Source organism: Eleutherodactylus coqui, unplaced genomic scaffold (genome assembly GCF_035609145.1).
Source record: "Eleutherodactylus coqui strain aEleCoq1 unplaced genomic scaffold, aEleCoq1.hap1 HAP1_SCAFFOLD_323, whole genome shotgun sequence".
NCBI lineage: Eukaryota > Metazoa > Chordata > Amphibia > Anura > Eleutherodactylidae > Eleutherodactylus > Eleutherodactylus coqui.
Window position 1 is genome coordinate 1 of NW_027101881.1, and position 138,068 is coordinate 138,068.

The window sequence follows — 138,068 nt, forward strand, 5'->3', positions numbered from 1 at the left end:
CGACTTTTATACTCGGGTGACATCTGATCGCCCCAGCCACTCGCTGCAGGGGGGTGGTATAGGGCTTGAACGTTACAGGGGGAAGTTGTAATGCCTTCCCTGTCTTTCAATTGGCCAGAAAAGCGCGCTAACGACTCAGAGAGGAAACTGAAAGTAACCCGAACACCGCGTGGTGCTCGTTACGAGTAACGAGCATCCCGAACACCCTAATATTCGCCCGAGCATCAAGCTCAGACGAGTACGTTCGCTCATCTCTAGTTGCATTACATAATAAATTATTATCATACTGTGAAACTGGAATATCTCCTGCTCCTCTGACTTAGCTACATGCCTTCTGGAATTGGGGGTGTTGAGGCACCCCTGTGAAGTAAGTCCTTTGAATCTCTCTATTTATTATCACTGGAGTGTTCAGGTTTTTTATTTTATACAGTCTACAAAAAACAATCAAGTGATCACAACTGCAAGTTCCCTGTGAGGACTGAAAAAAAAGGAAGATACATTTTGCAAAAATGTTAAACCCACAGAAAGAAAAATACACATATAAAACGTTCAAAAAAACACTTTCCCCATTTTTCCTATTAAAAACCCCTCATGTTTGGTATCTCCGTGTTTGTAAAAGTCCAAATTATTAAAATATCACACTTTTTATCCCACATATTGAGCGTTGAAAAAAAAAAGGTACAAAGTGCCAATATTGCAATTTTTAGTTACCCAGGGAGCAAAACGAAGGGGAAAAAAAGTGATCAAAAAGATGCATACACTCCGAAATGTTACTAATAAAAACTACAATGCGCCCTACAAAAAATGAGCCTTTATACAGCTCACGAAAACCAAAAAAAAGTTATGCTTTTCAGACCTCCTCGGAATGAGGCCGCCTGCAGACGTTCAGGTAGGATCTGGCTGCGAGAATTCTCGCAGTGGGACCTGACCCGAGCCACTGCAGAGACCAGCGTGGCACTCACCTGCTCCCGCGGCTCCGAATGCGCAGACCAGAGCTGGCGGCTGAGTAGTGACAGTACGCAGAGCCCTGCACAGAAATAGAGGCCATATGCCTAGGATTACATTTTCTAATGCAATCCTATGGCAGCTTCCATGGGCGGAAATTCTGCAGGAAATCCCGCCACTAAATTTCCACCCGTGTGCAGCCGGCCTGATGGAAATGAATTTTTGTTTAAAAATAAAAACTTAACTATTTTAAAAGTAGTAAAACATAAAAACACAAGAAAATTTTTGTCATCGCTGTATTTGTATTGACCAACAAAATACATTTAGTTTTTACTGCACCATGAATGCTGTGAAAATGTACCACTCAAAATGGCGCAATTGCACTTATTCGTTTCACCCCACTTAAATACTCTAAGCGCTTTTCAGTTCACTATCTGCTACATTAAATTGCATCAACAAGAATACACTTCTCATGCATTCATGTCGATGCAAAAATAAAAAAAGTTTTGGCTCTTGGAAGGCGGTTAAATGGGTTAAAAATTACTCATTGTTGCGTTTGCAAAAACCGCCTGTAAAGAAAGGCATTCGTGTGTTGTATTCCACACATCTGTTGACTCATGCAATTCCGACTAGAACGGTGCATGCTGGGATTTTGGTTTTTCATATGGACACCATCCGTCCATGTGAAAAAAAGATGTGTGGATAGCCCCAGGGACGACCAACGGTCGGTGTGCTGATCATGTGAGGTCCTTTGGGAACATACATGCACCTGTGAATAAGCCATGCATGATGCATAATTCAGAAGGTGGGCACTAGGATCACTTAAGAAAACTTTAGCTGCAGTCATGAATTAGTTTAATGTGATAAATGTACAATTCAGGCTAAAAACTTTGAAAATGATATTTATTTAGAATTTCCATCTAATGACAAGTTGATGGCACCATTGCTGCTATTCTCAATTATGACAAACTGCTCTCTACCTGACTCTGCCACAAGTGTAGCTGAGATGCAATCTTGTTAAGCATGTCGCCGTCGAACACAAACATGTGTTGTAGTTTCTGTGAAGACTTCAGAGCATGTTCCATTAAAAGGATGGTAGGGTTCTCCTCTTCAGCAGGCGATTCAGCAGCTTCTTTGATGTTTGCAGCTTCTACCTCTTTGCGGACGCCCTCTAGGAAGGGCTTTATATTGGCATTGAGAGCGTCTATGGTAGACCTTGTTATATTCTCTATAATAGGGTGTATTTCTTCCCACAATTCATTCTGTAGGGGTTCCAGATGCTCCTCAAATTTTTCAAAATAAGGCTTCATTTCCTCAGCAGCACTTGTTATATTTTCAACAGCATGAACCGCAACTGAGGCCAAAACCGGAAGTACATTTTTACTGTAAACTGGGTATTTCTCTTGCATTTCTTTTCTCACCTCCGCCATGATGCCTGACATGTAATCGCTAGCGCTAACAGCCAAGTTTAAATAACTTGCATATATTGATTCCATTCTTTTACCCAATACGGCCCTGTGTGAGAACAGGAGAAAAGTTATTAGTGATTGCCGAATTATTGAAACTTTTTGTATGAAGATTAATAATTGGTACATTTTTTAATTTTGCTATAGACTTTGACCAATGGTGAAGCCCAAAGCAGCATCAGGTTCTAGCAGTAGAAAAAAACATTTTTCCATCTGTACATTAAAAAGGATGCCTCAGCATCAGTAAGATTGTCAATGGGCAGTTACCTCTGGGTAAGCCATGTCTGGAGAGATGTATGATCAACTAGGTGATGCATGGACGGGCCAGGTCCAATGGAGCAGGGCCACTGCGACTTGTTCTGGTTCACCCAGCAGGGTCCTGGATGTGGGACCATTTCTATGATGCCCATATGTTCTGATAGCTTACATGCCGAGGGATAGTCATTGTAAGGTACCCTCTTTAATGTCTTAAAGCTTAGACTATGATCCATTTTCGCACAATTTTGAAGCATGTTGTGCTTATTCTTGCCATGTAGGGTGCACCAAGGATTTTAGGGAGGGGTGATGGGACCATCATCAGAAGAGAACTTTCTGAACATTGTGCATAAAATCCTTTCCCGGACACAATAGCACAGCATGCTGTACTATCTGTCTAGGAAAATGAAACGCAACAAGCCAGGATCCAAGCTATTCCGATAGGGTGGTGGCTTTCTGTAGACCTGGCCAAAGCTAAATCTTTCTGCTCCCCTCTATAACAAGATCCTTGATAAATATAAAAATAGGATGTGCTCTATATTTCTGCATATTTTACGAAACAAAGGCCCCTATAGAAACGTATGGGAGGTGAGCATATGCAAATACGCAACACGCTGCATAATTGTGTGAAAAACAGAACACGTTTAGACCTCGTTAAGACTTTTAAATCAGGGCGGGAGTGTTTTGCGCACGTATGTGAACAAAAGTGCAATACATGCACAGAGACACGTGCAAATCAAACTCGTTTATGGCACAAACGCGTTGCGCTGAAGCATGTGCAGCTGCGTATACGGTTGTCTGAAGCCGTTCTTACTAAATATTAGAGGATATTCATGTTTCAGCCCTTTTTAGCCCTTGAATTATATAGGAAAATACTTTCAATTATCTTACAGTCTTACAGTCCCTGCGACCAATTCCGCACCCAACGCGCATATATTAGAGAACAGACTTTTCACAGAGTCCCTCATCTCAGGTTTCGGAGGTGGTTTTACATCCTGATCTTCAAGGGGATTACTATATGTTCCTATAAGAATAAAGTTGAATTAGTGCAAAAGAAATGTGCGACCTATTCACTATCTGAGGTCTCTATGCACCAATATAAGTCCCCTAACTTGTACAGCACTAATGCTCCTCAGTGCCAGCGCAGGAAATGGCAACCGAAACAGCAAATTTCTTATTAAATAGGCTGAGCCAAGACTGCCGTTCATTACCTATCCATAGCAATGGATTCTAGATGTCTGATCACTGGGGGTCCTACCACTGGGATCTCCGGTAACTGGTTGTGGATGGTGGTGCGACACAGGTTCAGGAGGCAAATAGGGAAGATGAAACAATACCTCTGCAGTGCCACCTATTGGAAGGCAGCATTCCTGCAAGTCAGTGTCAGACTTTTAATACAAGGCTTGTCTAAAACTGACATTGACTTGCAGGAATGCTGCCTTCCAATAGGTGGCGCTACCGAGGTATTGTTCTATCTTCCCATTTACATATTTTCCAAAGGAGCATGCATGGCCTTATAAGTCTCCTCACTCAGATTCTAGTTGGTCTCCTTAAGGAGAAATAATATCCTTCCTGACCCACAGGTTCAGGATGGCGCAGCGATGACAAACAGAGGTGGCACTTTTTTTCTTTTTTTAGAAGGGTTTGTGTTACTTTATCGTTGCAGAATAACTTTGCATTAAACTATTTCACTTAAAGTAGCAGTATTCTTAAAGCAACATACATCTCTTTCACTTCCTCAATAGTTCCTCCTGATAGAGCTTAGTCACATGGGCGTTTATTGCCGCGATTTGTGCATGCGCATGCGTCCGGCGATTTTTTAAAACCATTGCTTTGCAATGGTATCGGACACATGAGCGCTTTTTATGCGCTCGTCCGATAAATTAGAGAACAGAAATCGCAGATCGCACCTATCTGCGATCTGCGATTCCTGTTCTCTTCTCTATATGCGCCCAACGGGGCCGGCGGCAGCAGCGCCGACCCCATTGAGAACATAAAGAAGACAAATCATTCTTCTCTGCCACAGCTGTAACAGCTCTGGCAGAGAAGAACAATGTTTGCCCATTAAATTCAATGGAGCGGCAATACAGCCGACTCCATTGAAAGCAATGGGCTGCCGGCGTGCGCGGGATGAATTGTCGGGAAGGGGTTAAATATATAACCCCTTCCCTGCAATGCATCCTTAAATGTGAAAAAATTAAAAAAAGGATGTACTCACCTGCTCCCGGCAGCTGGAGATCCGGGCGGCCGGCCTGCAGTGGGTGTGAAGGGGTGTGACTCAGACTGGCCCCTGATTGGCTCAGCCTGAGCCAATCAGAGGCAGATCTCAGTCACACCCATTCATGAATTCATGAATGGGTGTGACTGAGACTTGCTTCTGATTGGCTCAGCGCTGAGGTGATACACATGAGCGAGGTTTTCTTGTGCCCACTGTTGTCAATGGGGCCTGCGTCAGCATCGCGAGATCTCCCATTGAAAACAATAGTAGAAACTCAGTGATCCTCTGCCTTGGCTAACCGCCACAGTGAAGGATCCCTGCTTCCCCAAAGTGATGCGAGGCTGTTTTGACATGCAAACTCCTCTCATCCTTGGAGGAATTCCAATGGTGGGGGGCGTGATATGGATAGGGGCGGGATTCACTGCCCCATATCGCGCTCACCAGTGTAAAGTTAGCCTTAATGTTACATTAGAAGGAACAGCTCACCATACCTGATAGGAACAAGAGGAGCAATGAGGAAACCAGGATTTTCATGATCAGAACTGATCTTAAATCTGCAAGAAAGACAGTCACATAATACTATAGTAACATAGTAAGATAGCAATATAGTAAGATAGTAATACAGTAACATAATAATAATAAAGTAAGATAGTAATACAGTAACGTAGTATTATAGTAACTAGAGATGAGCGAGCATACTCGTCCGAGCTTGATACTCGTTCGAGTATTAGGGTGTTCGAGATGCTCGTTACTTGAGACGAGCACCACGCGGTGCTCGACTCCATTATATTTCCTTCCCTGAAAGATTTGCGCCATTTTCTGGCCAATAGAAATGCAGGGAAGGCATTACAACTTCCTCCTGTGACGTTCCAGCCCTATCCCCCCCCCCTGCAGTGAGTGGCTGGCGAGATCAAGTGACCCCCGAGAATTTGCATCAGTCCCGCCCGCGGCTCGCCTCAGACACATGCTGGCAGAGATTAGGGAGAGTGCTGCTGCTGCTGTTGCTGGTTTAGGGACAGTGTTAGCGTCTACAAGAACCCCAACAGTCCTTCTTAGGGCCACAGCTCACCTAGTGCACTACTGTTGTGGGTGCTGGGAGCAGTTTTGCCGTTTTTCTTTTTTTTGGTATATCGGGCGTGCAGCCCATTACAGCTATAGCGTTCTCAGGCTGCAGTCTGTACTAAGTAGTATAGGGGAAGTAATGGTGAGGCAAGGACAGCGGTAGTGTGGAATCCTGTCTACCTGTGCATTTAACTCCGTGGTTGCTGGGAGTTGTAGTACCTCAGGTCTCAGTTCAGCCTTCCGTGTCATTTTTTGCTGGGGGCAGTTAGAGTTACGTAAGCGCTCTCTGCATCCAAGTGCATGTTTAAAAAACACTAATATTTTTCTGCGCTCTGGGTTACCAGACAGCTGCCGACGCAGTGTACGGTGCCAGACAGCCATAGAGGGAGAGGCCAATACACGCTCTATTGCCTGCATTTTATTGGCAAAAGGCTAATTTTTAAAAAGGACTCCTTTTTTCCGTCTGCTTGTAACCCAGTGCACATTACTGTGTGGCCTGTGAAACTGAAGGTGAATCTAAACTGCATAGTGCACAGCTAGTCCTGCTTGCATCCTTCCTTATAATTTAGCCCAGGCTTCTTTTTGCGTTGTATAACCGTTGGCAGGCACCAACAGCGCGGCAATAATTCCAAAAAATTTTCGCACCGCTCACTGTCTGCTCGATTCCTAATCCACCATGCTGAAGGGTAGGGGTAGAGGACGTGGATGTGGGCGAGGACGCAGAGTTGCAAGTGAGGGTGTGGGTATAGGCCGAGTTCCTGGTCCAGGCGAATCTCAGCCGGCTGCTGCGGGAGTAGGAGAGAGGACAGTTTCTGGGGTCTCTAGCTTAATATCACAATTTTTGGGTCCACATTGTAGACCTTTATTAAAAACCGAGCAGTGTGAGCAGGTCCTGTCGTGGATGGCAGAAAGTGCATCCAGCAATCTATCGACCACCCAGTCTTCTACGCCGTCCACTGCTGCAACTCTGAATCCTCTGGCTGCTGCTCCTCCTTCCTCCCAGCCTCCTCACTCCATGAAAATGACACATTCTGAGGAGCAGGCAGACTCCCAGGAACTGTTCTCGGGCCCCTGCCCAGATTGGGCAACAATGGTTCCTCTCCCACCGGAGGAGTTTGTTGTGACCGATTCCCAACCTTTGGAAAGTTCCCGGGGACCGAGGGATGAGGCTGGGGACTTCCGGCAACTGTCTCAAGACCTTTCAGTGGGTGAGGAGGACGATGATGATGAGACACAGTTGTCTATCAGTGAGGTAGTAGTAAGGGCAGTAAGTCTGAGGGAGGAGCGCACAGAGGATTCGGAGGAAGAGCCCACTGGACGATGAGGTGACTGACCCCACCTGGTGTGATAAGCCAACTGAGGACAGGTGTTACGGCACTCTGCCCCCCGAGCGCCAGTTGGGGTGCCCTGATCTCCCGCACCCCCACTGTCCCTGCCTACTTGCCTCGGCCCTGGCTAACCCCAGGCGGACAACTGGACGGCGGTCCCTGCCCTGGCTAGGGACCTGGCGACTGACAAGCAGGAAACTACCTAATGGGGGGAACAGAGTGCCGACAGAGGAGGCAGGTGAATAGACCAACAAAACTTACAAGGCTGGAGATGGGACTCACAGGCAAACTGGCAGGGTGCTGGATAGCAACTAGTACTGACTGGGCCAGACTAGATTAGAGGCAAACAGAACCAACACAAACAGACAGAGTAATAGGGGACCAGAGGGAGCTGACCGACAACTAGGGACTGGCTGAGGAGAACCGCAGACAGACTGGCTAGGTGCATGCAGAACCAATAACTGGCAATGAGCTCAGTTCACTGCCAGTCTTTTAACCACAAGGTTCCGCCCAGGGGCGGAGAGTGGGAGGAGGCAACTCCACCCACTGCTGTATAAGAAGCACAGAGGAGTGCGGGCGGCACCCTACGGGCGGGCACGCCCACGCCGCCACCCACTGGCCAACCCAAGCCGCCGGGATGACCTCGACACAGGGCTCCAGGCTGCTGGAGCCGACGCCGGAGCGACGCGCGCCGACCGCGGGACCCCATGCCGCACTGTATGGTAACATTACCCCCCCTCTGACGGGGGACCTCCGGGCCCCCGGAAACTCGACCAGGCTTATCCAGGCAAAGGCTGTGAAAACGCTGTACCAACCCGAGAATGTGACCCTCCTGAGCGGACACCATGGCCTGATCCTCAGGTCCATGACTTCGGTAGTCTGTGGCTGCCCCATTTCCTTCAGGGCCAACCGTTGACATATCGTCATGTTTCAGGTCGTCTTCCGAGTCAATGTCCAACCATTCGCCACTGTCTTTTGACCCATCCTCGCTACCAATGACGCTGCCTTCAAAATCTGAGGCATCTCTAACTTTACAATCACTGTCATCTGAGCTATCATACTCCAAAAAACTCTTCCGGGCCCCCAAATATTGTACGGTTCCTGGACCCCGGCCAGAATCCAGGACCTCCTGGGCCTTGTGTTCAACTTCATCACAGACCAGGGTGGGCATCACCGAAGAGACAACAGGTTTCGACAAAGACTTATGGCACCCCGTGCGACCCCTCCTTTTGCGATTTCCAGAGGACCGGTACCCCTTCTGTTCGACTGAGCAGGGGGGAGGGGGAGCACGATGGCTATGGCAGGACGGCCCCCACTGGGTTAGCTCCCCAGTGGCCCAATCGAATTGGGGGTTGTGCAACGCCAGCCACGGCATCCCTAGTACCATGTCTACCGACATTTTCTCCATCACCAGGAATGATAGACCTTCCGAATGGCGACCCCCCACCATGAGTTGTAACACTGGGGTCCTCCATCGTACCAAGCCCGAAGCAAGAGGAGTAGCATCAATGCTAGCAAAACGAATTGGCGTCTTCAGCGCCACAAATGCAGCCCTCAGGGGCTCAACGAGACGCATGCTTATCAGGTTAGCAGCTGCTCCGGAATCAATAAATGCCTGCCCTAGGCGGGAGAAGTTCCGGAATCTAACCTGGCAGGGTATCAGAAGTCTAGGACGTACCTGAGGTCCTAGGCGACTCTCCCTGCAGTCGCCTAGGACTGGAAGTCTTTCTGCCGATTCAGACTGTGGACGCTGAGGCCTCCAGGGGCAAGTTATCACCCGATGTCCAGCTTTCCCGCAGTAGAGACAGAGATTATGTAATAACCGAATCCGGCGTCGCTCCTTGGGGTCCAGCGGGTCCAGTTCCATAGGTTCGGGAACAGAGACTGGTACGGACGGGGAGGGAACAGGACAAATGACCTCCCTGACTCTATGGGTCGGTCTATCTTGCTTCCCAGCCCTGAGCCTCCTATCTGCCTTCACTGCTAACTCCATAGCCTCCTTTAAGGACCCGGGAACGGGATGGGAGATCAACAGTTCTTTGACCGCGTCCGAGAGACCTTGCATAAAAACGTCTTTCAGGGCGCTATCGTTCCATGCAGTATCACCCGCATAGCGTCTGAAACTGGAGCAATAATCCTCCACACAAAGCGACCCCTGATGCAGCGCCAGCAACCGTGAAACCGCCAACCCCACTCTGTCCGGTTCATCGAAGATGCCCCCGAGTTCCTGAAAAAAGGAGTCCACCGAATGCAGGGAGGGGGAACCCTCGGGAATGGAAAAGGCCCAAGTCTGGGCAGAGCCCCGCAGCAGGGACATTATGAGCCCGACCCTCTGGACCTCTGAGCCGGAAGAGCGGGGACGCATCCGAAAAAACAGGCGACACGCCTGTTGAAAAACGAAAAACTTGTTCCTCTCCCCAGAGAACACCTCGGGAAGAGGGCACTTGGGTTCGGGACTGGTAACGGCATTCTGCTCCTGCGACAACGCCCACTGCTCCTGGGCCACCATGCGAGCTGACAAATCCCGGATCACCGGCACCAGGTCTTGCAGCTGGTTTGCAAGGGCGCTGATCGCCGCCATGAAAAGAAAAACAGTATTTTAAGGGCCAGTTATTATGTTACGGCACTCTGCCCCCCGAGCGCCAGTTGGGGTGCCCTGATCTCCCGCACCCCCACTGTCCCTGCCTACTTGCCTCGGCCCTGGCTAACCCCAGGCGGACAACTGGACGGCGGTCCCTGCCCTGGCTAGGGACCTGGCGACTGACAAGCAGGAAACTACCTAATGGGGGGAACAGAGTGCCGACAGAGGAGGCAGGTGAATAGACCAACAAAACTTACAAGGCTGGAGATGGGACTCACAGGCAAACTGGCAGGGTGCTGGATAGCAACTAGTACTGACTGGGCCAGACTAGATTAGAGGCAAACAGAACCAACACAAACAGACAGAGTAATAGGGGACCAGAGGGAGCTGACCGACAACTAGGGACTGGCTAGGTGCATGCAGAACCAATAACTGGCAATGAGCTCAGTTCACTGCCAGTCTTTTAACCACAAGGTTCCGCCCAGGGGCGGAGAGTGGGAGGAGGCAACTCCACCCACTGCTGTATAAGAAGCACAGAGGAGTGCGGGCGGCACCCTACGGGCGGGCACGCCCACGCCGCCACCCACTGGCCAACCCAAGCCGCCGGGATGACCTCGACACAGGGCTCCAGGCTGCTGGAGCCAACGCCGGAGCGACGAGCGCCGACCGCGGGACCCCATGCCGCACTGTATGGTAACAACAGGTCTTCAGAGGGGGTGGCAACAGCAGCACCAGAACAGGTTGGAAGAGGCAGTGGGGTGGCCAGGGGTAGAGGCAGGGCCAGAGCGAATAATCCACCAGCTGTTTCCCAAAGCACCCCCTCGCGCCAAGCCACCGTGCAGAGGCCAAGGTGCTCTAAGGTGTGGCAGTTTTTCACTGAGACTGCGGACGACCGGCGAACGGTGGTGTGCAACCTTTGTCGCGCCAAAATCAGCCGGGGAGCCACCACCACCAGCCTCACCACCACCAGCATGCACAGGCATATGATGGCCAAGCACCCCACAAGGTGGGATGAAGGGCGTTCACCGCCTCCAGCTTGCGCCACTCCCTCTCCCCTTGGGCCCCAACCTGCCACTGAGATCCAACCCACCTCTCACGACACAGGCACGACCGTCTTCTGGCCTGGACCCACACCCTCACCTCCGCTGTCCTCGGCCCCATCCAGCAATGTCTCTCAGTGCAGCGTCCAGCTGTCGCTAAGAGAATCGTTGGAGTGAAAGCGCAAATACGCCGCCACGCACCCGCATGCTCAAGCTTTAAATGTTTACATAGCCAAATTGATCAGCCTGGAGATACTCCCCTACAGGCTGGTGGAAACTGCGGTTTTCAAAAACATGATGGCGGCGGCAGCCCCGCGCTACTCTGTCCCCAGTCGCCACTATTTTTCACGGTGTGCCGTCCCAGCCCTGCACGACCACGTCTCACGCAACATTGTACGCGCCCTAACCAACTCGGTGACTGGCAAGGTCCACTTAACAACGGACTCGTGGACAAGCACAGGCGGGCAGGGCCACTATATCTCCCTGACGGCACATTGGGTGAATTTAGTGGAGGCTGGGACCGAGTCATAGCCTGGGACCGCTCACGTCCTACCCAGCCCCAAAATTGCGGGCCCCAGATCGGTGCTGGTATCTGCGGCGGTGTATGCTTCCTCTACTAAACCACCCTCCTCCTCCAACGCAACCTCTACCTCGCAATCAAGACGTGTCAGCAGCAGCACGTCGCCAGCAGTCGGTGTCGCGCGGCAGCACAGCAGTGGGCAAGCGTCAGCAGGCCGTGCTGAAACTACTCAGCTTAGGAGAGAAGAGGCACATAGCCCACGAACTGTTGCACCGTCTGCTTTGCGACATGCCCACACGGTGGAACTCTACGCTTCACATGTTGTCCTGGCTGTATGAGCAGCATAGAGCTATAGTGGAATACCAACTCCAACATGGGCGGCATAGTGGGAGACAGCCTCCTCAATTCTTTACAGAGGAGTGGGCCTGGATGGCAGATATCTGCCAGGTCCTTGGAAACTTTGAGGAGTCCACCCTGATGGTGAGCAGCGATGCTGCAATCATTAGCATCACCATTCCCCTGCTATGCCTCTTGAGAAGTTCCCTGCAAAGCATAAAGGCTGATGCTTTGCGGGCGGAAACGGAGCCGGGGGAAGACAGTATGTCGCTGGAGAGTCAGAGCATCCTCATGTCTATATCTCAGCGCGTGGAGGAGGAGGCGGAGGAGGGGGAGGAGCCTGAGGAGGAAGCGAAAGCTGGGCCCACTGCAGAGGGTACCCATGCTGCGTGCCTCTCATCCATTCAGAGTGTATGGCCTGAGGAGGAGGAGGAGGATCCTCAAAGTGACCTTCCTAGTGAGGACAGCCATATGCTGCGTACAGGTACCCTGGCACACATGGCTGACTTTATGTTAGCATGCCTTTCTCGTGACCCTCGCGTTATACGCATTCTGGCCACTACGGATTACTGGGTGTACACACTGCTTGACCCACGGTATAAGGAGAACCTTTCCACTCTCATTCCCGAAGAGGAAAGGGGTTTGAGAGTGATGCAATACCACAGGGCCCTGGTGCACAAACTGATGGTAATCTTCCCATCCGACAGCGCTACTGGCAGAAGCCACAGTTCCGAGGGCCAAGTAGAAGGGGAGGCGCGAAGATCAGGCAGCATGTTCAGCGCAGGCAGGGCAACACTCTCCAAGGCCTTTGCCAGCTTTATGGCTCCCCAGCAAGACTGTGTCACACCTCCCCAGTCCAGGCTGAGTCGAAGGGAGCACTGTAAGAAGATGGTTGCCCGAACTCGCGCTGTATGCCCTGGAGGTGCTGGCTTGCCCTGCAGCTAGCGTCCTGTCAGTGAGGGTGTTTAGTGCAGCTGGGGGAATCATCACGGACAAGTGTACCCGCCTGTCAACTGACAGCGCCGACAGGCTTAAACTCATAAAGATGAACAAAGCCTGGATTTCCCAGGACTTCTCTTCTCCACCAGCGGACAGCAGCGGTACCTAAAGAACTTTGTCAATCTGTGTATGATATTCGTCCTCCTCCTCCGGCTCCTCCTCCTGAAACCTCATGTAATCACCCTGAACGGGCAATTTTTCTGTGGGTCAAAAGGCTCATAACTTTTCAAAATAATATTTATCTGTTTCAATTCTCATTAAAGCATTGAAACTTCCACCTGAACCAATTGTTATTTTGACTGGGCTGCCTCCAGGCCTAGTTACAAATTAAGCCACAGTAAGCTAAGCGATTAATGGGTTTCACCTGCCCTCTGGGTTGGGCATGGGCAATTTTTCTGGGGTACATTTGTACTGTCGGTACACCAATTTTTCGGGCCCTCGCCTACAATGTAATCCAAGTAATTTTTATGGGCTTCGCCTGCACTCATGGTACATCACTGTGTCTGGGGTTGGCCTACAGTTTTGCTACAGAAATTTAACTCTGTTCTGCCTACCTATACTTCAGCCACTGTAACGCTAGAGGGGTCTGACTAGACTTCAGCAACAGAAATGTTACTTCGGTCTGCCGATACTTCTGCTCCTGAAATGTTACCTTGCTTGGTGTATACTGTTACTACTGTAATTCTACTAATACTGGGCTCTGCCCATAATGCTTCAACGGAAATGTTACTGGGGCATGTCTATACTGCTATAACAGAAATGTAACTAATAGTGGGCTCTGCCCATACTGCTTCTACGTAAATGTTACTGGGGCCTGTCTATACTGCTACTACTGAAATCTTACCAATAGTATGCTCTCCCTACACTGCTGCCAGGGAAATGTTTATCTGCTGCTTTGCCCATACTGCTTCGACGTAAATGTTACTGGGATCTGACTATACTGCTACTACTGAAATGTTACAAATACTATGCTCTCCCTACACTGCTGCCAGGGAAATGTTTATCTGCTGCTTTGCCCATACTGCTTCTACGTAAATGTTACTGGGATCTGACTATACTGCTACTACTGAAATGTTACAAATACTATGCTCTCCCTACACTGCTGCCAGGGAAATGTTTATCTGCTGCTTTGCCCATACTGCTTCTACGTAAATGTTACTGGGATCTGACTATACTGCTACTACTGAAATGTTACAAATACTGTGCTCTTCCTACACTGCTGCCAGGGAAATGTTTATCTGCTGCTTTGCCCATACTGCTTCTAAGTAAATGTTACTGGGGCCTGTCTATACTGCTACTACTGAAATGTTACAAATGCTGTGCTCTCCCTACACTGCTGCCAGGGAAATGTGAATCTGCTGCTTTGCCCATACTGCTTCGACGTAAATGTTACTGGAGCCTGTCTATACTGCTACTACTGAAATGTTACAAATGCTGTGCTCTCCCTACACTGCTGCCAGGGAAATGTGAATCTGCTGCTTTGCCCATACTGCTTCTACGTAAATGTTACTGGGGTCTGACTATACTGCTACTACTGAAGTGTTACAAATACAATGCTCTCCCTACACTGCTGCCAGGGAAATGTGAATCTGCTGCTTTGTCCATACTGCTTCAATGTAAATGTTACTGGGGCCTGTCTATACTGCTACTACTGAAATGTTACAAATGCTGCACTCTCCCTACACTGCTGCCAGGGCAATGTGAATCTGCTGCTTTGCCCATACTGCTTCTACGTTAATGTTACTGGGGTCTGTCTGCACTGCTGGAGCTGAAATGTGACTGGGGCATGTCGCAACTGATGCTACTGAAATGTTACTGGGGTCTGTCAATACTGCTGTAAATGAAATGTTACTGGGGTCTGTCTATACTGTTGCTACTGAAATGTTACTGGGGCCTGTCCCTAATGATACTACTGAAATGTTACTGGCGTCTGTCTGCACTGCTGGAACTGAAATGTGACTGGGGCATGTCGCAACTGATACTACTGAAATGTTACTGGGGTCTGTCAGTACTGCTGTAAATGAAATGTTACTGGGGTCTGTGTATATTGTTGCTACTGAAATGTTACTGGGGCCTGTCCCTAATGATACTACTGAAATGTTACTGGCGTCTGTCTGCACTGCTGGAACTGAAATGTGACTGGGGCATGTCAATACTGCTGTAAATGAAATGTTACTCGGGTCTGTCCATACTCTTACCACTGAATGTTACTGGGGCCTGTCTCTAATGATACTACTGAAATGTTACTGGCGTCTGTCTGCACTGCTGGAACTGAAATGTGACTGGGGCATGTCGCAACTGATACAACTGAAATGTTACTGGGGTCTGTCTGCACTGCTGGAACTAAAATGTTACTGGGGTCTGTCTACACTGCTGGAACTGAAATGTTACTGGGGTCTGTCTAGACTTATACTACTGAACTGTTACTGGAGTCTGTCTATACTTATACTACTGAAATGTTACTGGGGTCTGTGTATACTGCTGCAAATGAAATGTTAGTGGGGTCTGTCCATACTCTTACCACTGAAATGTTACTAATTCTCGGCTCTGCCTATACTGCTGCTACTGCTATGTTACAGGGTTGTGGAAACGGAGGCTTACCAAAGACATGATCGTGGCGAGGCCACGCTACTAGGTCCCCAGGCGCGACAATGTTTCAGCGACGCGGTCACTGGGAAGGTACATATAACCACGGACACGGGGACAGGACACATACTGCCTCAAAAACATCCCCCTCCTCCTCCTCCAACAATGAAAACATTCTTGGCAAATGCTTTCGCAGTGGTCCGTCTGGCGGCAGTCCAAGAATTTCACCTTAAACGACACAATAAGAAAGCCCCCCACCATGGCCCACTTAATCCTGGCCACATTCCGAAAACCAACGAAATAAAACCGCGCTAATAGGTCCACAGTCGCGACCACTATCCCACCAACGCGGTTACTGGTAAGGTGCATATAACCACGGACATGGGGACAGGACACATACTGCCTCAAAAACATCCTCCTCCTCCAACAATGAAAACATTCTTGGCCGAAGCCCACCTGTATTTAATCTGACGTTAGCTCTGCCGTCCAGGGCACTGCAATGGGATGTATTTATGTACCGCCGGTGGGTTCCAGGGAGCCACCCATGCTGTGGGTCCACAGGGACTTCACATAGGGGAGTTGTACCTGCCTGTGTCTATGTATTAAAAACCCCGGTCTGACTGGGGCATGCAGTGTGGGCCAAAGCCCACCTGTATTTTATCTGATGTTAGCTCAGCTGTGCAGGGCACTGCAATGGGATTTGTTAATGTAACGCCGGTGGCTTCCTGGGACCCACCCATGCTGTCGGTCCGCACGGACTTCACATTAGGGAGATGTACCTGCCTGTGTATACTTATAAAAAACCCGAGTCTGACTGGGGCATGCAGTTTTGGCCGAAGCCCACCTGCGTTTTATCTGACATTACCTCAGCTGTGCTGGGCACTGCAATGGGATATATATTTATGTACCGCCGGTGGGTTCCCGGGAGCCACCCATGCTGTGGGTCCACAGGGACTTCACATAGGGGAGTTGTACCTGCCTGTGTCTACTTATAAAACCCCCCGTCTGACTGGGGCATGCAGTATGGGCCGAAGCCCACCTGTATTTTATCTGACGTTAGCTCAGCTGTGCAGGGCACTGCAATGGGATTTATTAATGTAACGCCGGTGGCTTCCTGGGACCCACCCATGCTGTCGGTCCACAGGGACTTCACATAGGGGAGTTCTTCCTGCCTGTGTCTATGTATTAAAAACCCCGGTCTGACTGGGGCATGCACTGTGGACCGAAGCCCACCTGTATTTTATCTGACATTACGTCAGCTGTGCAGGGCAATGCAATGGGATTTACTTATGTATCGCCGGTGGCTTCCTGGGACCCACCCATGCTGTCGGTCGACACGGACTTCACATTAGGGAGTTGTAACTGCCTTTGTCTACTTATAAAAAACCCCAGTCTGACTGGGGCATGCAGTGTGGGCCGAAGCCCACCTGCATTTAATCTAACATTAGCTCTGCTGTCCAGGGCACTGCAATGGGATTTATTTATGTACCGCCGGTGGGTTCCAGGGAGCCACCCCTGCTGTGGGTCCACAGGGACTTCACACAGGGGAGTTGTACCTGCCTGTGTCTACTTATAAAAACCCTAGTCTGACTGGGACATGCAGTGTGGGCCGAAGTCCACCTGTATTTTATCTGACGTTAGCTCAGCTGTGCAGGGCACTGCAATGGGATATATTTATGTACCGCCGATGGGTTCCAGGGAGCCACCCATGCTGTGGGTGCACACGGAATTCCCATTGCGGAGTTGTACCTGCCTGTGACTATTTATAAAAAACACCGGTCTGACTGGGGCATGCAGTGTGGGCCGAATCCCACCTGTATTTCATCTGACGTTAGCTCTACTATCCGTGGCACTGCATTGGGACAAATTACAGGAGCAATACAGCGCTAATGAGACGTGCACAGCTACGCTAGCATTGGAGTCCGCTGTAGGCCCGCGATTGCTGAGGGTTTGTGCAGAGGCCTATGTCCTGGGTGCAGTGAAAGTCCGCTTCCTGCCTATGATTGCTAAATCTGTGGGCCGAGGCCTATGTCGTGGGCACGGTGCAAGTCTGACATGTTTGGCCGCTCAGATCAATTTTTGGTTCATGTCTTGGGCTTCCTAGGACCCACCTATGCTGTTGGTGCACATTTAGTTCCCATCGTGGTGTTTGACCTGTCTGGCACAAAGACACTGACTGACTTGGGTAGAGGGCAGAGCGCAGACGGCTTTCCCCTTGCAGAGTCGATTGAGCTATGAGACACCTTGACAGAATGAATACTGTGTGGCACATGTATTCCCCATTGCTATGCCCACGTTTGCAGCTCCTAACGGAGGTGGCACAGGATTGAATTTCCCATTGCTTCTGTACAGCATTGTGGGCTATCGCCCCGCCCCTACTAAAGAGGGTCGCTGCCTGGCCCTGCCAACCCTCTGCAGTGTGTGCCTCCGGTTCCTCCTCATCGCAGATGTACTGAGAAATGAGGGTGGTGTGGCCATGCAGCCAGCGTGTGGCATGAGGGCAGGTGAAGGCTGCGCAGGGACACTTTTGTGTGCGCTGTGGACGCAGGGTCGTGCGGGGAGGTTGGGCAGCATGTAACCCAGGAGAAGAGGCAGCGTTGTGTCCCACAGGCAGTGATTGTGCTTGGTTGGAGGTAGTGTGGTGCTTAGCTAAGGTGTGCCTTGCTAATGAGGGTTTGTCCAAAGTAAAAATTGTTAGGGGGGGGGGCACTCTTGCCGCTATTGTGGCTTAATAGTGGGACCTGGGAACCTGAAATGCAGCCCAGCATGTTGCCCCTCGCCTACCCTATCCGTTTCTGTGTTGTTTCCATCACTTTCTTGGGTTTTGTAGATTTTCACCAATGAAAACCTTAGCGGAGCATGGGTGATATACAAAAATGCTCAAGTCGCCCATTGACTTCAATGGGGTTCGTTACTCGAAACGAATCCTCGAGCATCGCGGAAAGCTCAACTCGAGCAACGAGCACCCGAGCATTTTGGTGCTCGCTCATCTCTAATAGTAATATAGCAACAGTAATATAGTAAGATAATAATAAAGTAAGCTAGTAAAATAGTAACACAGTAACTAGTTTAAGACTGAAAAAAGACATCCAGCCATCCAGTTCAGCCTATCATGCCATTAGAGGGCAAAAAAATAAAACCTGAGGTAGAAGCTAATTCTCATTTTTGGAGAAGAATTTCTTCCAAACTCCATATCTGTCAATCAGAATCTCTGGATGTTCTCCAATGATCTAGTGAATATATCTTGTAATATTATAATACAATATGTAATATGTATGCGCTGGGCAGGGCTCCGTAGTGGCGAGTGTATTAGCGCATGTGCCCGTGTGTTTTTGCCCTTTAAGGTGCTTTTAGACGGAATGATTATTGTTTAAAAAAATCATTCAAACAAGTGAAAGCAAACGATAATAGTTCGGTCTAAATGCGAGGCAACGACTGAACAATAATCGATCAATTTTTGTTCATTGTTTATTTTATGCAGGTACAAAACTCATCGTTGGCTCATTCAGTTTAAACAGCAATCATCCAATCCTTCTCGTTCCCTTATACAGCGAATGAGAAAGACTGAATGTTTCTGAGCGATTCGCATTTGAATGAGTCAATGATGCATTTGCCTGTCTAAACAGAGTGCACGAGAGCGAACAAGAATCGGCTCATCCTAAAGGACCCTTAGGGCTTAAAGAGACGGGCAAATTCCTTAATATGTTCTCTGCCATGGAGCGTATTAGCACATCAACTGGGTTTTTTTTTGACTATTCAAACTCCAAGCTATTGCGTGTGAGTTAAAAAAAAAAAAAGTGGGAAGATATGTCCTGCCCCATCTTTTAATGCACAAGAATTCTGACAGAGAATACAAAACCATTGAAATCAATAGTTTCCTTTTATCCCGTTTTGCAGCCCGTCATTTTCCCAGCCCATGTGTTTAAGTTGCTCCATTTGTTTAGTCTACCTAATTTCTGCATACAACATTATATTTAATACAATTAGGGACACTTTTCAGCATAGAGCCAAACTTAATTTTCCTACCAAGCTTGAAACATACATTGATTACACAGCCCTGCAAGTATCTTACCTCTTAGAGAAGAATCAATTCCATTGCATTGGCTTTTCCCCTGGCTCTTTATACCCACTGACCTGGACGCCCACTGTTAGACTAGGCACATACCCAACTAGAGAGCCGGGGCATAGTTACACTGATTAGAAGTGTAAATAAATGGTGGTTACATGGCTTGGGTTAATATAAGGTCAGATGGCCGGTCCCATGTAATAGATAAAGAATTAAGCTGCATACATCAATATGAAGATCCCAAGGGAACAAACAATTACCTTTACAGAGAGGCTGAAAATCTATAATGACCGACATATTCTGAATGTCCACATTATTAGAGACCCATGCTTTTCGCGATTGGAGCTTCCATGTAATTAGACCCCGTGGTGCAGCATAAAATCAAGTGACAAGTTTTCTTTTGATCAGTTTGAGTGTAAGTCCATATTAGTTGGGAAAATCCAGTGATCTGCTTGACTTCCAATGAAGCCTGGTCATCAGTGTTAGGCTAGTCGGTGCCAAGATTTCACTGCCGACTTTTATGGAGTTTTCTCATGCAACTATATGGAGAGTATATCAAAAATAGTGTGATCGAAGGAAAGCATCCAGCAATAAGAATCCTGTGGACAGACAACTTGTCAAGGAAAGGAGTCAGATAGGGGTGTCAAGAATCATTCTGACAAAGAGGAGGTGCACAGTCATGGAAATTGAAGATTCCAGCTGAATACAATGCTGGTGCTCCAAACAACATGTCTGAATACACAACTCGTGGTTCCTTAGCATGGATGAGCTATTACAGTAGACAACCAGTTCCAGGGCCATTGTTGTTTAAGAGAAACCAAAAGGCAAGACAAGTCCTCAGAATAAGCCATCAATAGTTGATAAGCTGTGGTCTGATGCTCAGGAACCCGCTGTCTGCGCTGCAACACACTGGGGTATGTACTGCCCAGCACTTGTAACTGCAGGCGCAGATTTTATTGATTTAATCCTTTCCAATCCACTGTCTGACGTCTAAAGACATTCCAATTGAAGACATCCGGCAGGGTATTCTTACGGTATATTACTGGCCACTCTGTTGTCAGGGGCCTCTCAAGCATGTCCCATACCGCAGTACTGGCTCTGGCCAACAAATGGTACCATTGTATAATGGCAGGAAGAGAAAGCCCCCTGGGAAACCCTGAATCCAAAATTGGATTGCAAAAGGTTAATGAGAATTTGGTGGAAGCTGCGCCTACAATACCTTCCTGAGTTGTTGCAGTATGGTCAGCTGAAGAGTGACAGTACGCAGAGCCCCGCACAGAAATAGAGGCCGTCTGCCTAGGATTACATTTTCTAACACAATCCTAGGGCAGCTTCCACGGGCGGAAATTCTGCGGGAAATCCCAACGTGGAATTTCCGCCCGTGTGCAGGGGGCCTGATGGAAATTAATTTTTGTTTAAAAATAAAAACTTAACTTTTTTAAAAGTAGTAAAACATAAGAACAGAAGAAAAATTTGTACTTGTATTGACCAACAAAATAAATTTAGTTTTTACTGCACCATGAATGCTGCGAAAATGAACCACTCAAAAATGGCGCAATTGCACTTATTCGTTTCACCCCACTTAAATACTCTAGACGCGTTTCAGTTCACTATCTGCTACATTAAATTTCATCAACAAGAATACAATTCTCATGCATTCATAATGGAAAAATAAAAAAAACTTTTGGCTCTTGGAAGGCGGTTAAATGGCTTAAAAATGACTCAGTGTTGCGTTTGCAAAAACTGCCTGTAAAGAAAGGCGTTCGTGTGTTGTATTCCACACATCTGTTGACTCATGCAATTCCGACTAGAATAGTGCATGCTGGGATTTTGGTTTTTCATATGGACACCATCCGTCTGTGTGAAAAAAAGATGTGTGGATAGCCCCAAGGACTACCAACGGTCGGTGTGCTGATCATGTGAGGTCCTTTGGGAACATACATGCACCTGTGAATAAGCCATGCATGATGCATAATTCAGAAGGTGGGCACTAGGATCACTTAAGAAAACTTTAGCTGCAGTCATGAATTAGTTTAATGTGATAAATGTACAATTCAGGCTAAAAACTTTGAAATGATTTTTATTTAAAATTTCCATCTAATGACATGGTTGATGGCACCATTGCTGCTATTCTCAATGATGACAAACTGCTCTCTACCTGACTCTGCCACAAGACTGTATCTTTATTCTCTGTTACCGAAAACGTGTAGCTGAGATGCAATCTTGTTAAGCATGTCGCTGTCGAACACATACATGTGTTGTAGTTTCTGTGAAGACTTCAGTACATGTTCCATTAAAAGGATGGTAGGGTTCTTCTCTTCAGCTGGCGATTCAGCAGCTTCTTTGATGTTTGCAGCTTCTACCTCTTTGCGGACGCCCTCTAGGAAGGGCTTTATATTGGCATTGAGAGCGTCTATAGTAGACCTTGTTCTATTCTCTATAATAGGGCGTATTCCTTCCCACAATTCATTCTGTAGGGGTTTGAGATGCTCTTCAAATTTTTCAAAATAAGGCTTCATTTCCTCAGCAGCACTTGTTATCTTTTCAAAAGCATGAACCGCAACTGAGGCCAAAACCGGAAGTACATTTTTACTGTAAACTGGGTATTTCTCTTGCATTTCCTTGCTCACCTCCGCCATGATGCCTGACATGTAATGGCTAACGCTAATAGCCAAGTTAAAATAACTTGCATATATTGATTCCACTCTTTTACTCATTACGGCCCTGTGTGAGAACAGGAGAAAAGTTATTAGTGATTGCGAATTATTGAAACTTTTTGTATAAGGATTTATAATTGGTACATTTTTTAATTTTGCTATAGACTTTGACCAATGGTGAAGCCCAAAGCAGCATCAGGTTCTAGCAGTAGAAAAAAACATTTTTCCATCTGTACATTAAAAAGGATGCCAGCGCATCAGTAAGATTGTCAATGGGCAGTTACCCCTGGGGAAGCCATGTCTGGAGAGAAGATGTATGATCAACTAGGTGATGTATGGACGGGCCAGGTCCAATGGAGCAGGGCCACTGCGACTTGTTCTGGTTCACCCAGCAGGATCCTGGATGTGGGACCATCTCTATGATGCCCATATGTTCTGATAGCTTACGTGCCGAGGGATAGTCATTGTAAGATACCCTCTTTAATGTCTTAAAGCTTAGACTATGATCCATTTTAGCACAATTTTGAAGCATGTTGTGCTTATTCTTGCCATGTAGGGTGCACCAAGGATTTTAGGGAGGGGTGATGGGACCATCATCAGAAGAGAACTTTCTGAGCCTTGTGCATAAAATCCTTTCCCGGACACAATAGCACAGCATGCTGTACTATCTGGTCTGCAGCGCAACAAGCCGGGATCCAAGCTATTCCGATGAGGTGGTGGCTTTCTGTAGACCTGGCCATAGCTAAATCTTTCTGCTCCCCTCTATAACAAGATCCTTGATAAATATATGGGGGTGATTAGTTTCATCAATGATGCTAATGGACGCTTGGTTATGCAAATTAGTTCACAAAGATGTTGGAGTGTGTATATGTATGGGGAGGTGGGGAATAGCTGTTGGCTGACAGCTATCTAAAGTGTATGGGCAGTCTTAGGGCAGCTTCGCTTCAGATGACCGTATTTGCGCACGTTTCATATATACGCAATGCATATAGAACAGAACCCATTGATGTCAATTGCTTTGTTCTCATGAATGATTTTTGGGCATGCACAAAAAAATAGGACCTGCTCTATCTTTCTGCATATTACAAAACAAAGGCCCCTATAGAAACCTATGGGAGGTGAGCATATGCGCGCAAATACGCAACACACTGCATAATTGTGGGAAAAACAGAACACGTTTAGACCTTGTTAAGACTTTTAAATCAGGGCGGGAGTGTTTTGCGCACGTGTGTGAAAAAAAGTGCAATACATGCACAGAGACACGTGCAAATCAAACTTGTTCATGGTACAAACGCGTTGCGCTGAAGCATGTGCAGCTGCGTATACGGTTGTCTGAAGCCGTTCTTACTAAATATTAGAGGATATTCATGTTTCAGCCCTTTTTAGTCCTTGAATTATATATGAAAATACTTTCAATCATCTTACACTCTTTCAGTCTCTGATGACTCCCAGCTTCCGACCAAATCCGCACCCAACGCGTATATATTAGAGAACAGACTTTTCACACACTCCCTCGTATCAGGTTTCGGAGGTGGTTTTACATCCTGCTCTTCAATGGGTTTACTATATGTTCCTATAAGAATAAAGTTGAATTAGTGCAACAGAAGTGCGACCTGTTCACTATCTGAGGTCTTTATGCACCAATATAAGTCCCCTAACATGTACAGCACTAATGCTCCTCAGTGCCAGCGCAGGAAATGGCAACCGAAACAGCCAATTTCTTATTAAATAGGCTGAGCCAAGACTGACGTTCATTACCTATCCATAGCAATGGATTCTAGATGTCTGATCACTGGGTGTCCTACCACTGGGATCTCCTGTAACTGGTTGTGGATGGTGGTGCGACACAGGTTCAGGAGGCAAAAACTGACATTGACTTGCAGGAATGCTGCCCTCCAATAGGTGGCGCTACCAAGGTATTGTTCTATCTTCCCATTTACAAATTTTCCAGAGGAGCATGCATGGCCTTATATGTCTCCTCACTCACATTCTAGTTGGTCTCCTTAGGCCGCCTGCAGACGAGCGGATCGGATCCGGCCGCGAGGATTCTCGCCGCGCGATCCGACCCGAGCGCCTGCAGGGACGAGCGCGTACTCACCCGCGCCCGGCGGCCCCGGCTCTTTCATGTGCCGGCTGCCGGGAAGCCGGCGTATGCGCTGACCGGAGCCGGCGGCCGGGTGGGTGACGTTTCTGTGCGGGGCTCTGAGAGCCCCGCACAGAAATAGGACATGCCGCGGTTTGTTTGCCGCGCGAGATTTCGCGTGGCCAAACCATGGCCGTCTGCATAGGAGTGCGTATTGTAATGCACTCCTATGCAGGCTTTCAGTGGCGGAAATCCCGCGGGAAATCCCGCCGCGGGATTTCCGCCCGTGTGCAGGCGGCCTTAAGGAGAAATAATATCCTTCCTGACCCACAGGTTCAGGGTGGCGCAGCAATGACAAACAGAGGTGGCACTTTTTTTAGAAGGGTTTGTGTTACTTTATCGTTGCAGAATAACTTTGCATTAAACTATTTCACTTAAAGTAGCAGTATTCTTAAAGCAACATACATCTCCTTCACTTCCTCAATAGTTCCTCCTGTTAGACGCAAGGCACATGGCGTTCTCATCACTTCTTCACATAACTATAAGAATCTTTTGTCACTCCTCATTAATGCGGCATAACTGTTGAATACATAATTATCAATATGGCAACATGGGTGCATGTGCTAATACACTCGCCACTCCGAGCATATCAGTGCGTGAACCGGTAATTTTTAATTATTTTTTTGACTATTCAAACTCCCGCTATTGCGTGCAAATAAAAAAAAAGCAGGAAGATAAGTCCGCCCTGTCTTTTCTCATATGCAGAAAAACTACGTGCGAGAAAGATAGTGCAAGTCCTATCTTTTCTGGCAGGTAGTAATATCACGCAAGAATCCCACTAGTCAAAATGAAACTATGGAAATCTCAAGAAGCCCTTAGGACGTCTTCACGCTGGTGAGGAACTCATGTGGATTTGTGTGTTGCGAGACGCACAATTCTCACACCATGGGGTGATACATATGAGCGATGTTTTCCTGTATGGCACCGCAATGCTATGCAGGAAACAAATCGTGGCATGTTCTATCTCCCTGCATGCTCTCGCATGGAAGTGCCCACTGTTGTCAATGGGGCCAGCGTCAGCTTCGCGAGATCTCCCATTGAAAACAATAGTAGAAACTCTGTGATCCTCTGCCTCGGCTAACCGCCACAGTGAAGGATCCCTTCTTCCCCAAAGTGATGCGAGGCTGTTTTGACATGCAAACTCCTCTCATCCTTGGAGGAGTTCCCATGGTGGGGAACGTGATATGGATGGGGGCGGGATTCACTGCCCCATATCGCGCTCACCAGTGTAAAGTTAGCCTTAATGTTACATTACAAGGAACAGCTCACCATACCTGATAGGAACAAGAGGAGCAATGAGGAAACCAGGATTTTCATGATCAGAACTGATCTTAAATCTGCAAGAAAGACACAGTCACATAATAATATAGTAACATAGTAAGATAGCAATATAGTAAGATAGTAATACTGTAACATAATAGTAATAAAGTAAGATAGTAATACAGTAACATAGTATTATAGTAACATAATATAGTAATACAGTAAGATAATATAGTAATATGGTAAGAGTAATATAGTAATACAGTGAGATTATAATATAGTACCATAATAATATAGTAAGATAGTAATACAGTAACATAATAATATAGTAACATGGTAATACAGTAAGATAGTATTATAGTAGCATAGTACTATAGTAAGATAATAATATAGTAAGATAGTAAAATAGTAAGATAATATAGTAATACAGTAATATACAAATAAAGTAACGTATTAGGATAGTAACAGAGTAATATAGTAACATGGTAACATAGTAACACAGTAAGATAATAATATAGTAACATGGGTAGTAATATAGTAATACAGTAAGATAATAAAATAGTAAGATAGTAGTATAGTAGGATATAAATGTAGTAACATGGTAAAATAGTAATATAGCAACAGTAATATAGTAAGATAGTAACATAGTAATATAGTAACAAAGTAATAAAGTAAGCTAGTTATATAGTAACATAGTAACTAGTTTAAGACTGAAAAAAAGACATCCAGCCATCCAGTTCAGCCTATCATGCCATTAGAAGGCAAAAAAATAAAACCTGAGGTAGAAGCTAATTCTCATTTTTGGAGAAGAATTTCTTCCAAACGTCATACCTGTCAATCAGAATCTCTGGATGTTCTCCAATGATCTAGTGAATATATCTTGTAATGTTATAATACAATATGTAATATGTATACGCTGGGACGGGCTCCGTAGTGGCGAGTGTATTAGCGCATGTGCCCGTGTGTTTTTGCCCTTTAAGGTGCTTTTAGACGGAATAATTATTGTTTAAAAAATTATTTAAACGAGTGAAAGCAAACGATAATTGTTCGGTCTAAATGCGAGGCAACGACTGAACGATAATCGATCACTTTTTGTTCGTTGTTCATTTTATGCAGGTACAAAAATCAACTCTGGCTCATTCAGTTTAAGGCCTCGGTCAGACGGGCGTTTTTTTGTGCGATTTGCGCATGCGATCTGTGCATAAATAGAACCATTGCTTCGCAATGGGATCGGTCACATGGCCGCTTTTTATGCAGATGTCCGATAAATTATAGGACACGAGGAATCGCAGATCGCGCCTATCTGCGATCTACGATTCCTTGTGTTCTATATATGCGCTCAATGGGGCCGGCGGCAGCAGCGCCGACCCCATTGAGAACATATACTACAAAGATCATTCTCCTCTGCCACAGCTGTAACAGCTGTGGCAGAGAAGAACAATGTTCGCCCATTGAATTCAATGGAGCCGGCAATACAGCTGGCTCTATTGAAAGCAATGGGCTGCCTGCGAGCGCGGGATGAATTTTCAGAAAGGGCTTAAAAATTTAAGGCCTTCCCTGAAAATCATCCAAAAATGTGTAAAAAAAATATACTCACCTTGTCCCTGCAGACGGAGTTCAGCCGCGTCCGTCCGGCAGTTCTCCTGAACTGCTCTGTGTAGTATTCAGCAGGTGGGGATTTAAAATCCCCGCCTGCTGAATGGGCTGCCTCTGATTGGTCACAGCCCTCACCAATCAGAGGCAGCTCTCACTCACCCATTCATGAATTCATGAATGGGTGAGTGAGTGCTGCCTCTGATTGGCTCAGCGCAAGGACCAATTAGGGCCAGCTCTCAGCTGTCATTCAATTTCAGGAGAACTGCCGGCCGGCCACGGCTGAACTCCGGCTGCAGGGACAAGGTGAGTATATATTTTTTTTTATTTTTACACATTTTAGGATGATTTTCAGGGAAGGGCTTATATTTTTAAGCCCTTCCCGAAAATTCATCCCGCACTCGCCAGCAGCCAATTGCTTTCAATGGAGCCGGCTGTATTGCCGGCTCCATTGAATTCAAAGGGCGAACATCGTTCTTCTCTGCCACAGCTGTTACAGCTGTGGCAAAGGAGAATGATCTTTGTAGTATATGTTCTCAATGGGGTCGGCGCTGCTGCCGCCGGCCCCATTGAGCGCATATATAGAACACAAGGAATTGCAGATCGCAGATAGGCACGATCTGCGATTCCTCGTGTCTGGCCCGTTTCGCCGAAAACGCTGCTAGCTGCAGATTTTTCGGCGAACCGTTGGCCCTGGTCACGCAATTTGCGGATGCGCATCCGTCATGCAATCCGCAAATCGCGTGAAAAAACGCCTGTCTGACCGAGGCCTAAACAGCAATCATCCAGTCATTCTGGTTCCGTTATACAGCGAATGGGAAAGACTAAAAGTTTCTGGGCGATTCTCATTTGAATGAGTCAATGATGCCTCTGCCTGTCTAAACAGAGTGCATGAGAGAGAACAAGAATCGGCTCATCTTAAAGGACCCTTAGGACTTAAAGAGACGGGCAAATTCCCTAATACGTTCTCTGCCATGGAGTGTATTAGCACATCAACTGGGGTTTTTTTGACTATTCAAACTCCATGCTATTGCGTTAGTTTAAAAATAATAAAACAGCGGGAAGATATGTCCTGCCCCATCTTTTAATGCACAATAATTCTGACAGTGAATACAAAACCATTGAAATCAATAGTTTCGTTTTGTCCCGTTCTGCGTCCCGTCTTTTTCCCAGCCCATGTGTTTAAGCCCTCCCACAGTTGCTCCATTTGTTTAGTCTACCTAATTTCTGCATACAACATTATATTTAATACAATTAGGGACACTTTTCAGCATAGAGCCAAACTAAATTTTCATTTCCTACCAAGCTTGAAACATACATGGATTACACAGCACTGCAAGTATCTTACCTCTCAGAGAAGAATCAATTCCATTGCATTGGCTTTTCCAGCGGCTCTTTATACCCACTGACCTGGACGCCCACTGTTAGACTAGGCACATACCCAACTAGAGAGCCGGAGCATAGTTACACTGATTAGAAATGTAAATAAATGGTGGTTACATGACTTGGGTTAATATAAGGTCAGATGGCTGGTCCCATGTAATAGATAAAGAATTAAGCTGCATACATCTATATGAAGGTCCAAAGGGAACAAACACTTACCTTTACAGAGAGGCTGAAAATCTATAATGATTGACATATTCTGAATGTCCGCATTATTAGAGACCCTAGCTTTTCACCATTGGAGCTTCCATGTAAGGAAATTAGACCCCGTGGTGCAGCATAAAATAAAGTGACAAGTTTTCTTTTGATCAGTTTGAATGCAAATCCATATTAGTTGGGAAAATCCAGTGATCTGCTTGACTGCCAATGAAGCCTGGCCATCAGTGTTAGACTAGTCGGTGCCAAGATTTCACTGCCGACTTTTTTGGAGTTTTCTCATGCAACTATATGGAGAGTATATCAAAAATAGTGTGATCGAAGGAAAGCATCCAGCAATAAGGATTCTGTGGACAGACAACTTGTTGAGGAAAGGAGTCAGATAGGGGTGTCAAGAATCATTCTGACAAACAGGAGGTGCACAGTCATGGAAATTGAAGATTCTAGCTGAATGCAATGCTGGTGCTCCAAACAACATGTCTGAATACACAACTCGTGGTTCCTTAGCATGGATGAGCTATTACAGTAGACAACCAGTTCCAGGGCCATTGTTGTTTAAGAGAAACCAAAAGACAAGACTCCATTGGGCAAAAGAGTGCAAAAATTGTAACATTGAGCAGTGGGAAAAACTTAACCTGCTCCGATGAATCCAGATTTCTGCTTCCCCATGCTGATGGGAGAGTCAGAATTTAACGCAAGCAGCATAAATTAATGAACCATTCCTGTCAGCTGGTCAGAACATGTCAGTACTGCTATCTAAGGTGCAGCAACTACAAGAAGCTTCCTGTCCGCAAGGGCCAGTATTCCTGCAGAATGATTACAACACCTAGGGGAATCGGTGCCACTGCCAATAGCTACAGTTCTGTAGACTAAAGGAGGTCCAAAGCACCACTAGATGGTTTTTCATTGCATGCTTAAATAACACCGTGGACAAAAATGGATGACACAGGGATGCTCTGTTTGGTGGTTTTTGAATCACTGTGTCATGCACTATCCACATAGATGCTGCACTAGGCATAACACAGTATTTATATTTATTCTGTAGTGTTTCTTTAATGAAATAGATACGTTGGGCCTCGTGTTTCAAAACTTTCTGGAAAAAAATGTGTCTTTATTGCCTACATCAACCAATCAGATCACCTCTTTCATTTCTTATATTGCTGTTTTAAAATAAAAGCTGAGTTCTGATCGGTTGCTATGGACAACAAAGACACTTTTTCTTTTAGATAGTTTTGATAAATGAGACCCAAGGATCTTATGTATATATACAATAAAATACTTTGGTAATTCTGGAATTCTGCCATCTGAATGGATTACTCCCAAAAGTAACGCTGCTCGTTGAAGACATTAAAAAACTGAAATACTGAATGTTATTATGTAGAATCAAATGACATTGTAATAAACAAAGCTAAACTTCGAAAGTCATTCCCTCAAGTCATAAACAGTGATAAAAGTTGTGTTGGAGTAACATGAGTACCCCATGAGATCTATAATGAAACTTCACCCTTTATGTAAGATACTAAACGTCAGTCCACCATCGGGGCTGACGGTCTTGCTTTTGTTTGTTGATTTAATTTGCGTTAGAGGTTTGTCCCAAGGAGACGCGTCAAACCAGGATTAATATTTATGATTACGATGAACCATTACTAACATCTATGATTAGAACAGAACTGGGTATAATACTCAAATCAAGAACTGTACGCTATACAAATCTATCTTTAACCAGAATACTGTATTATATCACCTTACAGTTTCTGGCTTACCTAACCAAGAATAGTATCAGAATCAAGAATAGAATTGGGCTAGGGGTGCTATTGGTATCAAGAACAGAATTCTATCCAATCATCAAAGCTATCTTTTGCTCCCATGCTCTCCCAATCATGATGCACTGAGTGCAACACCTCAGCAGAAATGGTTTCACAGGCGTCGAGGATCCACTGTTTCTTTGGATTCCCACTGCATAGAGCCCAGACTTGACATTACCCCACAGGTAGAAATCCAAGGGGATGAGATTCGGCGAACGCGAAAGCTTACACTCACACTTACAAGCTGCAGGTTGACAGATCTGCGAACACTGTGATAATCATCTCCACAATCTCTGTCTCTTCTGCTGTTACAGTGTGTGGGTTTGTGTCTGTGTGTGTATGTTCATACATCACACATACATTGTATTGCGTTTACCAATTATTTGCCCAGAATGTCTTTAAATCCCTGATTGTTCTGGAAAAGCAGAGGGGTGGGCATTCAGATACTGCTTCCCTGCTGATTGAACTAGAGACAGTGCAATGCAGCATGGGAAATAATGGCAAGAAAGTCAGGACGGGGAACTACTGGTAGAAAGTTAGGCTTGGTAAACACCCCTCCCTGAAAATAGACTGCAAACAGCAGAACAAAAAGATGTGGAAGACCACTTGAAAATCAGAATTCACAGACAAAATAAATAATGATGCAAACATCAGCAAATGAGCGGGCAAGGAAAACCTTTAATGGTACGTCCACTGAGGACATATTTTTTGTAGCAAAATATCAGTAAGAAATCTGTGGCAAAATCCACAAGTGTCACTCCGGATTTTGTGGCAGATTCTCCCTGGATTTCACCATGCTCACTTGAAAACATTGGCGGTAGTGGCGCTAGTCCTCTTTAAATGCAAATGCAATTTGCAGAAGAAATGCCACATGACACTGTGAATAGGTGTTCTGGTTTGCGTTTGCTGCTACCCGCAAAGTTGGGCAGAAAAAGGTGTTGGTTTGCCAAGTTCATGACGCCTGTCCATACATAGGCCAAGACCTACTCCAGACAACATAATAATAAAAAGGGTGTTAGAGAAATCATCAGAGGGATTTCTTAGCGCGTTTTATTGCCCGGTCCTTATTAAATGAGAAGCTGTGTACACAAATTACTGACACATGACACAGTCTGTATTATCTGACAATGGAAGCTCTTCTGAGTTTATTACAAAGACAACGTATATATATATATATATATATATATATATATATATATATATATATGTTCACTTATGTACAATCAGAAATGCATGCCTCCTTTTAATCATAAGAACTCACGATTGGCTCTAGGTGCTAATGGTTTAACTATATGTTAACACCTCTATGCGTGTCACTCCAAACACGTAATTCCCGGGAATAGAAACTAGATTCTGTACTCACTGTTCTAGCAGTTTCTATACGTATGGAGGGTATACAGGATTAAGTACAGGAACACACCTTCGTACCCCTTCCTTTTCTCTCCTCCTTTGCTCCCATTCTCTCTCACTCTCTTTCCTCCATACATCCCACCTTGTTGGTACTTACACTTCTGCCTTCCCACTGCACTGTCTCTTCCCTTCAGGCCCTGCTTTTCTTTCCTTCCTTCCTTGCTTTTTCATTCCAACTCTGTAGACTCGCCTCTCTAGACTGTCTAAACTCCACCAATTCTCCCCTTTAACTGCTTCCTCTCACCCAACCCATGCGCAGATCTGAGCCTCCAATCACAGGCTATCTTACTCCGGCTGTTACCAGAGTAAGGAACTCCCCTAATGACTGTTTCTAGGTGGACAGAGAACCCAAAGGGGATGGGTAACTTGCCTAAAAACAGAGTATAGTGGTAAATAGAAGGCAAATAAAAGTCCAAAAAAGCCTGAATTCAACATCTATAATGAATGAACACATTTAAACCAGAAGTGACCATGAAAAGTGCTGTAGTGTCCAAAATCCAGGAGACTACATAGCATCTTTTTTTGAATTTGCAGCCCCCAGCATTCAGGTAAGAGTGCTGCCTGAGATGAGATGCCACTCTTTTTTACATTTGCCTTTGGTCGGAGGTTCTGTAGCAGATCCAGCACAAAATACAAGAAGATAAAGGGCTGCAGGCAGTGCTTTTTCTTCCATCTAAAAGCCCCCAGCTAGACAGAAAGCGAAAGGGCTCCATTATAGTCAATGGGGTCTATTTGGGTTGTTCGGTTCCTTCTTAGGACAGAACTGTTCGGCCATGGGGATTCCCCTTTCCTGCTCCTGCCCTTAGATCAGGGGATGTGATAGCTGCCATGATAGCTTCAAGCTGCCATGATAAAGGTTAGTAGTAAGAAATCCAACCCTGCTGAATGTGTTGAGACTGTCATGTTGTGGTTGCAGTAAATTGTTGTTCACAATGTCACCACATTCACTTTCATTGCTTGCAATAAAGCCAGGGTGAATTTTTGAATGCTACCATTCAAGGTACTGTATAACATATTGGAAAACAAAAAATGCAATTGTGCCTTTTTTGAGTTTTTTGTGGCATTATGTTATCTTTATTCTGTGGGTCATTATGATTACAGAGATATCGCATTTATATTGTTTTTTCTTTCTAATACTTAAACAAATGTTTTCCTTTTGACTTCCCTAATTATTTTCAGATAATGCAGATGTGTGAGGGCTGTTTTTTTTGTGGGTGACCTGTAGTTCTTATTAGTACCATTTTATGGTATATTGGTGCAACATTTTGATCGCTTTTTTATTTTAGTTTTTTTCTTGAAGACAGGATGAGCAAAAAAGTGCACTTCTAGCATTAATAATGGTTCACCATGGGATATTAATAATGTGACATTATTTTATGGGTGCAGACAAACCAATTTTTACATTTTTTTTATTTTTTTGTTCCAAAAACTGGGAAAAAGTTTTTTTCTTATTTATTTTTTCTGATAATTAACATTTCTTTATTTTGCTTAATTTTACCTCTTTTAGTTTCCATAGGAGACTTTAATTTTTAATGTCATTCTATTAAGATATGCTGTAGGCAGGTCTTAATAGGAAAACTTTCATGACAACTCTAGGGGCCTTCAGAAACCCCCTGGCAGTCATGATGGCAATCTCATTGTTGGGAATGGACAAAACATTTGGAACATTTGAATTCTAATCAAGACATTTAAATTAATCGACATTGGCATCTAAAAGTTTAATAGCTGCAATTGGTATTATCTCGATCATGGTTGCTGCAGGTGGGTGTAAGCTGTCATAGATATACAAATCGGACCAGGCTCCCAAGCTTGCTCCATAGAATGACACCTGACATGCACTGGACATGTACAGCACACGTCAAGAAGGGGCTAAGGAGTTGCGGTCGGTGATCTCTATATTGCCGGGACAGAGAGTGGAATTCTTAGAACATACAGACAATGAAACTTCAGGCACATTTTCCTTGTTCTATACTTTGGTAAGACAAAAATTTGGGTTTTGTTCTGACGTTATCTAAAGTTTTCCCGAATGATGATTTATCCGTCACTTTGTGAATGAATATACACCATGTGCGGCAACCGGGTGCAGACCTTTGTGGGGAGACAATGGGGAAATCAGATGGTTGTCAACAGTGACTCTACCATCCCACTCCATAGTGCCTAGGCGTGGCCCAGCTTGGCTGCAGGCAGTGGCAAATAGAAACAACAGTAACAATAGCAGGTAAATTGAATTGATTTCATAACACCAGTACCTTGGAGGGGAAAATTATCAGGTCGGGTCGAAAATAAAGAATCCACATCAGCTTTGATAACGTAAACCAAAGGTACACAGTTTACTCCACACTTGCAAAGATTTCAACAAACAGTTCCAACTTGGTAGTTTTCAATTAGTAGTAATTCCAACAATTTAGCCGTTAACGTGTTTTTTGGCGCCTTCTTCTTCTGGACCCACTGACTGTGCCGAGCAGGGAAATTCAATTATTATATAATGCTTTTTATGGCAGCCTGTAGTCTGCAATTAGAGACAGATGTGAGACTATCATAATGCAAGATGTATTATTTCTAAGCTAATGACAAAACAGCAGGAAATTTACACCCCATACCTCTGGGCTATTTGTAGCTGTAGAAATTAAAAGGGTTGTGCAGAAATAGTTTCACTCTTGTCATCTTTGATGTTTCTGTAGTTTCTGCTCGTCTAGATGATCTGCAATAGCAGGGAAAGTCTGTATGCAAGAGAAGCAGTGCCCATCAGCTATTATGCTGTATCTAAATATATAGGACCTAGAAATTTCAGGATTGATATATTTCAAAAAAATTCCACATTTAGGCTAGTTCTATATGGGCGATGGCGATTTTACCATAAGAAAAATTGCATTTTTTTTGCGATTTGTGAGCATCTGCACTGCTTTTTCTCACAAAAACATTGCTGTCGCTTGCAATTTTATGATGCAATTTAGCGCGGAAGTCAATAGGACTTTCTGATGTTAAAATCGCATCACAAGTTTGTGCGTTGCAATGCGCTAAAAAGAAGGCTCCATAGGGAAACATGGGAGATAAAAAAAATTGCACATCGCAGAAAGGGCTCACACCCACTGGCGTTTTTTTTCTCTTGCACTGCGAAAGCAAGTGAAATCACTCGCATCGCAGCGCAAGAAAAACGCTGTGATATCGCCAGTGTTTTCAATGGGGCCAGTGGCAGCAGTGCTAGCCCCATTGAAGACATAGGGAGAATACCGTGGACTTCTGCCACAACTGTCACAGCCGTGACAGCTGTAGCAGGAGTTTCCTTCATCCCCGCAGGGACCGCGGGGATGAAGGAATCCTCTGCCACAGCTGTCATAGCTGTGACAGCTGTGGCAGAAGTCCAGCATGCTATCCCATTACTTTCAATGGGGTCGGCGCTGCTGCTGGCAACCCCCACAGCATGATTTTCAGGGAAGGGCTTGAAATATAAGCCCTTCCCGAAAAAATCATCATTAGCTGGTTAAAAAAGCAAAAAATAAATTTACTCACCAGTCCGCTGCTCTGATGCGTCCTCCAGCTGGCTCCCCTGAACTGCTGTCAAACACTTTCAGCAGGCAGAGATTTAAAAATCCCCGCCTCCTGAAAGGGCTGTGCTGATTGGCTGATTCATGAAAGTGCTGGACAGCAGTGCAGCGGAGCCAGCCGGAGAATGCATCTAAGCGGCGGAGAGGTAAGTACATTATTTTTTTTGTTTTTTTTAACCAGCTTATGTTGATTTTAAGGGAAGGGCTTATATTTCATGCTGTGGGGGTTGCAACAAACCACTGCTTTCAATGGGGCCGGCAGCAGCGCCGACCCCATTGAAAGCAATGGGATAGCATGCTGGACTTCTGTCACAGCTGTGGCAGAGGATTCCTTCATCTCCACGGTCCCCGCGGGGATGAAGGACACTCATGCCACAGCTGTAGCAGAAGTCCACGGTATTCTTTCTATGTTTTCAATGGGGCTAGTGCTGCTGCCGCTGGCCCCATTGAAGACATTGGCTATATCACAGCGTTTTTCTTGCGCTGCGAGGCGAGTGTTTTCACTTGCTCTCACATCACAAGAGAAAAAAATAACGCCAGTGGGTGTGAGCCTAAAGATAGAGCATGCCGCAAATTTTTACTCTCGTAACATTGCATCAGTATTAACATCACTAATGGGAAGAAAACGATTGAGAATCTGAGGCTTCATAGATCTGCTTTTTTACTCAATGGGATAGCATTGTGACAGCTGTTGCAGGGAAGTTCTTCATCCCCACAGGGTGTCTCTTTGCCATTGAACACTGTGACAATGCTGTCACAGTGTTCAGTGATGAGGGGACTCCCCGTGGAGATGTCACAGCTGTGGCAGAGGATCGCGATCTTCTCTGTATGTTGTCAATGGGGACGCCTTATTGACCACAAGGTGAAACCCCTGGATGTGTCATATCCAAGGAATCCCCTGCTGCAGCTGTCACAGCTGCAGCAGGGGATAGCAATGGCACCGCACTTTCTGTGCGAATTTTGAGCGCACCCAAGTACGATTTTTTTTAAAATTTTTTTTAGAACGTGATGCCCGCTTTGGTCTTGCAAATTTTTGATGCATGCGTTTTGCGTTCGTTTCACACAAAAAAATGCACAAAAAAAGCGGCTGTCTGACTGAGCCCTTAGACCTCTGCTCCTAGCTTGGGCAGGGCTGCAGTCATAAGCTTTGTACTGGGTTTTAGGCGCTTCATTTCTTTGGCGCTGTAAATGTCATATAACTAACACATGTCATATTAAGACCATAAAACATTGCTGTGCACCATAGCAAATGACCCAGGAATATAACCTGTTGTGTAATGTGTATTGTACTATTGATTAATGCATAGGCAGCAAACCTCAGATTCTGCTTACAAATCAAATAGTGGGATGTTGACTGAACAAAGAAAGGGTCAATAATATTTATTTCACGTTTTATGCATGTGAAGGTCAAAATGAAGAAGAAAAAAAGCGTTTCCAAGTGGAACAAATGCCACGTTGCTTTACACTAAGAAATCCCTCAGGGCACAAACCTTGTTTAATTTATTAAAGTTTTATTCAAGGGTATTTGTAATCCATGGGATTTAATTAGTTGATTAAATAAAGTTAGTCCTGCAGACGCAGGAGTAGTTGTCCACAGGTACTCCTGGTAGATTTCCTCAGGACAGGTATTCTAGAAAGTCTTCTTCTGGGAGTGGGTGCCATAGGAACTGGTGAAAGGGGTACAGATGCTGGAATTTGCTGTAGTATTGGTGGTGGTGGTACAGATGCTGGTCGTTGATACAGCAGTCTAGAAAAGGGATTTTGGTACCACAATATCTGATTATTTAAGTCAGTCCAAATACTGGTGGAAGCAGCATCCAGGGGATTGACTCTGTAGTGGTATTCAACTCACATCACTGAGTGCAAAAGTTCTTCTTCAGACTTGACAAAGACCACCGCTCATGGGGTCGAAACGTTGTCTGATTTTATGGGCACAATAAGGAAGGACTTTTGCACTCAATGTTATGAGTTCAATACTACTACAGAGTCACTCCCCTGGATGCTGCTTCCACCAGTATTTGGACTATCTATTGTAACGTTGGTTCAGGATCCAGAACCAAGCTGTAAGCGTTGCATCCCTATACCTTTGGAAGAAGCCTCCCTCCTAGTGGAGGATTATATGTGTGCTGTGGTCTACTGCATTTCGTTTTACATTTTGATTATTTAAGTCAAATGGTGAGGAACATTCAGTGTCCTGACGCTCATCCGTCTCAGTTTCAGATTCTGTCTCAATTTCTTCAGTTCCTGAATCAGTAGATCCTGGTGATGATAACGGGGCCACTGGGCTGTGTTAAATGGTACAGATGATTATCAACAATATCTTGAGCTTCTTTGAGGTGATGCTGACAGTCTTGAACCCATTCAGTTTTAAGCAAAGGGTTTGTATTGTCAGAAACTTGAACACCCAACTTCAGGTAGTCTTCCTTGCTGCCCAAACATAAAGTAGTATGGGGTGTAGCCAGTAGAGCAATGTGAAGTCTTGCTATAAGTGTAGATTAGTTCAGGTAATAACGCTGGCCAATGAACTCGTTGTCTTTGAGGAATAGTTCTCAATAGTTCTAGGATTGTCTGATTAGCTTTTTCAGTTCATTCCCTTGGGGATGATATGCTGTAGTTTTCAACTTTTTGCAATGGTAAATGTCACGTAGTTCCTGAAATAGTTGGTACTCGAATGTAGAACCTCTGTCAGATAGTATTTCATTGTGAATGAATGGTTTCCAAACAATAGCTTCAGTGGTTTTTGCAATTAAAGGGGTTGTCCCGTGAAAGCAAGTGGGGTTATACACTTCTGTATGGCCATATTAATGCACTTTGTAATGTACATCGTGCATTAATTATGAGCCATACAGAAGTTATTCACTTACCTGCTCCGTTGCTAGCGTCCTCGTCTCCATGGTGCCGTCTAATTTCAGCGTCTAATCGCCCGATTAGACGCGCTTGCGCAGTCCGGTCTTCTTTCTTCTGAATGGGGCCGCTCGTGCCGGAGAGCGTCTCCTGGTAGCTCCGCCCCGTCACATGTGCCGATTCCAGCCAATTAGGAGGCTGGAATCGGCAATGGAACGCACAGAGCCCACGGTGCACCATGGGAGAAGACCTGCGGTCCACCGTGGGTGAAGATTCCAGCGGCCATCTTAGCAAGGTAAGTACGAAGTCGCAGCAGCGCCGGGATTCGTGTAAGTACCGGAGGTTTTTTTTTTTTTACCCCTGCATCGGGTTTGTCTCGCGCCGAACGGGGGGGGGGGGGGGGGGGGGAGGGGGGCTATTGAAAAAAAAAAAAACACAGTTTCGGCGCGGGACAACCCCTTTAAGTCTTTTACTGGAACAGCTATAGTGAATTTAGTGTAATGATCAATTCTGGTGAGTACATAATTGTATCCAGAGGAGATAGTCTCTATTTTAAGATGATCAATAGCCAAAAGTTCAAGAGTAGAGATGAGCGAGTATACTCGCTAAAGGCAATTGCTCGAGCGAGCATTGGGGGGGAGAGCAGAGCGGAACGGAGGGGAGATCTCTCTCTCCCTCTCTCCCCCCCGCTCTCTCCTGCTGACTGCTACTACACACCACTCCCCCGCGCCAGCACCCGAACCTTCTGTCTCGAGCGGGCAGGTACTCGCTAAAGGCAATGCTCGCTCGAGCAATTGCCTTTAGCGAGTATACTCGCTCATCTCTATTCAAGAGGCTTATTAGCAACAATTGGATGAAGAGTGGCCTTTTGGTCATTTTTAGCTCTTCTGTGGGTCTCACACACAGTGCACTCCTGACACAACTTTTCAATGTCATTGTGCATTCCAATCTAGTAGAATCTCTGTCTTATGGTAGCTTCAGTTTTATGCACTCCAAAATGACCTGACTGATCATGGTATGCTAACAGTACTTGAATTGCATCTCGGCGGGGAATTAGAATCTGATGAACACTGTTGCTAGATAAAGGATCAGTGGAACTCCTTATGATGAGACTCTTTTTTAGGAATAGTCTCTTTTTTTGTCTCCACAGACATTGTAGTTCTGGATCAGAAGACTTGGAGGCATACCTTTGGGTATAGTTACAGATAACAAATACTCTTGTAGTTCACCAAATGTTCTGCTATCTTGCTGTAACGGGAGCCATCTTTGAAAAGTATCAGTGGAATCACTTGGAGGATTAGAGTCATTTACTGAGGTATAACAACATTGTTGAGCTTGATGAACTTAAAAATTGGGCATTTCTATTTCTTTCCACTGGTCTTCCTCAGGGAGTAGTCTATTGCTTTGGGTAACCTAGAGAGAGCATCAGCATTTATATTGGTTTTTCCAGCTCTGTATTTGACGTTGAAGTTGAAGTCTGGAGAGCCATCTCTGCTGTAATGCTCCTGGTTTTGCGGAATTTAGATGAGCCACTAGATTATTATCTGTATAAGCAGTGAATATTGCAGCTGCTAAGTAATCCTTGAACTTTTTTGTTACAGCCCAAACTAACGCAAGCAATTCTAGCCTAAAAGAGCTATAATTCTGATCACTTCTTTCTAATACCTTCAGTGAGCGACTAGCATAGAAACTACTCACTCTTTGCCTTCTTGGACCTGACTAAGTACTGTGCCTAGCCCTTTAAAACTAGCGTCTGTGTACAAATTGAAGGGGAGAGTATAATCTGGGTATGCTAGAATAGGACGAGTAACTAGTTTTCCTTTGAGGGTCTGGAATGCTTTCTCTTGCTCATTTTCCCAATTAATTAGTAAAGGCCTTTAATGTGACTCTTTTGAGTGTTCCCTCAGGACTTCTTGCAGAAGGGTGGCTACATGTGCGAAATTAGGTATGAAGCGCCGGTAATAGCCTACAAATCCTAGAAAACTTTGGATGTCTTTGAGCATTTTGGGAGTGGGCCAATTTTTGACTGCATCAGTCTTGTCAGGGTCAGGATACACTCCATCTGCACTAACAATGTGGCTTCTCTCAAGTGCTGCAAGTGATCTTCATCGGTCTTTGGATATACAATGTCGTCATGTAGGTACAGCGAGACTGACTTAAAGTTCTTGAGTTCTATTGATAGGTCGAAGGGGTATAGGACGGTACTTCTCTTTGATTTGGGGCATGGCCTGTAGTGGGTATTGTGACTGAGATAATAATCTCTATTTATATAGTGCCAACATATTATGCAGCACTTACAATACAGGGGAAATAACACAAGACCACGGTTACATGAAGTAATCAATTGATGGACACAGTAGGGGTGAGGGTCCTGCTCCAACGAGCTTACATACTACAGATAATGGGGTGATACAGAAAGTAAAGGGGCTGAAGATGTGCACAGTAAAGCGAGGTGCAGAGTGAGGAATGCTATACACACAGACAATGGTCAGGCCATATAGTGGCGGAGTCGGTATGTCTGCAGATACCGGTTGTTTCAGCTAGCAGGAGCTGCAGTCGATAGGACAGGGAGCATGTTATCAGGTGGAGTTCAGAGGGGTTTGGTTTCGGAGATATGGTATGGCTCCCTGAAGAGGTGCATTTTTAGAGCACGCCTGAAGTTTAGTGTGTCCGTGATTGCCCGGTTATTTTTGGTAGCGCTTTCCAGAGGACCGGTGCTGCTCTGGAAAAGTCTTGGAGGCGGTAATGAGAGGTTCGAATTAGAGGGGCAATTAGTCTGATTTCGTTAGCAGACCGGAGGGTGCGGGCTGGGTGGTGAATTGAGATGAGCGAAGCAATATATGGCGGCGCAGTGCTGTGGAGAGCTTTGTGGATGAGGGTAGTGGGTTTAAATTGTATTCTGTATTTGACGGGCAGCCAGTGCAGTGACTGGCACTGGGCAGAGGCGTCCGAGTAGCGGCTGGACAGGAAGATGAGCCTGGCTGCTGCATTCAGGATGGATTGGAGGGGGTAGAGTATGGAGCAGGGGAGGCCGATCAGCAGCGAGCAATAATCGAGCCGAGAGTGGATGAGGGCAACAGTGAATGTTTTTATCATGTGCACGGTGAGAAAAAGGCGGATTCTTGGGATGTTCTTGAGGTGCAGCTGACATGTTCGGGCGAGAGATTGGATGTAGGGGGTGAAGGAAAGATCAGAGTCGAATATGACCCCAAGGCAGTGGGCATGTTGTCTAGGAGTTATGGCGGTGCTACACAGTGAGATGGAGATGTCAGGATGAGGTTGGTTAGTGGAGGGCGTAAACAGGAAAAGGTCAGGTTTTGAGAGGTTCAGTTTTAGGTAGAGAGAGGACATAGTGTTAGAGACAGCAGACAGACAGTCGGTGGCGTTCTGGAGGAATGTTGCTGTGATGTCCCGGGAGGAGGTGTATAGCTGGGTGTCGTCAGCATAGAGATGGTACTGGAAACCAAATCTCCTGATGGTCTGTCCAATGGGGGCTGTGTACATGGAGAAGAGGAGGGGGCTGAGGACTGAGCCCTGGGGGACCCCAACAGCAAGGGGAAGAGGAGGGCAGGTAGAGCCAGCAAAGCATGCCTTTTACTCTGCCAAAGTCTAAGTTATGTTTGCTAAAGGCAGCTTGTTTCTCTTCAGCAACATGTTGCACGCCTTCAATTTGGGTTGTGGAAGTCTGGGTATCTCCTACGTGAAGGTCATTGACCCAGGACTGTGAACTGCAAGGATCTAAATTGATTTTCTTCGCCCCCTGCTATATACTATTTTCTTCACAATCCAACACATCTTCTGGTGACAGTAAGGACACTTGAGCTATGGCAGTATATTTTTTTTAGCTGGATAGGGACATTTCCTTTGTTTATCAGACGGATCGGGACTCTCCCATCAGTGACTGTGACTATGCTTCTAGCAGTTATTAAGAAAGGGTGTCCATCTACATGTATGGGCTCCACTAAGGCCTCATACTCTCATCCTTCCAGACCTGGCCATGTCTGGCACCACAATATATATTAAGACTCAGGTGGGACTATTACAGTTCTTATGTCTTTAACACGGGCCCTTCCCACATGACCCTTCGAGTTGGCAAATCTCTGAAGTGCTGACAATGCTTTCATAGCGGTCTTCAGCACAGGCCGTTGAGCCTGTGATGCTGCTGGCATGGTATGCTGTAAGGTTTCTAACATTTCTGTGTAGCAGTTGCTGGGGATATTCATACAAAGCGTGATAATAGGGGCATTTTTAACAGGCACATCCACAATTAGAATGCCTTGTTTATGCAGCTCAGCTTTTCCTGCAATGACTGTGGGTTCCCAATACCTGACTATAGGTACGGGCAGTCCATTGTTGGCTGCAGCGTTAAGTAACTGTTTGGGTGAGGAGCTCAATACATCTGGCGACCAATATTTTTCAAAATCCATTTTATGTATAGTGGTCACTTGTGACCCTCTGTCCAATAATGCAGGCAAAGGCATGCCGTCCACATAGAATATTACCTCGGGATGTGGGCTGACATATTTAGAAATCCTGTTAAGGGGTTTTGGACCTATTCCTTGTCCACCTGGGGTACGGTCCTTCTTCCCAGGTGGCGCCCATTTAAAGCCCAAAATGTATTCTCTTGATGACTTTTCTTAATTTCAGACATTGTATGCACATCAAAAATATTCTATAGTCTTTTTATGTTCTCGTGGCCAAGTTTTAACCTCTCTAGATGCAGCTCCTTCCAACTGTCTCATTAGAATCTTTACTTTTTACTCTACTGCTAACGGATACAGTCTACACACAGCTCCCATTTTTCCTTTAAAATCTCTTAACATATGCTTTTCTCCGCTATACTTCATCAGCCAAGGAGCACCTAAACAGTACGGCATGGTTAATGGCGCGAACCCAGATGCACTAGGGGCTATCAGAACGGCATCTGCAGATGCTGTGGCAACTGGAGCAGCGGCAAGCACGAGATCTGGGGCAACTACTGGAGCAGCAGCAAGCACGAGATCTGGGGCAACTACTGGAGCAGCAGCAAGCACCGGATCTGGGGCAACTACTGGAGCAGCAGCAAGTGCTTGCTGATTCCCTGTTGATTGGCTTCACTCAGTCCTTAGCATGCGGTCACAGAGGCAGTTTTTCCTGTTCATGATACCAAAGTGATATGTTAGACCACAAACAAAACAGTAGGTCAGCAGGACACCTGAAATCCAATAGCAGGGGGAGCAATGCGAGGTGCATGCTTTCACACAACGATCCGGCCTTCCCAAGATCCTCCACTGCAAAGTACACAAAAGTTCACATGGAAAGCAGCACAAAAGGGAATCCTTCAAAAGTTCTCCATAAAATCATATGAAAGCTTTATTGCAGTAAATCCACTGGTTACAGATACATAAGCGACGTTTCGACCGCCGATGCGGTCTTTATCAAGCTAACTAAAACTGACACATACACAGATATATATATATATATATATATATATATATCCAAATCTGACCAATCAGACATTGACAAAATAACACACCTTCACCGCACCTTCTAGCAATTGGCTATTAAGAAGAGGCATCAGGTGTAAGCTACACAGGATCATCTAGTGCTGTCCGTTCCATATAAAGTCATCATAATCCTGCAGTCCCAGCAATTTATTAGCACGCTGGAGCCTTAAAGCTGCACAGGCGCAATGGATCCCTCAGTAGGAGGATCAACAAATCCAGTGTGCGCATGTGCCAGCGATAACTCTCAGCACCCAAGTCTCACGAGACTAACCGCGTGGACACGGCCAGAACGTCACCAATATCTGGCCAGAGATTTCCTATCAGAGAGCGCATGCATTAAAGGGGTGGTCTCGCGAAACCAAGTGGGGTTATACACTTCCGTATGGCCATATTAATGCACTTTGTAATATACATCGTGCATTAAATATGAGCCATACAGAAGTTATTCCACTTACCTGCTCCGCTGCTAGCGTCCTCGTCTCCATGGGTCCGTCTAAATTCACTGGCAGCTTGCTTTTTTAGACGCGCTTGCGCAGTCCGGTCTTCTCCTTTCAGCACGAGCCGCTTCAGTGTGCTCCCCGCTACAGCTCTTCTGCGCATGCGCAGATGAGCTGTCACTGCTCGGGAGCGCGCTGGAGCGGCCATTCTGTACCATCCTCTGTTAGAGGAAGGTGCAGAGCCGCCCAGCTGTCCGGAGAAGCCGCCCAGCTGTCCTGCCGTCCAGGTAAGTGATGGGCCGGGGGGGCTGCCGCTGCGCCGGGGGGGGGCTGTCGTCGCTGTCGCTGCGATGGGGGGGCTGCCGCTGCGCCGGGGGGGGGGCTGTCGTCGCTGTCGCTGCGATGGGGGGGCTGTCGCTAGGCCGGGGGGGGGGGCTGTTGCTAGGCCGGGGGAACTAGCGCTGGGCCAGGGGGGTAAGTGATGGGTCGGGGGTGATGTTCACTGACAGGTGAAGGCCCCGGAGCCCAGCGCTGGGCTCCGGAACCTAGCGCTGGGCTCCGGAACCTAGCGCTGGGCTCCGGAACCTAGCGCTGGGCTCCGGAACCTAGCGCTGGGCTCCGGGGCCTTCACCTGGGCTCCGGGGCCTTCACCTGGGCTGAGGGTCTAGCGCTGGGGAGCCGGGAGCGTAGCGCTGGGGAGCCGGGGGCTAGCGCCGGTTAACTGCTGCCTGGCGGTGGGTGACTGGTTGGCGGCTGCGGGGCGTCTGGTCGGCGGCTGCGGGGCGTCTGGTCGGCGGCTGCGGGGCGTCTGGTCGGCGGCTGCGGGGCGTCCGGTTGCCATGGAGACACAGCTGGCAGCGTCTCGGGAGCGCGCACGTCGGGCTGCAGCGAGCGACGGGGAAGAGCCGGCGGCCATCTTGGGGAAACTTTTATAAGTTGCTGAAACGCTGGAACGGTAAGTACAAACCAGCTAGGAAAGTCATTTACAGGGGGGCTTAGTTATGTATGTTTAATTAGGGGGACTGGGCAAAAAAAAAAATCACTGCTTCCTCGAGACATCTCCTTTAAGTGCCTAGCTGGGAATTCCCATAATGCATAATGCCGGCGCTAAGCACCCTAGCCGGGCAAAGTAGCGCATGCATGAATCATTCATAGCGGAGTCATGTAACATCATAAACCAGGGTTAAAAAGTCCATAGGGAGAAATCCACAGCCTAGTTTAATCTAGACAGGTGGTGTATTGCTCGGGGCCAAAACATAGACCATATAAGGCCAATAAAAAGTAATATAGCTCATTCAACAGAAGTTGTATAAAAAATTAAATTTTAAGAAAACCTAGAGGAATGTTGATAATGTTCGTTCACAATCTCTTTTACAAAATCGAGCTTAAGGGCCAACATCACTCATAAACAACATCTAGATAGACTATAGATAATGATTGATCACACATGAAATGACTTCTGGCTTTAAAAAAATCTTTTATTCTAGATATATCCTGGAAACTATAAGGTCCTGAAGAACCACAGGTACAGATCAAAGCAGGAAAAAGTGACAGCATAAGAAGAGTATCGCATCCATCTTGATAGTATACTAAATCCACACGCAGATGCCTTTTCCTCAGTCAACTGAAAAAAAACACAGAAAAAATACATGTTAGAAGACAAGGACAGAGCAAAACATATCTTTTTTTTTTTTTAAAGCATAGAAATGCATTAAAAAAATGGTACCGGATTATATCCAATATTCAATCCTCTTGGCTGGAGAGTATCCAGCCTAAAAAGCCACATCAATTTCGAGATATTTTAACTTGCCCTCTCTGTCCCCTCCTCATAATGAACGTGAGACCCCAACTATTAGCGATATCTTAGCGGGGTAATGGAATGGCCCATTGCAACAAAGTGCTTAGCCACGGGAACCTCAACAACAAGCTGCACAGGCAACTGATCGCATAAAAAAACAAAAGAGGATGAGCAGGTGCACATACCACGAATATTAAATTTTTGGCCTGTACTGGAATGTGAGAAGAATTTCCCTTTGACAAGGTTTTCACAACTCGCACATCCCAGACAGGGGTAGCAACCTCTCCGCTTGACCGGAATAAATGTGCGGCTCTCACTGGCACACTCAATACTTCTACCAGTACGTACCAACTTGTCCTTGATATTAGGACCCCGATGGTAGCACATCATAGGTGGAGCTTTGAACGTCTCTATTTCTGGATAGCACTTGTGAAGGATGGACTAATGTTTTCTCAGAATAGATGATACCCAGCCACTTAATGGTCCATGCACCGATTCAAACGGCAATCACTTGTCTTGGTCTTGCCGGACTAGACTACTAAGGGTAGGGCCATGTGACATGGTGCGTATCCTTGAGTGGAGATTATCCATCAAAGATCCTGGGTACCCTCTTTGTAAGAACTTACTGCACATTTGGTTCAATCGATAGTCAAGATATGAATCATCAGCAATTCTCCTCACCCTGAGCAATTGGCTCCAGGGGAGCAAAATTTAACATACTAATTGTATGGCAACTGTCATACCTGAGGAGATTATTCTGATCAGTTGATTTGGTAAACAGGTCGGTTGTCAACAAACCTCCAAAAACCGGGGGGGGGGGGGGCGAGGCTAGCAAGCAAGATGGCCGGACACAACTGAGCTGAGCTCCCACAAGGACACTCCAAATCCTGGCAAAATGCTGCAATAAAAGACACCACAGGACCGCAAAACAACGCTGGAAGACAGTGGAGACCTCCCTGCTACCTCCGGTGACCAGCGACAGCAGCAGCGGGGAGGAGAGCTGAGCAGAGACACATCTGAAGCCCCTGAGCCCGAGTGCCAGTAGCTGTGAGGAGAAGGAAGGTACATGGGGAAGAGGGTAGCCGGCGAGATAGAGATCCCCCTGCTGTAGAATAAATACCTGCCTGAAGGCAGATAAGAGGTCAGAGCCGGAATCCTTCCCAGCAGGCACCCTCATAGCTAACACCCTGTAACAGGAGACGAGTGCCATTAGCAGGGACACAGCAAGAGACGCCATCATTACACAGCAGGGCAGAGAGAAAGCGCGGGGAAAAAGGAGACAGGCAGACAAACAAGAACCCCCTGCCTAACTATACCACCAGTCATACATTGCCTGCCTGTGACAGAAGCAAGACACAGAAGCTACCCCTCCCCATATATATATATATATATATATATATATATATATATATATATATGTACCACAAAGCCTAATATAAAAGAAATACCGTCTGCAAGAGGCAACATTAAGGCAGAGATACAGAGAAGCCACTTTAGAGTGAGACACTACTCTATAAAACAAGCTGCAAGACACAATATAGTGTAACCCAGTGCACATAGCGGCTGACCACAGAGAGCAATAGCTTTTAAAGAAATATAGTATTTGCAGATACAAGATAAGCAACTCTGCCACATAAACCGGCTGACCACAGAGAGCAACAGCTTTAAAAGACATAGCACTTGCAGATACAAAATAAGCAACTCTACCGCATAAATCGGCTGATCACAGAGAGCAACAGCTTTAAAAGAAAGATAGCATCTGCAGATACAAGATAAGCCACTCTGCCACATAAACTGGCTGACCACAGAGAGCAACAGCCTTAAAAGAAATATAGCACCTGCAGACACAAGATAAGCAATTCTGCCACATAAATCGGGTGGCCACAGAGAACAACAGCCTTTAAAAGTAATATAGCATCTGCAGATTTAAGACAAGTAATTGTCATATAAACCGGCTGACTACAGAGAGCAACAGCTTTAAAAGAAATATAACATCTACAAATACAAGGTAAGCAACTCTGCCACATAAACCGGCTGACCACAGAGAGCAACAGCTTTTAAAGAAATATAGCATCTGCAGATACAAGATAAGCAATCCTGCCACATAAACTGGCTGATCACAGAGAGCAACAGCTCTTAAAGAAATATAACATCTGCAGATACAAGATAAGCAACCCTGCCACATAAACCGGCTGATTACAGAGAGCAACGGCTCTAAAAGAAATATAACACCTGCAGATGCAAGACAAGTAACTTTGCCACATAAACGGACTGTATGGGCTCTTTCAGATACCCATTACAACAAAGCTCAGAGGGTATAACTCCACAAACACAGATACAAGATACCAGCTGTCAGCAGTCATGAGCACACGAGCAAAAAAACAATCCTGCAATTGATAAACTAAAAGACTTTGCGAGGACCGATAACTCTGAAATACCGCATAAAATGGCTAAATCTACGCCTGCTAAAGTCAGAAATACTGATACAGAGCAAGAGCAAGAATCTGAACCAACGATGCGCCAACTACTAGAGGCTATTAACGCCTGCAAAACATCCCTGACAGGGAAAATAGAGGAGATTAAAGTAGACGTTAATCTGATCCGTCAAGACCTACAAAATGTAAGAGGACGTCTAAATGAGGTGGAGGAAAGGGTATCTACTGTGGAGGATAGGATGAAACCGCTTACAGCTAAAGTGCAAACAGCAACCCAAAAAGCCGATCTATGTCATTCCAAAACGGACGATTTGGAAAATTGTCTACGACGAAACAACATTCGCATTATCGGCCTCCCAGAGAGAGCGGAAGGCTCATCCCCTGAAACCTTCCTACAACAATGGTTGAAGTCCACACTGGGAGAGGACGTATTTACACCCATGTTCGCAGTAGAAAGGGCCCATAGAGTACCTACAAAACCACCTGCACCAGGCGCACCCCCAAGACCACTACGAGCACGTCTCCTCAACTGTCGGGACAGAGACATTGCTTTGAGACAAGCGAGACTAAAAAGTCCCATTACACACAACAATGCAGTGGTGACAATATTTCCAGATTTTTCGACAGAACTACAGAAACAACGAGCCACGTTTGTAGAAATTAAAAAGAAATTCAAACAACGAGAAATTCCATATTCCATGGCGTATCCGGTAAGACTGTGGATTGTTTCAGAGGGGAAAGTAGTATTCCTGCACACGCCTGAAGAGGCAGAGGAATGGCTACGGATGCATCCGGCTACAAAAACAAATGAAAGGCTAACAGAGTGAGAGTACCAACACTACAAGCAGGAGAAGAAGAGGGGAAAACGGGAAGACCCCAACAGACAGTATTTTGTTATCCTGTAGGAGAAGAAAGCTAAGTCACTGGATGTTGAATTATGATAGGAGGTGGAGGGGGGAAATGACATGTCCTATACTTATGCGGTCTAGGGGTGTGTGTGTGGGGGGGGGGGGGGGGGGGGGAACAGCGGTCGACCACAAATAGAATATGTAAATAATAACTGATAAGTAAATGCGTGTGTCTAAATTGATACTCGCTTGGAGCTTGACCGGGGTTCCCCCTTCGTCATCTATTGAATATTAGAGTGTCTATAACAAATGTTTAGTAATATTGAGCAGGAGTGAGGAAGGAGGAATAGAAAAATCGTTTGATAATTTGCGGATTTTCTGGTAAAATCCACCATTAGCTGTATAAGCTGTAGTGGAAACCCAATATTTCTATATTTTGGACTTTGATCCTTTGGTAGTGGACATTAGTGAATTTGACATTCTGTATAACCAAATGTCATGTTTGCTTCTGTTCTTACATTTACGCAATATGCAATACATCCTCTTATGAAACTTCTGTTCTCAAAATGCTGACAAGATAATATATAGTATAAACACGTTACATTTTCCATCTATTTTGCAACTTTGGAAGACAGTATAACTCAGACATGGACAACCGCAGTCTGAAACAGCTACCGCAATAATTACTCAAGCAATTTTACTGGAAACGTATGCAAATAACATGGGAGGTCTATGCTATTACTAACTCATGATGTAACCCAATTATATCGAAGGAACCACACGTGGGCCTAAGACAACCCAGTCATTTCATCCACCACCTGATGGCCAATCACAGATGACCGGAGGATGGAAGAATTGCAAGATGCTTATCCAATAATTAAACAATACGTTGTATCTATGTAATCTTTTGACCTGCCCAGATGTTAAACTCTTAAAAGAGGCTACACGCCCAACATTAAAGTTAGAATTGAGGAAGCTATACATGCTGAACCTCGTGTCAGTGTGAAAACTTCTTATGCGCATTATCAATTCAGAATTAATATGGAGGGGTGTAAACATTCCAAATTGAGTAAGCCGTGGTTCCACAAAGGAAAGCCACGACAGCTGGCACCCCAGATGGGACGTGATCGATAGGTTCCAAACATCTCGGACAGAAAACACGGACATAGGCAACCTTGGACTTAGTGGGCCCAACAGAATCATCAGAACATGGTAAGATAAATTAATTATCTATACCTGTGTGGCTAAGTTCAGGCTTGCCTGTGGACCGTGCAAGGCCGATCGGTTTGGACCCGCTCGACAGGTATTTCTATAAGTCTCGATCACTCGATAAGAACCTGTCATAAGATATAAAGGAATGTTTACATGCCTGTTGTCTTGAGAGTACTGGTCGAGTGGCGAGGTCAGTAGCTGCCTTAAGGGGGGGGGGGGGGGGTTGACCCTGCGCAGGTGTCCCGATTACTCGGGTCAGGTTTGGTTACAAAACCTAAGAGTAAGGGACCTGTGAGGGTAGTTTGGCTGAGGTGTTCCTGCTCTGGTCCGGTTTGGTTACAAAGCCTAAGGGTCAGGAAGCCGTCAAACGTCTGGGCAGGTATCGCTACTTCGGTAAAGTCTGGTAAAAGGCTTCCGAAGAAAGGGAACTGACAGACCGGATCCCGAGGGGCAGTGAGACTAAAACCAGCCGTACCGGTACTCTGTCTATTTGTTTGTTTAGTTGTGTGGGTATACCACACATGTCTTGCCCAAATTGCCAAAAAGGATTGATATTGACGATAAGTACCCTTGGATGGGAGATCTGCAGTCAAAATAATCCCTACCCCGCCCACTGCTGTGGTTACGGTCCACTGTTTGAGGATGATGGTCTGCAAATATTTGTTTATCGTTTAAACGTGCACGAGTAGATCCCTCCGTCTGAGGGTAGATCAATAAACTGTGTAGTGACAGAAATGCTAGAGACTCTAGGGCGGGACATACTATGTCCGGCATCTGAGGAGACTTCTATAATCATGAATCTGACAGCCATGATTGAAATTGAAAGGCAACAAACAATGTAGCAAGGTCAATTCTTACACCCTCCAGAAAAGTGTGGAAGGGGTGGAGAGTCAAGTTATCATTGATTAATCAAGCAATCTTTCTGTGTGCTCAAAACGTCCTACCTGTCAGTTTTATAAAGTTAGTGTGCTTGTCTGTTGTGTAGAGCTAATCCTGCTGAGTTGTTCTATAGGAATAGTTTGTTTGTCTGTCATATAGAAGTAGTATCAGTCCTGCTCAACTGTAAGAAGAGATTGTTGGCAATGAGAATGCATTGGCTGGGTTATAGCCAAGATTAATGCACCGTACACAGCGGCGCGCTGTGGGTTTGGACTTTATAGGATACATGTGCATTATTGGATCCCTTCTAGTAAGACAGACTACTAGACTGTGTTGCTGTTGGGTTGTTAAACGTTGAAAGTATAGGCTTGTGCCCGTAAGTGAATGTATAAAAAGGGTTAACTGAATGTGTAGAGAGAAAAAAAAAAAAGGCTGGTAACTTCATTTAAAAAGAGGAAGTGCCATAACTCTTAATAGAAGTGAAGCAATTCCTGTGCTGTAATAAATAAATAAACTATACGTCCATCATACAAATGTAAAAAGTTATATGCCACTCACATCCTGAGGGGGCTCTTAAGAATACATCTATGTTTGCCAAGTCCCCAATTCAATTGTAACCACATACAATGTTAGGTGGTCACCGCTGTGACAGTAAGGTTACAACATAAGATTTATGCATTAGACGTTAGAATTTCCCTAAGTGTCAGAAAGAGGAAGAGAAGGTGGGCTGAAATGGCGTCTGTATCAGCACACGCCAAAGACACCAGCGTTCAATATAACAGTTTAGTGAATAGAGAGAATTGCAGTACATTACCAATCAGATGGAGATGCCCGGCATCTAAGACTGCATCTGCCCAGTCGCCGGAAGTCTGGGACAAAAACTGTTGTAAAAGTAAAAAGTAGCCACGTTCTCCCTTGTAATCCTGTCGCTAGGCTGTCACGGGAGCGAGAGATTTTAAAAAGAGGAAGTTACTAGCCCTGACAACGTCCCAGCACCAGTAAAGTACATTCACAGACAATATAAAATAAATAAATAAACTACAGGGAGTAAGAGAAACTGTAGAGAAGCCAAGGAATAGGAAACAAGCAGGTAACGATAAGGCCAGGTATCCACAGGAGGAACGGGGCAGATTGACCCGTAATCTGTAAAATGTAAATTGTGTGATGCATAAGACTATCTTTATTGGGTTGTGATGTGTATCCAAGGACTGCCAACCTTGAATGAGAGAATAAGGAAGTAAGGGATTAGCCTGATTCAGAGGGGTGGAGCTAGATGATGCAAGAACACGTCTCTTATCCAAGGAGGGGGTAAGAATCATAGATAGCCAGAAGAAAAAGTTTTGTTTTTTCCTCCTGTCTCAAACTCAGCTTTCCACGGTTCCTGACAGCTACAAGACAGACGTAGGGAAATTGAATGTACCGACCATGATAATATATATGAGACCCGGATACACACCCCTGGGTCAAACAGTATCCCCCTAGTTTAAAAAAAAAAAAAAGGGGGGTGAAGGGTCAGCCACACATGTTAGGTGCTGTGTGCTGATGCTTTGGAAAAAACTGCCAACCGGCCACAATTTCACTGTTAATTTCTCTTGCAGAAGGCTGTAAGGCCTGGAGGCCTCCAAAGACTAACCAAGTTCTCCAGGCCATATCTGTACATACACCCGTTGCCAAATTCCGCACCTTTCTGGGCCTTGTTTCATACTGCCACCCATACGACAGTATTGACACAAAAGCACGGAGGACAACCACAGCCATGAGGTTAGATCCAGTGACTCGAGGAGCTCCCTCATCTGCTTGTGCGGTGGCAGCAGTACAGGCAATGGTTGACAAATCTTCTAAGTTGGTATTGGACTACCCCCTAGTGGTCCACACCCCAAATGACACCCAGAACTTACTCATGCAAGTGCAACCCAAGCACTTATCTCTGGCCTATTAGATCCGGCTACAATGTGCCCTTTCCATGCCTCCCCCAATATTTCTTCCCAATGTTGTAATACCTTGAACCCGGCTACTCTTCTTTTAATCAGGTATTCCGGTTCAAAAGGGGGAGGGGAGGCATAGGTGATCTGAGTATGGCAGATCAGCTATTTTTTAAAATTGTTTAAAATTCTGTGCAACAAGATTCTGACATTATTGTAGTGATGTACACACTGTTAATGATGCATATTTTGAGTTTTCTTTTGTAGATGGTATCAGGGTGAGGATTGATGACTCCGAACCAGATATGCAGAGCTCACACAACAAGATGTCCTAAACGCAGAAGCTCTGCCTCCGCATGTCTCAGGGCAAGAAGCGAAACCGGAGGCCCTCACTGAGGCGTGTGGAGTGGTAGAAGGTAAGACGGCAACTCTTTACACTGACTCCTGGTATGCATTTGGCATAGCTCATGATTATGGCCCAATATGGAGGCCAGACAGCTTGTTATCTCAGTAGGATAGCCAATTAAGAATGGTGCAGCGGTGCAGAGTCTCATGGAAACCCTACTACTACTACCTGGCAATGGAGAATTCACACCGGTTTCTACAATGGAGAAGTGAGAGATGACACCCTCGCCGACAACACAGCAAAGGCAGCGGCCCTCAAGCCGTGGAAGAAAGAAGAATAGATACTGACAGCATGAGTCAGTGATAAAAACTTTGGACTTTGATAAAACCTTTGGACTTTGATAAAACCTTTGGACTTTGATAAAACCTTTGGACTTTGATATGTCAAGGACTTTACAGTTACAAGTCAACGAGGAAAGAAAGCAGATGGGCTAAAAGACGGGAGCGACAGAACAGGACGGCGTATGGCGAACAATCAACACAAATTGCCTACAGAGGTCCCTGTCCCCGATGATGGCCCAACTGGTACACAGAATCAAAAGCAGCGATGACATCGACACTGAACAAGAATGGGTGACACCTGGGTTCTCTGTAGCTGCTGCATCATTTGTCCAGTTAGCATGATCTTTGCCATATGCGAGTCCGGACAGAAGTAAGGTAGCCATATAACACTTGCCTTGACCACTCTACCCATTTCAGGGATTGCCAATTTGACCACATTCAGCTCACACCTGTTGGGGAGTATGAATATGTGCTTGATGTTGCTCGAGTCTTTTTCAGATTGGAGGCCCACCCTGATACTAAGGTAGATGAGCAGATAACCACACAGAAGCTCATGAATGAGGTAATCTACAGATACAGGGTACCGGAAGTGAATGAGGTAAACGAAGGTACACACTTCACAGGTAAAATAATGTGACATCATGTCTAGAAAGTAATTGGACAGGGGAGTGTGCCTTAGTAAAGCCCTTATGCTCCCCCACATCCTGTCAGACAGCATTGAAGATAATGAGGTTACCCCCCATAGTTACTCTATCTTGATCCAACTCTGCTGTGTTCTGTAGTTATCCTGTCATGTTGGTCTATCCTTGTTTTCCGCATAGGTACGGCGTTCCTTCCAGTCTTGTCACTAGGTAGTGTAGGGTCAGTGTAGGCGGCCTGGACGTGTTCACCATCAGGACTATCTCCAGGAGGGACATTGGTGTGGGTGAAGATCAGGGAGTCCCACGCCGTGCGTACCTGTGCACACTACTAGTATTGTAACAGCACATTAAAGTGAGAAGAGAGGCTCCTGGTGATAGTTTTGACCCACACATGTACGTTGACGTCATCAGACAGCCAAGGGGGGTACCTGACGAGTTTTTAAATTTTTTTCCTGATTATTATGGTAAATAAAATGTTGACTGGATTAATTATGTTTATTACAATTAAAAGTGATTTATAAGTTATACTAGGGACGCCTTATAGCGACTAGTCGACTAATAGGACCTACCTCGACTATGATTTTTTAAAATACAATGGCACTAGGTACGATTTTAGCCAAAAAGGGAGTGTCTGTAAGATGATAGGGTTGACTTGTACCTACATTCCAGACAACACGTGACCCGCAGGTAAAGACGCAGTTGCCATTAAGAAGCTGACCGCACTAACTAAAAAGAGCTAACCTTAGTCTGTTTTCCTCAGTTAGGTACCTAACAGGAGAAGGAAAAAATATATATAAAATAAGGTTTGAAACATTGTGTATTTAGAATACTGTGATAGGTTTTCGCTAAGATTTTGCTTTATTTTATCTGCAGTGCACTCTGCTCATGCCACACAACATGCCGGTGTTACAACGCCCCTGGTCCTGTTACCTTGCTGCCTCTGGAAAAGGGAAGTGGGAATAATCACCTGGTAGCTCTTTCCTTCCAGACTAATATATATGATAATGCACTTACTAATAAGACAAAGATTCAGTCATGTTGATCAGTCATTAGATGGTCCTGACTTTGCACTCTTGTTGATGAATCGAGGTAATGTCAAGAAGGCGAGGTTCTATACAAGTTATGCAGTGTTTACCTGAAATAGTAAAAGTCGCACCTCTCCTAACCTAATTATATTTGTCACCTTTATAGTCATCCTAATTTCTGTTTGTCGTTGCATACAGTGTATTCCGACCCTGATGACTACCTGGTCCACCTGTCTCACTACGATGTCCAAAAAAAAGCCCACTGTCAGCGCAAACATCAACATCATGGATCCAGAATACGATGATGTCGAACCATCCTATACCCCCATGACAGCAATAGCTCCAGTGTACAACACAATACGAGTCTAGGGTCAGCGGTGGGGGATTGGGGTGGGACGGAGCAGGGCGAGTTTAGTGAAACAGATAGTTTCAAGGGGGGTCTGTAGTGGAAACCCAATATTTCTATATTTTGGACTTTGATCCTTTGGTAGTGGACATTAGTGAATTTGACATTCTGTATAACCAAATGTCATGTTTGCTTCTGTTCTTACATTTACGCAATATGCAATACATCCTCTTATGAAACTTCTGTTCTCAAAACGCTGACAAGATAATATATAGTATAAACACGTTACATTTTCCATCTATTTTGCAACTTTGGAAGACAGTATAACTCAGACATGGACAACCGCAGTCTGAAACAGCTACCGCAATAATTACTCAAGCAATTTTACTGGAAACGTATGCAAATAACATGGGAGGTCTATGCTATTACTAACTCATGATGTAACCCAATTATATCGAAGGAACCACACGTGGGCCTAAGACAACCCAGTCATTTCATCCACCACCTGATGGCCAATCACAGATGACCGGAGGATGGAAGAATTGCAAGATGCTTATCCAATAATTAAACAATACGTTGTATCTATGTAATCTTTTGACCTGCCCAGATGTTAAACTCTTAAAAGAGGCTACACGCCCAACATTAAAGTTAGAATTGAGGAAGCTATACATGCTGAACCTCGTGTCAGTGTGAAAACTTCTTATGCGCATTATCAATTCAGAATTAATATGGAGGGGTGTAAACATTCCAAATTGAGTAAGCCGTGGTTCCACAAAGGAAAGCCACGACAAAGCTGTTTTTGTTGATTCAAGTTATGTTAACTATAGATGTGTTTTGGTATTTATATTCCTGGACTGACACTAGATATACGTTATTACACTTAACAAATAGAGATGAGCGAACGTACTCGTCCGAGCTTGATGCTCGGGCAAATATTAGCGTGTTCGGGATGCTCGTTACTCGTAACGAGTACCACGCGATGTTCGAGTTACTTTCAGTTTCCTCTCTGAGACGTTAGCGCGCTTTTCTGGCCAATTGAAAGACAGGGAAGGCATTACAACTTCCCCCTGTGATGTTCCAGCCCTATACCACCCCCCTGCTGTGAGTGGCTGGGGAGATCAGATGTCACCCGAGTATAAAAGTCGGCCCCTCCCGCGGCTCGCCTCAGATGCCTTGTGAGATAGCTGAGGGACAGTGCTGCTGGTGCCGGAGCTGCTGTAGGGAGAGCGTTAGGAGTTAGTGTAGGCTTCAAGAACCCCAACGGTCCTTCTTAGGGCCACATCTAACAGTGTGCAGTAGTGTGGAGGCTGCTGTTAGCAGTGTTGCACATTTTTTTTTTTTTTCCAAATCGGCCGTGCAGAGCATTGCGCCCTGCAGTAATACTACAGGGACAGAAGTGGTGGTTAGGCAGGGAGAGTGTTAGGAGTTAGTGTAGGCTTCAAGAACCCCAATGGTCCTTCTTAGGGCCACCTCTAACAGTGTGCAGTAGTGTGGAGGCTGCAGTTAGCAGTGTTGCACATTTTTTTTTTTTCCAAATCGGCCGTGCAGAGCATTGCGCCCTGCAGTAATACTACAGGGACAGAATTGTGTAGGCAGGGCCAGAAGACATATTTTATTGATTGAATATACGCAGTGGGCCTTTCCTTGAAAAAAAAGGGAAAAATTTCTATTTGGCCTGCAGGCTTGCGCCAATTTATTTCCTGCCTGGGAAATCACCGCTCTGCTGTAGTTAATAACTCTGCAACACTGCAGTTCTGTGACACATTTGCAGGGCCACCACAACACATTTATTATTGATTGAATATACGCAGTGGGCCTTTCCTTTAAAAAAAAAGGGCAACTACTATTCTATTTGGCTTGCCTCTGACAGTCCTGAGCGTTCTGGGTACGTGTGTGCTGGGTGGAGAACGTAAACAAAAATCATACGCAGCCAGCTAAGTTTAACAGCAGGCTTGCGCCAATTTATTTCCTGCCTGGGAAATCACTGCTCTGCTGTAGTTAATAACTCTGCAACACTGCAGTTCTGTGACACATTTGCAGGGCCAGAAGACATATTTTATTGATTGAATATACGCAGTGGGCCTTTCCTTGAAAAAAAAGGGAAACATTTCTATTTGGCCTGCAGGCTTGCGCCAATTTATTTCCTGCCTGGGAAATCAAATCACTGGTAATACAGCATGCTGAGGGGTAGGGGTAGGCCTAGAGGACGTGGACGCGGCCGAGGACGCGGAGGGCCAAGTGAGGGTGTGGGCACAGGCCGAACTCCTGATCCATATGTATCGCAGCCGACTGCTGCGCGATTAGGAGAGAGGCACGTTTCTGGCGTCCCCACATTCATCACACAATTAATGGGTCCACGCGGGAGACCTTTATTAGAAAATGAGCAGTGTGAGCAGGTCCTGTCGTGGATGGCAGAAAGTGCTTCGAGCAACCTATCGTCCACCCACAGTTCTGCACCGTCCACTGCTGCAAATCCGAATCCTCTGTCTGCTGCTCCTCCTTCCTCCCAGCCTCCTCACTCCACTACAATGACACATGCTCAGGAGCGGGAAGACTCCCAGGAACTGTTCTCGGGCCCCTGCTCAGATTGGGCAGCAGTGGTTCCTCTCCCACCAGAGGAGTTTATCGTCACTGATGCCCAACCATTGGAAAGTTCCCGGGGTCCGGGGGATGAGGCTGGGGACTTCCGGCAACTGTCTCAAGACCTTTCAGTGGGTGAGGAGGACGATGACGATGAGACACAGTTGTCTATCGGTGAGGTAGTAGTAAGGGCAGTAAGTCCGAGGGAGGAGCGCACAGAGGATTCTGAGGAAGAGCAGCAGGACGATGAGGTGACTGACCCCACCTGGTGTGCAACGCCTACTCAGGACAGGTCTTCAGAGGGGGAGGCAAGGGCAGCAGCAGGGCAGGTTGCAAGAGGCAGTGCGGTGGCCAGGGGTAGAGGCAGGGCCAGACCGAATAATCCACCAAGTGTTTCCCAAAGCGCACCCTCGTGCCATGCCACCCTGCAGAGGCCAAAGTGCTCTAAGGTCTGGCAGTTTTTCACAGAGACGCCTGACGACCGACGAACAGTGGTGTGCAACCTTTGTAGCGCCAAGATCAGCCGGGGAGCCACCACCAACAGCCTCACCACCACCAGCATGCGCAGACATATGATGGCCAAGCACCCCACAAGGTGGGATGAAGGCCGTTCACCGCCTCCGGTTTGCACTGCTGCCTCTCCCCCTGTGCCCCAACCTGCCACTGAGATCCAACTCCCCTCTGAGGACACAGGCAGTACCGTCTCCTGGCCTGCACCCACACCCTCACCTCCGCTGTCCTCGGCCCAATCCAGCAATGTCTTGCACCGCACCGTCCAGCCGTCGCTAACGCAAGTGTTTGAGCGCAAGCGCAAGTACGCTGCCACGCACCCGCACGCTCAAGCGTTAACCGTCCACATAGCCAAATTTATCAGCCTTGAGATGCTGCCGTATAGGGTTGTGGAAACGGAGTCCTTCAAAAGTATGATGGCGGCGGCGGCCCCGCGCTACTCAGTTCCCAGTCGCCACTACTTTTCCCGATGTGCCGTCCCAGCCCTGCATGACCACGTCTCCCGCAACATTGTACGTGCCCTCACCAACGCGGTTACTACCAAGGTCCACTTAACAACGGACACGTGGACAAGCACAGGCGGGCAGGGCCACTACATCTCCCTGACGGCACATTGGGTGAATTTAGTGGCTGGGACAGAGTCAGAGCCTGGGACCGCTCACGTCCTACCCACCCCCAGAATTGCGGGCCCCAGCTCGGTGGTGGTATCTGCGGCGGTGTATGCTTCCTCCACTAAAGCACCCTCCTCCTCCTCCTCCTCCAACGCAACCTCTGTCTCGCAATCAAGATGTGTCAGCAGCAGCACGTCGCCAGCAGTCGGTGTCGCGCGGCGTGGCAGCACAGCGGTGGGCAAGCGTCAGCAGGCCGTGCTGAAACGACTCAGCTTAGGAGAGAAGAGGCACACGGCCCACGAACTGCTGCAGGGTCTGACAGAGCAGACCGACCGCTGGCTTGCGCCGCTGAGCCTCCAACCGGGCATGGTCGTGTGTGACAACGGCCGTAACCTGGTGGCGGCTCTGCAGCTCGGCAGCCTCACGCACGTGCCATGCCTGGCCCACGTCTTTAATTTGGTGGTTCAGCGCTTTCTGAAAAGCTACCCACGCTTGTCAGACCTGCTCGTAAAGGTGCGCCAGCTCTGCGCACATTTCCGCAAATCCCACACGGACGCTGCCACCCTGCGCACCCTGCAACATCGGTTTAATCTGCCAGTGCACCGACTGCTGTGCGACGTGCCCACACGGTGGAACTCTACACTCCACATGTTGGCCAGGCTCTATGAGCAGCGTAGAGCTATAGTGGAATACCAACTCCAACATGGGCGGCGCAGTGGGAGTCAGCCTCCTCAATTATTTTCAGAAGAGTGGGCCTGGTTGGCAGACATCTGCCAGGTCCTTCGAAACTTTGAGCAGTCTACCCAGGTGGTGAGCGGCGATGCTGCAATCATTAGCGTCACCATTCCTCTGCTATGCATCTTGAGAAGTTCCCTGCAAAGCATAAAGGCAGATGCTTTGCGCTCGGAAACAGAGCCGGGGGAAGACAGTATGTCGCTGGATAGTCAAAGCACCCTCCTGTCTATATCTCAGCGCGTTCAGGAGGAGGAGGAGGAGCATGAGGAGGATGAGGAGGAGGGGGAAGAGACGGCTTGGCCCACTGCTGACGGTACCCATGCTGCTTGCCTGTCATCCTTTCAGCGTGTATGGCCGGAGGAGGAGGAGGAGGAGGATCCTGAAAGTGATCTTCCTAGTGAAGACAGCCATGTGTTGCGTACAGGTACCCTGTCACACATGGCTGACTTCATGTTAGGATGCCTTTCTCATGACCCTCGCGTTACACGCATTCTGGCCACTACGGATTACTGGGTGTACACACTGCTCGACCCACGTATAAGGAGAACCTTTCCCCTCTCATTCCCGAAGAGGAAAGGGGTTCGAGAGTGTTGCTATACCACAGGACCCTGGCGGACAAGCTGATGGTAAAATTCCCATCCGACAGCGCTAGTGGCAGAAGGCGCAGTTCCGAGGGCCAGGTAGCAGGGGAGGTGCGGAGATCGAGCAGCATGTACAGCACAGGCAATGCAACAGTCTTTAAGACCCTGGACAGCTTTATGGCTCCCCAGCAAGACTGTGTCACCGCTCCCCAGTCAAGGCTGAGTCGGCGGGAGCACTGTAAAAGGATGGTGAGGGAGTACGTAGCCGATTGCACGACCGTCCTCCGTGACGCCTCTGCCACCTACAACTACTGGGTGTCGAAGCTGGACACGTGGCCTGAACTCGCGCTGTATGCCCTGGAGGTGCTTGCTTGTCCTGCTGCTAGCGTCTTGTCAGAGAGGGTGTTTAGTGCGGCTGGGGGAATCATCACAGATAAGAGTACCCGCCTGTCAACCGACAGTGCCGACAGGCTAACACTCATCAAGATGAACAAAGCCTGGATTTCCCCAGACTTCTCTTCTCCACCAGCGGACAGCAGCGATACCTAAGCAATATGTAGGCTGCACCTGCGGATGGAAGCATCGTTCTCTCTCACCATCCAAAACGGGGACATTTCTGCTTCATCAATCTGTGTATAATATTCCTCCTCCTCCTGCTCCTCCTCCTGAAACCTCACGTAATCACGCCGAACGGGCAATTTTTCTTAGGGCCACAAGGCTCACTCATATAATTTTTCTAAACAATTTTTATACGTTTCAATGCTCTTAAAAGCGTTGAAACTTTAACTTGAACCAATTTTTCGTTAAACTGGGCTGCCTCCAGGCCTAGTTACCACTTAAGCCACATTAACCAAAGCGATTAATGGGTTTCACCTGCCCTCTTGGTTGGGCATGGGCAATTTTTTTGAGGTACATTACTACTGTTGGTACACCAATTTTTTGGGGCCCTCACCTACAGTGTAATCATAGTAATTTCTATGTTCTTCGCCTGCACTCATGGTACAGAAAGGTGTGTGGGGTTGGCCTACACTTTAGCTACATAAATGTAACTGGGGCCTTGTCTATACTGCAGCTACTGAAATGTGAAAGAGACTGTTATCTCCCTAAACTGCTGCAATGGGATTGTTTCTGGGGCCTGTCTTGAGTGCTACTATTACTGAAATGGAACTAAGACTGCGCTCCCCCTATACTGCTGCTAGTGATATGTTAGTGGGGCCTGTCCCTAATGGTACCGCTGAAATGTTAATAATTCTGGGCTCTGCCTATACCGCTGCTAATGGTATGTCACTGGGGTGTGGAAACAGAGGCTTCACAAAGACATGATGGCGGCGAGGCCATTTCCCACCAACGCTGTTACTGTTAAGGTGCATATAACCACGGACACGTGTAGAGGACACATAGTGCCTCCAAAACATTCCCCTCCTCCTCCAACAATGAAAACATACTTGGCAAATACCTTTGCATTGGTCCGTCTGGTGGCAGTCCAAGAATTTCACCTTTAACGACACAACAAGAGAGCACCACCACCATCCCCCCGCCACGGCCCACTTAATCCTGGCCACATTCCGAAAACCAACTACATAAAACCGCGCTACCAGGTCCGCAGTCACCACCACATTACCACCAACGAGGTTACTGTTAAGGTACATATTACCAGTCAGACTGGGGCATGCAGTGTGGGCCGAAGCCCACCTGTATTAAGCACGACATTACCTCAGCTGTGATGGGCAATGCAATGGGATATTTTTATGTACCGCCGGTGGCTTCCTGGCACCCACCCATGCTGTGGGTCCACAGGGAATTATAAATGCATCTGTTTCCACTTCTAAAGAACCCCAGTCAGACTGGGGCATGCAGTGTGGGCCGAAGCCCACCTGCATTAAGCATGACATTACTACCTCAGCTGTGTTGGGCACTGCAATGGGATATTTTTATGTACCGCCGGTGGCTTCCTGGCACCCACCCATGCTGTGGGTCCACAGGGAGTTGTTACTACATCTGTCCACTTGTAAAGAACCCCAGTCTGACTGGGGCATGCAGTGTGGGCCGAAGCCCACCTGTATTAAGCACGACATTACTACCTCAGCTGTGTTGGGCAATGCAATGGGATATTTTTATGTACCGCCGGTGGGTTCCAGGGAGCCACCCATGCTGTAGGTGCACACGGAGTTTAACCTACATCTGTCCACTTGTAAAGAACCCCAGTCTGACTGGGGCATGCAGTGTGGGCCGAAGCCCACCTGTATTAAGCACGACATTACCTCAGCTGTGATGGGCAATGCAATGGGATATTTTTATGTACCGCCAGTGGCTTCCTGGCACCCACCCATGCTGTGGGTCCACAGGGAATTATGAATGCATCTGTTTCCACTTCTAAGGAACCCCAGTCTGACTGGGGCATGCAGTGTGGGCCGAAGCCCACCTGCATTAAACATGACATTACTACCTCAGCTGTGATGGGCACTGCAATGGGATATTTTTATGTACCGCCGGTGGGTTCCAGGGAGCCACCCATGCTGTCGGTCCACAGGGACTTCACAATAGGGAGTTGTACCTGCCTGTGTCTATGAATTAAAAAGCCCGGTCTGACTGGGGCATGCAGACACCTTGACAGAATGAATAGTGTGTGGCACATAGGTTCCCCATTGCTATGCCCACGTGTACAGCTCCTGATGGCGGTGGCAAAGGATTATATTTCTCATTGCTTCTGTACAGCATTGTGGGCTATCGCCCCGCCCCTTTTAAAGAGGGTCGCTGCCTAGCCGTGCCAACCCTCTGCAGTGTGTGCCTGCTTTTCCTCTGGCAGACGCACTTATAAATAGACATGAGGGTGGCGTGGCATGAGGGCAGCTGAAGGCTGGGCAGGGACAGTTTGGTGTGCGCTGTGGACACTGGGTCGTGGGGGGGGGGGGTTTGGTCAGCATGTAACCCAGGAGAAGTGGCAGCGGAGTGTCATGCAGGCAGTGATTGTGCTTTGTTGGAGGTAGTGTGGTGCTTAGCTAAGGTATGCATTGCTAATGAGGGCTTTTCAGAAGTAAAAGTTGTTGGGAGGGGGGGGGGGCCCACTCTTGCCGCTATTGTGGCTTAATAGTGGGACCTGTGAACTTGAGATGCAGCCCAACATGTAGCCCCTCGCCTGCCCTATCCGTTGCTGTGTCGTTCCCATCACTTTCTTGAATTGCCCAGATTTTCACACATGAAAACCTTAGCGAGCATCGGCAAAATACAAAAATGCTCGGGTCGCCCATTAACTTCAATGGGGTTCGTTACTCGAAACGAACCCCCGAGCATCGCGATAATTTCGTCCCGAGTAACGAGCACCCGAGCATTTTGGTGCTCGCTCATCTCTATTAACAAACGATAACAGTACAAAGATGTATTATCCTACTATACAAACTGGTAAACATAAATGTCATTGAAATGTATGACTTGGAATGTGCGAGGACTAGGCACCTCAGCAAAAAGATCAGCGGTATTTTCCCACATCAGACAATACAACCCACACATCATTGGTTTACATGAGACGCACCTAATTCCAGACAAGACAGACTATCTCAAAAAGTCATGGATTCAGTGGTCCTGCCATTCTCTACACACCTCCTACTCTAGGGGCGTTTCTCTTTTGGTCCATCGTACTTTACGATGGAACCCGATAAACACCCGTAGAGACCCAGAGGGCCGATTTGTTTTCGTGTACGCCGAAATCAATGCCAAACAATACGTTATCTTATGCATCTATCCCCCTCCGCATGATAACATACATGTACTACAAGCGGCGGTCATGTTCGCCCACCAATACCCGCTAGCGGAAATTATATGCATGGGAGACTTCAATCAAGTTATGGACCCAGTAAAAGATAGATTCACCATACAACAAACATCCCTAGCCACGCGTGAATCCCCAATGAAACAGATGTTCGATGGGGTAGGATGGATTGACTTATGGCGCTTTAAACACCCAGAAGCCTACGAATACACATGCCACTCACCAGGTAGAGGATCCCTCTCCCGGATAGATTAAATATTTGGATCACCAACACTTACTCCATACTTAACATCAATAATACATGGTCCCAGAGGAACATCGGATCACAACCCGATCCTGCTCACATTACAATTTCCAGGACAATATTTCACTCCCACTTGGAAGCTCAATCCCTTCTGGTTGAAGCTGCTGGGAACACAGGACAGAATCCCAGACCAAATAAATACATTTCGTCAAATACATGAAGAAGAAACGCGAGAAACACTAAAGTGGGATACGATGAAGGCATATCTTAGAGGCTGCTTTAGATCAGCAATAACATACATTAAGAGAACAACTTCACAAGCGGATCTTCTGATAGAACAGCAAGTAGCGGACGCTGAAAAGCAATATACTACAAACCCCACAGACACTAACAAAACGCAATGGCTAGGACTGATTCGCCAGTACAAACACCAGCTACACGTAAAAACTGAAAGGAAACTTTTCTTTACTAAACAATATTTCTTTGAAATGGGCAATCAGTCCAGCCATTTATTGGCTAATCTAGTTAAACAGAATGGACAATCTAACTCAGTACTTAAAATCAAAACGACAGATGGCCAGCTGCTGACAGAGGTCCAATCCATTGTAACAAGATTCAAAGAATACTACACTAATCTGTACACCTCCTCAAATAGCAAGTCAGTAACTGATAATTTAGAATATTTGGAAAATATAACCTTCCCAACCCTTACGACAGAACAGGTGGAGCTACTAGAGGCCCCAATTGACATAGAGGAAGTTCAACAAGCTATAGAAGAAATGTCATTAAACAAATCCCCCGGACCGGATTGCATCCCTTTAGAAGCGTACCGGAAGTATGCAGGTCAATTAACACCAATTTTACACGATGTTCTGCAGTGGGGATATAATGAAAACTCTCTTCCGCCCTCATTTTATGAGGCATCAATAATAGTGCTGATAAAACTAGGCAAAGACCCAACTGAATGCGATTCATATAGACCTATATCATTGCTCAACGTGGATTATAAAATCCTGACCAAAATATTAGCTACTAGGCTAAATAGAGTAATATTATCTATAATCCAAGAGGATCAAACGGGGTTCATGCCCGGGAAATCGACCACGATTAACATACGTAGGACGCAGACAATAGTACAATTAGGCAGAAAATATAATAAACCCTGGGCAATAGCGTCTTTAGATACAAAGAAGGCATTCGATTCATTGGAATGGAATTTTTTAGAAACTTGCTTGACCCGTTTTGGCTTCGGGCCGCGATTCCTAAAATGGATCAAGCTATTATATAAGTCACCCATGGCAAACGTAATAGTTAACGGTATACCATCAATGAAATTCCCACTATCACGGGAAACACGCCAGGGATGTCCACTATCCCCAGCTCTATTTGCGATAGCAATAGAAGCACTAGCCATCCGCCTATGTAATGCCCCTGATGTGACTGGAGTGCAATGGGAGGGCAGAGAAAGTAAAATTGGACTATATGCAGACGATATGATTTTATATCTCTGCAACCCTGAACACTAATTCCCACAAGCCCTAGAAATAATAAACTGTTTCTCCAAATACTCCGGATTATATATAAACTGGACCAAGTCAGCCATAATGCATACAGACAAAGACTCCGTCATGATCCCATGTGTACTCTCCAGTGGACTACTGGAAGTAACAAAATTCAAATACCTAGGAGTCAATATAGTACAGGATCATGAAAACACCCTAGGTGAAAATATAGATCCGCTATATGACTCAATAAGCACTAAAGTAAAGGTTTGGTCCAGACTTCCTCTCTCGGTAGCCGGGCGAGTAAATTTGATAAAAATGGTGATTCAGCCCAAGTGCCTGTATTCCCTAAAACATATACCGGTTAAAGTACCAGAAAAATTCTTTCAAACATTAAACTCCCTGATTATTCGCTTTATTTGGGGCCAGTCCAGATCTAAACTGGGACTCGCTAAACTGCAAAGATCTAAGAAACAGGCGGGAATGGCACTACCTCATTTCAAATTATATTACCTATCGAGCCAACTACGAAACCTCCGTTCCTGGTTCACCAGGGGGGAGTTACCACTGACGGACTATTATTTATGGTTCAAAATGTGTTTATTCGTTTTTTTTAACATTTATATAAAGCATGTATAGTAACAACAGGGTATTCTTAAATTGCAGTCAATAAACTATTTAACGCTTCTCTGCATTTGGTTCTTAAATTGTATCCAGTGTCGAACTCTTACTCGTATCTTATGAACCTTTTCTAACAGTCAACGTAAAATGACGCGTTACATGTAAGTTGCTGTTTCCCTTCAGTAGGGACATAAACTGTAGAACAAAGGAAAGAAAAGTGACGAAAGGTAGAAAATTAGTGAAACTTGAGTTAGGGGGAAATGGAGGGGGGGGCAAACGACCTGCCTGCCTGGTCCTATATATCTCGCGTGCCCTGTTCATATTTTACTATGTTAGAGTGGCGAAACTCCGCGGGGGGGGGGGGGGGGGGGACTGAACCTGTCTGCACCCATTTGGTTACTTCCGCCGTCTCTCGCTGTGATGTCCAGGCTGTCCATACCGCTATGTGTTTGTTATGTCGCATTTTGTCTCTGGCGCATAGTTCCTCCAGGTAACCTATCCAGTCTATCGTTTCTAGCCACATTAATCTCGAGGGGGTTGACTGCATTTTCCATCTCCTCGGGATCACCTGCCGTGTCGCTAGTATAAAGAATTTTAGTAGCGATTTTTTGGACCTCGACAGGGCCCCGGGAAACATCGACAGTAGGGCCATCTCCGGTGTCATTTGGGTAGGTACCCCACTAATCCAGGCATATAAGGCTCCTATCTCCTGCCAAAGGGGACAGATCATTGGACACGTCCACCACATATGAATGTATGTGCCCCTCTCTGATTGGCACCTCCAGCATGAATCCGAGTACTGGGGGTATATCCTGGCCAATCTCTCCGGCGTCCTGTACCATCTGGTTAGTATCTTATAATTCAATTCCTGGAACCTGCTGGATATGCTTAGTTTATGTGTGAGGGTGTATGCCTTCCTCCAGTCCTCCTCCGAGGGTGAACGGCCTAAATCCGCCTCCCATTCCCTCTCTAGGGCTATCCCGCACCTCTGTGTGTCCAACTCAACCAAGAAATGGTAAAGGTTGGACGTGTTACCCTTTGCTGCTGAGTTCTGGGTGAATTGACACTCAAAGGGGGTGAGGTTCGCCCTCCACGCTTGGTCTCCTCTTAATGTTCTTACGTAGTGACATAGTTGGAGGTATTGGTACCATGCTCCGGTCACGGGTTCCCCTCCCCCCTGTATTTCCCTGAGTGCTTTAAGACCGTCTTCATTAAGCATGTCTCCCACCCTGGGGATGTCTGCACTCTGACCCTCTATCAGCCTATTGACCAATGTTGATCCTCTGAGGAATGTCGGAATGTCCTGGTTACCCACTAGTGGCGTCAGTGGGCCAGGCCTCCCGACCAATCCTAGCCCGGTGGCCCACCCCATCCATGCCGTGAAGATCCCCTCTATGAATGGGGATAGTCCAATACCCCTATATTTCCCGTTTCCAGGGATCCATATTAGGCCGGATATGTTATGTGGGACCGCGTCTTGTTCCATAATCACCCACCTTTTTTGGTTCCTGCCTCTAGTCAGCTCCAATATCCGTCGGGTTAGCGTAGCTCTGTAATATAATGCAATATTCGGTATCCCCATTCCTCCTCTCTCTTTAGGTCCTGTGAGGGCCCTCCAATTTCGCCTGGGCCTCCCTGAGCCCCATATGAAGCGCATAACCATTCTTCTTACTTTGTTTAAGAAGTTCCCAGGGAGGGGTATTGGTAATGTCTGCAGGACATACAGTATCCTGGGGAGCACATTCATCTTTTCTGAACTGATCCTACCAAACCATGTGAGGGGCGCTGCTTTCCATTTGTCCAAGTCTTTTTCTAGTTTTGTTATTAGTGGTTGATAGTTTCTTAGGAATAGTTCCTCTACTTTCTGTGTGATATTTATACCTAAGTATTTGATCCCTTCTTTTTCCCATTTAAATGGAAAGGATGCCCGCAGGACTCTCTCCTCAGCTTCGGGGATAGTCACGTTTAATATTTCTGATTTGTTTAGATTTACCTTGAAATTTGAGAGTCGACCAAATTTCCGGAACTCTTCTAGTACACATGGGAGGGCCACGCTAGGACTCGACATGTATACTAGCAGGTCATCTGCATATAATGCAATTTTCTGTTCGTTTTGTGCTATCTGTACCCCTCTGATGCTCGCATTTGCCCTCAGGGCATTCGCCAGTGTCTCCATCACTAAAATATATAGCGAGGGGGACAATGGGCAGCCCTGTCTCGTGGCGTTCCTTATCTGTCGGACTATTATTTAGCTAGCGAGGTAGCGGGACAAAACTTGATTGGATTCCTGGAACATCCAGAATACACAAAACCATCTAAATTACTACCCATACACCGACTAGCCCAATCGGTGTGGCGTGTGGCCAAAGAGATCCAACAATTCACTGACATAATGACTGACACCCCTCTGTGGGAAAACCCCACTCTGCCATCACTAAAATCACTACAAGATATTAGATATTGGACTTCTTTGGGAATACAGGTGTTGGGAGACATATATGAGGACAATGTAATGCTAACTTACATACAATTACGGGAAAAACTACAAATGCCGAAATTACAACTATTTAGATACTTCCAATTGAGACATGCCCTAAATGCCCAATTTCCACCAGAAACGGTTAGAATCTCTAAGTATCCAATAGTGGGCGTCCTCAGGACACAGGGACCCAAAGGACTGATATCAATTCTTTACACGCACTTACTATCAGCCAAAATGGATCATGAGCCATTATTAGTCTATGACAAATGGAAAATTAATATCCCTACTCTGACAATAGAGGACTGGCAGGAAGCGATGGAGTCGCATCTATTAGTGTCACCGGCAGTTAATAATAAAATGATACAATTATACGTGATACACCAGGCATATCTTACACCAGTCCAATTGAATAAAATGGGCAGAACAGACACAGCGACATGCCACAGATGTCATCAACCGAATGCCGACTTTTGGCACCTACTATGGGAATGTTATCATGTAAAGAAATTCTGGGAAGAGATATTTAATACCCTGTCTTCGCTCCTGCCGACCCCACTGGTCATGGACCCCAAAATAGCAATATTTGGACTGATAGACGAAGAAGAGTGGACACACTACAATAAAATATTCATCAGAGAAATGTTATTTATAGCCAGAAAAACCATAGCCATGAGATGGATGGCAACGAGACCGCCCTCCATCTCACAATGGAAAAAGTTAGCTGACACTATAATAACATATGAAAAGGTGATTTACCAACACAGAGGATGCCCGGAAAAATTTGAAAAAGTGTGGGGTGAATGGCTAGACTTGCACAACACATTATAAGTCAAGCAGGTACAGGTTAGATATCTAGTTGAAAAAGAGGAAGAAATTCATACACAACGAACCAAACGCACTAACAGTTTTATTTTATTCTCTCAAATGTTAAAAGTTAATATGGAAAGCGTTATGTAACCATAAAGTGATATAAGATGCAGAACAAATGAAAATTGCATACAGAACTGAATGTAATATTTGTTTTACAATCTGTCAATAAACGAAGTTAAAAAAAAAACAAAACTCCAAAAACCGTAATAAGCACATCCAAAAATTAGACCTGATGGCAAATAAGTGACAGTAAATTTTAGTTCTTCAAAAATGCCATTAAGCTCATGATGGAATTCCAAGAGTTCGCTCTCAGTTCCTGTCCAGATGAAGAAGATATAATCTATATACCTCCACCAAACCTGGACCTTGGTCCAGGATGGGCAGGTAGAAACATCCATCTCCTCCACTCGAGTCATAAAAAAGGTTGGCATACGTGGGGGCCACATTGCTCCTTATTGAAGTGCCACGCCTTTGTTGGTAAAATGCGTCATCATTAGAGATGAGCGAACGTGTTCGTCCGAACTTGATATTCGTGCGAATATTAGGGTGTTCGGGATGTTCGTTATTCGTAACGAACACCATGCGGTGTTCGGGTTACTTTCACTTCCTTCCCTGAGACGTTAGCACGCTTTTCTGGCCAATTGAAAGACAGGGAAGGCATTACAACTTCCTCCTGTGTTGTTCCAGCCCTATACCACCCCCCTGCTGTGAGTGGCTGGCGAGATCAGGTGTCCGCCGAATATAAAAGTCGGCCCCTCCCGCGGCTCGCCTCAGATGCCTTGTGAGTTAGATGAGGGACAGTGCTGTTTGTACCGGAGCTGCTGTAGGGAAAGAATTTGTAGTTAGTGTAGGCTTCAAGACCCCCAAAGGTCCTTATTAGGGCCACTGATAGCTGTGTGTTGGCTGCTGTTAGCAGTGGCAATTTTTTTTCTTCTCAAAATCGGCTCTGCAGAGCGTTGCACCCGGCATTAGGGACAGAAGTGCTGCATAGGCAGGGAGAGTGTTAGGAGTGAGTGTAGTCTTCAAGAACCTCAACGGTCCTTTCTAGGGCCATATTTAACCGTGTGCAGTACTGTGCTGGCTGCTGTTAGCTGTGCTGCATATTTTTTTTTCCTCAAAATCGCCTCTGCAGAGCATTGCACCCTCCATTGATACTACAGGGAAAGAATTGTGTAGGCAGGGCCACAACACAGTTATTATTCATTGAATATACGCAGTGCGGCCTTTTGCTTGTAAAACAAGTGAAAAAAATTCTATTTGACCTGCCTCTGTCCGTCCTGTGGAGTGTGGACACGTGTGAGCTGCGTGTGCAACGTTTAAAAATTAGACGCACCCAGCTACGTTTTACTGCTGGCTTCGCCATTTGCTTTCCTTAATTGGGAAAAAAATACCTGCTCTGCCAGAGTTATAATAACTCTGCTACCCTCAAGTTCTGTGACACATTAGCAGGGCCACAGCACAGTTATTAAACTTCTCATGTTCATTGAATATACGCAGTGCTGCCTTTTGGTGGAAAAAAAATCTATTTGTCCTGCCTCTGTCCGTCCTAAGGGCTGTGTGTACGTGTCGGCTGCGTGTGCAACGTTTAAAAATCAGACGCACCCAGCTACGTTTTACTGCTGGCTTCGCCATTTGCTTTCCTTAATTGGGAAAAAAATACCTGCTCTGCCAGAGTTATAATAACTCTGCTACCCTCACGTTCTGTGACACATTAGCAGGGCCACAGCACAGTTATTACACTTCTCATGTTCATTGAATATACGCAGTGCTGCCTTTTGGTGGAAAAAAACTGAAAAAAAATCTATTTGTCCTGCCTCTGTCCGTCCTAAGGGCTGTGTGTACGTGTCGGCTGCGTGTGCAACGTTTAAAAATCAGACGCACCCAGCTACGTTTTACTGCTGGCTTCGCCATTTGCTTTCCTTAATTGGGAAAAAAATACCTGCTCTGCCAGAGTTATAATAACTCTGCTACCCTCACGTTCTGTGACACATTAGCAGGGCCACAGCACAGTTATTACACTTCTCATGTTCATTGAATATACGCAGTGCTGCCTTTTGGTGGAAAAAAACTGAAAAAAAATCTATTTGTCCTGACTCTGTCCATCCTAAGGGCTGTGTGTACGTGTCGGCTGCGTGTGCAACGTTTAAAAATCAGACGCACCCAGCTACGTTTTACTGCTGGCTTCGCCATTTGCTTTCCTTAATTGGGAAAAAAATACCTGCTCTGCCAGAGTTATAATAACTCTGCTACCCTCACGTTCTGTGACACATTAGCAGGGCCACAGCACAGTTATTAAACTTAGATTATTCATTCACTAGAGGCAGTGGGGCCTTTCGTTTTCAAAAAAGGGAAAAAATTATATTTGGCCTGCAGTCTTGCGCCAATTTATTTCCTGCCTGTGAAATCAAATCACTGGTAATACAGCATGCTGAGGGGTAGGGGTAGGCCTAGAGGACGTGGACGCGGCCGAGGACGCGGAGGGCCAAGTCAGGGTGTGGGCACAGGCCGAGCTCCTGATCCAGGTGTGTTGCAGCCGATTGCTGAGCGATTAGGAGAGAGGCACGTTTCTGGCGTCCCCACATTCATCGCCCAATTAATGGGTCCACGCGGGAGACGGTTATTAGAAAATGAGCAGTGTGAGCAGGTCCTGTCCTGGATGGCAAAAAGAGCTTCGAGCAACCTATCGTCAACACGCAGTTCTGCGCCGTCCACTGCTGCAAATCCGAATCATCTGTCTGCTGCTCCTCCTTCCTCCCAGCCTCCTCACTTCACTACAATGACACCTGCTCAGGAGCGGGAACACTCCCAGGAACTGTTCTCGGGCCCCTGCTTAGATTGGGCAGCAGCGGTTCCTCTCCCACCAGAGAAGTTTATCGTCACTGATGCCCAACCATTCGAAAGTTCCCGGGGTCCAGGGGAAGAGGCTGGGGACTTCCGCCAACTGTCTCAACAACTTTCTGTGGGTGAGGAGGACGATGACGATCAGACACAGTTGTCTTGCAGTGAGGTAGTAGTAAGGGCAGTAAGTCCGAGGGAGCAGCGCACAGAGGATTCGGAGGAAGAGCAGCAGGACGATGAGGTGACTGACCCCACCTGGTGTGCAACGCTTACTCAGGAGGACAGGTCTTCAGAGGGGGAGTCAAGGGCATCAGCAGGGCAGGTTGCAAGAGGCAGTGCGGTGGCCAGGGGTAGAGGCAGGGCCAGACCGAATAATCCACCAACTGTTTCCCAAAGCGCCCCCTCGCGCCATGCCACCCTGCAGAGGCCGAGGTGCTCTAAGGTCTGGCAGTTTTTCACAGAGACGCCTGACGACCGACGAACAGTGGTGTGCAACCTTTGTCGCGCAAAGCTCAGCCGGGGAGCCAACACCAACAGCCTCACCACCACCACCATGCGCAGACATATGATGGCCAAGCACCCCACAAGGTGGGACGAAGGCCGTTCACCGCCTCCGGTTTGCACCCCTGCCTCTCCCCCTGTGCCCCAACCTGCCACTGAGATGCAACCCCCCTCTCAGGACACAGGCACTACCGCCTCATGGCCTGCACCCACACCCTCATCTCCGCTGTCCTCGGCCCCATCCAGCAGTGTAGTTCAGCGCACCGTCCAGCCGTCGCTTGCGCAACTGTTGGAGCGCAAGCGCAAGTACGCCGCCACGCACCCGCACGCTCAAACGTTAACCGTCCGCATAGCAAAATTCATCAGCCTTGAGATGCTGCCGTATAGGGTTGTGGAAACTGAGTCCTTCAAAAGTATCATGGAGGCGGCGGCCCCGCGCTACTCAGTTCCCAGTCGCCACTACTTTTCCCGATGTGCCGTCCCAGCCCTGCATGACCACGTCTCCCGCAACATTGTACGCGCCCTCAACAACGCGGTTACTGCCACGGTCCACTTAACAACGGACACGTGGACAAGCACAGGCGGGCAGGGCCACTACATCTCCCTGACGGCACATTGGGTGAATTTAGTGGAGGCTGGGACAGAGTCAGAGCCTGGGACCGCTCACGTCCTACCCACCCCCAGAATTGCGGGCCCCAGCTCGGTGGTGGTATCTGCGGAGGTGTATGCTTCCTCCACTAAAGCACCCTCCTCCTCCTCCTCCTCTGTCTCGCAATCAAGATGTGTTAGCAGCAGCATGTCGCCAGCAGTCGGTGTCGCGCGGTGTGGCAGCACAGCGGTGGGCAAGCGTCAGCAGGCCGTGCTGAAACTACTCAGCTTAGGCGATAAGAGGCCCACGGCCCACGAACTGCTGCAGGGTCTGACACAGCAGACCGACCGCTGGCTTGCGCCGCTGAGCCTCCAACCGGGCATGGTCGTGTGTGACAACGGCCGTAACCTGGTAGCGGCTCTGCAGCTCGGCAGCCTCACGCACGTGCCATGCCTGGCCCACGTCTTTAATTTGGTGGTTCAGCGCTTTCTGAAAAGCTGCCTACGCTTGTCAGACCTGCTCGTAAAGGCGCGCCGGCTCTGCGCACATTTCCGCAAGTCCCACACGGACGCTGCCACCCTGCGCACCCTGCAACATCACTTTAAGCTGCCAGTGCACCGACTGCTGTGCGACGTGCCCACACAGTGGAACTCTACGCTCCACATGTTGGCCAGGCTCTATGAACAGCGTAGAGCTATAGTGAAATACCAACTCCAACATGGGCGGCGCAGTGGGAGTCAGCCTCCTCAATTCCTTTCAGAAGAGTGGGCCTGGTTGGCAGACATCTGCCATGTCCTTGGTAATTTTGAGGAGTCTACCCAGGTGGTGAGCGGCGATGCTACAATCATTAGCATCACCATTCCTCTGCTATGCATCTTGAGAAATTCCCTGCAAACCATAAAGGCAGCTGCTTTGCGCTCAGAAACGGGGGCGGTGGAAGACAGTATGCCGCTGGATAGTCAGGGCACCCTCCTGTCTATTTCTCAGCGCGTACAGGAGGAGGAGGAGGAGGAGCATGAGGAGGATGAGGAGGAGTGGGAAGAGACAGCTTGGCCCGCTGCTGACGGTACACCGGCTGATTGCCTGTCATCCTTTCAGCGTGTATGGCCTGAGGAGGAGGAGGAGGAGGATCCTGGCAGTGATCTTCCTAGTGAAGACAGCCATGTGTTGCGTACAGGTACCCTGGCACACATGGCTGACTTCATGTTAGGATGCCTTTCTCGTGACCCTCGCGTTGCACGCATTCTGGCCACAACGGATTACTGGGTGTACACACTGCTCGACCCACGGTATAAGGAGAACCTGCGCACTCTCATTCCCGAAGAGGAAAGGGGTTCGAGAGTGTTGCTATACCACAGGACCCTTGCGGACAAGCTGATGGTAAAATTCCCAGCCGACAGCGCTAGTGGCAGAAGGCGCAGTACCGAGGGCAAGGTAGCAGGGGAGGTGCGGAGATCGAGCAGCATGTACATCCCAGGCAGTGCAACAGTCTTTAAGGGCCTGGACAGCTTTATGGCTCCCCACCAAGACTGTGTCACCGCTCCCCAGTCAAGGCTGAGTCGGCGGGAGCACTGTAAAAGGATGGTGAGGGAGTACGTAGCCGATCGCACGACCGTCCTCCGTGACGCCTCTGCCACCTACAACTACTGGGTGTCGAAGCTGGACACGTGGCCTGAACTAGCGCTGTATGCCCTGGAGGTGCTTGCTTGTCCTGCGGCTAGTGTCTTGTCGGAGAGGGTGTTTAGTGCGGCTGGGGGAATCATCACAGATAAGCGTACCCGCCTGTCAACCGACAGTGCCGACAGGCTAACACTCATCAAGATGAACAAAGCCTGGATTTCCCCAGACTTCTCTTCTCCACCAGCGGACAGCAGCGATACGTAAGCATTACGTAGGCTGCACCGGCGGATGGAAGCTATGTTCTCTCTCACCATCCAAAACGGGGACATTTCTGCTTCATCAATCTGTGTCTAATATTCCTCCTCCTCCTCCTGCTCCTCCTCCTGAAACCTCACGTAATCACGCTGAACGGGCAATTTTTCTTAGGGCCACAAGGCTCACTCATCTAATTTTTTGAAACAATTTTTATATGTTTCAATGCTCTTAAAAGCATTGAAACTTTAACTTGAACCAATTTTTCGTTAAACTGGGCTGCCTCCAGGCCTAGTTACCACTTAAGCCACATTAACCAAAGCGATTAATGGGTTTCACCTGCCATCTTGGTTGGGCATGGCCAATGTTTACTGAGGTACATTAGTACTGTTGGTACACCAATTTTTTGGGGCCCTCACCTACAGTGTAATCATAGCAATTTGTATGTTCTTCGCCTGCACTCATGGTACAGAAGTGTGTGTGGGGTTGGCCTACACTTTAGCTACATAAATGTAACTTGGGCCTTGGCTATACTAAGGCTACTGAAATGGAACTAAGACTGCGCTCCCACTATACTGCTGCTTCAGAATTGTTACTGGGGCCTGTCTTGAGTGCTACTATTGCTGACATGGAATGAAGACTGCGCTCCCGCTATACTGCTGCTTCGGAATTGTTACTGGGGCCTGTCTTGAGTGCTACTATTGCTGACATGGAACGAAGACTGCGCTCCCGCTATACTGCTGCTTCGGAATTGTTACTGGGGCCTGTCTTGAGTGCTACTATTGCTGACATGGAACGAAGACTGCGCTCCCGCTATACTGCTGCTTCGGAATTGTTACTGGGGCCTGTCTTGAGTGCTACTATTGCTGACATGGAACGAAGACTGCGCTCCTCCTATAATGCTGCTAGTGATATGTTAGTGGGGCCTGTCCTAATGCTACGGCTGAAATGTTACGAATTATGGGCTCTGCCTATACCGCTGCTAATGGTATGTCTCTGGGGTGTGGAAACAGAGGTTTCCCAAAGACATGATGGCGGCGAGGCCATTTCCCACCAACGCGGTTACTGTTAAGGTGCATATAACCACGGACACGTGGAGAGGACACGTAGTGCCTCAAAAACATCCCCCTCCTCCTCCAACAGGGAAAACATTCTTGGCAAATGCCTTTGCATTGGTTCGTTTGGTGGCAGTCCAAGAATTTCACCTTTACCGACACTACAAGAGAACCCCCCCACCATCCCCCCGCCACGGCCCACTTAATCCTGGCCACATTCCGAAAACCAACAAAATAAAACCGCGCTACTAGGTCCGCAGTCACCACCACATTACCACCAACGCGGTTACTGTTAAGGTGCATATAACCACGGACACGTGGAGAGGACACGTAGTGCCTCAAAAACATCCCCCTCCTCCTCCAACAGGGAAAACATTCTTGGCAAATGCCTTTGCATTGGTTCGTCTGGTGGCAGTCCAAGAATTTCACCTTTACCGACACTACAAGAGAGCCCCCCCACCATCCCCCCGCCACAGCCCACTTAATCCTGGCCACATTCCGAAAACCAAGAAAATAAAACCGCGCTACTAGGTCCGCAGTCACCACCACATTACCACTAACGCGGTTACTGTTAAGGTACATATTACCAATCTGACTGGGGCATGCAGACACCTTGACAGAATGAATAGTGTGTGGCACATAGGTTCCCCATTGCTATGCCCACGTGTGCAGCTCCTGATGGCGGTGGCACAGGATTCTATTTCGCATTGCTTCTGTACAGCATTGTGGGCTATCGCCCCGCCCCTTTTAAAGAGGGTCGCTGCCTAGCCGTGCCAACCCTCTGCAGTGTGTGCCTGCGGTTCCTCCTCATGGCAGACGCACTTCTAAATAGACATGAGCGTGGTGTGGCATGAGGGCAGCTGAAGGCTGCGCAGGGACACTTTGGTGTGCGCTGTGGGGGGGAGGGGGGGCGGTTGGTCAGCATGTAACCCAGGAGAAGTGGCAGCGGAGTGTCATCCAGGCAGTGATTGTGCTTTGTTGTAGCTAGTGTGGTGCTTAGCAAAGGTATGCCATGCTAATGAGGGCTTTTCAGAAGTAAAAGTTTTTGGGAGGGGGGGGGGGGCCACTCTTGCCGCTATTGTGGCTTAATAGTGGGACCTGTGAACTTGAGATGCAGCCCAACATGTAGCCCCTCGCCTGCCCTATCCGTTGCTGTGTCGTTCCCATCACTTTGTTGAATTGCCCAGATTTTCACACATGAAAACCTTAGCGAGCATCGGCGAAATACAAAAATGCTCTGGTCGCCCATTGACTTCAATGGGGTTCGTTATTCGAAACGAACCCTCGAACATCGCGGGAAGTTCGTTTCGAATAACGAACACCCGAACATTTTGGTGTTCGCTCATCTCTAGTCATCATACAAAAAAATGCTTTTACGTAGAGCATTCTCTAGATGAGCAAGAGGAAACTCAAAGCGTGAATTAGTCAGCTTAGATTCAATGAGGTGGTCTCTAGTGGCCTGTAGCCCTCTATGATGTTCAATATTTGTATAAAGAGAGACCACATTGAATGAACCCAGCAGGCACCCCTCCATAACCAAGAAATTTCTAATCTTTAACAAAAAACCTGTAGTATTTTTAATGTGAGATTTCGCTTGTGTGACAAAATCCCTCAGTATCCTGTCTAAAAATTTGGATGAGCTACTGAATAGCAAATCTCTTCCCGAGACAACAGGACGTCCAGGGGGGTGGGAGAGGACCCTATGTTTCTTGGGAAAAAGAGTACAAAATCGGCACCCTAGTAAATTTAGGGTACAGATAATCTCGTAATTTCATGTCAATAATGCCTGAGGTAATGGCATCGTTCAAAATATTCCATAATTCTGCTTGATGTTTAAAGGGGTTGTCCCGCGCCGAAACGTTTTTTTGTTTTTTTTTAACCCCCCTCCGCGTTCGGCGCGAGACAACCCCGATGCAGGGGTTAAAAAAACAACCCGCACAGCGCTTACCTGAATCCCGGCAGTCCGGCGTCTTCATACTTACCTGCTGAAGATGGCCGCCGGGATCCTCTGTCTCCGTGGACCGCAGGACTTCTGTGCGGTCCATTGCCGATTCCAGCCTCCTGATTGGCTGGAATCGGCACGTGATGGGGCGGAGCTACACGGAGCCGGCATTCTACACGAGCGGCCCCATAGAAGACTGCAGAAGACCCGGACTGCGCAAGCGCGGCTAATTTGGCCATCGGAGGGCGAAAATTAGTCGGCTCCATGGGAACGAGGACGCTAGCAACGGAGCAGGTAAGTATAAAACTTTTTATAACTTCTGTATGGCTCATAATTAATGCACAATGTACATTACAAAGTGCATTATTATGGCCATACAGAAGTGTATAGACCCACTTGCTGCCGCGGGACAACCCCTTTAAAGGGGTTGTCCCGCGCCGAAACGGGTTTTTTTTTTTTCAACCCCCCCCCCCCCCCGTTCGGCGCGAGACAACCCCGATGCAGGGACGTACAGAAAGCTTACCGGAGCGCTTACCTTAATCCCCGCGCTCCGGTGACTTCTATACTTACCTGTGAAGATGGCCGCCGGAATCCTCTTCCTCCGTGGACCGCAGCTCTTCTGTGCGGTCCATTGCCGATTTCAGCCTCCTGATTGGCTGGAATCGGCACGTGACGGGGCGGAGCTACACGGAGCCTGCATTCTGCACGAGCGGCTCCATTGAAGAGAGCAGAAGACCCGGACTGCGCAAGCGCGGCTAATTTGGCCATCGGAGGGCGAAAATTAGTCGGCACCATGGAGACGAGGACGCCAGCAACGGAGCAGGTAAGTAAAAAACTTTTTATAACTTCTGTATGGCTCATAATTAATGCACAATGTATATTACAAAGTGCATTAATATGGCCATACAGAAGTGTATAACCCCACTTGCTGCCGCGGGACAACCCCTTTAAGTGTAGGGTCAACACTCAAAGGCTCATATAAAGCAGAATCCTGCAATTGAGAAAGGAATTTTCAACTTGGAGATGTCACTCTGTATCAGTTTTTCAAAGGTGTCTATGGCAGGAAAGTTACCAGATGAAACACACGAACTTTTGCTGTGCAGTCCAACATCCCTCGAGGCAAAGCCCTCACGGGGGTTGGACTGCACAGCAACCGTCACAGCAGCATTAGAGACAGTGGAAAAATGTGCCCTTAATTTGAGATTTCTGACTCTCCAACAAGCAAGATCAAGAGAAAACCAGTTATTGGAACCTAGCAGTACAAGAGACCTCTTAAAAGAGCCTTTATTTGTAAATCAGTCAAGGTTTTGGAGGAGATGTTGACAACAAGGGAGTCATTACTTATTGTTGATTCTTCTTGCGTGTCCCAGATCTTGTCTGGACACTCAGACCTCCTCTTGTGCGACCTCCCATGTTTTCTGCCTCCCCTTCGTAGCTTACCCCGGTGATAGGCTTGTCTCTCATGGCCATTGGGGGACGTCTATCTATAAAAGGCACATCCCGTTCCGACATGGTGCCATGTGTGGACTTATCTGTGGAGTTGGATAGTGCAGATGGCAAATAACGTTGAGCACTGGTCCTCCGGTGCCGATTATATCTTTGTCAATGTAGGAGTGGTCCCTTTTTGGGGGGCAGGAATCCATGACCACCCGGTTGCCAATTTTAAATATGTCCGTTCTTATAGTCTTCAGCATCCAGATGCCACTTAGGCTTTTTTGTTGTCTCAATCTCTTCTCTAAATCTCTTCAAGGAAATATCAAGCATCTTAGTATAGGCTACAAAATCTTCTTCTGTCAATAGAACACGCAGTTACTTCTTCAAGTCGCCAACTACTTTAGTCTGTTCAGATATCTCGATATGCAGAAATTCGAGGTTAAGGAGAATCAAATCAAAGGCGTACTTATTTGAAATACTGATAAATGTATTGCAAAAGTCCACATTATTAGGCAAAACAGTAGGTCTCACGTGGGGTCTAAGCCCCATGGGAATACGGGCCACAGAATAATATTCCTTTAAAGTTATTGCATGCAAGCGAAGAGAGATCAGTTTCTTACTGCATGTTTCATACCTCACTTGTATGACATGGCAATTGGGTGTTGCAAGGAAAGAACCCTCAGAATATATACCAAATAAAATATGTTGTGCATCAGCCTCAGTGTAGGCAAACACAGTGTGATAACCCAATGTTCCTACTTCCAGGTGTAACGTCAGTTCAAGGCTCCCGGCGAGTGCCCGCTAGCTGAAGTCCATAGAGTTAGACCACAAACAAAACAGTAGGTCAGCAGCACACCTGAAATCCAATAGCAGGGGGAGCAATGCGATGTGCACACTTTCACTCATGGATCCGGACTTCCCAAGATCCTCTACGGCAAAGTACACAAAAGTTCACATGGAAAGCAGCACAAAAGGGAATCCTTCAAAAGCTCTGCATAAAATCAGGATGTAAGCTTTCTTGCAGTAAATCCACTGGTTACAGATACATGATAAGCTGATGCGGTCTTTATCAAGCTAACTAACCCTGAAACGTTGCTTATCATGTATCTGTAACCAGTGGATTTACTGCAATAAATCTTTCATCGTGATTTTATGGAGAAATTTTGAAAGATTCCCTTTTGTGCTGCCAAAGCGATATATGGCGTCTGAGCGGAGACGTGCCAAAGTGGGGGAGACCACGGGTAAACTAGATGGATATCATGGGTGGCTCTGCGATCACTCCCTACAATGGCGACAAAGGGCCTGGCTCGATTGCACACAGTGGCAAAAGGTTTACTACAATTAGCAATTATCAACGGTACTTTGTCTCTAAGAGTTAATGAAGAAATAAATGACATGAGTCCTGGTAGCTTTGATTTACAAACTGGAGGTACTCAGTTTACTTTAGCTTTTTGGGAAAATGGTAGAAAGAAAAATGACCCCAGCGCTCGCTGGAGAAAAATTCCAATATGTATGGAAATAACTAGTTTATTTTGCAACGCGTTTCAGCCACTGCACGTGGCCTTTTTCAAGCATAAAAGTCATTCATACGCAAACAGTATATATAAGTAAAACAAAACTTACAATGAAGAAGTTCATAGGTGCCTGCTGTAGCTGTGCATGTGTCCTCAGGCAGCGGCAATTTTGGAGGCGGGGACAGCTGTGAATTACACACCCCCTCATAAAACTTTTGTTCCATAAGCAGAGATTCATATATATATCCCCCTATCACTAGAGGATGATCCCTCTCCAACATAGATACCCTCATAGGGTGCAAGTTTGTAATATAATCATATAATAAACATTAGCAGTATAGCTAAAGGATTCATGTGTCATGTGACATATGGACACATGATTAAACTGTGTGCCGACCCTCTGAGATAACAAAAACTCCACTTTTACTATGGACCCTGAGGAGAGGTCATGTGATCTGCATCTCCGGCGTGCATGACGCCGGCATCATTATGTCATGCATCATAGCGCTTACAGTGAGAGAGGAGGCAAAGTACTCACCAAGCCCTAGGTCACCACGCTCCCAGGAGATGCAGATCACATGACCTCTCCTCAGGGTCCATAGTAAAAGTGAAGTTTTTGTTATCTCAGAGGGTCGGCACACAGTTTAATCATATGTCCATATGTCACATGACACATGAATCCTTTAGCTATACTGCTAATGTTTATTATATGATTATATTACAAACTTGCACCCTATGAGGGTATCTATGTTGGAGAGGGATCATCCTCTAGTGATAGGGGGATATATATATGAATCTCTGCTTATGGAACAAAAGTTTTATGAGGGGGTGTGTAATTCACAGCTGTCCCCGCCTCCAAAATGGCCACTGCCTGAGGACACATGCACAGCTACAGCAGGCACCTATGAACTTCTTCATTGTAAGTTTTGTTTTACTTATATATACTGTTTGCGTATGAATGACTTTTATGCTTGAAAAAGGCCACGTGCAGTGGCTGAAACGCGTTGCAAAATAAACTAGTTATTTCCATACATATTGGAATTTTTCTCCAGCGAGCGCTGGGGTCATTTTTCTTTCTACCATTTTCCTGAAATTATTGGGTCTCCTCCTTGGGGCACTCAAGGAACCCTGCAGCTCTCCCAATCTGTGGATGTGGAGGAAGAATCTTCATCAAAAATTTTAAGGCGATTTTGGACCGAGAGGTGCTGGCAGGGCCTGTCTTGGCATAAGACCCTGCGCAGTACCGGGTAAGTCCTCATTTAATATCTTATATCTCACTATATATGACCACAGGAGCGCTACGCTGACCTCTGTATATTTCACTTTAGCTTTTTGGTAACGTTGAAAGTGAACTGTAAAGTTCAGTAGTAATGGCAGAGGTATTGCTTTGCATTTAGAATAACGATGACCCCCCTTTAGTTAACTTAAAGGGGCTTTTTCATAAAAAAAAAATTCTATACTTTCCCGTCAAGCTTCTGCTTCGGTGTCCCAGGTCACCTCACCGCACGCTGGCCATCTTGTTATGAAGCCGGTATTCCTCACATTCCTTCCGGCCGGGTCAGTGAAGGTCACGGTCTTGCGCGGTGGAGTTCACTGCCTAAGAAGGAATGCTGATCTATTGCAGAGACAGCTCACATGAGCAACATGAGTCACTTACAATAGCCAGCAGGAAGAAGACTGCCTGTGAATGTACGTAACCTCACAGGAAGCAGAAGAATCAGGCAGCTGAAGGTGAAGTGACCCCCTTCCCTGGACTGCAGGAGACAGGAGAAGATAGGGGAGGTGAAGATCAGAAAACTAGACTGACGGGGGAGGAATGGGTAGGTATAGAATTTTTTTTTTTAATGACAGGACCCCTTTAAGCAATTATCCTTTTAACACTTTATCTTACTTAACTGTAATTGTCCTTTAAGCAAATAACCTATATCAATACTCTAACTACCAGTATTCTGAGTGTAAGGAGGTGACAAGCAGCCAAATTACTCTGCCAGGTGCTTTGCCCCCTGCCTGTGATGCGGGCAGGAGGAGAGGGTGTCAGGTACCGTAAGTGCCAGAAAACCGAGGCTCCATTTTCTCTGTGACGTGGGCATTGATGGGACTGGTGTCACCACCCAGAAGATCTGGCCTCATGTAAGCAACAATGTAAGAGGCTAAGCCCAGTCCCCAGAGGAGGGCGTTCTAGGTGCTAAGCAGGCGCCATTTTGACATATATAAAGTGAGGTGTGACGCAGCAAGAAAAACAGTATAAGACAGTCATTGAAATGGTGGAAACTGTCTTAAAAGGTCGGTGACAGCAGCCATCTCCTCATGCTGAAGAGTGGCCAGAACTACCTAAAATGATGGAAGGGAGGCCCAGAGAGGAGGGGAAGGCCAGCAGAAACTGAGGGGCATGTAAACTCTGTGCTGTGGCCGCTGTGCAGGTGAAGAAAAATGGAAGAGAGTCATGGAAAGCAATAGAAGGTGGACGCTTCTGTGCATTTTAGATTAAGGCCTTGGTCAGAGAAAAAATGCACTCCTCACATACGCGGAAAACATGTGAATGGGCAAAGTTTTATATGCGCAGCGCATGAAACTTTGTCCGTTCACTGGAGCAGCTGCTCCACGAAGGTCCCCACATCACTGAACACTGACAGCACTGTCACAGTGTTCAGTGATGATAGGACTGCCTGCAGGAATGAAAGAATCCTCTGTCACAGCTGTGGCAGAGGAGCGCGATGCTATCACATTGCTTTCAATGGGGGTGGCGCTGCTGCCGAGCGGTATGAAGGCAACCCCTGAATGGCTGAGTGCTGCTTCTGATTGGTCACAGCGTTATTAATGCAAGTTGGCATTAATAGCATATTCTGTGAAGAGTGAGGTCACAAGTAATGGCCAAATCATGGGTAAAAAGTACATTGATGTGCATTTTTATTGCAAAGCCACGGTTTTTAATTTGATTTTTAATGTCTATGTGGTTTTGCGGGAATGGCGAAAAAACCATGTGTATATTAACAGTCAATTAGAAAATTATCGATTTGTAGTAAAACTGAATGTCAGCGTGCTTTTCGTCTGACCTCATCCCTAAGAAGGTTCCTTGTGGAAAGCAATCTGTGGCGAAAAGTATTCTGCTGCTTGGCCTTTTCCTTTGGCTGTTTCTGCCCAGGGGAGCCTCTCGGTACCCTGCCTATCAGGGAAGACACTGGGTTGCCTTCCAGTACACCTCAATGTTATCTCAGCCAGCCTATGCATCTATATAAATACATAAACTGGTCAGTTTATTATATGGACATGTAGTATGGCAGAGATGCCCCTTGTCTAATATCTGTATGTAGTGCAGTGAGTATACTTGGCTATAGCACTCGCTATTTCTGTCAGCCCCATTGACATGAATGGAGCGGCAGTGCACATGAGTAGCCAGTGATCAATTTAATGTGCCATGCCAACAGTCGGAACAGCGATCCAACAGGGAGCAGAAGGGGGGAAATAGAAACACCCATTTTTAGGAATTGGTGGGGATCCCTGGGAAGTGGGTGAAAACTGGACAAAATGCCCCCTCTACAAAATACCCCTTTAAGTAGCCCCAAACAGGAAGCAAGATGACTTCTGTAAGAGGTACTATTGGCCATCTTGGTTAAGAGCAAGTTTAAGTGTAAATAGCAGCCTCCAGTGGTATGGACTAAAAAATGCAACACAATATTTTTAAGTATAAAAAAGCGGTTTCTAGTAAATGATTCCTGAAATAACAGAATGCTGGCAGAGTTAACATAGGGGTGGTCACTTCTGATCTCTTCCACCCTCTGCAGTTTTGGCAGCCGAGCGGAGGCCTTCTGGAGGAGACAGCGGGGATTAAGATGGTTTTGTCAACGGCAGCTCTACCATCCCTCCCTGGAGTATTTAGACATGGCACAGCATGGTAGCGCACAGTGGTAAAATAACAGAAATCGTGGTAACCGCTTAATTTAGAGTGTTCACGTGATGCCAGTTCCTCTTAGAGTTGTGAAATAACCGAATCAAATAAAGAGTCAATAATCCATTCATTGGTTGAAACGGAGGTACATGATTTACTTAACATGGATAACATTGGTTTTCTCTTTACAAGCTGCAACAGTCTTAGGTAACAACGGATCTGGACCCTTTTTCCCATTAGAGTTGCCAACCACCTTGTTAACACTCCATTCCATCAACACAATTGCCGTCAGTCTCAGTTATCTGACGGTGGATTCTTAAAAGAGAGCAAATGGACAGTCTCTTGTTCGTAGAACCCTCTCAACCTGAACCTAATGGGCACTCCAAACACATTTACTGATTCCTGACTTGTGCTCCAACTGAAAAGATGTGAAGTCCGTCCCGTTGCACCTGTCTGCGGCGCGCCCAGCCACATCCACAGAGGAGAAGACGGAAGACCCGCACACCCACGCAGAAGATCTATAATGTTCTCTTGCCACGGGCAGGGTGGGATTCCGCTGGGGGCTTCCGCCCACAGAATCCGACCCGCCCGTGGGCATAAGGCCTTATTCCTTGAGGACCTGTTGAGTCACGTGACATTGTCTCTAAGAGTGCGTTCACACACAGCTAATTTGGAGTAGATTTTGTTGCGGATTCTGATGCAGATCTGCAGCACATTTCACCCTTTTAATTGAATTGAACATGATAAGGAAAACTGCATGAAAATCAGACCAGCGGTTCTCCATGTTGTAAATGAACAAACAGACAGATGTTGCGTTTTATAACCCTTAGAAATAATCTTATCTCCCGGGGACCGCTGAACTGTGAATTGCAGTTTTATGGGACCAGCAGAAATCTTTTTTCACCAAGCGCCATCTAGAGGCAGCCAGAATTTTTACACCATGGAACATGGGATTCTAAAAAATGAATATGTGAATATGACGAATGGAGCTTCAACTGCTAAATGAATTAATGCTAAATGTAGGTATTTTCTATTAGCATAATAATAGCAACTCTTTAACTCCTCAAGTATGCAGCCTAGTTTGGTACCTAATCACACGGCAATTTTTGTGGTTGGTTTCATCTCCAACGGGGGCATTGCTAGGGTCGTAAAAGATCGGTTCACAAGTCCCCCTTAAGGGAAGATGAAACTTTAACTTTTTAAACTTTTTTTTTTACTTTTTAACTTTATATGATCACCGTTATCTGATGGATAACGGTGATCATGTGACTGGGAACCTGCGGGCACCGACCGCATGGAGCTGTGACGTCCAGAGCCCACGTGGCTTTATTCTTTGCAGGACACATGTTTTTACGTCCTCAGAGAATAAAGCCCACTTGGGCAGGACGTAAAAGGCAATGGGCTGGTCACTAAGGGGTTAAGAAACTAATTGTTTGGTATTATACTCTCTTTTTGTTTTAACCTGCAAGAAAGAAGATGCTGTGCTACTTAGGGTTTGGGTAGGTGTAGTATTTTTTTATGCACATGTGTGGCTTCAGTGATTGGTCTTCCATTGTTAGCAACTGTATCAGCATCCTGCAGTTGAGTGCGGCACTCACATGGGTTTCATGGCACTTGGCTGGAGGTCTGAGGTATATGCCCTGGATCTCGAATGCTAGTGATGCCCCTGACTTCCACACTTTGAAAATAGTGGATGGAAAAGTACCTCCACATGGAAGGTGACTTGCTATAAATCACCACTCACCGCTGTCTCCGCTGACATCTCCTGCCTCCCGGCTACCTACAGGAGCCGGGAGCCAGAAGATTTTAAATTTCCCGGGCCTTCTGTGCATGCGACTGACGTAATGCCGCCTGGCGTGCATGCGCAGAAGGCCGGCTTCGAGGCCCGCGGGGAGCAGTGTGGCGGCCGGGGGTGAGTAATCTTAGCTGCCCCCATGAATCTGATCCATGAGGGAAGCTGAATCTTTAACTTTTTAAAAACTTTTTTCAACTTTTATGCGAAAACCTGTACGGTGGGAAATTGAACATCTAAAGTGTGAGTATTCAAGAGCAAGAATGTTTTAGTAACAGAGGAGAGAGGGAAGAGGAGAATAGAACGAGATCTAAGTCAGCCATTCCTAGGCACCAAGCAGAAAGGAAAGCAAGTCGGTCAGAGTCAGGCCCAGCCAGGGAACAGAGATTAAAGGCAGCTCACAGAGGGTACATGTATTTCCCTGTATCAAGCCCCTGAGGATGTGGAGAATTACTGAATGCCTGTAGCTGTAACCGTTTCTACATGTGAAGTGTAAGCAACAAGTCAAGTTTATCTCTCAAGTGCTCTTGAAGAATAAACAGTTTTGGTTTACTGTATGACCCGACTCCTGGCGTCACTTCCCACCATCTATTCCATCATCAACATCTGAGGTTCCACACTAAGCATTCCAGGCAGGACAGAGGTTGTATAATTACAATTTTGTTCGGAATGAGTCCCTACTAGAGATGAGCGAGCATAATCGCTAAGGACAATTGCTCGATCAAGCATTGTCCTTAGCGAGTATCTCCCAACTCGGCAGAGAAGGTTCGGATGCCGGCGCGGGTGACAGGAGAGTTGCGGCAGTCAGCAGGGGGGAGCGGGGGGGGGGGGGGGAGAGAGGGAGATCTCCCTTCTGTTCCCCCCCGCTCTCCCCCGCAGCTCCCCGTCCGCCACCGGCAGCCAAATCTTTGCTCCTGAGCGGGCAAGTACTCGCTAAGGTCAATGCTCGCTCGAGCAATTGCCCTTAGCGAGTATACTTGCTCATCTCTAGTCCCTACCCATACACGAACTGGCATCACGGCACAACAACATCTTCCTCTACCCGACTCCACGGGTAGCATCCCACTGGGGTATCACTGTCTTACCCTGCCCGACCCCGCGGGCAGCATGCAGTGACAACTGATGAATTTTGCCACTGTGCAGCATCACGTCCAGACCAGTGGCGTGACTATAGGGGATGCGGTTGCACTGGGGCCCAGGAGTCTTAGGGGGCCCATAAGGCCTCTCTTCTCCATATAGGGAACCTAGTACTATGAGTAAAGCATTATTGTTGGGGGCTCTGTTACAACTTTTGCATCGGGGCCGGGGAGCTTCAAGTTACGCCTCTGGTCCAGACCACCTATACCACCTTGTCAGGAGGAGCAGCAGAGACACCGTGACTACCATCTTAATTTCCCTCGATGGTAAACCCCTCCTAGGTCTGGCCTGTTGCATTTGCAAATGCAAAATCTGTGCACGCCAAACACAGAGAATAGAACCCAGTGATTCCAATATACAGGCACATGCTTCCTGTTCCTCCATGTCTGTCTAGATTGTTTAATAAAGGGAAAACGTTTTTTACCCAACACTAGACTTACCAAAAACAGAATAAGGGCTTTTACCCAGTGGTAAACGCTAGTGGGTAAAAGCCCTTATTCTGTTTTCGGCTGCCTGCAGACGGCTGGGTTGAATCCCCCTGCGAGAATTCTCGCTGCAGGATGCGGGCCTGTGCCCCTGCAGAGAACTGCAGCTTAATCGCTCCCAGAGTCTTTCATATCTGCTATGCGCTTGAAACATCATTTACGCGCAAATACGCTGCTGTGAGCATATATGGGCGAACCGTCATCTGAAGGAGCTCTAAGACTGAATTGGGACCTAAGTAGATAATTAGTAACCCAATAGAAAGAATGGGCTTTAAGCACTGCATATTACGTGTGTGAAAAATACATGCATAATACATGGGTGACATACTGCCGTGTGAGTGATGTGACAGTGCAGTAGCAAGAGTGGCCTGTAGAGGGCCTCTGAGCACAGTCACTGTGTTTGATTTAGTTAGCCTGCACCTGCAAGGGTGCGGCTACACAGTTTAAATTTCCCCTCCCTCACAAACTCAGGGTCCTTGAAGCTGTGGAGCTTCAGTCCTTTGGGGCCTGAGGTCTATGTAGACCTGATGCTGGTCTGTGAGGGACCCGGAAACACGGAGCGGACAAGGGGTAGTCGGCCCTCGGTCATCGCCTGTTGAGGCGAATTCACCTTCCTGAACCGCTGAAGGAAGCGGTTTGCGTTGCTGTGTGCACTGTGACTGACAACAGTGTGAAGTTTTATATGACATGCTGGACTGTATGTATGCTGAAAACCCTGCTATGCTTAAATAAATGCCGGAGGAAGCGGCATTTGGACTTTACCTTGTGTTTCTGGATATCATTGTGATGCTGCCACCCCTGGGCAGGCTAAAGTAAGCAGGAGATCCCGGGCAAGTAACCCCAACTTGCCACAGTGAGCTATTTCTATTGGTGAAGTTTTGTGATGCACGAGTGAGGATACGATGCAGCAGAAGGAGTCTCTAAAATATACAATATTTATTTAAAGCAAAGGAAATGTAGAAATGTCCAATGATACAATAGTAATGAATATGCAGTTGACCTTTTAATCCTCTCCACTGTGTGCAGACTTAGCTGCTTTTCTGAGACCTACCTCACTTACAAATCGTTGCAGACAAACTTTCCAGTCTCCTCTGTTTGTGTCCTGGTCAATTTTGGTAAGCTCCTCCCCACTGAGAGCCACAGAATCCTCCTTCGCCCGCTCGGGGAAAGGTTCTCCATGCCCTCCTTACTGCTTGGTGCTCAGCTTAGCTCAACTCTCCTTTATCTTCCTTGTGCTTGCTCTCTATCAGCATCCTCCTCTTCTTTTGTGTCCTGTCCTCTTCACTGCCACTCCCTGCAGTCTCCAGCAGCTCCCTGGCAGCACCTCCTGCTCAGCTGGTAGCACCCTGAGCTCTCCCTGTGGTGCAGCAGGAATTGTCTTTTTACATCTCAGCCTCAGCCAATCGACAAGTGTTTATAGAGCATGCCTAGTTCTAGCGTGTCAAGGTTTAGCATACATTTTGGTGTATGTTGTTATTTTGGTGCATCTTATAGTCCATCACCACAAACACATTTTAACTCTCTGAGGATGGAGGTAGAAGCAGTTCAATGCAGCCACATAAACTTTGACTAAATAGAAAAAATATTAATTACATTTCAGCCCTCCACAAAAGGGTTAAATACCTTGACTCTGCATAACAATAAAGTTCGACTTCTCTCCATAGGAGGGCACAGTAGTTTAACATTTACATTTCACTATTTACTTTCCAACTCAGAACAAAAAAAGTTAACTTAAAGGGGCTTTGTCATAAAAAAAAAATTCTATACTTTCCCGTCAAGCTTCTGCAGTGTCCCAGGTCACCTCACCGCACGCTGGCCATCTTGTTATGAAGCCGGTATTCCTCACATTCCTTCTGGCCGGGTCAGTGAAGGTCACGGTCTTGCGCGGTGGAGTTCACTGCCTAAGAAGGAATGCTGATCTATTGCAGAGACAGCTCACATGAGCAACATGAGTCACTTACAATAGCCAGCAGGAAGAAGACTGCCTGTGAATGTACGTAACCTCACAGGAAGCAGAAGAATCAGGCAGCTGAAGGTGAAGTGACCCCCTTCCCTGGACTGCAGGAGACAGGAGAAGATAGGGGAGGTGAAGATCAGAAAACTAGACTGACGGGGGAGGAATAGGTAAGTATAGAATTTTTTTTTTTAATGACAGGACCCCTTTAAGCAATTATCCTTTAAACACTTTATCTTACTTAACTGTAATTGTCCTTTAAGCAAATAACCTATATCAATACTCTAAGTACCAGTATTCTGAGTGTAAGGAGGTGACAAGCAGCCAAATTACTCTGCCAGGTGCTTTGCCCCCTGCCTGTGATGCGGGCAGGAGGAGAGGGTGTCAGGTACCGTAAGTGCCAGAAAACCGAGGCTCCATTTTCTCTGTGACGTGGGCATTGATGGGACTGGTGTCACCACCCAGATGATCTGGCCTCATGTAAGAGGCTAAGCCCAGTCCCCAGAGGAGGGCGTTCTAGGTGCTAAGCAGGTGCCATTTTGACATATATAAAGTGAGGTGTGACGCAGCAAGAAAAACAGTATAAGACAGTCATTGAAATGGTGGAGACTGTCTTAAAAGGTCGGTGACAGCAGCCATCTCCTCATGCTGAAGAGTGGCCAGAACTACCTAAAATGATGGAAGGGAGGCCCAGAGAGGCGGGGAAGGCCAGCAGAAACTGAGGGGCATGTAAACTCTGTGCTGTGGCCGCTGTGCAGGTGAAGAAAAATGGAAGAGAGTCATGGAAAGCAATAGAAGGTGGACGCTTCTGTGCATTTTAGATTAAGGCCTTGGTCAGAGAAAAAATGCACTCCTCACATACGCGGAAAACATGTGAATGGGCAAAGTTTTATATGCGCAGCGCATGAAACTTTGTCCGTTCACTGGAGCAGCTGCTCCACGAAGGTCCCCACATCACTGAACACTGACAGCACTGTCACAGTGTTCAGTGATGATAGGACTCCCTGCAGGAATGAAAGAATCCTCTGTCACAGCTGTGGCAGAGGAGCGCGATGCTATCACATTGCTTTCAATGGGGGTGGCGCTGCTGCCGAGCGGTATGAAGGCAACCCCTGAATGGCTGAGTGCTGCTTCTGATTGGTCACAGCGTTATTAATGCAAGTTGGCATTAATAGCATATTCTGTGAAGAGTGAGGTCATAAGTAATGGCCAAATCATGGGCAAAAAGTACATTGATGTGCATTTTTATTGCAAAGCCACGGTTTTTAACTTGATTTTTAATGTCTATGTGGTTTTGCGGGAATGGCGAAAAAACCATGTGTATATTAACAGTCAATTAGAAAATTATCGATTTGTAGTAAAACTGAATGTCAGCGTGCTTTTCGTCTGACCTCATCCCTAAGAAGGTTCCTTGTGGAAAGCAATCTGTGGCGAAAAGTATTCTGCTGCTTGGCCTTTTCCTTTGGCTGTTTCTGCCCAGGGGAGCCTCTCAGTACCCTGCCTATCAGGGAAGACACTGGGTTGCCTTCCAGTACACCTCAATGTTATCTCAGCCAGCCTATGCATCTATATAAATACATAAACTGGCCAGTTTATTATATGGACATGTAGGATGGCAGAGATGCCCATTGTCTAATATCTGTATGTAGTGCAGTGAGTATACTTGGCTATAGCACTCGCTATTTCTGTCAGCCCCATTGACATGAATGGAGCGGCAGTGCACATGAGTAGCCAGTGATCAATTTAATGTGCCATGCCAACAGTTGGAACAGCGATACAACCATGAGCAGAAGGGGGGAAATAGAAACCCCCATTTTTAGGAATTGGTGGGGATCCCTGGGAAGCGGGTGAAAACTGGACAAAACACCCCCTCTACAAAATACCCCTTTAAGTAGCCCCAAACAGGAAGCAAGATGACTTCTGTAAGAAGTACTATTGGCCCTCTTAGTTAAGAGCAAGTTTAAGTGAAAATAGCAGCCTCCAGTGGTATGGACTAAAAAATGCAACACAATATTTTTAAGCATAAAAAAGCGGTTTCTAGTGAATGATTCCTGAAATGACAACAGAATGCTGGCAAAGTTAACATAGGGGTGGTCACTTCTGATCTATTCCACCCTCTGCAGTTATGGCAGCCGAGCGGAGGCCTTCTGGAGGAGACAGCGGGGATTAAGATGGTTTTGTCAACGGCAGCTCTACCATCCCTCCCTGGAGTATTTGGGCATGGCACAGCATGGTAGCGCACAGTGGTAAAATAACAGAAATCGCGGTAACCGCTTAATTTAGAGTGTTCACGTGATGCCAGTTCCTCTTAGAGTTGTGAAATAACCGAATCAAATAAAGAGTCAATAATCCATTCATTGGTTGAAACGGAGGTACATGGTTTACTTAACATGGATAACATTGGTTTTCTCTTTACAAGCTGCAACAGTCTTAGGTAACAACGGATCTGGACCATTTTTCCCATTAGAGTTGCCAACCACCTTGTTAACACTCCATTCCATCAACACAATTGCCGTCAGTCTCAGTTATCTGACGGTGGATTCTTAAAAGAGAGCAAATGGACAGTCTCTTGTTCGTAGAACCCTCTCAACCTGAACCTAATGGGCACTCCAAACACTCACTGATTCCTGACTTGTGCTCCAACTGAAAAGATGTGAAGTCCGTCCTGTTGCACCTGTCTGCGGCGCGCCCAGCCACATCCACAGAGGAGAAGACGGAAGACCCGCACACCCACGCAGAAGATCTATAATGTTCTCTTGCCACGGGCAGGGTGGGATTCCGCTGGGGGCTTCCGCCCACAGAATCAGACCCGCCCGTGGACATAAGGCCTTATTCCTTGAGGACCGGTTGAGTCATGTGACATTGTCTCTAAGAGTGCGTTCACACACAGCTAATTTGGAGTAGATTTTGTTGCGGATTCTGATGCAGATCTGCAGCACAAATTGAATTGAACATGATAAGGGAAAACTGCATGAAAATCAGACCAGCGGTTCTCCATGTTGTAAATGAACAAACAGACAGATGTTGCATTTTATAACCCTTGGAAATAATCTTATCTCCCGGGGACATCGCTGAACTGTGAATTGCAGTTTTATGGGACCAGCAGAAATATTTTTTCACCAAGCGCCATCTAGAGGCAGCCAGAATTTTTACACCATGGAACACGGGATTCTGAAAAATGAATATGTGAATATGACGAATGGAGCTTCAACTGCTAAATTAATTAATGCTAAATGTAGGTATTTTCTATTAGCATAATAATAGCAACTCTTTAACTCCTCAAGTATGCAGCCTAGTTTGGTACCTAATCACACGGCAATTTTTGTGGTTGGTTTCATCTCCAACGGGGGCATTGCTAGGGTCGTAAAAGAGCGGATCACAAGTCCCCCGTAAAGGAAGATGAAACTTTAACTTTTTAAACTTTTTCCCCATGACATCATGACAGCATACGCTGGAGGTTGCTCACCTGCTGACCTGAAGGGACAGGAAGAGGCAGAGTATAAAAAGCACCTCCCCTCCACCAACACCAGTGTTTTTCCTGTCCCTTCAGGACAGCAGCGGCAGAACTCCAGCAACGCTGTCCCATGCCGGAGGAGGACTTACCGGCGAAGCGGCGGCGTGGATCTTTCGGGCAGCCCCGGCAAACCCAGTGGGAAGGACCCCATCTGGGAGCTTTCCGGGGACTGCGTGGGCCGGGGCCCAAGTACGGGTTGCCGGCACCACTGCGGCCGTCATTTCGGGCGGCGGCCGCCATCTCCGGTGGGCCGGGGTCCAAGTACGGGCTGCCGGCACCACTGCGGCCGTCATTACGGCGGCGGCCGCCATCTCCGGGTCCAGGGCCGACAGGAGCGCTCCAGGGGGCGTGGCTTCGGATACAGCGCGGTGACGTCAGACGCTCCGCAAAGGGGGCGTGGCCTGGCGCGGCCGGCGCCAAATTCAAAAATCTGCTGCCCCTGCATCAGCTGGTGGTGTTTCTCCACGCTAAGGAACGATCCTAAGCACAGGAAGCGTTCCTGCAAGGCGCAAGATGTCGACCAGAGAGGACCCAGAGACCCTCCTAACTGTAAGTGGTCCAGTGGACCAACCTACACCTGCACTACATACACTTCCCGACTAACAGAGTTTCCCTTGTCTTACAGGACAGGGATACTCAAAAACCGAGGGAGGCTAGACGCAGGAGTAAAAAATGTCCAGTATGTCTAACCAAACTTGACGACTCCTGCACCAAAACGTTATGCGCTACCTGCTCCGCGAAAATTATGCAGGAGGAAAAAACTTCCCTTATGGCCGAATTTCGGTCAGTTGTCCGAGAAGAAGTGCAGTCCTCCCTCTCAGACCTCCAACCTGGGCCTTCCGGGGTTACACGCAGGTCGGTTCCGGCGGTGTCTGAGTCTGACTCCGACATAGCGGAAAATGTGGATTTTGACGGGGAAGTGACGCAGGAGGACAAGAAATATCTTTTCTCTACCGCGGACATGGATCAACTGCTAAAAGCAGTACGCAGGACCATGCAGGTGGAGGAAGATGTGCAGCAACCCCGCACAGTCCAGGAGGATATGTTCGCGGGGTTACTCCCGCAACAAAAATCTTCATTCCCCGTAAACGCCACACTCAAGCAGCTGATTCTAAATGAGTGGGAGAGCGTGGATCAGGCTCCGCTAATCCCCAGGGAATTTAAAGAACGCCTGTTATTTCCGGGAGATGAAGTGTCCTTTTTGGACGAGATACCTAAAGTCGATACTGCAATTGCCATGGTATCCAGAAAGTCCGGATTGCCCTTTGAGGATACGTCCCACTTAAAGTACCCGTTGGACCATAAGGTGGACACATCCATGCGTAAAGCCTGGTCTACTTCATGGTCTCATCATGAAAGCTAACATCGCGGCCACTTCCGTGGCTCGTTCCATGGCAATCTGGTTGGACCAATTCGCAGCCCTAGTCGACCAAAAAGCCCCTAGGGAGGAGTTCGCAAGCGGCATCCCTCTGCTGCGAATGGCAACAGGGTTCCTGGCAGATGCTTCGATGGAAACAGTCCGCCTCGGAGCCCGCATGGCAGCCCTATCGAACACCGCCAGAAGGGCAGTGTGGGTGAAAGAGTGGTCAGGGGACGCAGCGTCCAAAAATAGGCTATGTACCCTACCGTTCCGGGGCGGGCGTATATTCGGACCAGACCTGGATCGTCTGCTGGAGAAAGCAGCTGACAAGAGTCACGGACTGCCTGCCACCAGACCACCCAAGAGACCCTTCACCCCTCATCCCTCGTCTACGTACGCCGGGAAGGGAAAGACCGGAAGATGGTCTTATCCAAAGGGCGGAAGGGGTAAGACTTTAACTTTTGTCCCTCAGCCCATACTTTCGGGCCCGGTAGGGGGTAGACTGACTCGCTGTGCCAATAGCTGGCGTAGTATTACAACTAATGAGTGGGTACTGCACCTAGTGGCGGAGGGGTACAGGATCGAGCTACTATCCCGCCCCCCGGACAGGTTTATGATAACCCCAACCCAGTCTCCAGGCCTAGAACAGGCTCTGTTGGAGGGCGTACGGAACCTGCAGGGTCTCGGCGCAATTATCCCAGTCCCTAAGAAGGAACAGGGAAAAGGTTTCTATTCCCCCCTCTTTCTGGTTCCCAAACCAGACGGCTCCCACCGCACCATTATCAATTTAAAACAACTGAATAAATTCATTGAATATAGGAGATTCAAAATGGAAACCATTAGAACTGCAACTCCTTTAATTGCCAGGGATAACGTAATGGCTACAATAGACCTTAAGGATGCCTATTTTCGTATCCCTATTTACGCCAACTCACAAAAATTTCTGAGGTTTGCGCTGAGGGTGGAGGGGGAAATCCGCCACTTCCAGTTCGTCTGCCTACCATTTGGAATCTCCTCGGCTCCGCGAATTTTTTCCAAGGTCGTGATGGAAATGGTGGCCTTCTTACGAAATCAGGGTGTCATGATCATCCCCTACTTAGACGACTTCCTGTTGGTGGCAGATTCCCCGTCTGCTCTGAGATCACACTTGGAGTCCACATTGCAATTATTTAAGGAGCTTGGCTGGATTGTTAACGAATCAAAATCCAACATGGAGCCAGAAACCAGGAAGAAATTCCTGGGTGTCATCCTGGATTCCAGTCTACAAAATTCGTCCCTTCCTCCCCTAAGAAAACATCTTATCATAGAGGAATGTTCCAACCTATATAAAAAACATAGGGTAACGATAAGAGACGCAATGCGGATCCTGGGACTAATGACTTCGTGCATCGGCGTGGTCCCCTGGGCCCAATTCCACAGTCGCGGACTCCAGTCACTAATTCTCCAGAATTGGGACAAGTTGCAGGCTTCGCTTGATCAGACAATCCCTATTTCTGCGGAAGCCAGAGCTTCACTCCGTTGGTGGGTGTCGTCGGACAACCTGTCTCAGGCATCCGATTGGAATTTGGACCCGGCCGTAATAATCACGACCGATGCCAGCGCCAAAGGGTGGGGGGCCCACTTTGAAGGCGGTTATGTACAGGGGGCCTGGGACGTTCACGAGAAAGCTAGCTCATCGAACTTTAGGGAGCTTAAAGCTGTATGGAAATCCCTGCGTAGCCTGCAAACACGATTAGTGGCGAAACATGTGAGGATCTTCTCAGACAATATGACAACAGTATCACTCATTGGCCACCAGGGTACCACCAGGAATCCTCCACTACAACGACTGGCGGGGCGGATCCTTCAATGGGCGGAAGGCACAACAAAGTCCCTATCGGCCTTTCATATAAGAGGAGCCGAGAACTCAGCCGCGGACTTTTTAAGCAGAAGGAAAGTGGACCCAGGAGAGTGGGAACTCCATCCAGAGGTGTTCAGCCTTCTTGTGGAGAAGTGGGGGGTACCAGAAGTAGACCTCTTTGCGTCAAGCGCAAACACCAAATGCCGGCTTTTCTTTTCCAGAGGCGCAGAGAAACAGGCCCTGGGCACGGACGCTCTCTCTCACCCCTGGGATTGGGACCTAGCGTATGCCTTTCCCCCTCTACCACTAATCCCGCTTCTGCTAAGGAAATTACTGCAGTCAACCCTAACAGTAATTTTTGTAGCACCATATTGGCCCAAAAGACCGTGGTTCCCCCTCCTGAGATCCCTGTCAGTGGGAGAGCCCTTCCACCTTCCAACAAGACCGGACCTACTGTCGCAGGGCCCTCTTCTTTACCCGGAAGTTCACAAGTTCAGGCTTACGGCCTGGAGCTTGAGCGGGTAAAGTTCCTAGGAAAGGGTCTTTCCCCTAAGGTTATTTCCACCATTAGCGAGAGCCTTAAACCCTCGACACACAAAATCTACTCCAAAGTCTGGAAAAAATTTTCGGAGTGGTTAGGCCAGGACATCCAGCAGCTGGATCAGCCAGACGTCCGGAAAATCTTAGATTTTCTCCAGGCGGGCCTGGATAAAGGTTTGAGTCCAAATACGCTCAAAGTCCAAATTGCGGCCTTGGGGGCATTCTTCGATCTCGCGCTAGCGGAGCACAGGTGGATTAGGAGATTTCTTAGAGGGGCGAGCAGATTACATCCATTCACACGGGCCACGGCACCACCCTGGGATCTAACCATAGTCCTTCAGGCCTTATGCGACCCCCCATTTGAACCGATTACGGATCTATCCATCGCCTGGCTGACATACAAGGTAGCCCTGCTTGTGGCAGTTACGTCAGCCAGACGCGTGGGGGAAATCCAGGCCCTCTCACGAAGGGCCCCATATATGACTATCCACCCGGACAAAATAGTTTTTTCTTTAGACCCATCCTTCCAGCCTAAAGTATTGTCAGATTTCCACAGGGGCCAACCAATAGTTATTCCAGCCTTTTGCCAAAATTTCAAAAATGCAAAAGAACAAAAGCTCCATAATATAGACGTCAAAAGAGCGGTACTAGCATACCTCGAGGCAACAGAAAGTTTCAGGAAGTCTGACAAACTTTTCGTTCAATTTCAGGGGCAGGCCAAAGGAAAGGCCGCTTCTAAAGATGCGATCGCCAGGTGGCTCAGGAGAGCCATCCAGGAGGCTTACAAGGCCAAGGGCATCCCCCCTCCAGAAGGATTGAAGGCCCACTCAACGAGAGCGGTGGCATCCTCTTGGGCGGAGAGAGCGCACGCATCGATTGAGCAAATCTGTAACGCAGCCACATGGACTTCAGGCCATACTTTCATCAAACATTATAGGCTGGACTTTAAATATAGTCAGGACGCATCCTTCGGTAGGAAGGTGCTCCAAGCCGTAATCCCTCCCTAAAAAGCCCATGCCACTTATTTGGTATTCCTCCAGCGTATGCTGTCATGATGTCATGGGGAAAACGGGAATTTTTTCTTACCGATAATTCCCTTTCTGGAAGACATCATGACAGCATACAGGCTTTTTTCCCCCCCTTACCAACATGGTTACCCTAGTTTGTCCAACACATGAGGTAATGTGTATGCTTTAACTTTGTTTTCTGAGGTGTGTGATGTCAATAAAAACACACCTTCTGGTTAAGTAACTGGTCACTGTGGTCATTTGGAACGCACTGGTGTTGGTGGAGGGGAGGTGCTTTTTATACTCTGCCTCTTCCTGTCCCTTCAGGTCAGCAGGTGAGCAACCTCCAGCGTATGCTGTCATGATGTCTTCCAGAAAGGGAATTATCGGTAAGAAAAAATTCCCGTTTTTTTTTTTACTTTTTAACTTTATATGATCACCGTTATCTGATGGATAACGGTGATCATGTGACTGGGAACCGCATACAGTGGTCCCCAGTCATATCTCCCTGCACTTGGCTATCTGTGACAGCTGTGTGCAGGGAGATTTTAAATTTGCTGGGCTCGCCGGCCTTCTGCACATGCTCGCCACATCTGCGCATGCGCAGAAACCAGCGGTTGGTCCCGAGACCGGCCGGAGGACATAGAGGAAGGGGGGTGGGGGGTGGGGGTGAGGATTTTCACCTTCCTTCATGGATCCGATCCATGAGGGGAGGTGAAACTTTTCTTTTTTACACTTTTCTTCACTTTTCCGCGATCGCCGTTATCCATTGGATAACGGCGATCGCGGTATCGGGGACCACTCACCGCTGTCTCCGCTGACACTCCTGCCTCCCGGCTACCTACAGGAGCCGGGAGCCAGAAGATTTTAAATTTCCCGGGCCTTCTGTGCATGCGACTGACGTAATGCCGCCTGGCGTGCATGCGCAGAAGGCCGGCTTCGAGGCCCGGAGGACCAGGACGGCGGGGAGCAGTGTGGCGGCCCGAGGTGAGTAATCTCAGCTGCCCCATGGATCTGATCCATGAGGGAAGCTGAATCTTTAACTTTTTAAAAACTTTTTTCAACTTTTATGCGATCGGCGCTCTCCATTGGATAGCGCCAATTGCATTGCCGGGGGGGGGGGGACTGCCCGCAGCCCAGGATGACAGCTCCATGCTGTCGGCTACCTGCAGGCACCGACCGCATGGAGCTGTGACGTCCAGAGCCCACGTGGCTTTATTCTTTGCAGGACACATGTTTTTACGTCCTCAGAGAATAAAGCCCACTTGGGCAGGATGTAAAAGGCAATGGGCTGGTCACTAAGGGGTTAAGAAACTAATTGTTTGGTATTATACTCTCTTTTTGTTTTAACCTGCAAGAAAGAAGATGCTGTGCTACTTAGGGTTTGGGTAGGTGTAGTATTTTTTTATGCACATGTGTGGCTTCAGTGATTGGTCTTCCATTGTTAGCAACTGTATCAGCATCCTGCACTTGAGTGCGGCACTCAGATGGGTTTCATGGCACTTGGCTGGAGGTCTGAGGTATATGCCCTGGATCTCGAATGCTAGTGATGCCCCTGACTTCCACACTTTGAAAATAGTGGATGGAAAAGTACCTCCACATGGAAGGTGACTTGCTATAAATCAATGTCCGACAGGCCTTTTATCAGGCCTTGCAACATGACTAGGGATATAAGCCGAACCAAATTCTTTAAAAGAAGGAAAATACAATCATCTGCAGAAAGGCTGTTTCTGTGTGTTTGCCCCTAATCAATACTGGTTGCTGATTGGCTGGGTGAAAGGTCTTTAATGTGGGTCTGGGGAAACAAAGTTTCTCTTTTTGGATCTTGGCCATTTAATCCCTCAGATGTCATGGTCAATTGTGATTGCAGCATCTAAGAGACTGACAAAGGAGGACTCTGTTTGTCACTGTATCAGTCACCCATAATGAGCAAATCACTGGAGAGGTGATAGGTCGTCTTGGCAGCCAGAGGCCCAACAATGGTCTACAGTCCTGCTGTGGCTATGAATATACAGGGAATGGAATTATGGCCACGTATTATATGATCGATCAGAAGTTTGCATGTTCAAGTCCCCAACTGAGACGTAGAAAATAAATGCAAGCTGAATTTCTTATTTAAAAAACTATTGTAAAAGAATAAAATTGTAAAAAATACATATTTAGTATTATTGCATCCATAATCCAAGATGAACACATTATTTATCCCACATGGTGAACACAAAAGAAAAAAAATAAGCCCAAAACTTTACATTAAAGAAATGCAGAAGTAGACTGTGTATGTGTCAAGAATCTCAAGATGATACCACTCCACTACCTGAGGTGGAATCCTCCCCTTATCTCATGGATTTTGCTCCTGCTCCCTCCTCTTAATCTTCACTCTGCACTCGTGTACTGTGCTATTGGTATTTTTGAACTTTGTATTAAACGTGTCTAAGTAATCTGATTGGATAGGTGCCCATCAGTCATAGAATCACTATATATGCCAGTCACTGAGCAACGACCGCTCACACTGCATCTTGGATGTTCGCAAAACTGTAAGTTACCTCTTTAGCTGAATATGTAGTTTATTTCCCACAGTGTAGAGATTTGCATATGTTAAGACTGAAATTACTCAACATAAGGGTTAAATTACATGTGAAGAAAAGTTGTGGATTTTTCTGGGGACTTGCTTATATTGTTTGTGGATTTATATTAATTCCAACCCATGTGCACTTACCCTAAGGGCTCTTTCCCACGGGCGCATATACAGTGACAGCGTTTTCATGTTTTTACTCCATATAAGCGCCTAAATGGGCTTTTTTCCGCGATCACAATCAGCGTTTTTAGCGGAAAAAATACGCTGCACCCTGGAAAACTCTCTCTCTGCCAAAATCCTTGGGATGCCTTCCAGTGCCTATATAGAGGCACTAGTAAGCTTTTTACAGCGTTGGATGCTGCAAAAATGCCTTCCCCTCCCTCCTCTTTCCCAGCTCCCATGGGAGTCTATAGGACCCGTCGGCGTATATTAGCCAAAACACAGTTGCAGAACTATGTTTTGGCTGAGCGTATATGTGCCGGCTGCGTATATGTTCTTTTTTTTGTGCTGCCGGCATATTTACGTGCCACATATTCGCCCATGTGAACTGCTACATTGGAAATCAATGCTTCATATGGGTACCATATATGCGCCCGGGCGTGAAAACGCAGCATATATGCACTCAAGGGAATAAAGCCTAAGGGTGTGTTAACATGTTGATTTGCTGTGGATTTTGGTGCAGATCTGCAGCACATTTCAATCATTTGATTTAATTTAATTGAAAGGGTGAAATGTGCCGCAGATCCACACTAAAATCTGAGACAAAATCTGCTGCACGCTAGCTATAATGTAATCGCACCCTAATGAGAAACTTTATTAGTGTACTAACAGATCCTAACCAAGGGTTAATTTGCTAACAAACCTATTGCTAGTAAAGCAATAAAGAACATGATAAGATGCCAAACTACTTATGTGCGTTAGAAAAGTAAATAAATCTCCTGATACTATTTAGTTTTAGTACCTGTGAGTTATATCATCTTTATACATCTATTACAGGTTGCTTAATTGGCGTATCGAAGGGTCTGCCTAAGCATGAAAGCTTTGCTACTATCTGTAGCCCTGCTCCTCACAGGTATGGTGACTCTTTGGACAGTTGTATGACTAATTTTACTGGGGCACACTTATCCTTCACCTTTGTATCGTCTTATGTAACTATTGACTAGCATTATTGTATTTGTACAGCCATCTTACTCTACGCAGGTCATAAAACCAGCTTGTATTTGATGTTAAGAATCAATATTGTTAAAGGAATTGTCCAACTCAACAACCTCCATCCAAATGTCTGATCTTGTATGGTCAGCTTGACTAGATGTCATGTAATGCTACATTTTACTTGCAGTACCCTCCACAGTAGAAATGTGAGGATTCGCTGTATTGCCCATCATTCCGAACAGCTGATCCCCCGGCGTTTCAGTAGTTGTACCCATAGCTTGCTTTATAGGAGGGCTTGTTGAGTTGTGGCAAACACTATGGTATTAGACAGATGTGGGTTGTAGAATTCTTTGACCATTGCCAACTAGGAACCCTGATATCTCCATTCAGCTTTTCCAAAAAGATATGAATACACTTTTATTAACATTGCTATTAGAGATGAGCAAGCACGCTTGTGTAAGGCAGATACTCGAGCGAGCATCAGTCTTCTCCAGTAACTGATTGCTCATCCGAGCAAATGTGGGGGGGGGGGGGGGGGGAGAGAGAGAAAGAGAGACATCTCACTCTCCCGCCCACCGCCCCCCGCATTTGCTCGGACAAGTAATCAGTTACTTGAGTAGACCGATGCTCACTCAAGTATCGGCCTTAAACGAGCATGCTCGCTCATCTCTAATTGCTATAGATTACATACTTTGCCTCATTTAATAGTGTTGAGCAAACCAAACCAGTAGAACTCTGTTTCAGGTCAAACTTTGCTAATTGCTCAGTTTAACACAAACCTGAACCAAGCTTTTAGCAAAATTCTACTCAAAACAGTGTTCTACTGGTTAGGTTTACTCAACACTAGCCCTGAACACTGAACACTGTCTGCGGGCTGGTTGCACCAACCATGCTGTTGATCCAGGTTTAGTTAGATAGCGATTAGCTGTTGAACTTGGTTTAAGGAATAAGTGTTGCAACATCACCTTCTGATATAAGATTTATAAAATGAAGTTAATTTGATCTGTGATCAAAGGTTGATCCTAGAAGAAATGTATCGCACACAGTGATTGGTTACTGTAGTCAAGTGATCTTCCCAGCATACATAGTGCTAATAAAAATATGTCCGCTACCAGCAGCAAATGTTGGTGTAATTTCATCACCCAGGAAAATCTTCTCAGGCTTTCAGCCGAGTTTGCCATCTCGCATTTCGGCTGCTAAACTAACTTCAAATAGTTTGAACAGCCAAAACTTAGGGATCAGAATAAACCTAGATTTGAACATAGATCACGGGCTAAACCATGTTAATGCAACACTTTCCTACGTGATTTTCAATTAACTCTTGTTGAGATCAGATCAAAAATTTAGTGCAATGCGCCCTATGAACCATAAAAGCCCTGTATAACACTGCAAAGGGATTTGGGTGAAGTTCTAGTTCGGTTTGAACTAGTTCAGACCAAACCAAACTTTTTGAAAAAGTTCAGTGAACTGGACAAACTTTTCAAAAGTTTGCTCATCACTACTCATCAAGGCAACCCATATGTAATTGGAAGATGGCACAGCAATCAGCTGATCTCAATGGTTCTAGCTTCTCTACCTCCTGGTGATCAGCATGGGACATGTTGCATTATATGGTTATTTAAACAAATAGTCAAATCCTCTATTTCCCTAAGTAGGGGACCCTTCTATAAAAGCTATGTGCCCTAAAAGAGTATATGAACAAGGGGTGACTCCACGAGGCATCCCCACTAAAAGCTATGGACACATCTGAACATTTTTTTTGCATTGAATGTACCTTTACAAATTAAAGAGATATTTGCAATTGTTTTTCTTTATATTAAAAGTTTCTCTGCTTGGCTTCTACAGTTTGCATGTGATAGAATACAATGCAAGGTGCTTAATCCTATACTGTCTTCATAGCCCCAATCACTTTTGTAAATCTAAGCTCAAATCTAAAAATGCTAATAAAGTACAAATAAATCAAATAGTATTTGAGTTTAGATTAACTTTCAGGAGAGGCGCTACAGACAGGGATGACTGCGGACAGAGCGAGATTGAGCGCCATGTATTCCATTGTATTACATCCAAAGTGTAGAAGCCAAATAGAGGAATTTTTTTTTAACAAGAACCAATTGCAAATTGCTTTTATCTTTAAATGTAAACGCAATGCTGAAAAAAGTGTTCAATTGCCTTTACGTTTTGCTAGCAGTGGTTGAAATCACAATTTATTATTAATAATATTAATATTAACCTACCAATAGCATGTGCCTACAATTTAAAGCCTTTGCCCAAGAGCTGCTAGTAGGGAAACATGCAATGGATATGATGGCTTGAATTTAATAATTCTTCAATAGGTAACTCATTTCATCCCCTCCATTGATGGTACATACAGATATGGCTGCATACATGTTATTTGTATAGCAAAATATTGTCTACAGCTGGCTTCTTTTTCATATTGCACATTCCCTATAGGACATTTTGTACAGATGACATGGACACTAACAATCAGAAACCACCATCATCATCCAATATCTCATCTTCTTTTAAGATATCAAGCATTTCTGATAATCACATAGTGCCATAAATATACCTTTTCCGGCCACCTTTACACCTGGCCAACTTCATTGTGACACGCTTTTTGTCTTGCAGGGGCACAGGCAAACTACCTTTGGCAACAAGATGAACCTCAAGAAGAGCAAACAGTTGACAAAAAAATAGAAACTTTTATGCATGATACGATTGGAATCGTTTCCGATGTTGTGAAGAGCCTGGATTATGGAAAGATTGCAGAGCAGTAAGAAATTTCCCTTAATGGTCGGGAAAATCAATGTAAAGATGAACGTGATTTGTCGCTTAACAATTAGTATAAAATAAGGTCCCAGGTTTTTTTTTTCTGCACTGTAGTTCTGTATCCTTTATGATTGCCTGAAAGCGCTGCGGAATAAGTTGGCGCTATACAAATAACAAGATTTTAGAATTAGCTTTATGCTACAAGTTGCTGTAGGTTTCAACTATAATTTACACCGGTTTCCTTTGTAAACTATAGTTCATCTGACAGGCAGTACGTGGCCATGCGTCCTAGTGTTACACCCCTCACAGTTTTTAAAAAGTGCTGGGGCCCAGCATATACCCCCCAAAAGACATTATTTTTCACTTGTGCCAAAATTGCGACTTTTTGATGTTAGAATTCTGGTGCAAGAGGGGTAATATGTATACTCCATTGTATACAATGAAATCTTTCAATGTTGATGATGATTGATTGGTAGGTAAATATATAAAATTGATGCATGCTAAAAAGCATAAAAAACCCATAAAACCCCCAAATAAAGAACCATAAAATAGCAAAAGCTATAAAAAAGTGTGGGGAAACACGCTGTAGGGGGCCATGCCTGTTGCCTCATCAACCTGCCTTGCGTACTTGCTTCCCATCTCTACGTCTGCCATACAAAACTGATATGGTGGAACAAAAGTATTTTTTACTCTTAGGCCTCTTTTACATGGGCAGATATATTGTTCAAGTTCCCACGATCAGCGGAAATGATTGTCATTCAGTGTAAAAGCAGGCACTGATTGAACGTCAAACAATAACTTGCTGGTTATTCAGTTTCTTCATGCTTAAAAACTGAATGACAGATCTGCCCGTATAAACAGGCAGTCATTCATCTATGAACAACTGCCTGTTTACTGTGAATGGAGGCGGGTGGCCCGAACAATCCCCGGGCCGCTCCACCTCCATTCACTAGCGACGATTTGTAAAAGCACAGGAACAATCATGGCTAAGGCAAAGGATCGGGCATCTGTGCCTAACAGGGCGTCCCGACTATGGTCCTAACTATGGCGGAGTGCCATGCAATTTTTTTTCTCTCTTTTGTTTGGACTTTGTTGTAGAGTTTCAAAGGAAGGAATGCATCTAACTGCATCCAGCCAGTGAACGCACATGTATTTTGTATGTAGTGCAGTTTTTTCTTCTTATTCTGAGCAACAACAGTTTTCTAGAGCCCACTGTATTTTTTTCACCAGTCATCTTAATTGGTGATTTCCTAATTTCTAATATTGATGAATTAATTGGTTAATATTTTTCATTTCCAGATATCAGATTAAAGAGAAGTTGGAAGCTGCAAGAAAAAATGCTAAAAAACTTGAGAAAGCTGTAGAAGGTTACTATGATGAGGTTTATAAGAAAGTCGATGAAAAGCTGGACGAGAATTTCCCAGTATTCAAGAAGCATGTAGTCCCTGCTTTGAAGGAGTTTGATGATGCTTTAGAAACACATATTAAGAACATGGTAAAGGAAACAGTGCCAGTTGTATCCGACTTTCTTTCTGGATTAAGTAAGCAAGCCATAAGTTTCTTTGAAAATGCGGAAAATGTTGCAGCAAAGGGTCGGGACGCACTACGTGCTGAGATAGATAACCTGCGTGTCAAACTGCAACCCTATGCGGATGAAGTCCATAAAGAATATGAGAGATATCACAAGGATTTACAAGGTGAATTACAGAAAGATATGAAGGAGCTGAAGCATGATGTAGAGAAGAATATGGAGAAGATCAAGGAACATGCTCAGCCTCATCTTGATACCTTAAGAAGTAAATTCTCTGATGGCAAAGAACTTCAAGAAGAAGTAGAAAAGCTCTTTCAGCAAATAAAAGACGCTTTCCAAGACATAGAATAAAGATCACTCAAGAGTAAAGGAAGGCAGAAATGTGATTTTGATTTCTAACTCTATTGACTTGCAAATGCAAAATTGAGTTTTCTTCCCTTCATTATGTCTTTATCACATCTTCAGTGTAAAATTTCCACTCAATTCATGATATTAAAGTTTCATCAATGCTTCAATACGGATTCAGAATATGTTTTATTTAGCTTATTAAGTCTGTGGAGACATAAGAAGCAAATGTGGATCTGAAGTACTGATCACTTAAAGGAGTTGTACCACAATTACAAGTTAAACCTTAACCACAGGATAGGGAATAACTTGCTGAGGGGTCTCGCCACTTAGATCCCTGCCAATCTCGAGAACGGGTATCATATGTCCCCCGTTCTCCTCACTGTGGGGTTACTGCACGTCCCATTGTGAGGAGACTGACTGGAGCACTGGTCACGAAAGCACACTAGCACGCCATTCACCTTCAACGGGACCGCGGAGATACCTAAGCGGATGCCCCTCTGGCTATTTCCGTCAGCCCCACTGAAATGAATGGAGCATTGACTGTGCATGCTCGGCCAACGCTCCATTCATTCTGATAAGGGTCAAGACTACAACCCTCTTGACCCATGTCACAGGCCTCTCACTAGCCGAGCCAGAAACCTACTGTACACTAATGGAGGGGAAAAACACCCCGAAACAGCTGTCTGTATATGGCTTTCTGGCTTGGTTTCCTATTCCCAATCATTGTTTTACAGACTCATTAAAAAGTCATACATTGATTTGAAGGAATGCTGCCATTCAATAGGTGACGCTGCAGAGGTATTGTTCCATCTTCCTTATTTGCATTCCTTCTGAGGCCACTGCATTAGGAAAAAGCAGCCCCGTAGTCACAGGCCATAGTCACAGGCCGGGGAGGGACACTGGATTCCAATTCTCGAGATCAGCAGGGGGCTCAATAGTGAGATCCCCAACAATCAGCAAGTTATTCTGTATCCTGTGGATAGAGTTTAACTTATAATTCTGTTACAACCCTTTTAAGGCTAACATATGGAGCCAGAATATGGCATCCAGAGCAGTCTATGGAGTCACATTGTACTAAAGTATGCCTCTAGTTTCAATGTAGGCAGCAAGACGTACAGAAGAGAAGCCATAGCATGCTCCATCAGATACTGTGTCATGGAGAATACACCATTATATTGCAAAAGCAAGTCACCATTTGGGGGTACACAGAGTGCCTAAAATACTACACTATAGTTCTATGGGCACTCTGTGGGCTCTGTACATATGACTCTGCTGTGTACATGGAGCCAATAGTTTGTTAATAAGTATATGCTGAAGCAGAAAATGTTATCCTTTGTACTGCTACATAGCAATACATGAAATAGTCAGAAAAAAAAAGAATAAACATTTCCACCTGTTTTCCCTGTATTAAGTACAAGGTCCCTGGTGAATGAGATATGGAATAGATAAATAAAAATAGTGATCAGAGTTACATTATAAATTAGCATGAATGTGTAGCCCTTCCCCCTCTAAGGGTCAAAAAAGTATTTTCAGAACAAAAACTTTTCCTGATTTTTGGGGGGACCCATTTATATGAGGCATGAACACGTGATCTTGTTGGAAAATACTTCATTCACAGATAGTATAAACAAAGGTGTAATAAAACTTGAGTTGTTAAAAGGGTCTTATTGGACTTCCGTTTTGATGACCTATGCTAAGGATAGGTCATCAATATAAGATCAGCAGGAGTCCGCCGCTTGGGACTTCTGCCTATTGGCTATCTGAAGTGACATACCAGGCACAGCGCCGCCATACATTTCATAGCGACTGTGTCTGGTACTGCAGCTCAGTCCCATTCACTAGTCTGGCACTGAGTTGCTCTTAGGCCCTGTGATCGATGAACGTAATGTCACAGGTGTAATCAGACTGCGGATGGAGGCGGGTGGCCGGAAGAGATCTCTGATGTGCTTCACCTCCATTCACCGAGTGATTATCACTCCTGCATAATGGCACAGGATTAATAGTCATTGGGCTGTCAGCCGCTTATGTACTTAACAGTCTTCCCATCTAAAAGCACCCTTGATTTTCAAATGAATTCAATATGCAATCCATCTAGCTTTCCTGATAATATGCACCATGCTCTGATGAAGTGATCCCGAAGATCAAGCACAATACACAAATACAGGCATCCCCCATTGTATCGGAGTCATGTGACCGCAATGAACGCGTGTCACAGAGGGAGGGGATAGGAGATTATATGGAATCCCAGGACCGATGTCGTCACGGGGAGGAGGTGCCAGCTTGTTAACAATGGTACTACGTATCATAGAAGAGGAGTCTACTCGTCAAGGGTAGATAATATCGCTCGATTTGGACCGCGGTTATAAAGTATTTTACAAAGGGCAGCAATTAAGTTGCAGTTCACGGGGCATCCTGTATATCTATTTCAATATCAATATATAATGATTAGAGATGAGCGAGCACCAAAATGCTCGAGTGCTCGTTACTCGAGTCGAACTTCCCGTGATGCTCGAGGGTTCGTTTCGAGTAACGAACCCCATTAAAGTCAATGGCCGACTCGAGCATTTTTGTATTTCGCCGATGCTCGCTAAGGTTTTCATTTGTGAAAATCTGGGAAATTCACAAAAGTGATGGGAACGACACAGAAACAGATAGGGCAGGTGAAGGGCTACATGTTGGGCTGCATCTCAAGTTCCCAGGTCCCACTATTAAGCCACAAAAGCGGCAAGAGTGCCCCCCCCCCGCACTGTCAGCATAAAGATCGTTCTCCTCTGCCACAGCTGTAACAGTAGAAGAACGATGTTAGCCCATTGAATTCAATGGAGCCGGCAATACAGCCGACTCCATTGAAAGCAATGGGCTGCCGGCGAGCGCGGGATGAATTTTCGGGAAGGGCTTAAAAATATAAGCCCTTACCTGAAAATCATCCTAAAATGTGTAAAAAGAAAAATAAAACTTTGTCAGCATAAAGATCGTTCTCCTCTGCCATAGCTGTAACAGCTGTGGCAGAGAAGAACGATGTTAGCCCATTGAATTCAATGGAGCCGGCAATACAGCCGGCTCCTTTGAAAGCAATGGGCTGCCGGCGAACGTGGGATGAATTTTCGGGAAGGGCTTAAAAATATAAGCCCTTACCTGAAAATCATCCAGAAATGTGTAAAAAAAAATGTATACTCACCTTTCCGCTGCAGCCGGAGTTCAGCCGCGTCTGGCCGGCAATTCTCCTGAACTGCTCTCTGTGGTATTCAGTAGTCGGGGATTTAAAATCCCCGCCTGTTTAATGAGCTGCCTCTGATTGGTCACAGCCTCACCAATCAGAGGCAGCTCTCACTCACACCCATTCATGAATGGGTGCGTGCTGCCTCTGATTGGCTCAACGCAGGGACCAATCAGGGGCAGCTTTCACTCACACCTCCTCCGTGACGGAGTCCCATAGGGGCACTCCCGACTCAAGATCGAAAGGAAGTGTGAATGTATTTTTCAAATTGTAGATTGACCAAAAAGGTAAGTGTTGCTATATGGAAATCCCTTCATAACTGCGTAATTAAATTAGCAATGTTCTACCCAGTATCTTTAGTAAGGTGAAGAATTAGGGGGGGAGAAAAGGAGGGCCAAGGGGGGGGGGGGCGGAAGATTGAAAAGTTGGGTAGGGATTACGACAAATCGGCCCAAATGGTGGTTATTGTATAACATAGATAACAGTGTCCCGTTGTCATACGTGATGAATACACTAGGGATTAAGAGAGACCTCAGTTGTTTGGAGTAGCTGAGGAAACATATCATTTAATGCAGCTATTGAACGAGAGGATTTCATTGAGGCCTTGCGGATGGACGAATTTGAGCCTAAAAATCCACTCTGTTGCCTTTTGCAAGAGCCTCTTTTCTACATCCCCTCATCTCTCGTGAGTTCTGACTCGTTCCAGGCCTTGAAACTTAAAGGGGTTGTCCCGCGCTATTTTTTCAATAGCCCCCCCGTTCGGCGCGAGACAAACCCGATGCAGGGGTAAAAAAAAAAAAACGTCCAGTACTTACCCGAATCCCCACGCTCCCGCGACTTCTTACTTACCTTAGTAAGATGGCTGCCGGGATCTTCACCCACGATGCACCGCGGGTCTTCTCCCATGGTGCACCGTGGGCTCTGTGCGCTCCATTGCCGATTCCATCCTCCTGATTGGCTGGAATCGGCACACGTGACGGGGCGGAGCTACAAGGAGCAGCTCTCCGGCACGAGCGGCCCCATTCGGAAGGGAGAAGACCGGACTGCGCAAGTGCGTCTAATCGGGCGATTAGACGCTGAAATTAGACGGCACCATGGAGACAGGGACGCTAGCAACGGAACAGGTAAGTGAATAACTTTTGTATGGCTCATAATTAATGCACAATGTACATTACAAAGTGCATTAATATGGCCATACAGAAGTGTATAACCCCACTTGCTTTCGCGGGACAACCCCTTTAAGTTGTGAAACGTCACCGCCATGGACTAGTCGTATATGGTTTGACAGCGGGGTTGCTTCCTTTCTATTAATGTTCCCCAGATGTCCCTGGATCCTTCTCCGTAACTGCTGCGTTGTCTTTCCAATGTAATTTTTTGGGCAGGTACAGGTAGCCATATATATCACATTATTGCTTTTGCAGTTAATGTAATCCCGGATCTCGAATGTCATATTGGTGACTGCACTTGTGAATGAGGAACTTCTTAGAATGGATTTGCATACTGAACAATCTCCGCAGGGGTAACTCCCTTTAATTTCCCTTCTGCCAAGCCACATCGTTTCTGGTTGGCGGGGAGATAGATGGCTATGAACTAACCTATCTCTCAGGTTTCTCCCTCGATGGAATGTTATGGACGGCGTATTTGTGATAAAGTCTCGGATGTCCTCATCGTCCTTCAGGATACCCCAATATCGTTGCAGTACGTTCCTAATTGACCTTGCACCGGTATCGTAGGTACCTATGATTCAGATGGTCTGCGAGGTATCTTTTTTCTGAGGGACAAGTAATTCTGTCCTGTTCATGCCTTGGGCGTGATGGAATGCTCATCTATCAGATCCTTGGGGTAGTCTCTCTGGAGGAATCTGTTTCCCAATGTCTGACTTTCAGATATAAAATCTCCTGTATTGGAACAGTTCCTCCTAATCCTAAGAAATTGGCCTTTTGGTATGCCGCGTCGAAGAGGTACTGGATGAAAGCTTTTCCAGGATAACAAGTTGTTGGTAGCGGTCTTTTTCCTAAATAGGGGGGTATTTAGACTCCCATCGATTGTTTTTCTGATTTTAATATCCAAAAATGATATTTCCTCTGTTTGTATATCAGACGTCAGCCTAAGGCCCAGGTTGTTGATGTACAGGTGGTCTACAAATCTATTAAAGGAGTTGTCGTCATCTGTCCATAAGATCAGGATGTCGTCTATATACCTGAGCCACAACAAAATCTTCTCTGTCCATAGATGGTTGACCTCAGAAAATACCAGTTTTTCCTCCCACCAGCCCAGGTACAGGTTTGCATAGGTGGGGGCACAAGGGGTCCCCATCGCTGTAACCCTGAGCTGGTGGAAGTACTGGCCATTGAACAGGAAGAAATTGTGTGTCAGTATAAATCTCATTAATTTCGCCGTAAAGATATTGTGTTCCTCGAATTGTATCCCACGTTGATGAAGGTAGAATTCCACTGCCTGGATGCCCTCTTCATGGGGGATTGAGCTATATAAAGCCTCTACGTCGAGGCTTGCTAGCCGTACGTGGGGCTCCACTTGCAATCCATATAAATGTCTGAGGACATCCATGGTGTCTCGTACATATGACGGAAGAGATGTTACAAAGTCTCTTAGGACTTTGTCAAGATATACGCTTGCCTTCTGTGTCACGGACTCGATACCTGATACAATTGGACGGCCTTTAACCAGATTTAATCCCTTGTGGATCTTAGGTAGGGAGTAGAATGTGGCAATTCGAGGGTGGCGAGACGACATGAATTTATACTCCTTGTCACTTATGACTTTTGTTTGTAGACCTTGACTTAGGATTTTTTCCAGAGATTTTTGGTATGATATTGATGGGTCATGCCTCAGGATCTGGTAGGTATTTTTGTCTCCCAACAAATTTTTGCACATTCTTATATAGTCTGTCCGATTCATAATTTAAAGCGCGTAGTTGGGAGGCAGGCATGATGGAATGTTTTGAGACTTTAGGAGGATGTTTTGCCAAGTCAGCCAAAACCATTTTCTCAAAAACTTCAATCAGTGGTGCTTGTACTGGAGGGGGATTTGAGTTGCTCGTTGGTCTTAGGTCTGTGAGTGGGCCTATATCGGGTTTTGCTTGACTCTCTGATTCAAGACTCTCTAGGAGTTCAAAGCTAGGGAGATCACTGACTTCTAGGCCTAGTTCCCTGGCCTTTTTCTTATTCTGTGTTGCGAAGAATTTTTTCCAGCGCAGTTTGTGTAGGAAGAGGGAGATGTCCTTTGTCCACACGAACCCATTATAGCGGGTCGTGGGGACAAAGGACAGCCCCCTCTCTAAGACGCGCGTTTCCTCAAGAGTGAGGTGGCGTTGTGACAAGTTTACAATTTGCATTTTGTCACTCTCAGGATGACTATGTGCTGGTTCTGGATCAGCAGTCTGGATGTCTATCTGTTCAATTTCCCCTGCTGATTGAGGGACTGAGGGGACCTGACAGAGTAGAGAGTTAGTCTGTGTGGTTTCAGATGGATTAAACTCTATTAACTGTGTTCTTTACGGTCTCTGAGGAGGTATTGACCAAAAGGTTGGCCTAAAAAACCCTTTTCAGGAGATTTTCTACCTCTTCCTCTTTGTCGTGGCCTCCCTGGTCCTCTCCTATTACCAGGACCTACGCGATTCCTCCTGGCAGTATCAAAGTCACTCTGTTCGCAATCAGACGAGCTAATGTCAGTGTCTGACTTAAACTTTTCCCCGTGGGCTCTCGCTTCTTTAAAGTCACTCAAATCCCTCGCGAATTGGAAGTGTTTCCTTTCCTTAATAAATGCAGTGTAATTCTCAATATTTTGCTGTAGGAGTTTTTCTTTCTGCTGAAATTCGGTGTCAGAGGAGAAAATTTAGTTTTTTCAATAGCTTCCGTTAGGAGGCGTGTGTTTTTTTCAAACGTTAATTTCTCCTCTTCCAGAAGGAGTCTGATCAACTTCAAAGATCCATCAGTCATCTCCTTTTCCCATTTTTTAAAAAACTCCGGGTTACGGCATTTCATAGGGGGTAATATATGTGATCGTAAACCTCTTGGGACAATCTGGTGTTCGAGATATTTGGTTAACCCCTGTGTCTCCCACCAGGACCTAGTGTATTCTCGGTAAACCGAAGTAAGATGTTTAAATGAATTTCTAATAGATGTATAGTGTGACTGAGGGTTAAATTCTTAATCAGAGAACACTGTGCTGGCTTCTGTAAGCCAACTCGCGGTATCTAAACTATTCGCGAGAAAACCTGCCGTAACACATGACACATGAGACCATCTGACGCTGTATGTCTGACGTCATCAAACGTCGATACGTTAGTAAAACACTATCGGGGTGTTGGACGCACCCTGATGATGTAAGTATTCATTCAGTACATACCGGAGGATTAAATACGCGATCGGATAGCAATTAATGTAAAAGTGTGCATACAATAGGTGACCATATAAGGTAGATACTTATTTGGAACCTTAATAAGGGGCTACTAAGGAGTAAGAATTTAGTTTTGAGAGCCAATAAACAAGGGGGTTGTACCACCAACGCACATGGCTAATTATACATACACCTGCGATTGGTGGTTGTCATATGACCTGGGTGGGGATTTGCTTAAGGTCATAGGCTATATAATGTGAGACAGCCTTGGATGCAGTCAGATGGCCACCTACCCACCATCAGGGCAGGAGGCTACACAACTCTCTCTCTCCAACTCTTAGCCTAATAGGAAAACGCTCTCTATTCAGCATCTATACTTTAATTCTGGGCATCTAGGCAAATAAATTGAGACCTACACTAAGGGGTATTATCCTCTATCTTATGCTGAACACTGTAAGCTTTAGGCTTTAGTATCAAGGCAATTAGGGCAATTAAGCTAACTTTGCCTTAAAGCAGAGATTTCAACAAATCGCTTGACCAATCTCTGATTATCAGGAAGACGGGTCAAACAATTTGACTGATACTTATCAAGAGAGGGAGATACAATTATTATCTAGTATCGAACAACAACCCTGAGATTTTCAGTCTTCTATCCATAGAAGATCAGAGGATACTAGTAAATGCTTCGATTCACATTAACATCAACTTCTTAGACAAATTCTCATTGATACCATTTAACATATGTCTGCTGAATTGATTTATAGACAGACATATTAACTTATCTTAGATCACTGACCATACGGTTCTTGAAAAGTCGAAGGTCCGACAGAAATGCATCGAACCCTATACCTTGAATCCTGAATTGACCTAGTCGTTGATTAATTGACTATTCCATCAAGCTGAACCAACCTAAATATAAATAAAAGAGCTGAATAAAATCAACAAATAGACCGGGATGAAATAGGGTGGTGAGACGGGATCTCAAAACAACCACACCTTAGTCACCCCAGCTGTATTTGGTGGAGAGACGTGATCTCAAAACAACCACACCTTAGTCACCCCAGCAATATATGTGAAACAATTAAAATACCGACCCCTCGGGAAGTCATTTGCAATTTGAGATTCACGCAACCATATCCCATTTGCATGAACTCAGCTGCAATCTGAAACTTCTCGTGTACGGTCACACTCTGATCTATAAGAGCACGTGTGTTTTATCTGTTGTCTTGTCTTTGTCCTTTCATCAGTTGATGATTAAGCTTCAGAGAGAAGCACACATATGTAGCTTCTAGTATTTTTTCTCTCTCCTTACCTACCTCCCAAACTCTTGAACAATATTTTTTTTACATTAGGCCATGCCCCTTTTATGTTAAGACACGCCCTTTGTGTCCCTTCATAGTAATGGTGCCCCATAGTGACCCCCTCAAAGTACTTAAACCCCGATACCTCCCATGTATGGCCTCTGGTTCTTTGCAGACCTCTCACCCACACTCGGGTGCCTTTCCATTCTGTTCCAGCTGCTCTGGAACTCTCAATGTGTATAGGTCCACTGATCATATCCGCATCTTCACAGCCCATGCACAATGTGGATTACAGGGGTTACAACAGGGGTATACTTAGGGTGTATATTACATATGGAGCGATCTGTGCAGCTGTGCGGCGTGAGGAATGAAGATGATTTCAGTGTTGCTGTTAGACCTGGACAGAGTTACAGGAGCAGGGACCATTAATTGGGATGAGAGACCTACCTTGACAGCAGGACAGTCTCCAAAGTTTCAAACTATCCTACTGAACCTGGGATAGAACTGCTGTATAATTTCCTCCATGCAGCTGCTGTTTCTTTCTATTTAGAAGCTAGCGATTGGAAGCGGAATTCTCTCTTCTCTGTGTGCTGTGCAAGGGAGATATAGCAGCTGGTATCTGACCAATGTATTTCCCCAACAAAATCAACTGTTTGCCGATTGTGCCAAGAACGGGACTCCGAACCCTGCAATCGCAAAGGGGTTATGCATCTAGTAACACCCCAATCAATCAGGTTAAATCGTAATACCCATATTTTAAACATGCCCTAAAAAGTCATCTTTTTAGTGAGGGTTACAATATTTCCTAATCTAACTCTTCTTTTAGCCCGCTGCTACATTTACCTTAGGAAACATGAATCCCTTCATTAGACTGTATCCCACAAACCCCATACACCTTAATGCACCCACATCTGTACAGAGCAAGCACTGTTCTCTCTGTTAACACTGTATGTAATGTCTGATTTTGCCTATGTTCCCTCTGACCTGTAAAGTACTATGGAATATATTTTAACCATATAATACTATAACAGTATGCAATATGCTCTTAAGCACCTCCTAGTGGTAACCAAAGGCAGTGAAAAAGTAACATTTTACCACTATGTCTATGCAGGAAACTCAGAGTTATATATTGAGATATATTATGAAATGGATAAGGGAATGTTGGCTTTAAATGTCATATGGTAAGCATTTACTTTACAGTGCAGTATGATTATAGTAGCTGCATTATGAAGAAGTAAAAGTTTATGTGCCAGTGTTTCAAAGTACTGTAGGAGTAAGTTCAGGTAAGTTATGCTTGATAAAGCCTTATGCCAAAAGCCGAAATACGTTGCATTTAGAGATGAGCGAGCACCAAAATGCTCGGGTGCTCGTTACTCGGGACGAACTTTTCGCGATGCTCGAGGGTTCGTTTCGAGTAACGAACCCAATTGAAGTCAATGGGCGACCCGAGCATTTCTGTATATCGACGATGCTCGCTAAGGTTTCCTTGTGTGAAAATCTTGGCAATTCAAGAAAGTGATGGGAACGACACAGCAACGGATAGGGCAGGCGAGGGGCTACATGTTGGGCTGCATCTCAAGTTCACAGGTCCCACTATTAAGCCACAATAGCGGCAAGAGTGGGGCCCCCCCCCCTCCCAAAAACTTTTACTTCTGAAAAGCCCTCATTAGCATGGCATACCTTAGCTAAGCACCACACTACCTCCAACAAAGCACAATCACTGCCTGCATGACACTCCACTGCCACTTCTCCTGGCTTACATGCTGCCCAACCGCCCCCCCCTCCCCCCCACCGCGCACACCAAAGTGTCCCTGCGCAGCCTTCAGCTGCCCTCATGCCACACCACCCTCATGTCTATTTAGAAGTGCGTCTGCCATGAGGAGGAACCGCAGGCACACACTGCAGAGGGTTGGCACGGCTAGGCAGCGACCCTCTTTAAAAGGGGCGGGGCGATAGCCCACAATGCTGTACAGAAGCAATGAGCAATAGAATCCTGTGCTACCGCCATCAGGAGCTGCACACGTGAGCATAGCAATGGGGAACCTATGTGCCACACACTATTCATTCTGTCAAGGTGTCTCTGCATGCCCCAGTCAGACCGGGCTTTTTAATTCATAGACACAGGCAGGTACAACTCCCTATTGTGAAGTCCCTGTCGACCGACAGCATGGGTGGCTCCCTGGAACCCACCGGCGATACACAAAAATATCCCATTGCATTGCCCAACACAGCTGAGGTAGTAATGTCGTGCTTAATGCAGGTGGGCTTCGGCCCACACTGCATGCCCCAGTCTGACTGGGGTTCTTTACAAGTGGAAACAGATGCATTTATAATTCCCTGTGGACCCACAGCATGGGTGGGTGCCAGGAAGCCACCGGCGGTACATAGAAATATCCCATTGCATTGCCCAACACAGCTGAGGTAGTAATGTCGTGCTTAATGCAGGTGGGCTTCGGCCCACACTGCATGCCCCAGTCAGACTGGGGTTCTTTACAAGTGGACACATGTAGGTTAAACTCCGTGTGCACCTACAGCATGGGTGGCTCCCTGGAACCCACCGGCGATACACTAAAATATCCCATTGCATTGGCCAACACAGCTGAGGTAGTAATGTCGTGCTTAATGCATGTGGGCTTCGGCCCACACTGCATGCCCCAGTCTGACTGGGGTTCTTTACAAGTGGAAACAGATGCATTTATAATTCCCTGTGGACCCACAGCATGGGTGGGTGCCAGGAAGCCACCGGCGGTACATAAAAATATCCCTTTGCATTGCCCAACACAGCTGAGGTAGTAATGTCCTGCTTAATACAGGTGGGCTTCGGCCCACACTGCATGCCCCAGTCTGACTGGTAATGTGTACCTTAACAGTAACCTCGTTGGTGGTAATGTGGTGGTGACTGCGGACCTGGTAGCGCGGTTTAATGTAGTTGGTTTTCGGAATGTGGCCAGGATTAAGTGGGCCGTGGCGGGGAATGTTTTTGAGGCACTACGTGTCCTCTCCACGTGTCCGTGGTTATATGCACCTTAACAGTAACAGCGTTGGTGGGAAATGGCCTCGCCGCCATCATGTCTTTGGGAAGCCTCTGTTTCCACACCCCAGAGACATACCATTAGCAGCGGTATAGGCAGAGCCCAGAATTAGTAACATTTCAGCCGTAGCATTAGCAACAGGCCCCACTAACATATCACTAGCAGCATTATAGTGGGAGCGCAGTCTTCGTTCCATTTCAGTAATAGTAGCAGCCTACACAGGCCCCAGGAACAATTCCGAAGCAGCAGTTCAGTGGGAGCGCAGTCTTAGTTCCATTTCAGTAGCTGCAGTATAGCCAAGGCCCAAGTTACATTTATGTAGCTAAAGTGTAGGCCAACCCCACACACACTTCTGTACCATGAGTGCAGGCGAAGAACATACAAATTGCTATGATTACACTGTAGGTGAGGGCCCAAAAAATTTGGTGTACCAACAGTACTAATGTACCTCAGTAAAAATTGGCCATGCCCAACCAAGATGGCAGGTGAAACCCATTAATCGCTTTGGTTAATGTGGCTTAAGTGGTAACTAGGCCTGGAGGCAGCCCAGTTTAACGAAAAATTGGTTCAAGTTAAAGTTTCAATGCTTTTAAGAGCAAAATTAGATGAGTGAGCCTTGCGGCCCTAAGAAAAATTGCCCGTTCAGCGTGATTACGTGAGGTTTCAGGAGGAGGAGCAGGAGGAGGAGGAGGAATATTAGACACAGATTGATGAAGCAGAAATGTCCCCGTTTTGGATGGTGAGAGAGAACGTAGCTTCCATCCGCGGGTGCAGCCTACGTATTGCTTACGTATCGCTGCTGTCCGCTGTTGGAGAAGAGAAGTCTGGGGAAATCCAGGCTTTGTTCATCTTGATGAGTGTTAGCCTGTCGGCACTGTCGGTTGACAGGCGGGTACGCTTATCTGTGATGATTCCCCCAGCCGCACTAAACACCCTTTCCGACACGACGCTAGCCGCAGGACAAGCAAGCACCTCCAGGGCATACAGCGCTAGTTCAGGCCACGTGTCCAGCTTCGACACCCAGTAGTTGTAGGTGGCAGAGGCGTCACGGAGGACGGTCGTGCGATCGGCTACGTACTCCCTCACCATCCTTTTACAGTGCTCCCGCCGACTCAGCCTTGACTGGGGAGCGGTGACACAGTCTTGCTGGGGAGCCATAAAGCTGTCCAGGCCCTTAAAGACTGTTGCACTGCCTGGGCTGTACATGCTGCTCGATCTACGCACCTCCCCTGGTACCTGGCCCTCGGAACTGCGCCTTCTGCCACTAGCGCTGTCGGATGGGAATTTTACCATCAGCTTGTCCGCCAGGGTCCTGTGGTATAGCAACACTCTCGAACCCCTTTCCTCTTCGGGAATGAGAGTGGGAAGGTTCTCCTTGTAGCGTGGTCGAGCAGTGTGTACACCCAGTAATCCGTAGTGGCCAGAATGTGTGTAACGCGAGGGTCACGAGAAAGGCATCCTAACATGAAGTCAGCCATGTGTGCCAGGGTACCTGTACGCAACACATGGCTGTCCGCACTAGGAAGATCACTTTCAGGATCCTCCTCCTCCTCCTCCTCAGGCCATACACGCTGAAATGATGACAGGCAAGCAGCATGGGCAAGTCAGCAGTGGGCCAAGCTGTCTCTTCCCCCTCCTCCTCATCCTCCTCATGCTCCTCCTCCTCCTGAACGCGCTGAGATATAGACAGGAGGGTGCTCTGACTGTCCAGCGACATACTGTCTTCCCCCGGCTCTGTTTCCGAGCGCAAAGCGGCTGCCTTTATGGTTTGCAGGGAACTTCTCAAGATGCATAGCAGAGGAATGGTGACGCTAATGATTGCAGCATCGCCGCTCACCACCTGGGTAGACTGCTCAAAGTTTCGAAGGACCTGGCAGATGTCTGCCAACCAGGCCCACTCTTCTGAAAAGAATTGAGGAGGCTGACTCCCACTGCGCCGCCCATGTTGGAGTTGGTATTCCACTATAGCTCTACGCTGCTCATAGAGCCTAGCCAACATGTGGAGCGTAGAGTTCCACCGTGTGGGCACGTCGCACAGCAGTCGGTGCACTGGCAGATTAAACCGATGTTGCAGGGTGCGCAGGGTGGCAGCGTCCGTGTGGGACTTGCGGAAATGTGCGCAGAGCCGGCGCACCTTTACGAGCAGGTCTGACAAGCGTGGGTAGCTTTTCAGAAAGCGCTGAACCACCAAATTAAAGACGTGGGCCAGGCATGGCACGTGCGTGAGGCTGCCGAGCTGCAGAGCCGCCACCAGGTTACGGCCGTTGTCACACACGACCATGCCCGGTTGGAGGCTCAGCGGCGCAAGCCAACGGTGGTCTGCTCTGTCAGACCCTGCAGCAGTTCGTGGGCCGTGTGCCTCCTATCTCCTAAGCTGAGTAGTTTCAGCACGGCCTGCTGAAGCTTGCCCACCGCTGTGCTGCCACGCCGCGCGACACCGATTGCTGGCGACGTCCTGCTGCTGCTGACACATCTAGATTGCGAGACAGAGGTTGAGGAGGAGGAGGAGGAGGGTGCTTTAGTGGAAGAAGCGTACACCGCCGAACATACCACCACCGAGCTGGGGCCCGCAATTCTGGGGGTGGGTAGGACGTGAGCGGTCCCAGGCTCTGACTCTGTCCCAGCCTCCACTAAATTCACCCAATGTGCCGTCAGGGAGATGTAGTGGCCCTGCCCGCCTGTGCTTGTCCACGTGTCCATAGTTAAGTGGACCTTGCCACTAACCGCATTGGTGAGGGCGCGTACAATGTTGCGGGAGACGTGGTCGTGCAGGGCTGGGACGGCACATCGGGAAAAGTAGTGGCGACTGGGAACTGAGTAGCGCGGGGCCGCCGCCGCCATCATAGCTTTGAAAGCATCCGTTTCCACCACCCTATACGGCAGCATTTCAAGGCTGATAAATTTGGCTATGTGGACGGTTAACGATTGAGCGTGCGGGTGCGTGGCGGCGTACTTGCGCTCCAACACTTGCGCTAGCGACGGCTGGACTGTGCGGTGCGAGACATTGGTGGATGGGGCCGAGGACAGCGGAGGTGAGGGTGTGGGTGCAGGCCATGAGACGGTAGTGCCTGTGTCCTGAGAGGGGGGTTGGATCTCAGTGGCAGGTTGGGGCACAGGGGGAGAGGCAGCGGTGCAAACCGGAGGCGGTGAACGGCCTTCGTCCCACCTTGTGGGGTGCTTGGCCATCATATGTCTGCGCATGCTGGTGGTGGTGAGGCTGTTGGTGGTGGCTCCCCGGCTGATCTTGGCGCGACAAAGGTTGCACACCACTGTTCGTCGGTCATCAGGCGTCTCGGTGAAAAACTGCCAGACCTTAGAGCACCTCGGCCTCTGCAGGGTGGCATGGCGCGAGGGTGTGCTTTGGGAAACAGTTGGTGGATTATTTGGTCTGGCCCTGCCTCTACCCCTGGACACCGCACTGCCTCTTGCAACCTGCCCTGCTGCTGCCCGTGCCTCCCCCTCTGAAGACCTGTCCTGTGTAGGCGTTGCACACCAGGTGGGGTCAGTCACCTCATCGTCCTGCTGCTCTTCCTCCGAATCCTCTGTGCGCTCCTCCCTCGGACTTACTGCCCTTACTACTACCTCACTGCAAGACAACTGTGTCTCATCGTCATCGTCCTCCTCACCCACTGAAAGGTCTTGAGACAGTTGCCGGAAGTCCCCAGCCTCATCCCCCGGACCCCGGGAACTTTCCAATGGTTGTGCATCAGTGATGATAAACTCATCTGGTGGGAGAGGAACCACTGCTGCCCAATCTGAGCAGGGGCCCGAGAACAGGTCCTGCGAGTCTTCCCGCTCCTGAGCATGTGTCATTGTAGTGGAGTGAGGAGGCTGGGAGGAAGGAGGAGCAGCAGACAGAGGATTCGGATTTTCAGCACTGGACGGCGCTGAACTGTGGCTGGATGATAGCTTGCTGGAAGCACTTTCTGCCATCCAGGACAGGACCTGCTCACACTGCTCATTTTCTAATAAAGGTCTCCCGCGTGGACCCATTAATTGGGCGATGAATGTGGGGACGCCAGAAACGTGCCTCTCTCCTAATCGCGCAGCAGTCGGCTGCGACACACCTGGATCAGGAGCTCGGCCTGTGCCCACACCCTCACTTGGCCCTCCGCGTCCTCGGCCGCGTCCACGTCCTCTAGGCCCACCCCTACCCCTCAGCATGCTGTATTACCAATGATTTGATTTCACAGGTAGGAAATAAGTTGGCGCAAGCCTGCAGGCCAAATATAATTTTTTAACTTTTTTTAAAAAGGAAAGGCCCACTGCCTCTAGTGAATGAATAATAAGTTTAATAACTGTGTTGCGGCCCTGCAAAAGTGTCACAGAACTTTACTGTTGCAGAGTTATTAACTGTGGCAGAGCAGGTATTTCCCAGGCAGGAAAGAAATTGGCGCAAGGCTGCACTCAACCGTAGCTGGCTGCGTCTGATTTTTTTACGTTCTCCACGCAGCACACACGTACACAGAGCCCTGACGGCTGTCAGAGGCAGGGCAAATATAATTTTTTCCCTTTTGTTTAAAAGGATAGGCCCACTGCGTCTATTCACTGAATAATAATTTTAATAACTGTGTTGCGGCCCTGCAAAAGTGTCACAGAACTTTACTGTTGCAGAGTTATTAACTGTGGCAGAGCAGGTATTTCCCAGGCAGGAAAGAAATTGGCGCAAGGCTGCACTCAACCTAGCTGGTTGCGTCTGATTTTTTTACGTTCTCCACGCAGCACACACGTACCCAGAGCCCTTAGGACTGACAGAGGCAGGGCAAATATAATTTTTTCCCTTTTGTTTAAAAGGAAAGGCGCACTGTGCCTATTCAATGACTAATATAACTGTGTTGCGGCCCTGCAAAAGTGTCACAGAACTTTACTGTTGCAGAGTTATTAACTGTGGCAGAGCAGGTATTTCCCAGGCAGGAAAGAAATTGGCGCAAGGCTGCACTCAACCGTAGCTGGTTGCTTCTGATTTTTTTACGTTCTCCACGCAGCACACACGTACACAGAGCCCTTAGGACTGACAGAGGCAGGGCAAATATAATTTTTTCCCTTTTGTTTAAAAGGATAGGCCCACTGCGTCTATTCACTGAATAATAATTTTAATAACTGTGTTGCGGCCCTGCAAAAGTGTCACAGAACTTTACTGTTGCAGAGTTATTAACTGTGGCAGAGCAGGTATTTCCCAGGCAGGAAAGAAATTGGCGCAAGGCTGCACTCAACCTAGCTGGTTGCGTCTGATTTTTTTTACGTTCTCCACGCAGCACACACGTACCCAGAGCCCTTAGGACTGACAGAGGCAGGGCAAATATAATTTTTTCCCTTTTGTTTAAAAGGATAGGCCCACTGCGTCTATTCACTGAATAATAATTTTAATAACTGTGTTGCGGCCCTGCAAAAGTGTCACAGAACTTTACTGTTGCAGAGTTATTAACTGTGGCAGAGCAGGTATTTCCCAGGCAGGAAAGAAATTGGCGCAAGGCTGCACTCAACCGCAGCTGGTTGCGTCTGATTTTTTTACGTTCTCCACGCAGCACACACGTACCCAGAGCCCTTAGGACTGACAGAGGCAGGGCAAATATAATTTTTTCCCTTTTGTTTAAAAGGAAAGGCGCACTGTGCCTATTCAATGACTAATATAACTGTGTTGCGGCCCTGCAAAAGTGTCACAGAACTTTACTGTTGCAGAGTTATTAACTGTGGCAGAGCAGATATTTCCCAGGCAGGAAAGAAATTGGCGCAAGGCTGCACTCAACCGTAGCTGGTTGCGTCTGATTTTTTTACGTTCTCCACGCAGCACACACGTACACAGAGCCCTTAGGACTGACAGAGGCAGGGCAAATATACTTTTTTCCCTTTTGTTTAAAAGGAAAGGCCCACTGTGCCTATTCAATGACTAATAACTGTGTTGTGGCCCTGCCTACACAATTCTGTGCCTGTAGTATCAATGCAGGGTGCAATGCTCTGCACCGCCGATTTTGAGAGAAAAAAAAAAGCAACACAGCTAACAGCAGCCTGCACAGTACTCCACACAGTTAAATGTGGCCCTAGAAAGGACCGTTGAGGTTCTTGAAGGCTACACTCACTCCTAACACTCTCCCTGCCTAAGCACCACTTCTGCCCCTAATGCCAGGTGCAATGCTCTGCACTGCCGATTTTGAGAAAAAAAAAAAATTCTCCACTGCTAACAGCAGCCTGCACACACGTAGATGTGGCTCTAAGAAGGACCGTTGGGGTTCTTGAAGCCTACACTCACTACAAACACTCTCCCTACAGCAACTCCAATAGAACAGCACTTTCCCTCAGCTAACTCACAAGGCATGTGTGGCGAGCCACGGGAGGGGCCGACTTTTATACTCGGGTGACATCTGATCGCCCCAGCCACTCGCTGCAGGGGGGTGGTATAGGGCTTGAACGTTACAGGGGGAAGTTGTAATGCCTTCCCTGTCTTTCAATTGGCCAGAAAAGCGCGCTAACGACTCAGAGAGGAAACTGAAAGTAACCCGAACACCGCGTGGTGCTCGTTACGAGTAACGAGCATCCCGAACACCCTAATATTCGCCCGAGCATCAAGCTCAGACGAGTACGTTCGCTCATCTCTAGTTGCATTACATAATAAATTATTATCATACTGTGAAACTGGAATATCTCCTGCTCCTCTGACTTAGCTACATGCCTTCTGGAATTGGGGGTGTTGAGGCACCCCTGTGAAGTAAGTCCTTTGAATCTCTCTATTTATTATCACTGGAGTGTTCAGGTTTTTTATTTTATACAGTCTACAAAAAACAATCAAGTGATCACAACTGCAAGTTCCCTGTGAGGACTGAAAAAAAAGGAAGATACATTTTGCAAAAATGTTAAACCCACAGAAAGAAAAATACACATATAAAACGTTCAAAAAAACACTTTCCCCATTTTTCCTATTAAAAACCCCTCATGTTTGGTATCTCCGTGTTTGTAAAAGTCCAAATTATTAAAATATCACACTTTTTATCCCACATATTGAGCGTTGAAAAAAAAAAGGTACAAAGTGCCAATATTGCAATTTTTAGTTACCCAGGGAGCAAAACGAAGGGGAAAAAAAGTGATCAAAAAGATGCATACACTCCGAAATGTTACTAATAAAAACTACAATGCGCCCTACAAAAAATGAGCCTTTATACAGCTCACGAAAACCAAAAAAAAGTTATGCTTTTCAGACCTCCTCGGAATGAGGCCGCCTGCAGACGTTCAGGTAGGATCTGGCTGCGAGAATTCTCGCAGTGGGACCTGACCCGAGCCACTGCAGAGACCAGCGTGGCACTCACCTGCTCCCGCGGCTCCGAATGCGCAGACCAGAGCTGGCGGCTGAGTAGTGACAGTACGCAGAGCCCTGCACAGAAATAGAGGCCATATGCCTAGGATTACATTTTCTAATGCAATCCTATGGCAGCTTCCATGGGCGGAAATTCTGCAGGAAATCCCGCCACTAAATTTCCACCCGTGTGCAGCCGGCCTGATGGAAATGAATTTTTGTTTAAAAATAAAAACTTAACTATTTTAAAAGTAGTAAAACATAAAAACACAAGAAAATTTTTGTCATCGCTGTATTTGTATTGACCAACAAAATACATTTAGTTTTTACTGCACCATGAATGCTGTGAAAATGTACCACTCAAAATGGCGCAATTGCACTTATTCGTTTCACCCCACTTAAATACTCTAAGCGCTTTTCAGTTCACTATCTGCTACATTAAATTGCATCAACAAGAATACACTTCTCATGCATTCATGTCGATGCAAAAATAAAAAAAGTTTTGGCTCTTGGAAGGCGGTTAAATGGGTTAAAAATTACTCATTGTTGCGTTTGCAAAAACCGCCTGTAAAGAAAGGCATTCGTGTGTTGTATTCCACACATCTGTTGACTCATGCAATTCCGACTAGAACGGTGCATGCTGGGATTTTGGTTTTTCATATGGACACCATCCGTCCATGTGAAAAAAAGATGTGTGGATAGCCCCAGGGACGACCAACGGTCGGTGTGCTGATCATGTGAGGTCCTTTGGGAACATACATGCACCTGTGAATAAGCCATGCATGATGCATAATTCAGAAGGTGGGCACTAGGATCACTTAAGAAAACTTTAGCTGCAGTCATGAATTAGTTTAATGTGATAAATGTACAATTCAGGCTAAAAACTTTGAAAATGATATTTATTTAGAATTTCCATCTAATGACAAGTTGATGGCACCATTGCTGCTATTCTCAATTATGACAAACTGCTCTCTACCTGACTCTGCCACAAGTGTAGCTGAGATGCAATCTTGTTAAGCATGTCGCCGTCGAACACAAACATGTGTTGTAGTTTCTGTGAAGACTTCAGAGCATGTTCCATTAAAAGGATGGTAGGGTTCTCCTCTTCAGCAGGCGATTCAGCAGCTTCTTTGATGTTTGCAGCTTCTACCTCTTTGCGGACGCCCTCTAGGAAGGGCTTTATATTGGCATTGAGAGCGTCTATGGTAGACCTTGTTATATTCTCTATAATAGGGTGTATTTCTTCCCACAATTCATTCTGTAGGGGTTCCAGATGCTCCTCAAATTTTTCAAAATAAGGCTTCATTTCCTCAGCAGCACTTGTTATATTTTCAACAGCATGAACCGCAACTGAGGCCAAAACCGGAAGTACATTTTTACTGTAAACTGGGTATTTCTCTTGCATTTCTTTTCTCACCTCCGCCATGATGCCTGACATGTAATCGCTAGCGCTAACAGCCAAGTTTAAATAACTTGCATATATTGATTCCATTCTTTTACCCAATACGGCCCTGTGTGAGAACAGGAGAAAAGTTATTAGTGATTGCCGAATTATTGAAACTTTTTGTATGAAGATTAATAATTGGTACATTTTTTAATTTTGCTATAGACTTTGACCAATGGTGAAGCCCAAAGCAGCATCAGGTTCTAGCAGTAGAAAAAAACATTTTTCCATCTGTACATTAAAAAGGATGCCTCAGCATCAGTAAGATTGTCAATGGGCAGTTACCTCTGGGTAAGCCATGTCTGGAGAGATGTATGATCAACTAGGTGATGCATGGACGGGCCAGGTCCAATGGAGCAGGGCCACTGCGACTTGTTCTGGTTCACCCAGCAGGGTCCTGGATGTGGGACCATTTCTATGATGCCCATATGTTCTGATAGCTTACATGCCGAGGGATAGTCATTGTAAGGTACCCTCTTTAATGTCTTAAAGCTTAGACTATGATCCATTTTCGCACAATTTTGAAGCATGTTGTGCTTATTCTTGCCATGTAGGGTGCACCAAGGATTTTAGGGAGGGGTGATGGGACCATCATCAGAAGAGAACTTTCTGAACATTGTGCATAAAATCCTTTCCCGGACACAATAGCACAGCATGCTGTACTATCTGTCTAGGAAAATGAAACGCAACAAGCCAGGATCCAAGCTATTCCGATAGGGTGGTGGCTTTCTGTAGACCTGGCCAAAGCTAAATCTTTCTGCTCCCCTCTATAACAAGATCCTTGATAAATATAAAAATAGGATGTGCTCTATATTTCTGCATATTTTACGAAACAAAGGCCCCTATAGAAACGTATGGGAGGTGAGCATATGCAAATACGCAACACGCTGCATAATTGTGTGAAAAACAGAACACGTTTAGACCTCGTTAAGACTTTTAAATCAGGGCGGGAGTGTTTTGCGCACGTATGTGAACAAAAGTGCAATACATGCACAGAGACACGTGCAAATCAAACTCGTTTATGGCACAAACGCGTTGCGCTGAAGCATGTGCAGCTGCGTATACGGTTGTCTGAAGCCGTTCTTACTAAATATTAGAGGATATTCATGTTTCAGCCCTTTTTAGCCCTTGAATTATATAGGAAAATACTTTCAATTATCTTACAGTCTTACAGTCCCTGCGACCAATTCCGCACCCAACGCGCATATATTAGAGAACAGACTTTTCACAGAGTCCCTCATCTCAGGTTTCGGAGGTGGTTTTACATCCTGATCTTCAAGGGGATTACTATATGTTCCTATAAGAATAAAGTTGAATTAGTGCAAAAGAAATGTGCGACCTATTCACTATCTGAGGTCTCTATGCACCAATATAAGTCCCCTAACTTGTACAGCACTAATGCTCCTCAGTGCCAGCGCAGGAAATGGCAACCGAAACAGCAAATTTCTTATTAAATAGGCTGAGCCAAGACTGCCGTTCATTACCTATCCATAGCAATGGATTCTAGATGTCTGATCACTGGGGGTCCTACCACTGGGATCTCCGGTAACTGGTTGTGGATGGTGGTGCGACACAGGTTCAGGAGGCAAATAGGGAAGATGAAACAATACCTCTGCAGTGCCACCTATTGGAAGGCAGCATTCCTGCAAGTCAGTGTCAGACTTTTAATACAAGGCTTGTCTAAAACTGACATTGACTTGCAGGAATGCTGCCTTCCAATAGGTGGCGCTACCGAGGTATTGTTCTATCTTCCCATTTACATATTTTCCAAAGGAGCATGCATGGCCTTATAAGTCTCCTCACTCAGATTCTAGTTGGTCTCCTTAAGGAGAAATAATATCCTTCCTGACCCACAGGTTCAGGATGGCGCAGCGATGACAAACAGAGGTGGCACTTTTTTTCTTTTTTTAGAAGGGTTTGTGTTACTTTATCGTTGCAGAATAACTTTGCATTAAACTATTTCACTTAAAGTAGCAGTATTCTTAAAGCAACATACATCTCTTTCACTTCCTCAATAGTTCCTCCTGATAGAGCTTAGTCACATGGGCGTTTATTGCCGCGATTTGTGCATGCGCATGCGTCCGGCGATTTTTTAAAACCATTGCTTTGCAATGGTATCGGACACATGAGCGCTTTTTATGCGCTCGTCCGATAAATTAGAGAACAGAAATCGCAGATCGCACCTATCTGCGATCTGCGATTCCTGTTCTCTTCTCTATATGCGCCCAACGGGGCCGGCGGCAGCAGCGCCGACCCCATTGAGAACATAAAGAAGACAAATCATTCTTCTCTGCCACAGCTGTAACAGCTCTGGCAGAGAAGAACAATGTTTGCCCATTAAATTCAATGGAGCGGCAATACAGCCGACTCCATTGAAAGCAATGGGCTGCCGGCGTGCGCGGGATGAATTGTCGGGAAGGGGTTAAATATATAACCCCTTCCCTGCAATGCATCCTTAAATGTGAAAAAATTAAAAAAAGGATGTACTCACCTGCTCCCGGCAGCTGGAGATCCGGGCGGCCGGCCTGCAGTGGGTGTGAAGGGGTGTGACTCAGACTGGCCCCTGATTGGCTCAGCCTGAGCCAATCAGAGGCAGATCTCAGTCACACCCATTCATGAATTCATGAATGGGTGTGACTGAGACTTGCTTCTGATTGGCTCAGCGCTGAGGTGATACACATGAGCGAGGTTTTCTTGTGCCCACTGTTGTCAATGGGGCCTGCGTCAGCATCGCGAGATCTCCCATTGAAAACAATAGTAGAAACTCAGTGATCCTCTGCCTTGGCTAACCGCCACAGTGAAGGATCCCTGCTTCCCCAAAGTGATGCGAGGCTGTTTTGACATGCAAACTCCTCTCATCCTTGGAGGAATTCCAATGGTGGGGGGCGTGATATGGATAGGGGCGGGATTCACTGCCCCATATCGCGCTCACCAGTGTAAAGTTAGCCTTAATGTTACATTAGAAGGAACAGCTCACCATACCTGATAGGAACAAGAGGAGCAATGAGGAAACCAGGATTTTCATGATCAGAACTGATCTTAAATCTGCAAGAAAGACAGTCACATAATACTATAGTAACATAGTAAGATAGCAATATAGTAAGATAGTAATACAGTAACATAATAATAATAAAGTAAGATAGTAATACAGTAACGTAGTATTATAGTAACTAGAGATGAGCGAGCATACTCGTCCGAGCTTGATACTCGTTCGAGTATTAGGGTGTTCGAGATGCTCGTTACTTGAGACGAGCACCACGCGGTGCTCGACTCCATTATATTTCCTTCCCTGAAAGATTTGCGCCATTTTCTGGCCAATAGAAATGCAGGGAAGGCATTACAACTTCCTCCTGTGACGTTCCAGCCCTATCCCCCCCCCCTGCAGTGAGTGGCTGGCGAGATCAAGTGACCCCCGAGAATTTGCATCAGTCCCGCCCGCGGCTCGCCTCAGACACATGCTGGCAGAGATTAGGGAGAGTGCTGCTGCTGCTGTTGCTGGTTTAGGGACAGTGTTAGCGTCTACAAGAACCCCAACAGTCCTTCTTAGGGCCACAGCTCACCTAGTGCACTACTGTTGTGGGTGCTGGGAGCAGTTTTGCCGTTTTTCTTTTTTTTGGTATATCGGGCGTGCAGCCCATTACAGCTATAGCGTTCTCAGGCTGCAGTCTGTACTAAGTAGTATAGGGGAAGTAATGGTGAGGCAAGGACAGCGGTAGTGTGGAATCCTGTCTACCTGTGCATTTAACTCCGTGGTTGCTGGGAGTTGTAGTACCTCAGGTCTCAGTTCAGCCTTCCGTGTCATTTTTTGCTGGGGGCAGTTAGAGTTACGTAAGCGCTCTCTGCATCCAAGTGCATGTTTAAAAAACACTAATATTTTTCTGCGCTCTGGGTTACCAGACAGCTGCCGACGCAGTGTACGGTGCCAGACAGCCATAGAGGGAGAGGCCAATACACGCTCTATTGCCTGCATTTTATTGGCAAAAGGCTAATTTTTAAAAAGGACTCCTTTTTTCCGTCTGCTTGTAACCCAGTGCACATTACTGTGTGGCCTGTGAAACTGAAGGTGAATCTAAACTGCATAGTGCACAGCTAGTCCTGCTTGCATCCTTCCTTATAATTTAGCCCAGGCTTCTTTTTGCGTTGTATAACCGTTGGCAGGCACCAACAGCGCGGCAATAATTCCAAAAAATTTTCGCACCGCTCACTGTCTGCTCGATTCCTAATCCACCATGCTGAAGGGTAGGGGTAGAGGACGTGGATGTGGGCGAGGACGCAGAGTTGCAAGTGAGGGTGTGGGTATAGGCCGAGTTCCTGGTCCAGGCGAATCTCAGCCGGCTGCTGCGGGAGTAGGAGAGAGGACAGTTTCTGGGGTCTCTAGCTTAATATCACAATTTTTGGGTCCACATTGTAGACCTTTATTAAAAACCGAGCAGTGTGAGCAGGTCCTGTCGTGGATGGCAGAAAGTGCATCCAGCAATCTATCGACCACCCAGTCTTCTACGCCGTCCACTGCTGCAACTCTGAATCCTCTGGCTGCTGCTCCTCCTTCCTCCCAGCCTCCTCACTCCATGAAAATGACACATTCTGAGGAGCAGGCAGACTCCCAGGAACTGTTCTCGGGCCCCTGCCCAGATTGGGCAACAATGGTTCCTCTCCCACCGGAGGAGTTTGTTGTGACCGATTCCCAACCTTTGGAAAGTTCCCGGGGACCGAGGGATGAGGCTGGGGACTTCCGGCAACTGTCTCAAGACCTTTCAGTGGGTGAGGAGGACGATGATGATGAGACACAGTTGTCTATCAGTGAGGTAGTAGTAAGGGCAGTAAGTCTGAGGGAGGAGCGCACAGAGGATTCGGAGGAAGAGCCCACTGGACGATGAGGTGACTGACCCCACCTGGTGTGATAAGCCAACTGAGGACAGGTGTTACGGCACTCTGCCCCCCGAGCGCCAGTTGGGGTGCCCTGATCTCCCGCACCCCCACTGTCCCTGCCTACTTGCCTCGGCCCTGGCTAACCCCAGGCGGACAACTGGACGGCGGTCCCTGCCCTGGCTAGGGACCTGGCGACTGACAAGCAGGAAACTACCTAATGGGGGGAACAGAGTGCCGACAGAGGAGGCAGGTGAATAGACCAACAAAACTTACAAGGCTGGAGATGGGACTCACAGGCAAACTGGCAGGGTGCTGGATAGCAACTAGTACTGACTGGGCCAGACTAGATTAGAGGCAAACAGAACCAACACAAACAGACAGAGTAATAGGGGACCAGAGGGAGCTGACCGACAACTAGGGACTGGCTGAGGAGAACCGCAGACAGACTGGCTAGGTGCATGCAGAACCAATAACTGGCAATGAGCTCAGTTCACTGCCAGTCTTTTAACCACAAGGTTCCGCCCAGGGGCGGAGAGTGGGAGGAGGCAACTCCACCCACTGCTGTATAAGAAGCACAGAGGAGTGCGGGCGGCACCCTACGGGCGGGCACGCCCACGCCGCCACCCACTGGCCAACCCAAGCCGCCGGGATGACCTCGACACAGGGCTCCAGGCTGCTGGAGCCGACGCCGGAGCGACGCGCGCCGACCGCGGGACCCCATGCCGCACTGTATGGTAACATTACCCCCCCTCTGACGGGGGACCTCCGGGCCCCCGGAAACTCGACCAGGCTTATCCAGGCAAAGGCTGTGAAAACGCTGTACCAACCCGAGAATGTGACCCTCCTGAGCGGACACCATGGCCTGATCCTCAGGTCCATGACTTCGGTAGTCTGTGGCTGCCCCATTTCCTTCAGGGCCAACCGTTGACATATCGTCATGTTTCAGGTCGTCTTCCGAGTCAATGTCCAACCATTCGCCACTGTCTTTTGACCCATCCTCGCTACCAATGACGCTGCCTTCAAAATCTGAGGCATCTCTAACTTTACAATCACTGTCATCTGAGCTATCATACTCCAAAAAACTCTTCCGGGCCCCCAAATATTGTACGGTTCCTGGACCCCGGCCAGAATCCAGGACCTCCTGGGCCTTGTGTTCAACTTCATCACAGACCAGGGTGGGCATCACCGAAGAGACAACAGGTTTCGACAAAGACTTATGGCACCCCGTGCGACCCCTCCTTTTGCGATTTCCAGAGGACCGGTACCCCTTCTGTTCGACTGAGCAGGGGGGAGGGGGAGCACGATGGCTATGGCAGGACGGCCCCCACTGGGTTAGCTCCCCAGTGGCCCAATCGAATTGGGGGTTGTGCAACGCCAGCCACGGCATCCCTAGTACCATGTCTACCGACATTTTCTCCATCACCAGGAATGATAGACCTTCCGAATGGCGACCCCCCACCATGAGTTGTAACACTGGGGTCCTCCATCGTACCAAGCCCGAAGCAAGAGGAGTAGCATCAATGCTAGCAAAACGAATTGGCGTCTTCAGCGCCACAAATGCAGCCCTCAGGGGCTCAACGAGACGCATGCTTATCAGGTTAGCAGCTGCTCCGGAATCAATAAATGCCTGCCCTAGGCGGGAGAAGTTCCGGAATCTAACCTGGCAGGGTATCAGAAGTCTAGGACGTACCTGAGGTCCTAGGCGACTCTCCCTGCAGTCGCCTAGGACTGGAAGTCTTTCTGCCGATTCAGACTGTGGACGCTGAGGCCTCCAGGGGCAAGTTATCACCCGATGTCCAGCTTTCCCGCAGTAGAGACAGAGATTATGTAATAACCGAATCCGGCGTCGCTCCTTGGGGTCCAGCGGGTCCAGTTCCATAGGTTCGGGAACAGAGACTGGTACGGACGGGGAGGGAACAGGACAAATGACCTCCCTGACTCTATGGGTCGGTCTATCTTGCTTCCCAGCCCTGAGCCTCCTATCTGCCTTCACTGCTAACTCCATAGCCTCCTTTAAGGACCCGGGAACGGGATGGGAGATCAACAGTTCTTTGACCGCGTCCGAGAGACCTTGCATAAAAACGTCTTTCAGGGCGCTATCGTTCCATGCAGTATCACCCGCATAGCGTCTGAAACTGGAGCAATAATCCTCCACACAAAGCGACCCCTGATGCAGCGCCAGCAACCGTGAAACCGCCAACCCCACTCTGTCCGGTTCATCGAAGATGCCCCCGAGTTCCTGAAAAAAGGAGTCCACCGAATGCAGGGAGGGGGAACCCTCGGGAATGGAAAAGGCCCAAGTCTGGGCAGAGCCCCGCAGCAGGGACATTATGAGCCCGACCCTCTGGACCTCTGAGCCGGAAGAGCGGGGACGCATCCGAAAAAACAGGCGACACGCCTGTTGAAAAACGAAAAACTTGTTCCTCTCCCCAGAGAACACCTCGGGAAGAGGGCACTTGGGTTCGGGACTGGTAACGGCATTCTGCTCCTGCGACAACGCCCACTGCTCCTGGGCCACCATGCGAGCTGACAAATCCCGGATCACCGGCACCAGGTCTTGCAGCTGGTTTGCAAGGGCGCTGATCGCCGCCATGAAAAGAAAAACAGTATTTTAAGGGCCAGTTATTATGTTACGGCACTCTGCCCCCCGAGCGCCAGTTGGGGTGCCCTGATCTCCCGCACCCCCACTGTCCCTGCCTACTTGCCTCGGCCCTGGCTAACCCCAGGCGGACAACTGGACGGCGGTCCCTGCCCTGGCTAGGGACCTGGCGACTGACAAGCAGGAAACTACCTAATGGGGGGAACAGAGTGCCGACAGAGGAGGCAGGTGAATAGACCAACAAAACTTACAAGGCTGGAGATGGGACTCACAGGCAAACTGGCAGGGTGCTGGATAGCAACTAGTACTGACTGGGCCAGACTAGATTAGAGGCAAACAGAACCAACACAAACAGACAGAGTAATAGGGGACCAGAGGGAGCTGACCGACAACTAGGGACTGGCTAGGTGCATGCAGAACCAATAACTGGCAATGAGCTCAGTTCACTGCCAGTCTTTTAACCACAAGGTTCCGCCCAGGGGCGGAGAGTGGGAGGAGGCAACTCCACCCACTGCTGTATAAGAAGCACAGAGGAGTGCGGGCGGCACCCTACGGGCGGGCACGCCCACGCCGCCACCCACTGGCCAACCCAAGCCGCCGGGATGACCTCGACACAGGGCTCCAGGCTGCTGGAGCCAACGCCGGAGCGACGAGCGCCGACCGCGGGACCCCATGCCGCACTGTATGGTAACAACAGGTCTTCAGAGGGGGTGGCAACAGCAGCACCAGAACAGGTTGGAAGAGGCAGTGGGGTGGCCAGGGGTAGAGGCAGGGCCAGAGCGAATAATCCACCAGCTGTTTCCCAAAGCACCCCCTCGCGCCAAGCCACCGTGCAGAGGCCAAGGTGCTCTAAGGTGTGGCAGTTTTTCACTGAGACTGCGGACGACCGGCGAACGGTGGTGTGCAACCTTTGTCGCGCCAAAATCAGCCGGGGAGCCACCACCACCAGCCTCACCACCACCAGCATGCACAGGCATATGATGGCCAAGCACCCCACAAGGTGGGATGAAGGGCGTTCACCGCCTCCAGCTTGCGCCACTCCCTCTCCCCTTGGGCCCCAACCTGCCACTGAGATCCAACCCACCTCTCACGACACAGGCACGACCGTCTTCTGGCCTGGACCCACACCCTCACCTCCGCTGTCCTCGGCCCCATCCAGCAATGTCTCTCAGTGCAGCGTCCAGCTGTCGCTAAGAGAATCGTTGGAGTGAAAGCGCAAATACGCCGCCACGCACCCGCATGCTCAAGCTTTAAATGTTTACATAGCCAAATTGATCAGCCTGGAGATACTCCCCTACAGGCTGGTGGAAACTGCGGTTTTCAAAAACATGATGGCGGCGGCAGCCCCGCGCTACTCTGTCCCCAGTCGCCACTATTTTTCACGGTGTGCCGTCCCAGCCCTGCACGACCACGTCTCACGCAACATTGTACGCGCCCTAACCAACTCGGTGACTGGCAAGGTCCACTTAACAACGGACTCGTGGACAAGCACAGGCGGGCAGGGCCACTATATCTCCCTGACGGCACATTGGGTGAATTTAGTGGAGGCTGGGACCGAGTCATAGCCTGGGACCGCTCACGTCCTACCCAGCCCCAAAATTGCGGGCCCCAGATCGGTGCTGGTATCTGCGGCGGTGTATGCTTCCTCTACTAAACCACCCTCCTCCTCCAACGCAACCTCTACCTCGCAATCAAGACGTGTCAGCAGCAGCACGTCGCCAGCAGTCGGTGTCGCGCGGCAGCACAGCAGTGGGCAAGCGTCAGCAGGCCGTGCTGAAACTACTCAGCTTAGGAGAGAAGAGGCACATAGCCCACGAACTGTTGCACCGTCTGCTTTGCGACATGCCCACA

The 138,068-nt window shown here is 47.0% G+C and overlaps 2 protein-coding genes across 3 annotated transcripts; one reads left to right on the top strand and one right to left on the bottom strand.

The window, feature by feature from the left end:
• Positions 1-21,008: 21,008 nt before the first annotated feature.
• Positions 21,009-28,477, bottom strand: LOC136593131 (apolipoprotein A-I-like). Its single transcript, XM_066588644.1, has 4 exons — positions 28,404-28,477; positions 25,477-25,539; positions 23,485-23,632; positions 21,009-22,126 (listed from the first exon to the last, which is right to left on the bottom strand). The coding sequence occupies exons 2-4, from the start codon at positions 25,517-25,519 to the stop codon at positions 21,586-21,588; spliced, it is 732 nt and encodes a 243-aa protein (XP_066444741.1). The 5' UTR covers positions 25,520-25,539; positions 28,404-28,477; the 3' UTR covers positions 21,009-21,585.
• An 18,545-nt stretch (positions 28,478-47,022) lies between these two features.
• On the top strand, positions 47,023-108,278 carry LOC136593132 (apolipoprotein A-I-like). 2 transcript variants are annotated; one of them, XM_066588646.1, is made up of 4 exons: positions 47,023-47,041; positions 103,308-103,383; positions 106,092-106,236; positions 107,532-108,278. In XM_066588646.1, exons 2-4 carry the CDS (start codon positions 103,344-103,346, stop codon positions 108,112-108,114), a joined length of 768 nt encoding a protein of 255 aa, XP_066444743.1. In that variant the 5' UTR covers positions 47,023-47,041; positions 103,308-103,343; the 3' UTR covers positions 108,115-108,278. The 2 variants fall into 2 exon arrangements, with proteins under 2 accessions (XP_066444743.1, XP_066444742.1); XM_066588645.1 differs by lacking the exon at positions 47,023-47,041 and adding an exon at positions 102,212-102,270.
• Positions 108,279-138,068: the final 29,790 nt, after the last annotated feature.

Excerpts from the sequence above, each read along its gene's own strand:
- LOC136593131 (XM_066588644.1), bottom strand. The coding sequence starts at position 25,519 with ATGAAAATCCTGGTTTCCTCATTGCTCCTCTTGTTCCTATCAG. Across the intron at positions 23,633-25,476 it reads GCTCCTCTTGTTCCTATCAG|GAACATATAGTAAACCCATT; the intron begins GTATGGTGAGCT and ends TTATTCTTATAG. Across the intron at positions 22,127-23,484 it reads TCATCAGAGACTGAAAGAGT|GGCCGTAATGAGTAAAAGAG; the intron begins GTAAGATGATTG and ends GTTCTCACACAG.
- LOC136593132 (XM_066588646.1), top strand. The coding sequence starts at position 103,344 with ATGAAAGCTTTGCTACTATCTGTAGCCCTGCTCCTCACAG. Across the intron at positions 103,384-106,091 it reads TGTAGCCCTGCTCCTCACAG|GGGCACAGGCAAACTACCTT; the intron begins GTATGGTGACTC and ends TTTGTCTTGCAG. Across the intron at positions 106,237-107,531 it reads TATGGAAAGATTGCAGAGCA|ATATCAGATTAAAGAGAAGT; the intron begins GTAAGAAATTTC and ends TTTCATTTCCAG.